Source organism: Oncorhynchus kisutch, linkage group LG24 (assembly GCF_002021735.2).
Source record: "Oncorhynchus kisutch isolate 150728-3 linkage group LG24, Okis_V2, whole genome shotgun sequence".
Taxonomy (NCBI): Eukaryota; Metazoa; Chordata; class Actinopteri; order Salmoniformes; family Salmonidae; genus Oncorhynchus; species Oncorhynchus kisutch.
The window spans coordinates 3,895,994-4,040,172 of NC_034197.2; the positions used below are offsets into that span (position 1 = coordinate 3,895,994).

General features: G+C 43.0%; 3 protein-coding genes across 10 annotated transcripts in view; all 3 read right to left on the reverse strand.

The window, feature by feature from the left end:
• Positions 1-15,929: 15,929 nt before the first annotated feature.
• Positions 15,930-94,185, reverse strand: LOC109869834 (MORN repeat-containing protein 1). 2 transcript variants are annotated; one of them, XM_020460106.2, is made up of 15 exons: positions 93,798-94,184; positions 93,592-93,663; positions 93,071-93,169; positions 91,442-91,552; positions 90,861-90,951; positions 90,456-90,543; positions 85,595-85,691; positions 77,090-77,200; positions 76,765-76,891; positions 75,824-76,035; positions 67,946-68,017; positions 50,641-50,783; positions 50,295-50,371; positions 20,988-21,058; positions 15,930-16,990 (listed from the first exon to the last, which is right to left on the reverse strand). In XM_020460106.2, exons 1-15 carry the CDS (start codon positions 93,868-93,870, stop codon positions 16,848-16,850), a joined length of 1,587 nt encoding a protein of 528 aa, XP_020315695.1. In that variant the 5' UTR covers positions 93,871-94,184; the 3' UTR covers positions 15,930-16,847. The 2 variants fall into 2 exon arrangements, with proteins under 2 accessions (XP_020315695.1, XP_031659457.1); XM_031803597.1 differs by lacking the exons at positions 15,930-16,990; positions 20,988-21,058 and adding an exon at positions 45,698-45,803 and having other exon boundaries at positions 93,798-94,185.
• A 12,516-nt stretch (positions 94,186-106,701) lies between these two features.
• Positions 106,702-114,941, reverse strand: LOC109869352 (probable glutamate receptor). The gene is made up of 10 exons (XM_020459436.2): positions 114,261-114,941; positions 113,212-113,292; positions 111,808-111,839; positions 111,087-111,266; positions 110,620-110,846; positions 110,130-110,227; positions 108,820-109,037; positions 108,364-108,583; positions 107,831-108,078; positions 106,702-107,440 (listed from the first exon to the last, which is right to left on the reverse strand). Exons 2-10 carry the CDS (start codon positions 113,273-113,275, stop codon positions 107,342-107,344), a joined length of 1,386 nt encoding a protein of 461 aa, XP_020315025.1. The 5' UTR covers positions 113,276-113,292; positions 114,261-114,941; the 3' UTR covers positions 106,702-107,341.
• Positions 114,942-120,608: 5,667 nt separating this feature from the next.
• plch2a (phospholipase C, eta 2a) overlaps positions 120,609-144,179 on the reverse strand; it is a 194,846-nt gene continuing 171,275 nt past the window's right edge. For 5 of the 7 annotated variants that reach the window (XM_031803783.1, XM_031803784.1, XM_031803786.1 and 2 more), the window contains 7 exons: positions 144,100-144,179; positions 143,749-143,873; positions 143,454-143,538; positions 142,757-142,903; positions 138,538-138,617; positions 134,388-134,772; positions 121,910-123,612 (listed from right to left, as the gene is read on the reverse strand). The exon at positions 144,100-144,179 is cut by the window's right edge and continues 28 nt beyond it. In XM_031803783.1, coding sequence (XP_031659643.1) covers positions 121,910-123,612; positions 134,388-134,772; positions 138,538-138,617; positions 142,757-142,903; positions 143,454-143,538; positions 143,749-143,873; positions 144,100-144,179 — 2,605 coding nt within the window. Of the gene's footprint in view, positions 123,613-128,975; positions 129,005-134,387; positions 134,773-138,537; positions 138,618-142,756; positions 142,904-143,453; positions 143,539-143,748; positions 143,874-144,099 lie in introns of all 7 variants that reach the window. The other 2 variants (XM_031803787.1, XM_031803782.1) reach the window with 2 other exon arrangements.

Sequence of the window (144,179 nt, forward strand, 5' to 3'; positions counted from 1 at the left end):
GAAGCAAGAACTAAGGTAGGGAAGCGTCAAAAAAGTGCACAGAGAACACTTATCAGACTTGCTTTCAATGAGAATGCCAGATCTATAACTCACATGTCTATGTGAATTTTGTCAGATTTCGTACAAATTTGCATATTGCACCCTTAAGTCACTGTTAGAATATTAATAAACATAATTATAGACAACCATAGTCATACCATTCCATCACTGCCTGCCTATTTCATGACCTAAACAAGATGAATGATGAACTTTTTCTCCAATCTGTGGCCTACATCTTTGTGCCAACAGTGAATGAAGCGATTGAATGAAGTAAGCGATGCTCTAGTCTTGCGATCCTGCTCCAATACATTAGTCAGTGGAGGATGACAGCACCCTAGTCAAGCTGGTCTGGAGAAGGCAGTCTGGTTGCACTGAGTCACGTCAGTGTTTTCATCCCAAATGGCATCATATTCCCTACATAGTGCACTACTTTTGACATTGTATCAACCGTGCGTACATTTCCCACTAAATTCTGGCGTACGTGGAGATTCTAGGATTTGCGTATGCAAATAATGATTGGGATTTATCTAACATGCTTTCATTGCTAAATCAAAGCAATACTATTTGCGCTAGTAAACAAGCATTATAACCCCACCTGGAAAACGGTCCCTTCCATTCACCTTGTTGGTGACAAAAATGCCTGGTTTGCTGTATGATTTGGAGATGTTGGAAGTGGGACATGACAGTTCCTAAAAGAATGCACAATTTCATTTTATCACTTTTCTGTAGACGTATGGGCAGAATGTTTTAATGTTTTTTTCAGTTTGAAGAAGTTTCAAACAAAAAATGCATATAGCGAGTGCCAAACACTGGCAGTGCATTCTGCAACTGATTGTCTATTCGAGAAAAACCTCAATTTTCCACAAAATAACAATATTTTCTTGCAAAACAGTTGATCAACCACTAGAAGTTATGCTTACGCATTGTCTGAGATTTGCGTGGAGATACTTACCCTTTCCTCTCAAGTTACATTTTTATAAATACGAACCTTTGCGGGAAAACTGGTGCCTGCAAGGTTTAAAGCATTTGTCGTGGGCACGCACCTTTGATAAATGAGGCCTCAGACACCTTAGGGTCTGAGTCAAAAGTAGTGCACTAAGGCTGCGATTACACAGGTAGCCCAATTCTGATAGTTCTTTCTCTAATTGGTCTTTTGACCAATCAGATGATATCTGGAAAAATCTGATGCGAAAGATCTGATTGGTAAAAAGACCAATTAGTTGGTTAACATTATCAGAATTGTGCTTCCTGTGTAAATGCAGCCTATATAGGGAATATGGTGCCATCACAATCCAGGGGAGAGAGAACTTTGATAGAGACTGCAGGGTGACAAAATAATGCAGGCTTCCCAAGTGACCATGGGGAAAAATACAGTGGAGCAGACATCCATTTAGCAAGCCATACACAGACAGACAGACACGCAGACCAGACAGAGGGTAGAATGGGGGAGGGGAGCATCTATTACAGAAAATATTCAATGTTCACCACCCCTCTCTCCCTCCGTCTACCCTTTCTCCATTTCCCTATTTCTCCCTCTATCTGAGGGCAGCATGATGGTGAGTTATTTTACCGCAGTTTGGCACAGCATGGAGCATTCAGCTCCCCAGATGGTCCTCCTGGTGATTCACTTTGCCGCCTTGTCTGTTGCTGGGCAGCACGGAGGGCTATGATAACATCACACACTTTTCAGGCCAGACTTGAATATATGAGGCACATTTGTGTGTACATTTTAACAAGCATGTTCCAACAACAACAAAAAATCCCCTCATCTGTGGGCTCTCATCCGATACTGGTATGGCCAAATAGCATTATGAAAGGTAATCTCTTAACAAGTTTAATGACGGTCTAGATTTAAAAGCACTACAAACCTCAGTCATACACAGAAAATAATAATTATAGCACAGCTGGGGCTTATAGATTGCTGCAAGCCAGAAAAGCACACAACTCTTACTAGCCTCCACTAATTTATTAGGCCAGGAATATGCAACTCAAATCCTTGGTGACTAGATTGGTATCATACTTCTCTCCCAGCCCTACAGCTAGCACACTTGATTAAACTAATTGCATTCTAAAATGAAGACCATGATTAGTTGATTATTGGAGTCAGGTGTGGGACTGGGGCAAAGGTGTGGCTCCCGAGGACTGGAATTCACCATCCCTGCATTAGTCACTAGTCTGGGCTAGCATGCTACAGTTCTAGACATGCTGCTCTTCCAGCCAAGTGAGCATGCTGTCCTGCTTGCCTAAGCTAACTCTTATCTACTCCACTAACATTGGCTAACACGCCCCACAGCTAAACATGCTGCTAACATAATGTTATCCTAGCAACTACTGTACCTAGCCTACGATAACAATCCTCTATGCTAGCTAGTGTGGGGCTAACAGGCCTCTCAGTTAGCCAGGCTAACGTGCCATTTCCTGAGTCAGTGTGAGTTTGGCAGGCTCTGGCAGGGGCACCTCCTGCCCTTTGCAATGTGGGCCAGTGGGGGTGCGAGAGCAGACCATGGCCCGATTTCACCTCCGTCCGATCCAGCGATAGTACGGCCAGGAGCCAGGAGATGACAGCATCTCATTGCTGCCGTCTCTGGGACCGATAAATCTTCCCAAGGCTCTGGATTTGTGCAGGCATGTTTGAGAATACACCATTGTCTCGAACTCTGCCACAGCTGTTCAACTCATAACACCAAGTTTAAACCATGCAGGCCAAAGTAAGAGTCGAGCCTGCAAAGTTGGGGTGAAGTCAGACGTGCCAACTAAAGCATGTTTGACAATGGAGATTTTGAACACACATATCAGCCATTTCTAAATGACGCAAAGCATACAGAGGTCTCTTAACAGCTATTAGCAATGCAGAACTGAGCCTGTATGATTCCTTTGAATTTGCATGAAGTGTTTCAGGCCTTTGCACCACACTGCATGTTTTTCCGATTAGCACATCCCCCGTTTCCATGGCAAAGCAGTAAACTGTGGCTGCACTGGATTTTCCACCTGGTCATGTTAACCTGATTCCACACTGCACATACTCCACAGAGAATAGTTTCATGAAAACTATAGACTCATTTTTATATATATATATATATATATATATATATATATATATATATATATATATATATATATATATATATATATATATATATATATATATATATATATATACACATACACACATACATAGTATAAATGTAGCATATAGTCATTTCTGAACATACTCTATGTAAACAGTGGTACCCATAGCCTATGCAGCACCACAGAGAAGACATATCTTTGTTGTCAGGTAGAGGGAGGCCTGTTTTGTGTTTCCACTTACCAGCTAGGACCCTAGCTAGATGACTAATGAATACAAATGTTCTAAATTGATCCTACGAGCCAGACAGCTTTTATTGTTCCATACTAAGAACATTTCCTTCTCTCAGAAGCAAAATAAGGACACTGCAGTCGACTGAGTTGGCTTCTCTGTCTCGCGATGGGGTTGCCATGTTGAGATCTGCATACCCGGGCAATGGGCACAGACCGCATTCATTGAAACTGGCTGGTGGTAGTGAGGCTAGCAGGGCTGGGAGTGAGAAAGGCTGTTGAGAGTGAGCCTCTGCCCGCCCCCCTTGCGCTCTGGGCGGCTGTCTAGGACAGATTATGCTGGCAGCCGGCCAACCCAGTGCCAGCCCCTTTCTTCCAGTGTTCCTGATCAACAGAGCACGCTTTGTGCTGAAATGACAAACCACAAAGTCAAGCCAACATCTGCAGGATGAAGGGGGGGCAAGGATAAAGGGCTAGGGGGGGCTGCAGGAAGGGCCAGACATGAGTGAAAAAAAAATTCAGATTCAGCCGGTTGTAGTCGGTGGATGTGATACATACTCAAAATATCTGTTGCATTGCCATACAAAATGTTTGATAGAGAAGGGTGGGAAAAATTGTATTTAAGCAAAGACAATGTACAGTGATTATTATCTTACCTATACAACAATGTGACAAAGGATTAAGTTAAATCCGACAGCTGAGACTTAAGACTTGTTCACACTGCAGGCCTTAATGCTCAAATAAGTTTAGTTTTTAAAATCAGTTTTGGAATACTGCCTGTCCAAATCAGATTGGTAGTCATTTGCTGACATGGCCACGCTAGTTGTCATGCTAATTGTGGGTGTGTGTGCAGTGGCATAGAATGATTGGTGATGGTGCTCATGTTTCCTCTCATTCAGAAGTTGTTGTGTAGCAACTTGCAAGCTAAGGTGAAACTGCCAGTGTGAACAAAGCTTTAATGTACCTTTGGTGCTTGACATCTAGAGCGATTATATAAAATCCGCCTCTAAATGCAGATATAATTTGAGGCAAGTTGCTGATTGTATATAATGGCTGTACATAAGGCTACACTCTAAATGTGACAGAGTGAATGTGGTGTGAAAGCTTAGCCATCCACGACTACACAGAGACCTTTCCAAGAGAATTTAGACTCGAGGAAAACACAGATTTGAAGAATTTGTAATTATGTGTACTACCTAGTACCTTTCCAACAGGGGGCGTTGTCTGTGCTCCTTAAAGTAAGCATGCCTGATCTTTACTGAAACGAGCATCTAACACATAATCTTGAGATCCAAGACAGAGCACAACAACCAAATGTCAAAACCACACAGCAACAAAACAAACCAAGCAGCAGCAAACAACACAGCTAATAATAATAACAACACATTCAATTTAAAGCGCCTTTAAAAAAAACAGTACTGGAAAGAATGAGCAGCAGCTAACAAGCCTATAGCCAAAGGTACTCCCAATGCTCCAAAGTAGTGGCGGTCGGTGCTGTTTAAGATGAGGGAGGATGATTATTTTTTTATGAGCATGGGCTTATTTCTATTGCAGCATATTGGATGGCTGTTATTCATATTCCATTCACCCATCATGAGGTTGCTACAACCTAGCCTATGAGAGAAAGTTTACAAAGTAGGTGCACAGGTCGAAATAATTTTGAGTAATCAAGGTGACAGACACATTCAATACTGCCTTGCACACTCTTGCCTGCATCTAGCTGATCTAGAGTGTAATCATTAGTCCAACAGTAGCAAATTATAGTTTCCATTGGACAAATTCAGGTATGTTTATCCCCCATTTGTTCTGTTTCTTCCGTTTAAGAAACATTTTTCAACAGAATCGCAGGATTGAATTCACCCTGATCACAAGCAAACACTACACTTTCATAGCAGCCACATAAAAACAGCATGATACATTTGCTCGTGGTATATATAATTAATTTTCGCAACTGTCTACGTGGTCTCCTTCTCACCCTTTCCCTTGCTTGTGGACTTCAGTGCAAAAAATACAAAACTGAAACATTTGTAGAACTATTCAGACCCTTCACTCAGTACTTTGTTGAAGCACCTTTGGCAGCGATTACAGCCTCTCTTCCTTGGGTATGATGCTACAAAATTGACACACGTGTATTTGGAGAGTTTCTCCCATTCTTCTCTGCAGATCCTCTCAAGCTCTGTCAGGTTGGATGGGGAGCATTGCTGCTCAGCTATTTTCAGGTCTCTCCAGAGATGTTCAATTCGATTCAAGTCCGGGCTCTGGCTGGGCCACTCAAGAACATTCAGAGACTTATCCCAAATCCAATCCTGCGATGTCTAGGCTGTGTGCTTAGGGTCCTTGTCCTGTTGGAAGGCGAAACGTCGCCCCAGTCTGAGGTCCTGAGCGCTCTGGAGCAGGTTTTCATCAAGGATCTCTCTGTACTTGGCTCTGTTAATCTTTGCCTCGATCCTGACTAATCTCCCAGTCCCTGCCGCTGAAAAACATCCCCACAGCATGATGCTACCACCACAATGCTTCACCGTAGAGATGGAATTCAATCTTGGTTTCATCAGACCTTGGTTTCTCATGATCTGAGAGTCCTTTAGGTGCCTTTTGGCAAACTCCAAGCGGACTATCATGTGCCTTTTACTGATGCGTGGCTTCCATCTGGCCACTCTACCATAAGGCCTGATTGGTGGAGAGCTCCAGAGATGGTTGTCCTTCCGGAAGGTTCTTCCATCTCTACAGAGGAACTCTGGAGCTCTGTCAGTGACGATCGGGTCACCTACCTGACCATTGCTCAGTTTGGCCGTGCGGCCAGCTCTAGGTGTTTCCAAACTTCTTCCATTTAAGATGAGGCCACTGTGTTCTTGGGGACCTTAAATGCTGCAGAAATGTTTTGGTACCCCAGATCTGTGCCTCAACACAATCCTGTCTCGGAGCTCTACGCACAATTCCTTGGACCTCATGGCTTGGTTTTTGCTCTGACAACTGTGGGACGTCATATAGACAGGTGTGTGTCTTTCCAAATCATGTCCAATCAATTGAATTTACCACAGGTTCAATCGAGTTGTAGAAACATCAAGGATACATTTTTTTCTGGCTATTCCGTTAAAACAAATTGAGCCCATGTGCATGCTGTTATCAAAATTTAAATCTTATTTGCTACATTTCAAACTGAGGCGCAGCTGGGAATTAGTTCTCTATGATGGCGAGTGGTGGGGTCGATAAACCAGGAGGATTCTCCATTATCTATTAAATCTCCAGTTTGGGAATATTTTGGCTTCTCAGTAGATTACAACAGCGATGGAAAGAGAGTGTATGTTGCCAGCGCTCAATGACAATAGCCTACGCAGCTGCCAACACCTTAAACATGTTGACACATTTAGGGGCCAGCTGAGTGGCCAAGTGGTCTAAGGCACTGCAGATCAGGGTTTGATTCCAGGCAGCAGGCCCTGACCGGGAGACCCATGAGGCGGTGCACAATTTGCCCAGCGTCGTCCGGGTTAGGGGAAGGTTTGGCAGGCTGGGATGTCCTTGTCTTATCGCGCTCTAGCGACTCCTTGTGGCAGCCGGGAACATGCATGCTGACTTCAGTCGCCAGCTGTATGGAGTTTCCTAAAACACGACTGGCTTCCAGATTAAGCAAGCAGCGTGTGTCAAGAAGCAGTGCGGCTGGGCGGGGTCGTGTTTTGGAGGACGCATGGCTCGAGACCTTCGCCTCTCTCTCTCGCTCTCGTCTGTGCGGAAGTTACAGCGATGGGACAACACTGTGACTACCAATTGGATATGATGAAATTTGGGAGGAAAAAGGGTTGTTTTTAGTTGTTAGTTGTTTTTAATAAATAATAATAATTACACATTTAAACCAAGTATTCCTACCGGATCAAGACCAAATCCTCCACTCTTCATTCAGCCCTTTGCAGATGATTCTGAATTCAAGCAGCCCTTCGCAGCTGATTACAAGAGCGATAGGTATGTTTATAGCTGCGGATATGTGCTCATTATGGGTGGTTGAGAAGAATAGGGGGTTTCAGCACCTTGTGATAGTGCTCGAGCCACGTTATGGACCAAGTTCAGCAAACAGGTAGTACCCGCTCTATGTAAGCAAGCTAAAAGGCGAAGTTGTTTGTAAGAAGTCAATATTTTGTGTGGCCACCATCATTTTCCAGCACTGCCTTAACCCTCTTGGACATGGAGTTCACCAGAGCTTCACAGGTTGGCACTGGAGTCCTCTTCCACTCCTCCATGACGACATCACGGAGCTGGTGGATGTTAGAGACCTTGCAATCCTCCACCTTCCGTTTGAGGATGCCCCACAGATGCTCAATAGGGTTTAGGTCTGGAGACATGCTTGGCCAGTCCATCACCTTTACCCTCAGCTTCTTTAGCAAGGAAGTGGCCGTTTTGGAGGTGTGTTTGGGGTCGTTATCATGTTGGAATACTGCCCTGCTTCCCAGTCTCCGAAGGGAGGGGTTCATGCTCTGCTTCAGTATGTCACAGTACATGTTGGCATTCATGGTTCCCTCAATGAACTGTAGCTCCCCAGTGCCGGCAGCACTCATGCAGCCCCAGACCATGACACTCCCACCACCATGCTTGACTATAGGCAAGACACAGTTGTCTTTGTACTCCTCACCTGGTTGCCGCCACACACGCTTGACACCATCTGAACCAAATAAGTTTATCTTGGTCTCATCAGACCACAAGACATGGTTCCAGTAATCCATGTCCTTAGTCTGCTTGTCTTCAGCAAACTGTTTGCGGGCTTTCTTGTGCATCATCTTTAGAAGAGGCTTCCTTCTGGGACGACAGCCATGCAGACCAATTTGTTGCAGTGTACGGCGTATGGTCTGAGCACTGACAGGCTGACCCCACCCCTTCAACCTCGCAATGCTGGCAGCACTCATACGTCTATTTCCCAAAGACAACCTCTGGACCATGGCGAGGCCTGTTCTGAGTGGAACCTGTTCAGTTAAACCGCTGTATGGTCTTGGCCACCGTGCTGCAGCTCAGGTTCAGGGTCTTGGCAATCTTCTTATAGCCCAGGCTATCATTATGTAGAGCAACAATTCTTTTTTTCAGATCCTCAAAGAGTTCTTTGCCATGAGGTGCCATGTTGAACTTCCAGTGACCAGTCAGTATGAGGGAGTGTGAGAGCGATGACGCCAAATTTAACACACCTGCTCCCCATTCACACCTGAGACCTTGTAACACTAACAAGTCACAAGACACCGGGGAGGGAAATGGCTAATTGGGCCCAATTTGGACATTTTCACTTAGGGGTGTACTCACTTCTGTTGCCAGCGGTTTAGACATTAATGGCTGTGTGTTGAGTTATTTTGAGGGGACAGCAAATGTACAGTTATACAAGCTGTACACTCACTACTTTACATTGTAGCAAAGTGTCATTTCTTCAGTGTTGTCACATGAAAAGATATACTCAAATATTTACAAAAATGTGAGGGGTGTACTCTCTCCGGTTTTATGATGAAACAAATTGTATGTTTATATTTATTCCGCCACTGTGTGACTTGTCTTTTTGTTGTTAGGGCCTTATTGTAGGCCTATGTCACGCTGGTGTATGAACAACATAGGTAGTAATATGGCTTTTTTAATGGCTTCCCTAGTGTTTTTACGCACACCGCTACTTACTTTTGTTACATTTAGGGGAGCTAATGCCTCATTCAGGGAAGCTGAGCCCCCCCCACAAAACACACCCTGAGTATACCCCTCTGGACACTGCAGTAGGATAGCTTGGACCATGGAACCATGAAGAGCATCCACTTCCATTACATTGAACCAGGCATGGTTATCTTTAATGTTAAGTTGTGGATGGATGGAGGACAATATACACTGAGTGTACAAAACATTAGGAACACCTTTTGTCCACCCACTTCTGTCATCAGAACAGCCTCAATTCGTCGGGGCACGGATTCTACAAGGTGTGGAAAGATGCTGGCCCATGTTGACTCCAATGCTTCCCATAGTTGTGTCAAGTCGGCTGGATGTCCTTTGGGTGGTGGACCTTGATAAACACTGGAAACTGATGAGGGTAAAAAAACAGCAGCGTTGCAGTTCTTGACACACTCAAACCGGTGCGCCTTGCACCTACTACCATACCCTGTTCAAAGGCACTTACATTTTTCTTGCCCATTCACAGCTAAATGGCACACATACACAATCCAAGTATCAATTGTCTCAAGGCTTACAAATCCTTCTTTAACCTGTCTCCTCCCCTTCTTCTACACTGATTAAAGTGGATTTTACAAGTGACATCAATAAGGGATCAAAGCTTTCACCTGGATTCACCTCGTCAGGTGTTCCTAATGTTTTGTACACTAAGTGTATATTTGCCTATTCTCACAAAGACATGACAAGAACATAATACCTGATTGGAAAGCTAATAAACTATGATGATCAGCTGGTGTCACAATATGGCTTTTCTAGCCTCTCTTTGGGCTAATCAATAAATGTGCAGTCTGATTGGCTACACATTAAACAGGTGACTAATCCACCGCCAACTATTGTGCAGTTTGATTGGCTACTCAATAATCACATGATTGATCCACTTCTGGATTTGAGGCAATCTGTAACGCCTTGACTGAAATTAAATTGAAACGCTTGTCTCTGATGCAGTGCCAATATAATTATCTAACTATTGTCAGATGTTTAATTGAATTTAGATAACTCAACACCCTTTTTATACAATAATACATGATATCTACGTAGGAGTTGTACATTTCATTTCACAATTATGATTTACCATGTCATGGCTTATCCTCAATTATTTATCCGAATGCATGTATAAATAACTGAATAGATAAGAGGGAAGGATGAATACATTTTATTTAAGTATTGCAATAACTGAGCCAGCATAACTTCTGCTGTTGACACCAGTCATGTGGGAACACTAAAAACCTAATTACTAAACATGTTGTTGTTTTCTAAGCAGTGAGGTGCACATGCTATTTATCCTTGTGTTTCATTATGGTGCATTATTAAACTTTTAAATCTAATTGAGTCCAATTACTTTCATTAGAGCCGAACACTTGAACCGAGGCAGGGGTTCAAATGCAGTCTGTTATAAGCTATTGCTATTCCTTTGGAGAGAAACACAGGGGGGAATTCCAGCACAAGGTTAATGTCAGCCGTGATTTAGGTTCTCAGCTCGACCCGATCCAACGTTAATGAGCTGCACATGACATAGTCCAGGAGTGGAACAACAATATACAGGCGTACCTTGAGAACAGAATTGGGTAACACGTCCATAAATGATGCCTCTCCATGAGAGCATGTTTCCTCAGATTAGCTTGTAAATAGCTGGTACAAGGTTAAATTACTTATACTGAGTGAAATATATTTTTAAGTACTTATGGTGTTATCCCCCTTCCTCTCACGCCAATTATTATCACATACTTAATTTTTCATTGACTGTAGTAGTCTGACATCCTGGTCTTCTCAAACATACTAAAATGAACATTTCTCAGGAATGACACCGTTCAGCACATGTACATGTATAACGAGTGAAATAAACACACACAGCCCTGGAATAACCTCAATCCATCGCAGCGTTGCCGTTGTTGCAATCTTATCTCAGGTATCCAAACGTAAACCTGTCTCCCTCCATTTAGTATGATATATCATGTTTCGTATGGTATGTATTAATTTGTGAATTTCAATTATCCATGTATGTTACAAACTACAATTCATATTTGTTACAAATTGCAATTTGTATAATATGTTATTACGAAATTGTGTAACAGTATAACTTTAGACCGTCCCCTCGCCCATACCCGGGCGCGAACCAGGGACCCTCTGCACAAATCAGCAACAGTCACCCACAAAGCATCGTTACCCATCGCTCCACAAATGCCGCGGCTCTTGCAGAGCAAGGGGAACTACTACTTCAAGGTCTCAGAGCAAGTGACGTCACCAATTGAAACGCTATTTAGCGCGCACCGCTAACTAAGCTAGCCGTTTCACATCCGTTACAATTGCAATACGTATGATATGTTACAAATTCCGAATTTGTTGTGGTGTAATGTAAGCTAGGCTAGGGGTTTGGGTTCGGGGTTAAGGTTAGAGTTAGGGGTTACATTTAGGGTTGGTAGTTAAGGTTAGGGGAAGGGTTAGCTAACATGCTAAGTTGCAAAGTAGCAAAAAAATAGTAAGTAGTTGCAAAGTTGCTAATTAGCTAAAACGCTATGATTCGAACCCGCAACTTTTGGGTTCCAAGACGTTTGCTTTATATGCCCACCTATCCTCCCCAACTAACCTCCATCCTTTTGTTTTTGGGTCATTTAAAAAACAAAAACATTCTGACATAAAGAGCACATATTCAACTTCAGAAAAAAAAAAAAAATCACATCTCAAGAGGTTAAATTAAAAAAAATGACTATAGTAATTGCATATTAACTGTCAAATAAAGTAACAGGGTAGACCGTAACAGGATAGACCGTAACAGGGTTGATGATGGCATCTTAAATCAGCCATAAATTCCCATGTGACAGGGGATATGGAAGCTTGTTGTGTGCAACAAGGTGTGGCAATTGAATGCAAGCTTCAGATTTGTATTTTATTGCTATCCTGTCTATCTTTGGGTAACAGAGGTTGAAGTGTTATGCTTGACCCAGCCAGTTTTTCAGCATAAAACATCAGAAAAGTTACAAAAAGAGTAGAACTATGATTTAACTATGTTCAACATTTCCTTATAACTTTTTTTTTTAAGGAATAGTTTTACCATATTAAAATGAGAGTTTTAATATGGAAAAAAATCCCCATGTGGTCTATATTAAAGGGCACTTCATTTAACAAAACAGGCTTTTATTTGATTTTAATATAACAGGCTTCACGCCTGAGTTCCAAATATTTCTAACGGTCACCCCAGTGTGAGTTTTGTTATGCACGTAATGTCAGAATGTGTTCTTACTGTTCTAAAATGTGATTGTTACGTAACAGGACAGTTAACCCAGGCTGTCCTCAAACCAAGGCACGCTGCCTGCTAATTATTCATAGGCTATGCTTCAACCTGTCGATTTCAAATTATTTTCTAACAAGTTTTATTTTCTAACAACAGTTTGAATTGAGGTGTGTTCCGCCTCCTCATTAATTCACATAGAAGTAGCCCATTCCACTTCAAAAGTTGCCCATTTCACGGACAATTTACGTTTGAGGCATTACTGAGCCAGATAAACTTCTCTCTTCAAGGAGAGCCCAAGCACTTCCCCAGATCAAGTATGCAGACATTTGCGCATCTCCAGTCAGAACATAATTTGCATGAACTTTTCCGCCTGGCACCCGCATTGCCTTCATTGTTGTTTTCCTTACTAATAATAACTTTGGACATGTGTGCGTTCCTATCAAAGTAAGTGCCTTATTACGTTATCATTATAGTTTCTGTATGTCATGTTGTCATTTCCACTGTAGCACACCGTATGTATGTATGTATGTACGCATGCATGTATGTATGTATGCATGTATATATGTACAGTGGGGGAAAAAAGTATTTAGTCAGCCACCAATTGTGCAAGTTCTCCCACTTAAAAAGATGAGAGGCCTGTAATTTTCATCATAGGTACACTTCAACAATGACAGACAAAATGAGGAAAAAAATCCAGAAAATCACATTGTAGGATTTTTAATGAATTTATTTGCAAATTATGGTGGAAAATAAGTATTTGGTCAATAACAAAAGTTGATCTCAATACTTTGTTATATACCCTTTGTTGGCAATGACAGAGGTCAAATGTTTTCTGCAAGTCTTCACAAGGTTTTCACACACTGTTGCTGGTATTTTGGCCCATTCCTCCATGCAGATCTCCTCTAGAGCAGTGATGTTTTGGGGCTGTTGCTGGGCAACACTGACTTTCATCTCCCTCCAAAGATTTTCTATGGGGTTGAGATCTGAGACTGGCTAGGCCACTCCAGGACCTTGAAATGCTTCTTACGAAGCCACTCCTTCGTTGCCCGGGCGGTGTATTTGGGATCATTGTCATGCTGAAAGACCCAGCCACGTGTCATATTCAATGCCCTTGCTGATTGATGGAAGGAGGTTTTCACTCAAAATCTCACGATACATGGCCCCATTCATTCTTTCCTTTACACGGATCAGTCGTCCTGGTACCTTTGCAGAAAAACAGCCCCAAAGCATGATGTTTCCACCTCCATGCTTCACAGTAGGTATGGTGTTCTTTGGATGCAACTCAGCATTCTTTGTCCTCCAAACACGACGAGTTGAGTTTTTACCAAAAAGTTATATTTTGGTTTCATCTGACCATATGACATTCTCCCAATCTTCTTTTGGATCATCCAAATGCTCTCTAGCAAACTTCAGATGGGCCTGGACATGTACTGGCTTAAGCAGGGGGACACGTCTGGCACTGCAGGATTTGAGTCCCTGACGGCGTAGTATGTTACTGATGGTAGGCTTTGTTACTTTGGTCCCAGCTCTCTGCAGGTCATTCACTAGGGCCCCCCCCCGTGTGGTTCTGGGATTTTTGCTCACCGTTCTTGTGATCATTTTGACCCCACGGGGTGAGATCTTGCGTGGAGCCCCAGATCAAGGGAGATTATCAGTGGTCTTGTATGTCTTCCATTTCCTAATAATTACTCCCACAGTTGATTTCTTCAAACCAAGCTGCTTACCTATTGCAGATTCAGTTTTCCAAGCCTGATGCAGGTCTACAATTTTGTTTCTGGTGTCCTTTGACAGCTCTTTGGTATTGGCCATAATGGAGATTGGAGTGTGATTGTTTGAGGTTGTGGACAGATGTCTTTTATACGGAAAACAAGTTCAAACAGGTGCCAGTAATACAGGTAACGAGTGGAGGACAGAAGGGCCTCTTAAAGAAGAAGTTACAGGTCTGTGAGAGCCAGAAATCTTGCTTGTTTGTAGGTGACCAAATACTTATTTTCCACCATAATTTGCAAATCAATTAATAAAAAATCCTACAATGTGATTTTTTTTCCCCCTCATTTTGTCTGTCCTAGAGTTAAGTCTACCCATGATGAAAATTACAGGCCTCTCTCATCTTTTTAAGTGGGAGAACTTGCACAATTGGTGGCTGACAATACTTTTTTGACCCACTGTATGTATGTATCATAATGTATTTACTGTTTTATTAACATGTTTTCAAGTACTGGTGACAAAACATGCATTCCGATTATTGCATAGATTGTAATGGACACATGAAAGTTGTACTGATTATGATGAGCTAATGCCAAGCTAATTGCCAGCTATGTGTGGCACCATGTTTGTTGACATCATACAATGCATTCTGATTGTCATGTAAACGTCTGTCAGTCCAAAGATGTTATAACAAAACGAGGTGAAGGGATGGTTCGCTCATCTTTCGAGTAAACTTCCGGAAGTGAATTATGTAAATAAATGATGGTAAACGACACACCCCCTTCAACATGCATACTGCAAACAAACCCAACTAATCTTGTAACCTCTTATCTTATCTTTGACGCTAAAAAACAAATATGGTGGCACGCATAAACTACCCATCAGATTACTTTCGATTTTTAGAACGTGTTTTACTCAATTATTTTGATCAATGGTGAGGTCATCCGTGATGTGATAAATTGTAAATAGTAATTGCTATTAGTTCATTCATATTATGATTTCTGTCAGCCGAGAGTTAGCTTAATATGACTGCTTTAGTTAGGTCACTCTTACCTCAGTTAGCGCTACGACTAATGTAGCCTACATTTTCCAGTTTGGAAGAGAATTGTGTTATGCGGTCTCTACTTCTGTGAATGTCTGAACATTTGAGGACATTACAATGTTAAGACTGTGTTTGTGCCAAAACAATTCTGTGAAAAAAACAGTCTAACCAGCTCAAACGCTGACTGTTGTATCAATCGTAAGGGGACATTCTAAATAAGTGTTCTAATCACACCGGTTTGAGCGTACGCTGCAGGGATAACAGTAGAATGATCACCTGTGTGTTCGTATGTGTCAAAGGGTTAAAGGTCTACTTTGGTCAAAACCGCAAAAATAAAGCCTTTAAACTGTATAACTAATCAATGCACCATGTTATATCTGGAGTACTTCTCCTGTCTTATCCGGTGTCCTGTGTGATTTTTTATGCTCTCTCTAATTCTCTCTTTCTTTCTCTCTCTCAGAGGACCTGAGCCCTAAGACTATGCCTCAGGACTACCTGGCATGGTGACTCCTTGCTGTCCCCAGTCCACCTGGCTGTGCTGCTGCTCCAGTTTCAACTGTTCTGCCTGCGGCTATGGAACCCTGACCTGTTCACCGGATGTGCTACCTGTCCCAGACCTGCTGTTTTCAACTCTCTAGAGACAGCAGGAGCGGTAGAGATACTCTCAATGATCGGCTATGAAAAGCCAGCTGACATTTACTCCTGAGGTGCTGACTTGTTGCACCCTCGACAACTACTGTGATTATTATTATTTGACCCTGCTGGTCATTTATGAACATTTGGACATGGCAATGGCAATCTTGGCAATGTTCTGTTATAATCTCCACCCGGCACAGCCAGAAGAGGACTGGCCACCCCTCAGCCTGGTTCCTCTCTAGGTTTCTTCCTAGGTTTTGGCCTGTCTAGGGAGTTTTTCCAAGCCACCGTGCTTCTACACCTGCATTGATTGCTGTTTCGGGTTTTAGGCTGGGTTTCTGTACAGCACTTTGAGATATCAGCTGATGTAAGAAGGGCTATATAAATAAATTTGATTTGACCATCATATCAGGTCATTTCATGTTTAAAAACAAACAAAAAATATGAATAAGATATTTGGCAGAAGTGCCCTTTCTTACCAAACTCTACAGCTTCAGTCCAAAAACTAATCCTGTGAAATGACGTCAACACATACTGGGGGAGTTACTGGCTAGCTTAGCTAACGAACTGTCGGTTGTGGCTCACATGACCAGAATCGACACAGACAAACCACCAAAGGCACACCCTATTTCTGTTTGAATATTGAGAAAGGGGTGGAGTTGGTCAGTTTTTCGTGCCCAAAGTCGACCTTTAAAATATCAAAAGGCACTCATTTCCCGGAACGACCCTTTTGGCTTAAGTGACCTTCTGTCATACCAAATGTAACATATCATACTAATTGGCAGGTCAGAGATTTACAGTTACTATGTATGTTATGTCTATTCTTTGAGGCCACGCTGGACGTTGAGTGATTGTCATTCACCAGTCATTTTCATTTCACTCATTTTAATTTGAGGTTAAATGAGGCTGCTTCCAATCATATAGAACCTTATTAGAATAATTTAGGGCATTTCCAGTAAAGTATCAACTCTGCTGCTTTGTATCAATGAGGAACACTCTCCCAACTGTCACTAAAACCATGTCTGGATTCTTCCATACTGAAAACATGACCATGTATAATCAATTTGAAGTAATAAATGCCAAAGTTGATGTGACAGTTGATGCTAGAACAAACATGTTGATGTCCCATTGAAGAGTTTATTGTGAGGTTCTGAGTGCTGAAGGTCGTGTCATGCTTCTCTTCTAAAGTCTTCTATGAAAGCCTCTGACGTGTTGAGAAGGACGTCACTTACTCTTGGTTTTGTCCGTCTGGCTGTTTTTACTTTTGGTCTTGGCAGGAAACAAGCGCAGCAGGGCAAATGCTGGGGGTAAGGTCTGGCCTTGAAATGGTGGGTTGGTTACATCTTTCACCATAATCACATATTCACCTATGGCAGAGAGAAAAAAGAAATTCAAATGTAAATATTAAGTGACATTGTACTCCCAACTCACAAAGGTTGAGGAAATATGGGTCTAGTCGTCAATGGGTTGACAGGTTGGCTGGTGGCTTCAGACTTGGTGCTCCCTGGGGTCAAAGGGACTTTGATTGATACAGAAGGTTGGCGTTGGCTGCTGCAGTGATATGACCTTGTCTGAGACGAGGGGACAGTTACATTTCCATAATGTTTAACGGTATCAACACAATCATTTTGATCTGGATTAAATATCCTTTAGTCCCTGAAGAAAATAATGGAGCTAATGCTAACTATAGCTGGTTGAGTTCATGCTTTATGTTGGATTCCATGAATGAAATCAAACCATGAATGACAGCACATAGGCAATGCAGTACCACAGCGATTGCACAGATAGAAAGGCTGTTCAGAAGCAAATGGTTCGCCACATGTGCAGAAAGATCACTTTCTTTCTTCCTTTGTCCTCTGGTAATAGGGCGGCGCACAATTGGCCCAGCGTCATCCAGGTTTGGCAGGGGTAGGCTGTCATTGTAAATAAGAATTTGTTCTTAACTGACTAGCCTAGTTAAATAAAGGTGAAATAAAAAAAAATAGTCAATCCAATATACTCACCAGAAAGAGCGAGGCGGAGAGAGAGGGGACTATCACAGCTGACAGGGCATATCCCATGACATCACACTGTGTCCTGTAAATCCACTGGGTTAACATGGCACAAAGACATCAGAGCCCTGGCCCTCTAGGCCGATAGGTTCCTCAGCTGTTGTCCTCTGGCCAACCGCTCCAGTCCACAGAGAGCTCAGCAGCAGTGGCAGCCAGGCGATCGTTTTACCGTGGGGCAGGCATTCTTCCTCCGGGCTATCACTTCATCATGGTTGCATCCCAAATAGCACCCTATTCCCTATGTAGTGTATTACTTTTGACCAGGGCACTATATAGCCCCCATAGGGCTCTGGTAAAAAAGAAGTGCACTAGTGAAAAGGGTGCAATTTGGGACATATACCATGCCTCCACACAGCGGCAAAGGTAGTGTTATGGGATAGAGGAATTAGGTCTGTAAGCTTAGGGGGTATAGTATCTATAGCGGGTAGGCTCCCCGAACATAAGCCCCACTTCCTGAGTTATGGGCCCGCCACACATGTCCCCTGACGTATGAAATATCACCGTCACTGGCTGAATGACTTGCTGAAGGAGAGTTTTGTGTGTGTGGGTGCGTGCATGTAAGAGGGTATAAAAGGCAAAATCGAAAACAGTTCGGAGATTATTCTTAACTTAAAGTGCAAGTCAAATTATTTTGCATTGTATATTTCATATAGATAACATAATGCAGAGTGAGATTTCTCACACTTCGTATTGTGTTTGATCCGCCATCTTAGATAGCGGAAATATCATTAAGGAAAAATAAATCTACAAAGAAACTGAAGAGAGAGCATCTTTAGTTCCAAAAGCAAGAGGAACGCAAAATTACAGAGCTGCTGCCTGTTCCCTGCTCCTCGCCACAATGCTCCCAGAGAAGACCAAGGAAAACATCCACAGAGGTCTACAGCACTGGAAATAAAACTCCAGCATGCAGGTTACTTCAGAGGAGAAGGGATATGGGCGGACAGGTGCTCAGTTTCTGCATGGTCGTTACCAATCTAATTTCATATCCCCCCATATATTTATGTCTTTTTATATATGAAACACTGTGAAAGGAGAGGGTAATGGAAATGCTGTAGGAAGCTCCGCTCTGTTATTATCTGTTAAACACTTGCCGTAGCTATGCTTAGCTTACTTTCCTTTAATTTTAGTTTTTTGATTTGCTTTCCACTTTGTTGCCAGGGGTCTGAAAGAAAGTTTCAATTCTTGAAAATGAGCAAAAGGCTTTACCTTGACCATTGGGCAGGTCTGACTTAATCTCACTTGGCAGAAGAGTCATGCCCATAGGGGGCACAAGGGCACGTGCCCCCTCACATTTTTCAGATGTTAAAGGGCAAGTCCACCACTTTTCAAATCATTTTCATTATCTCCAACACAATACCAGTCAAGTCAAAGTCCAAAAGGGCTTCTTAACAGCTTCTACCCCCAAGCCACAAGACTCCTGAACAGCTAATCAAAGGGCTACCCAGACCCCTCTTTTACGCTGCTGCAACTCTGTTTATAACCTATGCATAGTCATTTTAACTCTACCTACATGTACATATTGCCTCAATTACCTCAACTAACATGTGCCCCCGCACATTGACTCTGTACCGGTACCCCCTGTATATTTATGTATTTAACCAGGAAGGGCTCATTGAGATTTGAAATCTCTTTTTCAAGAGCGTCCTGCCAAGATAGGCAGCACCATGTCATTACACAATTACAGACAGACAACATGAAAAACTACAAGTAATCTAGTAAAAACCATAGAATTCACAAGTGTATAACAAAATCATAAAACAGCTAATTAAAAACATTGACAGGTCAGGGAATCAGCCACAAAATATAGCTTGTTATAAAATGTCCTCCCTCTGTCTAGAAACTTGTTTTCTTACTTTTTAATCCTACCCTGTGATGTCACAGAGAAGCATTCTTTAGGACCTTGATTCTTATCTTTTTAACCAGAGATCATAGAAACACACCATTTTCACATATCTAGACACTGGTATGGAGCTGGAAATAATAAATGAGGTTGAAAAGTGGTGGAATTACCCTTTAAATGAATTACTAAACTTCATTTTCAAGCTCACATTTTCTCATAATTATTTATAAAAAGATCTGTCATCTGTACTTTGCGGAGGGGCCACACTGACTGGACCACGCAAAGAGTACCCCCGTTCTCCCTAGTAAGCGGTTCACTCCAAGGTGCACCACAGAGCAAAATATATGCTACGGTAGTGGAGGAGGAGAAAGAGTTTTCAATGACACACACAATGTTTGATTTTCGCTGCCGGTGATGGGCAGGACTCACAGGAGGTATGTTTGTAAATTAATATGATCAAGCTATTGATTCCTTCTTGATGAATAAATAAAACAAAAAGGTTTTGTTGTATCTTTGTAACACTAGCCACCTAGCAATTTTATGAAGTTGGCTTTAGCTAGCCAGCTAGATACTGTTGAAGTCGGAAGTTTACATACACTTAGGTTGGAGTCATTAAAACTTGTTTTTCAACCACTCCACAAATGTCTTGTTAACAAACTATAGTTTTGGCAAGTCGGTTAGGACATCTATTTTGTGCATGACACGAGTCATTTTTCCAACAATTGTTTACAGACAGATTATTTCACTTATATTTCACTGTATCACAATTTCAGTGGGTCAGAAGTTTAAATACACTAAATTGACTGTGCCTTTAAACAGCTTGGAAAACTCTAGCTTTAGAAGCTTCTGATCGGCTAATTGACATCCTTTGAGTCAATTGGAGGTGTACCTGTGGATGTATTTCAAGGCCTACCTTCAAACTCAGTGCCTAACTGACCTAAAACAGGGAATTTGTACTAGGATTAAATGTCAGGAATTGTGAAAAACTGAGTTTAAATGTATTTGGCTAAGGAGTATGTAAACCTCCGACTTCAACTGTAGGTTCCCAATCTCCCAACCTCATAACTAGCTACCAAGCCATTTCAGACTATCAATCATCAAGTTAGAGTAGCTTGTCTAACTATCTTAGCTGGCATGTCTGCTGGCAAGGTTGGTAGACTTTAGAAAATACTCAAATTGCTTTAATTCTTGGGTTGTGACACTATATACCAGTGTAGCAGTTTTACTAAACTCCTAAGGCATAAGCGTTCTTAAAGAATCAATGTGCATCATTCATTAAAATGACAATTGAAAAGGTAAAAAGCTATGCTTAGATGACCTATGCAGGATTATTATTTTACATAGAATTGGGCATAATGATTGTGCTCTAGATTAAAGATGTTTGAAAAACTCTCAGACTTCCGGAGGTCCCCCCCCCATCCTCACGTACTTCGTGCCCCCTTTAAAATAATGGGTGCAAGACGCCTGTGTCACCTGGCCTCACACTCCTGCTGTCAATGGAGCTTTTCTTTGTGTTGCTGGTAAAACAAGACCCCGTGCTTGACCTGCAGAGAGAGAGAAAGAGCTTCATCAATTCATTTAAAGAACATCACGGAATCGGGACCTACAAATCAATCGATTAAACTTGGCACAGAGCCCATTTAATCCACTGTTATCTATTGCCACAAAAAACCCATAGTGTACCTTCACAAATATTTTAGCATGGGAAAGATAGAATCCAACAGTACATATTATGTTTTTTGGCGGAGTACGGAAGAGCCGAAAGAGATCTTACAGAGTAGTAAGGGTCTTGCTATCTCGACTGCATTCATACATACGTGCATATGAACGTTGCATAAGATCAAAAAGATATTGAGAGGGCCATAAGAGAGGATTATAGACCTCACCAGCTTGTAGTCCTAAAACTATGGCGAAAATGGTTTTTGGGTAAACAATGAAAATAAGGTCCGAGATTAACACACGCTTAGGAGATCTTATTTTGTTCTATGAAATAATATCCGTCAGTTAACATGACCTTTATGAAGCCTTTATGTGCTTTTTTAAATTACATAAATGCTTGAAAATTTTACGTTTGCTGATGAAGATGATCTCATAGAACAAAACGTATAAGATTACCACAGACCTTATTTTCTGAGTTCATCCAAAAACCCAGGTGGGCAACTTTCACTGGGGACGGGGGACATGATCCCCCCACATTCTAAAATTGCTTTATCATTGCACAGTGATACAAAAAGCACCTCACAGTAGTTGGTTAAGCTGTTTGGCGTTCTGAAAGGCTGGCTTATAAGACCAGCACGGTGCTGCTGTCTGTAGCTGCTGTCTGTGTGTGTGTTGCGCCTTTTGCTCCAAGTTGTAAAAGCAAACAGAGCAGAAACTGGCTACTCTTTATTTGATTGATGTAGCCGGCAAGGTAACTGCTGTTTGACTTAAAATGTAAAAAAGTATTTATTCCCAGGGCTGAGTATTGTAACTGACATGTACCGATAGCTAATGTTTCATCCCCTCTAAACTGATGTTCTGTCTGAAGGGCATGAACTAGCTAGCTAGCTATTACGGTAGCTACTACAGCCAGTTCAGCTCTGTTAGGCAGCAGTATCTAACAGCTGTTGGGTGTATGGAAAAGTTTTGTAGGTGTTTTATTTATTTTTTAAATGTACCATTAGCTAACTTTAGCTATTATTTTTGTCTCAATCACACGAGACCTGAATCAAACAATGAAACCAGCAGCCAAACAATTAAAGACTGATTTTCTGACGTTTTTTGACAGCCCAATGTGAATTTTTATTAGAGTCAGTATAGCAATGTAAGGTTATTGATCGGTCAGTTTTCCTAGCTATTTCCTATATCTTTTCACATTGACACGGTATAAACTTGCTCTACAGGCTACACTGTCATGGTGCACAGTCAGTACACAACACTATGCTCATCATGTGAACTGGAACACGCTGTCGTAAAGGTCGATCCAGAGCATCCCAAACGTGCTCAATGGGTGACATGTCTGGTGAACATGCAGGCCATGAAAGAACTGGGACATTTTAAGTTTGCAGGAATTGTAGACTTGCGACATGGAGCCATGATTTATCATGCTGAATCATGAGGTGATTGGGGCGGATGAATGGCACGATACTGGGCCTCAGGATCTCGTCACGGTATCTCTGTGTATTCAAATTACCATCGATAACATGCAGTTGTGTTAGTTGTCCGTAGCTTATGTCTACCAATATCATAACCCCACCGCCACCACGGGGCACTCTGTTCACAACGATGACATCAGCAAACTGCTCGCCCACACGATGCCATACGTCTGCCATCTGCCCGGTACAGTTGAACGCAGGATTCATCCATGAAGATCACACTCCTCCAGCATGCCAGTGGTCATCGAAGGCGAGCATTTGCACACTGAAGTTGGTAAAGGCGGAGAACTGCAGTCAAGTCAAGATCCTGGTGAGGATGACGAGCACGCAGATGAGCTTCACTTCAGTTGTGCCAACCCACAGTTTGTCCGGGTGGCTGGTCTCAGATGATCCAACAGGTGAAGAAGCCGTATGTGGAGTACTTGGGCTGGCGTGGTTACACGTGGTCTGCGGTTTTGAGGCCGGTTGGACGTTCTGCAATATTCTCTAAAACAACTTTGGAGGTGACTTATGCTAGAGAAATGAACATTCAATTCTCCGGCAACAGCGCTGATGTGACAAAACTGCACAACTAGTCTAAAGAAGGCCAGTTTTATTGCTTCTTTAATCAGAACAACATTTTTCAACTGTGCTAACATAATTGCAAAAGGGTTTTCTAATGATCAATTAGCCCTTTTAAAATTATAAACTTGGATTAGCTAACACAACGTGCCATTGGAACACAGGAGTGATGGTTGCTGATAATGGGCCTCTGTACGCCTATGTAGATATTACATAAAAAAATCTGCCGTTTCCAGCTACAATAGTCATTTACAACATTAACAATGTCTACACTGTATTTCTGATCAATTTGATGTTATTTTAAAATGGACAAAAAAATGGTGCTTTTCTTTCAAAAACAAGGACATTTCTAAGTGACCCCACATTTTTGAACAATAGTGTATGAAAAGCATAGAATTAGCTTCCAAACCAGATTCCATTATTTTCTCGAGCTATGCTTATAATTGAGGGATGATTGGTCCCTTGGTCATGCCGGAACCTACCAAAAAGAGCAAAGGTGGGTATCATGCCCAGCAATATGATTGGAATCATTTAGTCACCTCAAAAAAGAATTTCATTAACTGATCCCTTGCCATTTTCACAGCTTGTCAGGCAAGACCTCAGAATAAACGTGTGTCATGTGACATAAGTACCATTACGACACCTCCTCCATTGTTGCCAGAGTCTCCCTCGACTCCTATGAAAAGGATATGCCATCATGAGGTCTCCGATAGTGCTCCGAGTTACTGGCCAGATAACACAGATGGCTTCATCAACTACGACAGGTAATGTATGTTATGTGAAATCTGAAGAGTTCTATACACGGCTTGACAAAATAGGAGGCTAATTCCCCAGCCAAGCAGATACAATTAGTAGACTCATTTTGGTTGTGAAGTGCATTAGCAAAAAGCTTTGTCCTTTCTTCATGGAGGCTTGCAAGATGCTGTGAAGTCCAGACTGACAGGCTTGATACTGATGTCTCTGATTAGAAAGAGACCTGGAACTCTGCATAAAACATTTTCTAGACACAGCTTTTACTTGTATCGTCTTCTGCACTAGGATCAGGGAACTCCTGTTGTATACAGGACCACCACACAGGAAGATATGACCACTCTGACATGTTTGCCAAGGTAGCCCCATCACCACCAGACAAAATGCAGATAGGCACAATATCTGTATCGGCTGGAAATGACAATGAACGATGAAATGTGCACATTGTTACATTAGCAGAACACTGCTTCTATGGTATTACGTAGCTGTTGTTTATTCTATACATGGACCTCACTACATTGGAAAGGTATCAAAATCTAAATTCTAAATTCAGCAATTGCATTCTCCTCATATTACTCTGTAGGCTACTGACCTATTCAGAGCTTCCTCCAGCATCTCACCATACATCTATTAGTTATTGAACTCCAGCTGCCGGGGTTTGTTTGTTGTGATTGAGTGGGGGGAACAGCGCATGCAGGTTTCTGACAGATGGGTGTGTCTTAGTGGTGGCAAGGACACAGCCAAGACACACCCACATCAAACCACACCACCAAGCCAACTGAAGTTTGGCTTCTGTCATGGCCACCACCATTTCTTGAGGAGCAAGCCAAAAAATGAAGCCAAGTTCCCCTTTAAGTGTCCTGAAGTGAGCCGGCACCCATGTTACACATTTAACTTATTTTGCCGATTTCAAGATGTATTTAAGGACATTGAGTTGTAATAAGGTGAGGTTACATTCTTTCCATTCCTTTTGGAAATGAAGACTGTTGAGGTTTTGGGTGAATATGCAATACATGCCTTGGAAATCAGGCTGACTGTAGGACACTTTAATGATATGGAAATGACAGAAATGTTGATTTGGGCTGAACGATCACTATTAACTAGTTAACTCTCTAATAGTGACTTGTGATTTAACATTCTGTTCCTGCCCATACAGCATCTTTGGGCAAGTACATAGCAATCCCAGGGCTGACATCTCCTAAAAAAATGTAAACAAATTAAAAAATATATTTTGGTATTTAATGCCTCTATAATCAATATCAGCTTAATAGAAAAACAGAACAGTAATATTAAATGAAAATAAGCTTTTGAAAAGTACAGACACACTAAAGTAGCCAACATATATACTATATGTAATGAAATAGACAGGAAAAACAAGAACTCTACATACATTAACGCCCACTGTCCACATGGGGTTCATTAATACGGTGGACTTTGAGCTATTTCCTTCCAGCAGTGGAAAAACATGTCAGAAGACAGATCCAAGCTAAGTTATATAACCCACTCAATTCAATAGGAAATAATTAAACACGATTCAAATATTGTACGTAATAGGTTACTCAAGGTCCCTCATTTCAAACAAAGCCTTTTTACTTCGGCTCCAAGATTAAATTTTTGTATTTTCTGTAACCTGAGATTGACTGAAAGGCTATGCAAGCCTATACTTTGGAGAGGAAGTTATGGGGGAAGTCAAGGCATTGCTGAAGGTTGAAGAAAGAGCAACAGAAACAGAACCAAGATATAGAACCCCCCCCAAAGGTCCCAGATTTTTCATACTATATTTCATATTGTCCATAAACAACCAATGTGACATTTTGGAGGGAACTGTCGGTGTGTGAATAATTATTTTCGCTTAGGTTTTAGCCTTGTAAAATAAAAAAATAAAAACTCTGCAAGGATTTAAGGGACTGGGTTCTAATGATGGAATTACATTGGTTAGCAGTAGTCGTGCATGAGAGTGGTCTGGTTTTTCTATGGAGTATAGCGATTATTGTGGGGTTGTTTTGCTTTGGAATCCGAGACTCTGTCGCATTATGAAGCCGTCACAAGGCTGTCTGTTGCCATTCATTTGCTTTTTCCGCAACTCTTGAGGCTCTATGGCATTATGCTGGCGTACCAATGCAAGAGATTTCACTATTGCGGTTGAAAAGCTTTCAAAAGATGAGAACACTGCGGGACTAAAGGAAGGGAGGGTTCAAACCTGTGGTTTCAGACATGGGCCCTTCAAAATACGCAGTGGTGCCATTCTGAGGAAACTAGCCCTAGACCTACTTCTGTGAATCAGAACATGGAGATGGAGCTGGGGGTTTAAGAAGGAGGGGGGGGGGGCATTGTAAATGCCACCTAGGGTTCCTACAGCTGGAGAGTACATTCCAAAGATCTTTACGAAAAAAGACAGAGGGAGAAAAAAAAAATGAAGGTTACAAAGGACCCCCGGGAGATACAGTCCCCCCCCCCCCCCCGGCTGTTCCTTTTCAATGAATACACAAGGTGATGGGTATGTCTTTGAGAGTGTGCTTCTCTGTCTGAATCTGCCCCTCGGGGGGGGGGGGGGGGGGGGGGGGATCCCTTTACTATACGTCTTGTCGAGACGGCAGCAGAAGACGAGAGAGACGGAGAAGCGGGAGAGTGAAAGAGCGAGAACCCATGGAGTGCAGAGGTTTATTGTAAACAGGATATGGAGCTGCCTTTTGAGAGGGGGACGTCACTCAAGGGGCGACCAATGATCCCTGTAAATGATCTTTACTCAATTCACCTGATGCAACAAATCAAAGAAGTAACTTTTCATGGTTCCACCATCTAGGTAGGATGTAACTTTTTACGGTTCCACCATCTAGGTAGGATGTAACTTTTCACCGTTCCACCATCTAGGTAGGATGTAACTTTTCACCGTTCCACCATCTAGGTAGGATGTAACTTTTCACCGTTCCACCATCTAGGTAGGATGTAACTTTTCACCGTTCCACCATCTAGGTAGGATGTAACTTTTCACCGTTCCACCATCTAGGTAGGATGTAACTTTTTACGGTTCCACCATCTAGGGAGGATGTAACTTTTCACCGTTCCACCATCTAGGGAGGATGTAACTTTTCACCGTTCCACCATCTAGGTAGGATGTAACTTTTCACCGTTCCACCATCTAGGTAGGATGTAACTTTTCACCGTTCCACCATCTAGGTAGGATGTAACTTTTCACCGTTCCACCATCTAGGTAGGATGTAACTTTTTACGGTTCCACCATCTAGGTAGGATGTAACTTTTCACCGTTCCACCATCTAGGGAGGATGTAACTTTTCACCGTTCCACCATCTAGGTAGGATGTAACTTTTCACCGTTCCACCATCTAGGTAGGATGTAACTTTTCACCGTTCCACCATCTACGTAGGATGTAACTTTTCACGGTTCCACCATCTAGGTAGGATGTAACTTTTCACGGTTCCACCATCTAGGTAGGATGTAACTTTTCACGGTTCCACCATCTAGGTAGGATGTAACTTTTCACGGTTCCACCATCTAGGGAGGATGTAACTTTTCACGCTTCCACCATCTAGGGAGGATGTAACTTTTCACGGTTCCACCATCTAGGTAGGATGTAACTTTTCACGGTTCCACCATCTAGGTAGGATGTAACTTTTCACGGTTCCACCATCTAGGGAGGATGTAACTTTTCAGTTACACCAGCAGGGTTGACCTTTTCTACAGAGTCCAGATTTATATCTGAGAGTTGGGGGAACCTTTCTTCAACACTTCTCCTGCCTTTGCCTAATGGTTTACTGTGTGTGTTCTACCCTGGGTATGTCTCAGGCACGCATTCACGTACATACACACGCATGCACGTACCAAACATGCAGACTCCATACAAGAGGCTTTTTTTTTTATTCAGAGGGGGTTAGCTAGGTCCCCTTGCAATACTATACAATCCCCCCTCAATATGTTTAGCTATGAGTTTCTTTTCTTCAGCTCCCTCCCTGCATTACGTCACAGAAGAGCTATTCCAGCAGAGCTGGGGGGATTAGAGAGTGAAGACAGTGAAACCCCAGAGTAAACCGAAGCTCCCCCCCAGCACACATACTTTTAGTTATTATCTCCCACCGCCAACGGGAACAGAGCCTAGCTTTTCAGACCTATTCAGTAGGTGTATAAAAAGCCACTTTTTCTTCTCCGGGTATTGTTAATGTACAATGTGTTCTCCTGGCTGGTGCATAGAGAGTGGTGGGAGCTGTCTCGCTTGTGCCATTGTGTGTTTTCTTATGATTCAACCTTTGTGTGCAGCCTTTGGAGGAGGAGGAGGGGAGGATGTGTGTACAGTGCCTTGCGAAAGTATTCGGCTCCCTTGAACTTTGCGACCTTTTTCCACATTTCAGGCTTCAAACAAAGATATAAAACTGTATTTTTTTGTGAAGAATCAACAACAAGTGGGACACAATCATGAAGTGGAACGACATTTATTGGATATTTCAAACTTTTTTAACAAATCAAAAACTGAAAAATTGGGTGTGCAAAATTATTCAGCCCCCCTTAAGTTAATACTTTGTAGCGCCACCTTTTGCTGCGATTACAGCTGTAAGTCGCTTGGGGTATGTCTCTATCAGTTTTGCACATCGAGAGACTGACATTTTTTCCTATTCCTCCTTGCAAAACAGCTCGAGCTCAGTGAGGTTGGATGGAGAGCATTTGTGAACAGCAGTTCAGTTCTTTCCACAGATTCTCGATTGGACACCCTTGAAAAAATAACTGTATAAAATAAAAAATTGAAATAATGAACTGTATTGTACACTCAAAAGCATTGGGAAATTATATTATTTTATATTACTACAATTGCTCAGAGAATTTTTTTTTTTTAACAAGTGATAAAACGTTCAAAATATGGAAGGAGTCAAAATGATTTGCCTCACTGTGCGAGGAAAACAGCACTGAGCCTTTTTCTAAAATGTTTTATGAGTTAGAGAACATTGGGAGGGATCTTAGACCATTCCTCCATACAGAATCCTTCCAGATCCTTGATATCCTTAGTATGCACTTATGGACTGCCCTCTTCAATTAAAACCACACATTTTCAATGGATTTCAAATCCAGAGAGACTGAGATGGGCATAGAACAATTTTGATGTTGTGGCTAATTAATCATTTTTGTGGATTTTGATATGTGCTTGTCATTATTGTCTTGTTTTAGCCTCCTGGCAAAGGCAACCAGGTTTTTGGGTAAAATGTCCTGCTACTGGGTAAAGTTCGTGATGCCGTTGACCTTAAAGTGGAACTGCCTCCTAGAATCAACTTCTTGGTTACAAATGGCCTATGTGCCATCAATATGAATCAGAAACATTAATTCTAGTGTCAAGATTTACTAGTAAGTGTAAATAGGATAATTTTGGTCATAATGTCAGTCGTGTCCAAAACAAAATGTGGAAGTGAGTGTGTCACGACGGGTATGGATGGCTTACATGCCCACTTTTGCCAATTACACTACTGTTCAAAAGTTTGGGGTCACTTAGAAATGTCCTTGTTTTTGAAAGAAAAGCTATTTTTTTGTCCATTCAAATAACATCAAATTGATCAGAAATACAGTGTAGACATTGTTAATGTTTTAAATGACTATTGTAGCTGGATACGGCAGATTTTTTATGGTATATCTACATAGGCGTACAGAGGGCCATTATCAGCAACCATCACTCCTGTGTTCCAATGGCACGTTGTGTTAGCTAATCCAAGTTTATAATTTTAAAAGGCCAATTGATCATTAGACCTTCCTGCAGTCAGCATGCCAATTGCACACACAGTCAACACTTGAGACATCTGTGACATTGTATTGTGTGACAAAACTGCACATTTTAGTGGCCTTTTATTTTCCCCAGCACAAGGGGCACCTGTGTAATGATCATGATGTTTAATCAGCTTCATTGATATGCCACACCTGTCAGGTGGATACATTATCTCGGCAAAGGAGAAATGCTCACTAACAGGCATGTAAATAAGCTTTTTGTGCAATATGGAACATTTTGAGGATCTTTTATTTCAGCTCATGAAATATGGGAACAAAACTTCACATGTTACGTTTATAGTAAAGACATACTCTCCAAATGTTTTATTACAGTATGTATGTATCATTCATTTTTGCTCATCTTTATCAAGGATGTCAACCATTTCAGACCCCACTGTACATACAGCACAAACATTTACAGTTATAACAAAATGACCCTTGAAAGTGACACCCTTTGCTGATATACTCCATAATTTCTGACACTTAAAAAATACTAATCCAATACATTGCAACATCTCTTAAAAAATTTAAAACTTCTTCAACACCCTTGCTTTAGTTCCAAGAAAACAAGTGAAATCTCAGCTGCCAACAACTCTGAACGGTAATACATGCAGCTGTATTCTATGGAATGGAATTTACAAGGGGAGTAATTATTATGAGACAGTGCTGCAGACCGCAGTGAGAGAGGGAATGTAGTATTTGATGGAGCAGCCGCCCAGCTCTCATTGTGTAGTTCATTAAAACAGTGCAGCAGCTGTACAGTAAAACATGAATACTCCCAGTAGTGGCAGCATGGAGGCCGGGCGGTTAGCCCCCCCCGTGGTTACACATTATTTATTTCATGTTGATCATGTCGCCAGTGCCCGGGGCTCCATTACCTGAGTTCCAGACTACACTCTGATTGTTATTGTTTGCTTTAGTTCTCTTGTTAAAGTCATAATCTTTTCAATTATATTTTTGGGAAAATGGTTGGTGATGTCACCATATCGTTAAGGGTGACATTTCCCTGTCGCAATGGCACACACGCTGTGAGCATGAACGTTTTCAATATACAGAATGAGCAAAATCTATCCAATGTAACCTAGAGGGGTTGGGTTTAATGCGGAAGACACATTTCGGTTGCTGCATGCTGCAACTTTTCCTCTCTGCAAGGATCCATGAGGATCTTGCTCTTTCCCAACAATGCAGTAGTACTAGAAAACATTTATAAAACAAGTCAAGTGGAACAAAAACACAAGAAATAGGAATAAGAACAACACAGGAAAGTAAGTGAGCTATATGCAGGGTCAGTGCCAATACCATATTTGCAGGGATACTGGAGTGGTAGGGTAAGGTAACTGGGTATGCATGTGTATAGAGTGAGTATGAGTGAGTGAGTGAGTGAGTAGAATGTGCATAGAGTGAGTGTGTGAGTGTGCATAGGGACAGTGCAAAAATAAAATAGAAGGGTCAATGCAGATAGTCCATGTAGCCAATTTACACAAACATGTTATTCAATCATTTCATCCAAACTGCTCTTCGTAGCCAGGCACTAAAGTAAAACTTGGTTCTATTTTTGATGCTTGACGCCCTGCAAGTCCTGCCTCTCCCATCTCCTCATTGGTTTATAGGAGCATATGTGACTCGCCACCTGGATTCGGTCTTATGTAGCAAAATGTTTAATTGTGTTCTTTACATTGCAGAAAAGTAGAGACTCAGAGCTACAAAATTGTATATCATATACTGCATTTTTGAGGAACAATGGGAAAGTAATTCTGCATTGAAAGTTGATAAACTTGTAAACTCACTTGAGAAAATGGCCTTTGAATGTTTTGTTATCTACTGAAGAGCTATTCCTTGTCTACACCCATTCAAGCTCTCTTAAGCTTTAGTCTCACCCATCTTGTTTCTCTCTTGGAGTGTTCAGAACACACACTTGACGCTCTGGCCAATGATTTGTTTAGATGAACTGTGGTCCACACTGTGGTCCACACTATTCAGCATGTTATGGCTTGTGGATAGAAACTGTTCAGCAGCCTGTTGGTGTCAGACTTGATGCGCCGGTACCGCTTGCTGTGCGGAAGCAAATTGAAGATAGCTTGGGTTTACTGGAGACTAACAATTTTCCGGGCCTTCCTTTCACGTCGCCTGAAATATATCCTGAATAGAAGGGAGCTTTGCCTCAGTGATGTACTAGGCTGTCCACACCCCCCACAATCAGCTCCTTGGTCTTACTGACATTGAGGGAGAGTATGTTGTCCTGGCACCACACTGCCAGGTCACTGACGACCTCCCCTCCTCCCTCCCAATTGAGATTGCATCGTCTATGGATCTGTTGGTGCGGTATGCAAATTTGAGTAGGTCTAGATTGTCTGGGATAATGGAGTGCCATAACCAGCTTTCAAAGCATTTCATGATTACAAATGTGAGTGCTAGATGGCGAAGCCCAAGATAGCACTGACAGAGATGGTCACCTTGCTTCAAATTCTTAGGAAACTATTTTTATGTATTATTTCTTACATTGTTACCCCAGGACATCTTAAGTCTTATTACATACAGCCGGGAAGAACTATTGGATATAAGAGCAACGTCAACTTACCGACCTTCCCGAAGCGGATCCTCTGTTCGGACCACCACCCAGGACAGTGGATCTAATTCCAGCAGTCGACACAAAACAACAGCGCCACAGAGGGGGCAGATGAAGCGGCCACCTGGTCAGGCACATCGCCCACCGCTCCCGAGTATACTACTAGCCAATGTCCAGTCTCTTGACAACAAGGTAGACAAAATTCGAGCAAGGGTTGCCTTCCAGAGAGACATCAGAGATTGTAACATTCTCTGTTTCACGGAATCATGGCTCTCTTGGGATATGTTGTCAGAATCGGTTCAGCCACCAGGCTTCTCCATGCAACGCGCCGACAGAGATAAACACCTCTCTGGGAAGAGGAAGGGCGGGGGCGTATGCTTCATGATTAACGACTCATGGTGTAATCATAAGAACATACAGGAACTCAAGTCCAAAGCCCTCCCCCACCCTCCCTTCGGCAAATCCAACCACAACTTCATCTTGCTCCTACTGTCTTTATAGGCAGAAACTCAAACAGGATGTATCAGTGACGAGAACCATTCAACGCTGGTCCGACCAATCGGAAGCCAAGCTTCAAGATTGTTTTGATCACACGGACTGGGAAATGTTCCGGGAAGCATCAAGAGAACAACATCGACCTATATGCTGACTCGGTGAGTGTGTTAATAAGGAAGTGCATTGGAGATGATGTACCCACTGTGACTATTAAAACTTACCATAACCAGAAACCGTGGATGGATGGCGGGGTCTACAGGAAATCAGGGACCACAAAAAGAAAATCAGCTATGTCCCGGACACTGCACACTTCCAGACAAACTAAACACCTTCTTTGCCCACTTTGATGATAATAAAGTGCCACCCTTGCGTCCCGCACAAGGGTGCGTGCTCAGGCCCCTCCAGTACTCCCTGTTCCCCCACGAATGCGTGGCCAAGCACGCCTCCAACTCAATCATCAAGTTTGCAGACAACACAACAGTAGTAGACTTGATTACCAACAACGACAAGACAGCCTACAGGGAGGAGGTGAGGGAACTCAGAGTATGGTGTCAGGAAAACAACCTCTCACTCAACATCAACAAAACAAAGAAGATGATCGTGGACTTCAGGAAACAGCAGAGGGAGCACCCCCCTATCCACATCGAAGGGACAGCAATGGAGAAGGTAGAACGTTTTAAGTTCCTCATCGTACACCACAGACAAACTGAAATGGTCCACCCACACAGACAGTGCGGTGAAGAAGGTGCAACAGCGCCTCTTCAACCTTAGGAGGCTGAAGAAATGTGTCTTATCATCCAAAACCCTGACAAACTTTTACAGATGCACAATCGAGACCATCCTGTCGAGCTGGATCACAGCCTGGTACTGCAACTGCACCGCCCTCAACCGCAAGGCTCTCCAGAGGGTGGTCCGGTCTGCACAACGCATCACCGGGGCAAACTACCTACCCTCCATGATACTGAAGGGATTAAACCAAGACCGTATACCTTTTAAAGGGTTAATAAATTGTGTTATTATAAACTGTTATGTCCCCTCTCAGGAGACATCTGTGTGTGTGTTAACACCTGTTTTGAGTGTTGTGCCCTTCAGACACCATCAGAAGCTCAGACTCCTGTCTGGGCCCCACCGTGGTTATCTGAGGTTCTGAGAATACGACTGGTTTTCTGAGAACACAAGGCTGCCGCAGGCCTGATGAAAACAGCCACCTGTCAGAGTATGCTTAGACTCATTCACCTTGTTATGACCCTATACTTGTGATGAAAGGTCAAGTTTCGGTCAAACCCACTTCTGAGCTTTTAACTGCTGACAAGATGGTTGCTGCTGTCAGGGGGTGGTTAGATTTATTAAAATGTTGTTGCCAGGGAAAGTCAGGCAAGGGGAACTGGGGAGGCTATAAGTTACTGTACTCTGTACCAACTTCTGCCTACAATTGTATTACTAAAGGATACTTTTAATACTTAAACAAAGTGTCTGTTTCCTTTCCATTACTAATATATGTTCGATAATTATATAGTCCTGATCATCTGTGAAGAATGGAAGGCCAAAAAGATCATCAAGGACATCAACTACCCAAGCCACAGCCTGTTCACACCACTACCATCCATAAGGCGAGGTCAGTACAGGTGCATCAAAGCTGGGATCGAGAGACTGAAAAACAGCTTCTATCCATCAGACTGCTAAACAGCAATCACTAACTCAGAGAGGCTGCTGCCTACATTGAAACCCAATCACTGGCCACTTGAATAAATGGATCACTAGTCACTTTATACAATGCCACTTTAATAATGTTTACATATCTTACATCACATGTACACATACTGTATTTTATAACATCTACTGCACCTTGCCTCTCGGCCATTGCTCATCCATATACTTACATGTACATATTCTCATTCACCCCTTTAGATTTGTGTGTATTTGGTAGTTGTTGGGGAATGGTTACATTACTTGTTAGATATTACTGCACTGTCGGAACTAGAAGAACAAGCATTTCGCTACACTCGCATTAACATCTGCTAACCATGTGTATGCAACAAATAACATTGATTCGACTTACAGGGTGGTAGTAAGTGGCAGTTAGCCTTAGAGTTCTTGGGAACAGGAACGATGGGGGTAATCTTGAGATGTGGGAATTACAGTTGAAAATGACTTACTAACTTCTCCAAAACTGTGCTCTGATGTCGCTGATGGCTATTACTGGCCTACCAAACTTGCTAACAGCCAGTTGCTAATGGTCTGGTACTCAACACTATTATCCCTCTAATCACTCTAACATCAATTCAAATGCAATCGAAAATCGAATTAAACACTTCATGAGAGCCCTGGCATTCAGAGTTTGATCAGAATAGGTTCACCTGATGCACAGCGAGAGCCAGCTCCTCATAGCTGGTTGATGCATGAAATGAAATAAGAGTTCATATAAGCCCAAGTTGCACAACATTTCTTTAGGCTATACTATACAATTCTGTGAGTAAATAGATTTGATGGCCTCTATTAAAAAGAGGAGGAGACCATCAGCTTTCTATAGGCTAGGCCTTAGATATTTATTGATAAACTTTCCTAATATTATGCACATTGCTTCGCTTTACAACTGGAGTATCCTACCTGCCTGGCATGAAGAGTAACCGGAAAAGTGTCTTCCATTCGCTATTCAAGTGCATACTACGCAAGACGTGCATGATAATGGCCCATTCTAAATCAAAACAAATTTCACACAAAAGTTTGGACACACTCATTCAAGGGATTTAAAAAATGTTTTACAACTATTTTCAACATTGTAGAATAATCCGGCGCCGACAGAGATGGCCGCCTCGCTTCGCGTTCCTAGGAAACTATGCAGTTTTTTGTTTTTTACGTGTTATTTCTTACATTAGTACCCCAGGTCATCTTAGGTTTCATTACATACAGTCGAGAAGAACTACTGAATATAAGATCAGCGTCAACTCACCATCAGTACGACCAAGAATATGTTTTTTGCGACGCGGATCCTGTGTTCTGCCTTACAAACAGGACAACGGAGTGGATCCCATGCAGCGACCCAAAAAACGACTCCGAAAAAGAGGGAAACGAGGCGGTCTTCTGGTCAGACTCCGGAGACGAGCACACCGTGCACCACTCCCTAGCATTCTTCTTGCCAATGTCCAGTCTCTTGACAACAAGGTTGATGAAATCCGAGCAAGGGTAGCATTCCAGAGGGACATCAGAGACTGTAACGTTCTTTGCTTCACGGAAACATGGCTCACTGGAGAGACGCTATCCGAGGCGGTGCAGCCAACGGGTTTCTCCACGCATCGCGCCGACAGAAACAAACATCTTTCTGGTAAGAAGAGGGGCGGGGGTGTATGCCTTATGGCTAACGTGACATGGTGTGATGAAAGAAACATACAGGAACTCAAATCCTTCTGTTCACCTGATTTAGAATTCCTCACAATCAAATGTAGACCGCATTATCTACCAAGAGAATTCTCTTCGATTATAATCACAGCCGTATATATCCCCCCCAAGCAGACACATCGATGGCTCTGAACGAACTTTATTTAACTCTCTGCAAACTGAAAACGATTTATCCGGAGGCTGCATTCATTGTAGCTGGGGATTTTAACAAGGCTAATCTGAAAACAAGACTCCCTAAATTTTATCAGCATATCGATTGCGCAACCAACTGGTGGAAAGACCTTGGATCATTGTTACTATAACTTCCGCGACGCATATAAGGCCCTGCCCCGCCCCCCTTTCGGAAAAGCTGACCACGACTCCATTTTGTTGATCCCTGCCTACAGACAGAAACTAAAACAAGAGGCTCCCACGCTGAGGTCTGTCCAACGCTGGTCCGACCAAGCTGACTCCACACTCCAAGACTGCTTCCATCACGTGGACTGGGACATGTTTCGTATTGCGTCAGATAACAATATTGACGAATACGCTGATTCGGTGTGCGAGTTCATTAGAACGTGCGTTGAAGATGTCGTTCCCATAGCAACGATTAAAACATTCCCTAACCAGAAACCGTGGATTGATGTCAGCATTCGTGTGAAACTGAAGGCGCGAACCACTGCTTTTAATCAGGGCAAGGTGTCTGGTAACATGACCGAATACAAACAGTGCAGCTATTCCCTCCGCAAGGCTATCAAACAAGCTAAGCGTCAGTACAGAGACAAAAGTAGAATCTCAATTCAACGGCTCAGACACAAGAGGCATGTGGCAGGGTCTATAGTCAATCACGGACTACAGGAAGAAATCCAGCCCAGTCACGGACCAGGATGTCTTGCTCCCAGGCAGACTAAATAACTTTTTTGCCCGCTTTGAGGACAATACAGTGCCACTGACACGGCCTGCAACGAAAACATGCAGTCTCTCCTTCACTGCAGCCGAGGTGAGTAAGACATTTAAACGTGTTAACCCGTTATAACTACTACCAGTTAGCATGTCGGAAATGTCAGATTCCTATTTCCAACTAGCTGCTGAATGCGACATATTGACAGGGCTAGGGTAGGTTCTCTGTCCAAAGAGAATGGAGGGTGTTGGTATTGAATGTAACCAGAATTAAAAGTCCACTCTTGTTATTTTGAAGTACTTTGCCCAGACGGCATCCCCAGCCGCGCCCTCAGAGCATGCGCAGACCAGCTGGCCGGTGTGTTTACGGACATATTCAATCAATCCCTATAACAGTCTGCTGTTCCCACATGCTTCAAGAGGGCCATCATTGTTCCTGTTCCCAAGAAAGCTAAGGTAACTGAGCTAAACGACTACCACTCACATAGCACTCACATCCGTCATCATGAAGTGCTTTGAGAGACTAGTCAAGGACCATATCACCTCCACCCTACCTGACACCCTAGACCCACTCCAATTTGCTTACTGCCCAAATAGGTCCACAGACGATGCAATCTCAACCACACTGCACACTGCCCTAACCCATCTGGACAAGAGGAATACCTATGTGAGAATGCTGTTCATCGACTACAGCTCGGCATTCAACACCATAGTACCCAAGCTCGTCATCAAGCTCGAGACTCTGGGTCTCGACCCCGCCCTGTGCAACTGGGTACTGGACTTCCTGACGGGCCGCCCCCAGGTGGTGAGGGTAGGCAACAACATCTCCTCCCCGCTGATCCTCAACACTGGGGCCCCACAAGGGTGCGTTCTGAGCCCTCTCCTGTACTCCCTGTTCACCCACGACTGCGTGGCCACGCACGCCTCCAACTCAATCATCAAGTTTGCGGACAACTCAACAGTGGTAGGCTTGATTACCAACAACGACGAGACGGCCTACAGGGAGGAGGTGAGGGCCCTCGGAGTGTGGTGTCAGGAAAATAACCTCACACTCAACGTCAACAAAACTAAGGAGATGATTGTGGACTTCAGGAAACAGCAGAGGTAACACCCCCCTATCCACATCGATGGAACAGTAGTGGAGAGGGTAGCAAGTTTTAAGTTCCTCGGCATACACATCACAGACAAACTGAATTGGTCCACTCACACAGACAGCATCGTGAAGAAGGCGCAGCAGCGCCTCTTCAACCTCAGGAGGCTGAAGAAATTTGGCTTGTCACCAAAAGCACTCACAAACTTCTACAGATGCACAATCGAGAGCATCCTGGCGGGCTGTATCACCGCCTGGTACGGCAACTGCTCCGCCCTCAACCGTAAGGCTCTCCAGAGGGTAGTGAGGTCTGCACAACGCATCACCGGGGGCAAACTACCTGCCCTCCAGGACACCTACACCACCCAATGTTACAGGAAGGCCATAAAGATCATCAAGGACATCAACCACCCGAGCCACTGCCTGTTCACCCCGCTATCATCCAGAAGGCGAGGTCAGTACAGGTGCATCAAAGCTGGGATCGAGAGACTGAAAAACAGCTTCTATCTCAAGGCCATCAGACTGTTAAACAGCCACCACTAACATTGAGTGGCTGCTGCCAACACACTGACAATGACACTGACTCAACTCCAGCCACTTTAATAATGGGAATTGATGAGAAATGATGTAAATATATCACTAGCCACTTTAAACAATGCTACCTTATATAATGTTACTTACCCTACATTATTCATCTCATATGCATACGTATATACTGTACTCTATATCATCGACTGCATCCTTATGCAATACATGTATCACTAGCCACTTTAACTATGCCACTTTGTTTACATACTCATCTCATATGTATATACTGCACTCAATACCATCTACTGTATCTTGCCTATGCTGCTCTGTACCATCACTCATTCATTTATCCTTATGTACATATTCTTTATGTACATATTCCCCTAGTTTTGGAATTGTTAGCTAGATTACTTGTTGGTTATTACTGCATTGTCGGAACTAGAAGCACAAGCATTTCGCTACACTTGCATTAACATCTGCTAACCATGTGTATGTGACAAATAACATTTGATTTGATTTATTTTTTGATAATAGTGAATTGATGAGAAAGAAGTTTGCATCCTGTAGCTCCAACTCCAAAAAGTTCTGGGACACTGTGAAGTCCATGGAGAACAAGAGCACCTCCTCCCAGCTGCCCACTGCACTGAGGCTAGGTAACACGGTCACCACTGATAAATCCATGATTATCGAAAACTTCAATAAGCATTTCTCAACGGCTGGCCATGCCTTCCGCCTGGCTACTTCAACCTCGGCCAACAGCTCCGCCCCCCCCGCAGCTCCTCGCCCAAGCCTCTCCAGGTTCTCCTTTACCCAAATCCAGATAGCAGATGTTCTGAAAGAGCTGCAAAACCTGGACCCGTACAAATCAGCTGGGCTTGACAATCTGGACCCTCTATTTCTGAAACTATCTGCCACCATTGTCGCAACCCCTATTACCAGCCTGTTCAACCTCTCTTTCATCTCGTCTGAGATCCCCAAGGATTGGAAAGCTGCCGCAGTCATCCCCCTCTTCAAAGGGGGAGACACCCTGGACCCAAACTGTTACAGACCTATATCCATCCTGCCCTGCCTATCTAAGGTCTTCGAAAGCCAAGTCAACAAACAGGTCACTGACCATCTCGAATCCCACCGTACCTTCTCCGCTGTGCAATCTGGTTTCCGAGCCGGTCATGGGTGCACCTCAGCCACACTCAAGGTACTAAACGATATCATAACCGCCATCGATAAAAGACAGTACTGTGCAGCCGTCTTCATCGACCTTGCCAAGGCTTTCGACTCTGTCAATCACCATATTCTTATCGGCAGACTCAGTAGCCTCGGTTTTTCGGATGACTGCCTTGCCTGGTTCACCAATTACTTTGCAGACAGAGTTCAGTGTGTCAAATCGGAGGGCATGCTGTCCGGTCCTCTGGCAGTCTCTATGGGGGTGCCACAGGGTTCAATTCTCGGGCCGACTCTTTTCTCTGTGTATATCAATGATGTTGCTCTTGCTGCGGGCGATTCCCTGATCCACCTCTACGCAGACGACACCATTCTATATACTTTCGGCCCGTCTTTGGACACTGTGCTATCTAACCTCCAAACAAGCTTCAATGCCATACAACACTCCTTCCGTGGCCTCCAACTGCTCTTAAACGCTAGTAAAACCAAATGCATGCTTTTCAACCGGTCGCTGCCTGCACCTGCATGCCCGACTAGCATCACCACCCTGGATGGTTCCGACCTAGAATATGTGGACGTCTATAAGTACCTTCACTCACGCCGCCAAGCTTACCCTCCTTCACTCACGCCGCCAAGCTTACCCTAGTAAAACTGACTATCCTACCGATCCTCGACTTCGGCGATGTCATCTACAAAATGGCTTCCAACACTCTACTCAGCAAACTGGATGCAGTCTATCACAGTGCCATCCGTTTTGTCACTAAAGCACCTTATACCACCCACCACTGCGACTTGTATGCTCTAGTCGGCTGGCCCTCGCTACATATTCGTCGCCAGACCCACTGGCTCCAGGTCATCTACAAGTCTATGCTAGGTAAAGCTCCGCCTTATCTCAGCTCACTGGTCACGATGGCAACACCCATCCGTAGCACGCGCTCCAGCAGGTGTATCTCACTGATCATCCCTAAAGCCAACACCTCATTTGGCCGCCTTTCGTTCCAGTACTCTGCTGCCTGTGACTGGAACGAATTGCAAAAATCGCTGAAGTTGGAGACTTTTATCTCCCTCACCAACTTCAAACATCTGCTATCTGAGCAGCTAACCGATCGCTGCAGCTGTACATAGTCTATTGGTAAATAGCCCACCCTTTTCACCTACCTCATCCCCATACTGTTTTTATTTATTTACTTTTCTGCTCTTCTGCACACCAATATCTCTACCTGTACATGACCATCTGATCATTTATCACTCCAGTGTTAATCTGCAAAATTGTAATTATTTGCCTACCTCCTCATGCCTTTTGCACACATTGTATATAGACCCCCCCTTTGTTTTCTACTGTGTTATTGACTTGTTAATTGTTTACTCCATGTGTAACTCTTTGTTGTATGCTCACACTGCTATGCTTTATCTTGGCCAGGTCGCAGTTGCAAATGAGAACTTGTTCTCAACTAGCCTACCTGGTTAAATAAAGGTGTTCTCAACTAGCCTACCTGGTTAAATAAAGGTGAAATAAAAAATAAAAAAATAAAAAATAAAAACTATGACATAACCCTTTGGAATCATGTAGTAACCAAAGTGTTATACAAATCAAAATATATTTTATATTTAAGATTCTTCAAAGTAGCCACCCTTTGCCTTGATGACAGCTTTGCATACTCTTGGCATTCTCTCAAACAGCTTCACCTGGAATGCTTTTCCAACAGTCTTGAAGGAGTTCCCAAATATGCTGAGCACTTGTTGGCTGCTTTTCCTTCACTCTGCGGTCCAACTCATCCCAAACCATCTCAATTGGGTTGAGGTCGAGGCCAGGTCATCTGATGCAGCACTCCATCACTGTCCTTCTTGGTCAAATAGCCCTTACACAGCCTGGAGGTGTGTTGTGTCATTGTCCTGTTGAAAAGCAAATGATAGTGGGACTAAGCGCAAACCAGATGCGATGGCGTATCGCTGTGGTAGCCATGCTGGTTAAGTGTGCCTCGGAGATCGTCCGTTCACCTACTCAACGTCTCACAAATACATCGCGGTTGGAAGCAAAAATCTCAAATTTGGACAGATGTCCACCGGTCTAATGTCCATTGCTCGTGTTTTAGCCCATGCAAATCTCTTCCTCTTATTGTTTAACAAGGCATACCTGTTAATTGAAATGCATTTCAGGTGACTACTTCATGAAGCTGGTTGAGAGAATGCCAAGCATGTGCAAAGCTGTCATCAAGGCAAAGGGTAGCTACTTTGAAGAATCTCAAATATATGTTGAATTGTTTAACGCTGTTTTTGTTACTACATGATTCCATATGGTTAATTTCAAAGTTTTGATGTCTTCACTATTATTCTACAATGTAGAAAATGGTAAAAATAAAGAAAAACTGTTGAATGAGTAGGTGTGTCCAAACTTTTGACTAGTACTGTATATTATTTAGTATATGTAAAGACAAGATCAAATTAAGAAAAGTCTAACGGGTGAGAATATTAGCACTTGTAAATTATGCCCAGTGTGTGCAGTCTCAGGCAAGAAACAGCATATGCATTTTTTTGCAGTTCTTTTCAAATCATAGTCGCATGCACCACGTAGCCTAGCCCATAGGCCTATATGTTTTGATAAGGTTTGTATCACAATTGAAGGGACTGCAGAGCTCATAGCCTACAGAACCTAGTAGTGAAACATGTTCCTATAAGCCCAGTAATTGCACATTTACATGAGAAAACAGAGTTTTAACGGGACACTATTTAAAAGAGGATCCCAGCTTTCCGGTGCTGCTATATTTATTGCTCAATTCTTAATATTAAGCACATTAATCTGCTTTACAAACGGTGTCCCATCAGCTTTCTATAGGCTAGGCCTGGCACACCCTGATCTGTTGTACCTGTCTTTGTGCTGGTCTCCACCCCCCACCAGGTGTATCCCATCTCCCCTCTTTATCCCCTGTGTATTTAAACCCGGTTTTCTGTTCATCTGTTACCAGTTCGTCTTGTCCCGTCAAGTCCTACCAGCGTGTTCCCATGTTCCCTATGCGCTAGTTTTTCTTAGTCTTCCCAGTTCTGACCTGCCTGTCCTGATCCTGCCTGCCGTCCTGTACCTGCCTGACTCTAATTTGGATTACGACCCTGCCTTGACTTACCTTTTGCCTGCCCCTTAAACTATAATAAACTCAGACTCGTACTATCTGCCTCATGTGTTTGCATCTGGGTCTTAGCCTGAGCCTTGATAAGGCCTAATATATTTAATTCTTAACTTTCCTAATATTAAGCACATTGCTTCGCTTTAGAACTGGCGTAGCCTACTTGGCTGGCATATATAAAAAAATAAAATGTAAACGTGGGAAGAGCTTCCTCCATTAGCTTTTCGAGTGCAGGCTACGGATGACATGATTTTTTTGTGGATGAAAATAATTCCACATATATATTATTATGGTAAAGACCAGATTAAATTGAGAATAGTCTGCTGGTTGAGAATATTATCAAATGCTTGTCAAATTGTGAATGAGATGCAACTTTTTCAAATCATCATACATTTTTATTACTTTTTAAAAATCTATTTATTTAACTAGGCAAGTCAGTTAAGAACAAATTCTAATTTACAATGACGGCCTAGGAACAACGGGTTAACTGCCTTGTTCAGGGGCAGAACAACAGATTTTTAGCTCGGGATTCGAGCTAGCAACCTTTCGGTTACTGGCTCAACGCTCTAAACACTAGGCTACCTACCACCCCAAAAGAGTTGCATCATGCAGCCTTAGAATGTATTAGAACTCAAAACATATTGCCTAAGGTTTGTATCACAACTAAAGTTGCATAAATAACTATACTACGCATATAGGAGGACCTGTTTCAAATGAGCACTTTGTTAACTTCTTGGTGACAGGTGGCAGTATTTTCACGTCCGGATGAAATGCATGCCCAAATTAAACTGCCTGCTACTCACCCCCAGAAGATAAGATATGCATATTATTATTAGATTTTGATAGAAAACACTCTGAAGTTTCTAAAACTGTTTGAATCATGTCTGAGTATAATACACATTTTCATTGGGAATCCAGATTTCTAAGGGACCTTCATGCAGTTCCTACCGACTGCCACCAGTCTTTAGAAATTGGTTGAGGTTTTTCCTTTGTGTAATGAAGAAGTAGCCCTGTTCAAACCGAGGGTCACTTCAAGTGTACTGTTAGATAGAGGTGCGTGACCAGAAAGGTAGCGTCAGTTTGTTTTCTTCCTGTATTGAACACAGATCATCCAGTCTTCAATTTTATCGATTATTTACTTTAAAAAATACCTAAAGTTGTATTACAAAAGTAGTTTGAAATGTTTTGGCAAAATTTACAGGTAACTTTGAGATATTTTGTAGCAAGTTGGAACCGGTGTTTTTCTGGATCAAACACACCAAATAAATTAACATTTTGGATAAATATCGACGGAATTAATCGAACAAAAGGACCATTTGTGATGTTTATGGGACATATTGGAGTGCCAACAAAAGAAGCTCGTCAAAGGTAAGGCATGATTTATATTTTTATTTCTGCGTTTTGCATCGCGCCTGCAGGGTTGAAATATGTTTTCTCTCTTTGTTTATGGGGGTGCTACTCTCAGATAATAGCATCGTTTGCTTTCGCCGAAAAGCCTTTTTGAAATCTGACATGTTGGCTGGATTCACATAACGAGTAGCTTTAATTTGGTATCTTACATGTGTGATTTCATGAAAGTTAGATTTTTATAGTAATTTATTTGAATTTGGCGCCCTGCATTTTCACTGGCTTTTGGCCAGGTGGGACGCTAGCGTCTCACATATCCCAGAGGTTAAACGCTCGAACACAGAATAGTTGCATTGTGCACACTCCCTTGCACTGCTTCTTGACACACTGCTCGTTTAACCCGGAAGCCAGCCGCACCAATGTGTCAGAGGAAACACCGTACAACTGGCGACCGTGTCAGCATGCATGCGCCAGGCCCGCCACAGGAGTCACTAGAGCGCGATAGGACAAGGACATCCCCTAACCCGGACGATGCTGGGCCAAAGGGTGCGTCGCCTCATGGGTCTTCGGGCCACGGCTGGCTGAGACACAGCCCGGGATCAAACCTGGATCTGTAGTGACACCACAAGCCCTGCAGTGCATAAGACCGCTGCGCCACTCGGGAGGCCCTTACATTTTGGCTTTTGATTGGGACAGCAGCAAACCTTCACTGTGGGGACAATGTTGGCTATGCATTTCCTAATGAAGCCAATGAAGGAAGTGCTTAGCTCAATGCTATCGGCGGAGTCCCAGAACATATTCCAATTACCGCTGTGTCTTTGCGAGAGGAAAACGTCAGTTTGTCAGAAATGGATCATTCTATGTTTCTTCAAATAAAAGAATATCATGCGTATTTGTTCCTTAGATAATGTATGTCATATTTTGAGAAACACATTAGGAACCAAAATCAATCAGAACTTAACTTGCACACAAACAACAACAAATCTATGAGCATTAAAGCATTGGTTCAGTACTTTTTTCCCAAACTGCTGAGAAGTCTTTCAATTTGGCTGCATGATTTATGCTGAATAGAGTAAAAAACCTTGAACATCATTCTCTCTGGGTCTGTTGGTTAATGGAACAAACAGATTCATACACGTCTGGACCTACTGTAGAGAAACTCAATGTTTCCCTTGTGGAGGGAGTTAAGAATGGTGCATAGAAATGCCAGGTGTCCACAGAAAACGTGGCTAATATGACAGGATTCTAAGCTCTGCCCTTCAATACATTGTAGGAAAGTATGCCGTAAAAAAAGGCCATTGGGGTTGTTTGAGTTAGTTGAATAATTGAGAACATTTATTTGGCATAGAGACATGTTTAGCTCTTTCAGTGATTCCACTCTCTCATTCCAAAGTTCTATAGCTTCATCCCCTATAATAGTGACCTGGCACCGGTGTCAATCCAAAAAGTTGGTCGGTATGAAGTCACTCCTTTTGTAACAGTGTTCTTTCAGTGCTGTCCTTTCTTCTGGGGAGAGAGGGACAAGGTTGTCCAAATTAATTGGATCAATGATTAAGAGGGAGCCATCTCACTTGACTAGGCTTAGACAATAGGCGCAAAAATACTCTACATAGGAGCCAGTGGTAAATTTACACTTGAATTACATAAGGAAGAATAGGCAGGATAAAGCAGTGAATGCCTATCTGTGTGGGGTCTACATGGAGGTCCTTCGCCTTTGCTCACACATTGTTGTTGACATGAGGGACTTGAACCTCTTGGGATATTCATTTGGGGAAGAGATGAATGTAGGACAATCTCAGTAAATGTGTTTTTCCCCTCATACAAATACTTAACAGGCTGTCTTTCCCAGTACTTCTACCGCTCAACCTGGTCAAGTCTTGTTACAAATGGCATAAAAAAGGCATTTGTTTGAAATGCATGGGTTTCTGTTGTTTAAAACATGGTATTTAAATTCAGTGATTTGTCCTGAATGAACATGGTCTGACATCAAGCCTACAGATGTACTATCAGAAAAACATCTAGCACTAAATGGGAACGCAATCTCTGCCAACCAAATGTAACTGTATGCTTGAGATCTAAGGTTGTCGATATTTGCAGTAATGTCAAAGGATAAAGTGCATGGAAGTTTTGTGTTTCTCAATGAAGAATGTTGTCTTCAAAGTTTGCAACCTGGAAACTCGTACTACCATAGCCACTAAATAACTACCAGCTTCTGCGTCCTCTTGCTGTTGAGAGAATGCACTTTCAGTCAACCTACCTAGAAAAACAAAGGTATACAAAAGAGGGCTCTCACTGCCGGGTTTCTAAATGAGTACATTAATGGACTTCATAACAACATGATGAATGAAGAAATTTCACACCGCATTCCTTTGGGGGAAAGCATAAATGATTTTTCCTCTCTCAAAAGCACCACTCGTAATTGTATTTGAGTTGACTAGCTTAGACACAAAGATAATTGAGCAAAATGGGGTAAAAAATGTAAAAGAAAATATCTGGTTTCAAATCACGTTCATAAATCGGTGGGAATGTGTATTTCCTAGTCACTATTTGATCGAGCTAGCTAATTGGGTGCATTCCACTAGGGAAGAATATATGATTAGACCAAAACAAACCAGTAAGGGGCATCTTTCGCAATTCTTCTAAAATATCAATAAAATCATTCTAAATTCTCAACCCCGGTGGGAAATGTCAAACCAAGCATCTGTTGGTATGGCAACAGCACCGCCCTCGACCGCATGGCACTAGAGGGTTGTGCGGACAGCCCAGTACATCACTGGGGCAGAGCACCCTGCAATCCAGGACCTCTATATCAGGTGGTGTGAAAAGAAGGCCCAGAAAATCGTCAGACCCCAACCACCCAAGCCAAAGACTATTTTCTCTGCTGCCGGTACCGGTGAAGTCCGACACCAACAGGCTCTTGAACGTCTTCTACCGCCTATCAATACAACTAATAAATAGCTACACAGACTGAGTTTACGTTTAATCTCTGCACACTCACAGGGCCCTATACACTCGCACACACTGTCACACCAACACACAAACACTCACTCCATCATTTGCTCACTCACACATAATATGCACATACATTTATACAGACTCTACACACCCACTCACATGAAAACTGTTGCTACTCTGTTTATCTTATAGCCTGTCCCCTTACATATCTACCTCTAACCCTCCAGTATGCCTGCACATGTAAATATGGAATTGGATCTGGCTTTTAAAATATTTTCTGTATACAGTATGCATACCTAATTACTTTGTGTATTCAATATTCTTATTTCTTGTGTGTTTTTCTTTCTTTCTAGTAACACATTGTTATGGATTACTCCATTGTTGGGTTTTGACTTTGCAGGAAAGGCATTTCACTGTAATTGCGCATGTGACATTAAAACTTAAAAAGGCACCCCTATTTCAACGCAATTCATGCCCTAGAGCGGAAATGCTCGTTTATGTTCCACCTCCGATAATGGTGATTTCCACTTGGAGTCCAGAAACATAAACAAACAGGGAACTGACAGCTGTCAGTGAAGTTTTCTAGCTTCCTAACCCTAGCTAACGTTATCGGTTGTTGATGTTTTTTTTTTTTTACTACACCGTATTTAAAAGATTAGCCAGCTGGCTAGGCTATGCTGGTTCTGGAGCTGGATTTGTCATGAGCATTTAGTGAAGACTTCACCACAAATGGAAACCAGTATCTTTGTCGTCATCTATTGTTACCTTTGGTATCTTGAATAACAGACATACGTTTTTCTACATTGCAATAGACACGGTGCAACCTTTGGTAGGTAGGCTGCTGGCAGGCTTCGGTACAGCAAAGCCAAGTCAGTTCTTGCTCATGGTTCTCAAAGGGAAGTGAAATGATAAGACTACAATGACTTTGCACGTTGCAAATAACATGTAACAACACCATGAGTGCATTGGACATGAAACATCAACACAAATGTTCTTCTGCGTGTGCCTGTTCATTATAAGATAGACACTGTGGTTTCTAGCTGCACCAATCAAAGTAGTAAAGTGTGTAATGAAGCGGGACTTTAGTGGTCAAAGCCAGTCATCTTGGAGCGACGGGGGGAGCAGGGTTGCAAAATGCAAAAATATAACGCAATTATATCGTTTGTAAAATGGTCAGATATACATACATATGTTTTTAATACAGAATAGCTCAAACATAAGTGAAAATGGACAAAAATGGAGAGGTGCAAAAACATAAATTTGCACCCCATATTTGTATCTGTTCCATAGCTCAGGAGACCAAGTAGACACAAGACTGTTCGGCTAAACTCAGTAGCGAAGAAGAATAACTTTGCAGCTGTTTCTGATTAATAAACAATGCCATGCTGGTGGGTGGTAACATTCAAATAAACCCCAGCCCTGAAAAGAAACTGAAAAGTATTAGCCCTTCGGATTTCCCACTTCACGCCCAAATATATCATCATTTGACTAAAACCATGACTTATTAACTTCAATCGTTGTGCAACATCATAGGTAAGCTCTAGGCATTGTGTTTCAGCTGAAAACAATAGAATTTTGCTCTTCCAAAAAAACTATTAAAAAAAAACATGTTTTTATTGTCAAGTCAAAAAGGAGCTGGTGCCCCAATGGCTTGCACAGCTCTCAAAGTATGTGCAGATGGTGGAACACAGGAAGGAGGGACAACAAAGAGAAGTGGGCGGGATGAAGGGATGGGGAGTTGGAGAAATGAAAATGTATTGTGTATTAGTGTCAAATCTGCGGGAGAGAGCACACAAAGGCCTCCTCAACCTCCATTGGCAGGCTAATTGAGTTAATGATGCACGTTCCCTATCCAGTAGCCCCAGCCATCTGTCCCTACAGTACATAATTCCATTAAGTAGCTGCAGGTGAGTGTGCTGCAATTACCTTAAATCCACCATTTTGAAATGCTAGCGCTACAGAGTGGGTGAAAAAACAAGCTGGTCATGGTGTACAACTAATTGTTCCATTACACTAAATGCTGAGTGCACAAAGGATAATCAGACGGCTCTGTTGGTTCTTTGCCGCCAAATAACATGCTACATAAATACTGTTTGTCTGTTTCGGGTGCTGATGTGTCTAAACCGTCAAACAATGTCAAAACACCTGCATGCATAGAGATGTGGGTCATTCCATGAAATTAGTCCCTTTGATATTAGATATTAGTAGAGAATTCAATAAATCGTATTTTTTATATGAATATGCATTTTGACATGTCCATCCATCAATCCACTTAATTCACACATTTCTCCAAGTTTCACCATCATTGTAAAGCCCTAGTTTTTCTGTTGTTTTGACAGTCATTTCTGAAGATTATTATTTATTTACATCTGTCCCTCATTTTAAGGTCAACCCTGTTCCGTGAACTGAACTCTCGTTTTAATATGGTAAAACTATTCCTTTCAAAATATTTTTTTCAAAAGAAACATTTAACATATAGTCAAACCATAGAGAAAAAGCAGGTGAGCCATTACTATTCGTTTTAGCAATTTTCTGGTGTTTTGTGGTAGAAAACTAAGCAGGTTGAGCATAACACATCAACCCTGTTACCCATAGACAGAAAGGCTAGAAATAGTTTACTAATTACATTTTTTGGGGTGAAGCTTGCATTCCCCCTGTCACAAGGCATATTTAAGAAGAAATCATCGACCCCGTCACGGTCAACCCTGTTACTTTTTTTGCCATTTAATATGCAATTACTGTAGTCATTTTGTTATTTAACCTCTTGAGATTGGAAAACGTGTTTTTTAAGTTAAGAATGTGGTCATTATGACAATGTTAAAATATCACAAAATCAAAACTGTTTGGGACCAAGTCGCACTTCTCAAAAGGCCCCGAATTGGTGGCCAGCCCAGTTGCCTTCACTGAAAAGCTTCCATGTGGCGAGATATTGGGAAAACTCTGTCACTGTCAGTGCAAATTGCACAGTCGGTGTTTTCTCCAGATGATATTTTATTGTCCCAATGCAAATTCATTGTGTGTGTGTGTGTGTGTGGTACATACCTGCGCTCTGAGTTCTTGTCCTGGGAGAGGACCGGTCTATCAGTTGGTGCTCTGTTGGACGGCTTCTTGATGTTTCTCTGTGAACAGAAATATCATAGAAATGAATCATCTTGATCATTAACACTTCACATAAGTATAGAGACAACTACACTTGGTCACATAAAGAACTGCAATAACAGTGCAAGCTGTGGTTAATGATTATCTACCCCCCAAAATGAACACCTCAGATTATTCCAAAATAATTATGCAATGGTTCATTTACAACTAATTCCTAATATGTGGCTGTCTGACTTTGATTGAAAGTTAGACAATACTTTGTGAGAAAGGTCATAGTAAAACCATTCACCTTCAACTCATCCATCAGCTGATAAGGGATGAAGTCATGAGGGGGAGGGGCCAACAGTAGATTTTTGAACTTAGCTTGGCCTTCTTCCACCCTCTGATTGGCTGGAGGAGGAGTGGAGTCCTCCTCTTGTCCAGCAAAGAGTCCTGTGATTTGGGGATGTATATATTGTTTTGTACAAAAGCAGACAGAAACCGTAAGACACAAATAGCATAAACCAATTGAATACGCTATGTGACATCATTTTTATAATCCTTCTGTTCTTTTTCTAGTATATTATAATTCATTGTAGCTGAACAGTTCAAGTGAAACGCTACAGCACAAGTCTGCCTTATACTTTGTCTCAGTCAGGCTGTTATTTATTTTCCTTTCGCTTTTTGGTATTGCGTCTCCCTGGAAACCACAGGCACGGTGACTCCGTATGGCATCATTTAAGGAAGCGTTAAGTGGATGAGAGCCCTTTTCTGGCAGTGCTCAGGCAGCGCTTTCTCTGGTCGAGAGGCTCATTTACTTAATGCACCCGACGCTGAAATAGCGATGACTTCAGCTAGCTAGCTCACTGAGAGTGGTGGAGTGGAACCATTGGTACTGTACAATAAGGCAAAAAGCACAAAGGGAGGGAAATAGCTCATTAGTGCAATTTGCTGTTGTTTTTAAGAAAAGAAAATAACTCAAGAGGATACCATTTCACAGAGAAAAATAGGATTTACCTTGATGGGGTTGATGCTAAAATAGGGACTGCATCTCCAGATATAGAAGACCACAAGTATCTTCAGCAAATAACATCAAGTGAGCCAACATTAATGTTGTTACATGATGCTAGCCCACATGTACGACAACTGATGATATCCTAATATGGATGCAAAACACATCCCATGAGTTTACTACTGATTGGATTTATATAGCGCTTTTCTACCAACCGAGATACTCAAAGCACTTTACATAGTAGGGGGAAAATGCACCTCATCCACCACCTGGATGATGCACAGCGACCGTTTTCTTGTGCCAGAACACTCACCAAACATTAGCTACAGAGGTGAGGAGTGATCTACACCAATTAAGGAATGAGGGGGATGATTAGGTGGCCATGATGGAATGGGGCCAGGTTGGGAATTTAGTCATGACACCAGAGTTAAATCATCCCTACTCTTACGATAAGTGCCATGGGATTTTTAATGACCACAGAGTAAGGACAGATGTTTAATGTCCAATCCGAAAGACAGCACCCTACACAGCGCAATATCCACTTCACTGCCCTGGGATCTCCAGAGGAGACCAGAGGAAAGAGTGCCCCCTACTGTCCCTCCAACACCACTTCCAGCAGCATCTGGTCTCCCATCCAGGGACTGACCTGGACCGGCACTGCGCAGCCAGCGGCTAATTAGCATACTCTCCTGCACCCCAGGAGAGTGAACACTGAGGGAAGAGGCAGACCGAGAAAGGGAGCATGAGTGAGGGGAGAGAGACGAGAGGATAATGGAAGGGAGAGAGAAAGGGGCTGAGGAGGAGAGAGGGGTAGAGAGGACACTGAGGGAAGAGGGGCGGGAGTGTGGGGAAAGGGAGGGAGAGAGGATAATGGAAGGGAGAGAGAAAGGGGGTAAATACAGGGTTGTTGCCAAGAATCGGGGATGAAAGAGTAGGTACGGAGAGAACAATTGAGTTATGGAGAGAAGGTGAGAAAGGAGTAAGTAAACTAGAGGAAAATGAGAGATAAAAGCTAGAAAAGGTAGGAGAGAAGGAGTAATTAAGAGTTTACAGAAGCAGCATAATGGAGTACATTAGTGCCTGTAAAAAAACATACTGTTCAGACATAACACTTAAGCATTAGCTGTGATTATATCCCATTTCATGGGCTAGTCATCACATAAGAGGTGGGCATTCTCTTCAGAGAAAATTGATTGGCTTTATCGACCTAGCAAGCTGGATTTAATCATTTGAAATGAGGTTTACAGTTAAATATTACTCACGTCTATGTCAGCCACTCTGAATATAACCAGCCCAAGTAGACAGATTTAGCTGCAATTTTTTAAATATATACTAAATTCTCACCCACCACCAATTTGCAGCTGTCATGCTCATTGCTCTTTGATGTCTGAAATACAACAAATCCTCACCACCCTCAATTCAAGCGTTCCGTCAACAAATACTGGGGAAGATGCCTTGAAGAGTGTTTGCTTTAAAGTATGGGAAGTTGCCCTTCTAGTGAGAAAGTGAACCATTTGACTTGTCACTAAAAATATTTTGTATTTTACAAAGGTTATATACTGATATACTGTAAGATAAAATCATATCCAGATTCCAACACTGCTCTTCCTTTATCCAAAGTATTGAAAAATACCATAATTTCACTTTATGAGGGACTCTTTTTCCAACCACGGAACAATATTCATGACCAAAAAGTTGTTCGTTTTGATAATAGAAAATTGCATATGCCTACGCTTACTTTTTACTGTTCCAGTAAAAAGTATCAGTCTACGTCCCAAAAGGTATTTTATATGACTTCAATAGAGTAATGTAACCACTGAATATTCATGACCAAAGTCTACGTCCCATAAGTTATTTCATATGACTTCAATAGAGTAATGTAATCACTGAATATTCATGACCAAAGTCTACGTCCCATAAGTTATTTCATATGACTTCAATAGAGTAATGTAATCACTGAATATTCATGACCAAAGTCTACGTCCCATAAGTTATTTTATATGACTTCAATAGAGTAATGTAACCACTGAATATTTGTGACCGAAAAGTTGTTCATTCTGATAACAGAAAATTGCACAAGCCTCCGCATGGCCTACTTTTTCCAGGAACAGCAACAAATAAAATACCTACTTGGAGAATAGCTACATGGGTGAAAATGTCTCACTTTGTACTGTGAGTTCTTTAATATGACTTCAATAGAGTTACAGGGGGGGTTGAAAGGGCTTAATAAAATGACCTTCCACATCAAGTCAAGTCAGAACAAAACAGGCATATAAGGACAGACAGGCTTACTTCAGGTGAACTGCCATGTCATCTTGATAAGTAGATTTTCTACTGAACTGTCACTACTTGCTGTTACTGAAGTTGAATAAGTCATGAAAGTTAAATGTAAAGGGGTGATTAAAAGCATAATACATTGGAGGTAAACCATCATCTGTAATGGATGAGTGTGTGAGATCATTTTGTTGTCAATAGACATTCCAATTATCATATAGTAAATTATCAACTTAGAAATTCGAGATTCACTCAGAGCACGGGGCCTCTATTGCTCTAATTATGCTGTGCGGTCTTGTCATCCCTTATGTCACCAAACTGCTGTCTCTAACCTCTTCTTTTTCTTCAGTCAACAGTCAGTCAATAGCTCCAAAACCAGTGCAATCCATTCTCCAACATCCATCCTTGTACCAGTGCAACAAGGACACACCCACAGGCTATTGCAACTCAACTCTCTTTTCAAAACATTGTTTTTAGTGTGGTTGTGTACTCTGGCTGCTGTCAGATTGTTTGGGTGTGAGAGCCCAGCAGGTCCTGTAACGGTTCAGTTCAAATGTAAGCGATAGGGTCGTGACCTCAACATCAAGGTGTCACTTTTAATAACACTGAAACCCAAGATGAAAGCCAGGTGAAGGACTATCGCACCGAGCTGTTTTGCCAGAGAAGAGCCTTCAAGACAGTCAGTCACCAAAAACCTGCCTGTGATAATAAAACACCTATTCAGCTAGACTGACAACTCATGTTGGAAAAGGATCCATTAAAAGGTATCTGTTCTCAAAATGTTCATGCAATACCTTCCCCTTTAAAAGGTTAGACAAAGACTGATTGGTCAAAATACAGAGGTATACACCGCTGGGGTTTTACTTTTAAATTCAGACAAACCCATAAACCCTAAAAATCCAACAGTTTGGTCTGCATGCACGACTCAATCAAGATCTGCCGGGCACCTCCCATTGCACTAGCAACAAGGACACACCCATATTTAATTAAATTAGCAGCGCTCTAACGGCAAGGTCTCCTCATCCACGGCCAGAGGAACAGCAGTAAAAGTGGGAGGAGGGGGAGGAGTGACGTTGTGGCTGCAAAGGCAGTGTAGCACTTATTTCCCAATGCCAGAAATGCATATAATAGTACATTAGAGCACCCCAAATTTAATTCCTGAGAACTTCCACAGCTATCAGTAATGGAAGGAAGGCTTCAGCAAGAAGTTGCTTCTCAAAGTAGATGCTGTCCCTACCATTAACGTGGCTTCTAAAACATCTCAAACAGCCAGTAGTACTAGCAGAGACTGAGCATTGTCACTGGCATGGAAGTAAACCGGGTAAATGTAAGCAGCATTTCAGAGAAGCCCAGCAGCCAGGCTTTCTTTGGAGGTGTGGATTGTGGATTTTGGTCAATCTGGAAAGTTAATTTCTGGAGCTCACCGTGAATTGTGTTTTGGGAGCTGCTGGCTGTCTGTACTCGGGCTCTGTGTGTGTGTGTGTGTGTGTGGATGGTTTGTCAGATGGATCCACGCGGGTGGATGGAGACCTCCAGCATAATTTTATTCTGCTATATCTGCTATGGGTTAGGGCATCTCAAATATATTGCCTACAGTCCAACAGATTTTAGGAATGGAATATGGAAACCAGAGTTTTTAATGTGTTTGTGGTGGCTGCAAGTTGTGATAATTCGGTCGTTCTGTGGCTCTGGGGGAGTTTTCTATACGGCCTAATGAGTGCGGGCTAAAATGAAATGTAATCCTTCGGGCCATGGATCTGATCGTGGATCGGATAGCATTTCGGAGAAGCCCCAGAGCCATGCTTTCTTTGTAGGGGTGGATTGTATATTTTAGGATCAATGTGGTCAGTTGCTTCTTGTTGAAGCAGATTACATTAGCTTGTTATAGCTAGCTATCCTCTTCCACCATTTCTGAACGAATGTGGCTATCCTTCTAGCTATCAAAATAAGTGAGCTAGATTTTGTTTGTGTACTGCCATATGTCGATAACATAGCTATGTTTGTCACTGGTATGGGCTAGTAAATATCCTAAACCTATCCAGTTAGACAGTGATAGACAAGCTAAAACCGTGGAGAGAAGCAGGATAGAATTCACTTTCTGTTTCATCTGCTGCTGGCTTGTTAATGTTCACTCATAACTTTTTACACATGTAAATTGATGAAATTCTATAAATATTGTAATTGTGTCAATATGTTGTGAATATTGTAGAAAAATCCTCACAGCCACTGGGTCAGCACCAGCTTGCCATGTACAATAGGCTACAGGCAATATGTTCCTCAACGTGCGAATCATAGAAATGACCATCTTGCATTCGGGACTTTCCGGCAGCCTTCGTGGATTTTATATGCAGAGAGCATAAATTGTACAATTGTAAACTTACAAAATAATTGTTCAAGTTAGAACCCACACAAATGAGTTAATATACAGCACCAACTACATATCTGATAAGGTCCGTTATCTACTACCTGGACTTGAAGTGGGGGAAAACACGGCACATTCATTTTCAAATCAAGCATTCCCTACCGTGCACCAGTTTTGTCCTTAGCCGTAAAGGGATTGACATGGAGCATATGGTCCCTGTGTTTCAAATCCGAGGCCTTGTTTTACCAACTCCCCTCAGGTTTAATGCCTGTATCTGGGTGTGTGTGCTGCGCTACAGCCAATTAACATGCCGGAGTGACAAGCTGCAAATCACAGCACAGAATATGCCTGAGCCTGCCTCTCTAATTGCCGGGAGTTCTCATTAACTTAAATAACAGTGTTGGTGCAGGACAGCTCAGCATGTGTGCATGTTGTCCCTTACACAATGCAACCAGTTTTATCAATAATTGAGGGGAATATGGATTGCTTACACGTGGACGAGAAATGCATTTTTGATGCGTTTTGACAGGGACATGCATAAAACGGGCATTTGGATTTTTACATTTTAGCAGACGCTCTGACTTACAGTAGTGAAAGCATATATGTTCATAATTGTTGGTCCCTCGTGGGAATCGAACCCACAACCCTGGCGTTGCAAGCGCCATGCTCTGCCAACTGAGCCACAACTAAAGAATCATTCTAGAATCTGGAAAGTTATATGCCTAAAAACCTTCAGGCCAACCACTCTGCCCAGCCTGGCAAGAGTCACCTGAAGGGTGTTGAGCATCCTCAGTGTCTCAGCAAGGGCGGATATGGTATTCTTCAATGCTGGCCTGATCTCCAGGCACCATCGCATGAGCCTGAAGTCACAGACTCTGGCCAAACTCGTGTTTCTAAAAGTGAACTGAAAGGCACTGAAGACTGAACCGGAGGGGTGAAGGTTCACCTTCCAACAGGACAACGACCCTAAGCACACAGCCAAGACAACGCAGGAGTGGCTTCGGGACAAGTCTCTGAATGTCCTCGAGTTGCCCAGCCAGAGCCCAGACTTGAACCCGATCTAACATCTCTGGAGAGACCTGAAAATAACTGTGCCGCGATGCTCCCCATCCAACCTGACTGTGCTTGAGAGATTCTGCAGAGAAGAATGGGAGAAACTCCAAAGTGCAAAGCTTGTAGCGTCATACCCAAGGAGACTTGAGGCTGTAATCGCTGCCAAAGGTGCTTCAACAAAGTACTGGGTAAAGGATCGGAATACTTATGTAAATGTAATATCAGGTTTTTATTTTTAATACATTCAAAAATAAAATAAACTGTTTTTGCTTAGTCATTATGGGGTATTGTGTGTAGATTGATGAGGAAAATGTTTTATTTAATCCCGTTTAGAATAAGGCTGTATCTAAAAAGCATATTTAATAAATAATTGATCAAATTAGGTTTGTCCTTACCCAGGTCTCCTTTAAGACTCCATAATGTAGGCCGAGGTACAACACTTAACAAAAATATAAATGCAACATGTAAAGTTGTCACGCCCTGATCAGTTTCACCTGTCTTTGTGCTCGTCTCCACCCCCCTCCAGGTGTTGCCCATCTTCTCCATTATCCCCTGTGTACTCATACCTGTGTTTTCTGTTTGTCTGTTGTCTTGTTTGTCAAGCTTACCAGCGTTTGTCCTGTCTGCTCCTGTCTTTTCCCAGCCTCCTTTACCAAGATAACCCATTAACTGACAGGTGTGGCATATCAAGAAACTGATTAAACAGCTTGATCGTTACATAGGTGCACCTTGTGCTGGGGAAAATAAAAGGCCACTCTAAAATGTGGAGTTCTGTCACACAACGCCACAGATGTGAGAGGCAGCGCCGGAGAAGATGGCTGACGTTTTATGTGCGCCTAACCGATTGCGTTTTCATTTTTTGCAAGTAATTATTTAACTTATTTTGTACATAATGTTGCTGCTATGCATATATGTAAGGAACTCAATGAGCTGTATTCCGCCATAAGCAAACAGAATAACGCTCATCCAAAACGCACTCCTAGTGGCCGGGGACTTTAATGCAGGGAAATCTGTTTTACCAAATGTCTATCAGCATGTTAGACCACCTTTACTCCACACACAGAAGCGTACAAAGCTCTCTCCCTCACACTCATTTAGGCAAATCTGACCATAATTCTATCATCCTGATTCCTGCTTACAAGCAAAAATTTAAGCAGGAAGCAGCAGTGACTCAGTCAACAAGAAAGTGGTCAGATGAAGCAGATGCTATACTATAGGACTGCTTTGCTAGCACGGGCTGGAATATGTTCCGGGATTCTTCCGATGGCATTGAGGAGTACACATCGGTCATTGGCTTCATCAATAAGTGCATCGATGACGTCGCCCCCACAGTGACCGTACGTACATACCCCAGAAGCTATGGATTACAGGCAAAATCCGCACTGAGCTAAAGGGTAGAGCTGCCGCTTCCAAGGAGCGGGACTCTAACCTGGAAGCTTATAAGAAATCCTGCTATGCCCTCCAACAAACCATCAAAACAGGCAAAGCGTCAATACAGGACTAAGAACTGCTCCGACACTCGTCAGATGTGGCAGGGCTTGCAAACCATTAGACTACAAAGGGAAGCCCAGCCGAGAGTTGCCCAGTGACACGAGCCTACCAGACAAGTAAACTACTTCTATGCTCGCTTCGAGGCAAATAACACTGAAACATGCATGAGCGCATCAGCTGTTCTGGACGACTGTGTGATCACGCTCTCCACAGCCGATGTGAGTAAGACCTTTAAACAGGTCAATATTCACAAGGACGCAAGGCCAGAAAGATTACCATGAAGTTTGCTGATGACACAACAGTGGTAGGCCTGATCACCGATAACTACGAGACTGCCTGTAGGGAAGAGTTCAGAGACCTGGCCGTGTGGTGCCAGGACAACAACCTCTCACTCAAAGTGATCAAGACCAAGGAGATGATTGCGGACTACAGGAAAAGGATAACCGAGCACGCCCCCATTCTCGTTGACGGGGCTGTAGTGGTGCAGGAGGAGGGCTTCAAGTTCCTTGACGTTCACATCAACAACAAACTAGAATGGTCCAAACACACCAAGACAGTAATGAAGAGGGCACGACAAAGCCTATTCCCCCTCAGGAGAGATTTGGTATGGGTCCTCAGATCCTCAAAAGGTTTTACAGTGGCACCATTGGCAACTACTCTGCAAGGCACTACATAGGGTAGTGAGTATGGCCCAGTACATCACTGGGGCCAAGTTTCCTGACATCCAGGACATCAATACCAGGCGGTGTCAGAGGAAGGCCCTAAAAATTGCCAAAGACTCCAGCCACCCTAGTCAGACCGTTCTCTCTGCTACCGTACGGCAAGCGGTACCAGAGCGCCAAGTCTAGGTCCAAGAGGCGTCTTAACAGCTTCTACCCCCAAGCCATAAGACCCCCCCCCCCCCTCTTTAACGCAGCTGCTACTCTGTTATTATCTATGTATAGTCACTTTAATAACTCTACATACATGTACAAATTACCTCAATTACCTCGGCTAACCGGTGCCCCCGCACATTGACTCTGTACCGGTACCCCCTGTATATAGCCTCACTATTGTTATTTTACTGCTGCTGTGTAATTATTTGTTACTTTTATTTGTATTTTTTAAACTGCATTGTTGGTTAGGGGCTTGTAAGAAAGCATTTCACTGTAAGGTCTACTACACCTGTTGTATTCGGCACATGTGACTAATACAATTTGATGTCTCAAGTTGAGGGAGTGTGCATTTGGCATCCTGACTGCAGGAATGTCCACCAGAGCTGTTGCCAGATAATTACATGTTTATTTCTCTACCATAAGCCACCTCCAACGTTGTTTTAGAGAATTTGGCAGTACGTCCAAACGGCCTCACAACACATGTAACCACGCCAGCCCAGTAACCACGCCAGCCCAGGACCTCACCTGTGGGATCGTCTGAGATCAGTTACAAAACTGTGGGTTTGCACAACTGAAGAATTTCTGCACAAACTGTCAGAAACAGTCTCAGGGAAGCTAATTTGAGTGCTTGTTGTCCTCACCCGTGTCTTGACCTGACTGGCGTCGTAACCGACCTCAGTGGGCAAATGCTTCAATGGCCCCCGAAACGCTGAGGAAGTGAGCTCTTCACGGATTAATCCAGGTTTCAACAGTACTGGGCAGATGGCATCAGGTGGGCAAGCAGTTTGCTGAAGTCAACATTGTGAACAGAGTGCCCCATGGTAGTGGTGAGGTTATGGGATGGGCAGTCAAAAGCTACAGACAACAAACACAATTGCACTTTATTGATAGCGATTTGAATGCACAGAGATACCATGATGAGATCCCGGGGCCCATTGTCGTGCCATTCATCCACCACCATCACCTCATGTTTCAGCATGATAATTCACAGTCCCATGTCGCAAGGATCTGTACACAATTCCTGGAAGCTGAAAATGTCTCAGTTCTTCCATGGCCTGCATACTCAGACATGTCACTTCATTGAGCATGTTTTGGATGCTCTGGATGGACGAGTACAACAGCGTGTTCCAGTTCCCGCCAATATCCAGCAACTTCGCAGAGCCATTGCAGAGGAGTGGGACAACATTCCACAGGCCACAATCATCAACCTGATCAAGTCTATCCGAAGGAGCAGGTGCGAGAGGCTGCCATAATAGTCTTCAGCGTCCAGGGAATGGTGAGTTAACTGTCTTGTTCAGGGGCAGAACGACAGATTTTTACCTTGTCAGCTCGGAGATTCAATCTAGCAACCTTTCGGTTACTGGCCCAACGCTCTAAACATTAGGCTACCTGCCACCCAGTCATGTGAAATGTATCGATTATGGCCAACAACAAAACAATCTTTCAAATTGACTGATTTCCTTTGAACTGTAACTCAGTAAAATCTTTGAACAAAAATATAAATGCAACATGCAACAATTTCAGTGTACAAAGCAAACATTGGTGTCAAAGTTCTACCGCTTGCTCTGTAATACAGTATGAGTAGTATTTTAATTTCAATAATATTAAAAAAAATTAAATGAATATTGAAAACAAACTATTTTGCCTTTTGCTAATTGTTCTATATTGTTGAACATATTCTATGGGTATATCAACATTTCAGAGTGGAATCTCTGCTAGTTTTAAAGTTATGGCCCATTTTATACAGAGAAATTGGAATAGAAGGCAATGTAACCAATCACAGCCCTTCTTTTACTCGTATCATTGCACATCCTGCAAATTACCAGCATAGGGTGTCCATTTTGAATCCATTTTCACATTCACTCTGTTGTAAACGCTTACAAATTGGATCATAATGTCAATCATAAAATGTGTTTTTTCAATATTCATGTTAATGTTACTGAAATCAAAATAGTGCTCATATTACAGAGCATGTGGTAAAGCTTCATTTGACACCAATTGCTGCTTTGTAGCACCTACAGATGAAATATATGGAGTCTTAAAGGAGACATCTATCAATGAAGGTATAAAAAGGATGAAGAATTTGGGGGGACATTTAAATGCATGTCTGTTTTCTGTTCCAGTCGACCGGGCACCCTTTAAGATATACATCATTTTCAAGGTATGATCCCTAAGCGAACGCCATGGTTAAATCATCAGAGAGGGTGAAAGAGAGAGGAATAGATGGATGGATGGATGGAGGAGGTAGAGGCTCACCTCTACAAGCACTCCACCTCTGGAGGCCAACTGAAATTAACTTGATTTATCAGGTCTGAATCACGTCTGCACCCCACTCTCATAAATTCAAGGCCAAAGCTTCCAGATAGTTTTGATGATCAATAAAACATAATTGGATTTTTCACACATATTTGACCAGAAGTATTATAAAACCAGATGGAAAACTGTAAATTCTGTGTTTTAATGCCCGTCAATGGCACCTTCGGTAAATAAATCTCTCTGAAATGGCTATGGGCCTTTTATGTGTGATGTACTGTACTGATAAAATGTTATAATCGTTTCAAATTGACACCTCCAATGTCTCTGGGTCTTTTCTATGGTGAGAGAATCATTCTCTCCTTGATACAGAAATAAAAAAGCAAATGAAATACAGAACACCCCTTACAAAAGGATCTCCATTTATGACATTAACCATTTACACTCCACATTAAATCCCATTCAGATTTCAATAAAAGTGTTATGCGGTGTTGTACGCCATTAATCAAAAATGTATCCCAATCTTTAACAAGAGAAAACACTCCTGAGCATCGTAAAAGAAGTGGAGAGAGAGAACACTCCATTAAATCAATTATGTCTGCTGCCAGAGTCTAGGCGAGGGATAATTACTTAGGGAGGGCGATCAGAGACTAACCTAATGATGATGCCCTTTCTTATACTCCTAGACTTGATGAAGCTGCAGCTCCTATGGGAGTGGCCTGATGGTGAAAACACAGCAACCATATACAGAGATGGAGAGGAAGAGAGGGGCGGTAAGAGAGAGAGGGGGAGAGAGAAAGAGAGTGGTAGAGATAGAGGGGAGAGAGAGTGAGAATGAAAGAGGTATGAGGGAGAGAGAGATGGGGCAGGTGGCAGCGGGGGGAGGATTAGCCGTAGGGGTCAGTTGCTTTCTCACCTAGCTTAACTGCTGCGAAATGAGCCGAGGCCGTCAGGAAATTAACGAGGCGAGACGGAAGCAACCTCGCCGGCGCTCTGACCTTCTCTCTTTTGACACACACACGCGTACACACACCCGTGCGTACAAACAAACACACGTCCTCGCAATTCATCTCGGTCTCTTGCACTGCCTCTCTCTCCCTCCCATTTCTATGTCCTGATACTTTATCCAAGTTAGTACAATTTAAGCTCTGTTTTAGTAGTCATGAATGTACTCAGTTGTGCTGCTTCTGTAAACTCTTAGTTACTCCCTCTTTCTCCTACTTCTCTGCCCTTCATCTCTCCTTTTCATCTCATTTACTTACTCCTTTCTCTCCTTCTCAGTTACTCCATTACTTACTTCATCCTCTCTCCCTCCCTCTTTCTCTCTCGCAGCATGGAGAGCAGTGAATTATCATCCCCTGTGTATTTCCACTTAACTGAGAGGGCTTCCTTTGAACTTTGCGGGCGAAGCCCTGCGCAGTCCACTGTTGTTCAGTGCAAATGAATGGGAGATGCGCTTGGGGAGCAAGAGAGAGAGAGAGATAAAGTAAAAGAGCTGCTCGTGCTGTCCGAAGAGAGCCTCGATGCATTTTCACTATCAGTGGCACTTTGAACAGAGATAAGCGCAAGGTCTCGACTCGAAGAAAAGATCAGGCTCGATCAAATAGCATTGATCCTCAGACCTTGGACAACAGAGAACAAACAACTGTAAATCGGTCAAAAAACAAGGGCCACAAAAGAGCCCCTGAAGAGGAAAATAAAATACACTAATATTGTGTACTTTCACTTAATTCCAAGAGAACATCTTAATGCTGTCAATAACGACTTAACTAGAGGACTAAGCGACCATAGGGAGGAACATTGTTCAGACTAAAAATTAGATTTCAAGGTCATTGGTGGTGAGGTTGAGAAAGGACTCTCCTCAGAATTCTGCTGTCTATCAAAATGTACCCATATAATTGGGAGAGGGCACCAGGCCTCGAATTTCCCAGTGGCAACGACGGCTATGGCCGCCGATGACCCCTTGTGTGGTTGTAATGTCCCCAAAAACAATCCATGCCTTGCGGAAAAAAAGTGGCCACTGTGCCCTTGGGCTGAATATAATAATTATAATTCCCTTCTCCCAACTGCCAATCGCAGTGCTCCAAAGCACCTATCACTCAGGTGGCTCACTCAGATATCTCAATTCTGATAAGCCAATGCCGTCACATGATCGGTTCCTTTCCACAGGCCTAGCAGCTCCGAAGTAGGCTACAAGTGAAGACGGAAAAAAATCGGGGATGCAACGGCACACGTCCTTATCCAATTCCAAGGTGCATAGTGAAGATGTTAGAAGAACTGTCCACATTTACTTTTTGTCAGCCAACAAGATGAGTAACAAACAGCAAAAGCACAAACCTACTGTATGTCAATCTACTTTCCTCCATAGTGCAAAAGTACCTATTCTATTGGTCAGCTTGTCATTCTGTGAGAGAAATAAATAACCGACTCAACTGGGACAGTTGTGGGATGATAGATCCCAAATGAATACAACTGTACATAAAATACAACTTTTAAAAGCAAATGAGGCTGCTGCTACAGATCAGAACGATAAACTATTAGGCTTTCTTCACATTATGAACGCAGCAATGTGCGCACGGCAGTTGTCTATAAGCGCAAATGTTCCAAAATGAAATGATTGAAAAGCACACTGCAAATGCAAGCGTTTCATATGACAAACAAAAATATCCTTTAGAAATGTAGAAAGAGGTAAGATCTAAAGATGGGTTGTTAATATGACTCGGATTGTGTCTTTGGCTGCTGGACAACAAAAGACAGAGAACATGACAGCAATTCTGGGTTCAATAGCATATGAGGAATTGTTTATAAAATAATCCTCTTACCATTCCTATGGTCGGAACACAGAAAAATGACAAACAAAGTACAGTTGTAAAACATTACGTTTATGGTTTCAAGATGTTGACCGTCTCCGCTCAGATTGCAAGATGACTGAGGTTGCAGTGCGTAACAGGCCTAGAGTATGTCAACAGAAGCCTTTAGATGTTAATATTAATAATTATCCTATATTATATTTCTCAAACTTGACAAGCGTTTAGCCTATACAGTATACATGTCATTAAAAGTCTCATTAAAGTTTGGCTACATTTTCAAGCGCCTCCCTCATGTCGGCATCGGTCTGGACACGACAAGCTGTAGCTGCGTAGTAGTGTTTGATTTTCAAATCAATTTAATTGGATATTTCGGTTAATGGCTGGCCTAGCAGATGGCCTTGATGCTGGCCTAGCAGATGGCCTTGATGCTGGCCTAGCAGATGGCCTTGATGCCCTGGAAGATATAGGGTACCATTTGAAGGCAAAATGGCCTTGCACCTAAAATCCAGAAATTATAAGCCGGAAGGCACACTTGCCACGGAAGCCTCTTTTGGTGCTCCCCATGTTAATATAGGCTTTCACCATTTAAAAACGTTTAGTCCCCTATTTCAAAATCAAATCAAATCAAATATTATGTCACATGCGCCAAATACAACAGGTGTTAGACCTTACAGTGAAATGCTTATACAAACCCTTAGACAACAACGCAGTTAAGAAAAACAAGTGTTAAAGTATTTACTAAAATAAACTGATGTCAAAAAAAATTCTAAAAAATATAGAAAAATAACAAATAATTAATGAGCAACAATAAAATAACAGTAGCGAGACTATATACAGGGGGGTACCGGTACAGATTCAATGTGAGGGGGCACAGTTTAGTTGAGGTAAAATATACATTTTGCTAGAGGTAAAGTGACTATGCATAGATTAAAGAAAACAGCAAATAGCAGCAGCGCAAAAATGTGTGTGGGGGAGGGATGCTCTTGATGGTGCAGCAGTAGAACCTTTTGAGGATCTGAGGACCCATGCCAAATCTTTTCAGTCTTCTGAGGGGGAATAGGTGTTGTCGTGCCTTCTTCACGACTGTCTTAGTGTGTTTGGACCATGATAGTTTGTTGGTGATGTGGACACCAAGGAACTTGAAGATCTCAACCTGCTCCACTACAGCCTTGTCGATGAGAATGGGGGCGTGCTCAGCCCTCCTTTTTCTGTAGTCCACGATCATCTCCTTTGTCTTAATTACGTGGAGGGAGAGGCTGTTATCCTGGCACCACACTGCCAGGTCTCTGACCTCCTCCCTACAGGCGGTCTCATTGTTGTTGGTGATCAGGCCTACCACTGTTGTGTCGTCGGAAAACTTAATGATGGTGTTGGAGTCGTGCCTGGCCGTGCAGTCATGAGTGAACAGGGATTACAGGAGGGGACTGAGCACTCACACCTGAGGGGCCCCCGTGTTGAGGATCAGCGTGGCGGATGTGTTGCTACCTACCCTCACCACCTGGCGGGGGACGTCAGGATGTCCAGGATCCAGTTACAGAGGGAGGTGCTTAGTCCCAGGGTCCTTAGCTTAGCAATGAGCTTTGACTTCACTATGATGTTGAACGCTGAACTGTAGTCAATGAACAGCATTCTCACATAGATGTTCATTTTGTCCAGGTGGGAAAGGGCAGTGTGGAGTGCAATAGAGATTGCGTCATCTGTAGATCTGTTGGGCGGTATGCAAATTAGGGTGGGTCTAGGATTCCTGGGATAAACTGTGTTGATGTGAGCCATGACCAGCCTTTCAAAGCACTTCATGGCTACAGACGTGAGTGCCTTGGGTCGGTAGTCATTTAGGCAGTTTACCTTGGGGTTCTTGGGCACAGGGACTATAGTGGTCTGCTTGAAAAATGTTGGTGTTACAGGGACAGGTTGAAAATATCAGTGAAGACACGTCCTGGTAATCCGTCTGGCCCTGCAGCCTTGTGAATGTTGACCTGTTTAAAGGTCTTACACACATCGGCTACGGAGAGCGGGATCACACAATCCTTCCGGAACAGCTAGTGTTCTCATGCATGCTTCAGTGTTGCTTGCCTCGAAGTGAGCATAGAAGTCATTTAGCTCATCTTGAAGGCTTGTGTCACCACGCAGATCGTGGACGTGCTTCCCTTTGTAGTCCATAATAGTTTGCAAGCAATGCCACATCCGACATGCGTCGAATGCACTTATTGACGAAACCAAATCAAATGTTATTGATCACATACACATGGTTAGCAGATGTTAATGCGAGTTTAGCAAAATGTTTGTGCTTCTAGCCAGTGACTGATGTTGTGTACTCCTCAATACCATCGGAAGAATCCCGTAACATATTCCAGTCTGTGGTCCACAGCTTTTCATGAGATACTCTACCTCAGGCGAGCAAAACCTTGAGACTTCCTTAATATTAGATTTTGTGCACCAGCTGTTATTTACAAATAGACACAGACCGCCAGCCCTTGTCTTACCGGAGGCAGCTGTTCTATCTTCCTGATGCACGACAAACCCAAGCAGCTGTATGTTATCCATGTCGTCATTTAGCCACGACTCGGTGAAACACAAGATATTAGTTTTTAAATGTCCCGTTGGTAGGTTAGTTTTGATCGGAGCTCATCCATTTTATTATTCAATGAATGCACTTTGGCCGTGACACCTTCGGTTGTCCCGCTTCGCATGCAGTTCTCGGCTCTCATCTGAGATGGAGTATGTGAAATCTGACACCTCATAGAGAGCGACAAGTTACATTTTCGGGCCTATCCAGACAAAGGATCAAACTCCCCTTGCCGTGAACCTCGCAGCTCCGCTAACAATATGTGTTATTAACCCGGAGACTCTAGCGATTGCAGCAAATGCAGTATCAACTGGATTTTTATCAACAAGAAAAAATACAAAATCATTCTGTAGAATTTTAACCACTTTCAACGAGTCAGCAGGCATTTGAATGGCGTCTGTGCTTCGCTCAGAGGACGCTGGGCAGTTATATGAAATGGTGCCAATTTTGTACTCTCACTAAGTATGATCATATTTATTTTACAGTTATAAGAAAGGTGAAATGTTTTAAGTAGTTTATAATTTGATTGTTACTATATTTAGAAAGCATTTCAAATCGGTTCAAGTCCTATTCCCATATAATTTTTCATATTTGTACTGTGTACTTGAGCTTGTGTCCGTAAATGTGACTACATCTCAGCAATTTATTTTCTATGTTTTACCAGAAAAGGTGAGATTTTAATCTTTCAGACAGTATAAGCATTACTACGTATTGTTTATGGCCCTCTCGGTAAATAATTACTTTTGGGTACGTCTATTTAGGTGTAAATCTACATTTAAAAGGTTTTAAGGTAGTGAACTTGATTGACCCTCTTGCCAGCTCTAGCCTATAACTTATATGGCAATCCAGATCTCCAAACCATTTTCATGAATCTTGAAGAAGTTAAAGACGCAGATGTGTTAAGGAGAGGCATAATTACCTGAGAAGTACTCGGTGATGGTGGTCGATTCCCCTTCTCCTGACTGATTCTGCTCCCCACGCACTTCCTTTCCTGAGCAGAGGAAGCACACTCAACTCTATCATGGTCCTGACATACAATATAATACACTACTGGATAGTATATCGATAAGGCTCTGGTATATATAATATAATGCATCATATCCATGTAGTATCTCGTCATTAACTGCCTAATTCAGAAGAACACAGAATCAGAACTCTGCAGGCCATAGAGTGACAGTGTCTCAGTTTGGTCAGGGAAATGGAATGTGTAGGGCCGGCTATAATATTATGGATACTATTAATGGATTTTGAATACACTTCCCTCACAAAACAAAACACCACCAAGCAGGCCAGAGTGTAGGGAAGAACAATGGCAGACTGAAGACAGCGGAACAGAATGCCTCAAGATAAAAACCTAATATTCAATATCTGTAAATCCGACTAAATATTAGCACTTCACTCCACATACTCGTGGGCAATAAGCTGCAATCTGGATAACAACACAAAACACAAAATGTATAAGTGTAGAGACCGTCTTGCTAAAGACGATGAATGATAAGTTGGGCATACTTGAACTAGTCGGTAAAGATATACAGGAGTTAAAGAGATGAGTGACTTACTTGAAATACAGACTAGATCTATGAGAGAAGATATGCTACTAACAGTATTAAAGAGAATGAGGACCCAGAGAGAGTAACAAATCCCAGGCAATACTGTCAACAAAATCAAAATCGAATGTGTAAATCTTTTCGGACAGAGAAACAAGCACCCGATTGTTGCCAAATTTGCATTCTTTAAGGATGAAAATAATGGTTAAAAACCTGGGCAAAAGACTCGCTGGCACGAAGATAGGCAGGAATGATCCGTTCCCGAAGGAAATTGCAGAACGCCGTAAAGTTCTGTCCAAACTCTTCAAAGCGAATAGACTAAAAGGGAAACGTGCAGCTCTCGCAGTAGATAAACTGTACATTGATAACCAGCTGTTCTGAGATACTCCATGGCTATTCTAAATAATACCAAGTTCCCATAGAGGAGTAGAATAATGGAACCCCCAAAACTATTCACGGTAGGAATTGTAATTTTTTAAAAAAAATTTTTTTAATAAGAATAATAAAATACATAAATTGATGAAGAAATAAACTACAAATACAATATACCATTCAAAATAGGGAATGTTGTAAAATAATTTAGAGTATTTATAAACAGATTACAGATAGCATTAGAAGAATATTATTATTTCAATAATGATCCAATCTTCAAATATAAGGCACTGGAACACAAAAGTACTCAAAAGCCCAAAATGAAGTAGGAATCAACATAGTAGAGATAAAAACACACCAAACAGGACATAGACGGTACAATGTGGGTATGTGCGGGTGTATATGTGGGGGAGTGTGGTTGTAATGGAAGATGGGGTGTGTGTTTTTGTGATTGGAAAAGTGTGGTGAGTTAAGTGACTGAATAAGGAAAATGGTTGCAAATGCCAGTGTCTGCGAACAAGAGTTGTGAGAGTTTTACATTCTGTGCAGATATGGGATACACATTTAAAAATAAATTACAGTCTATTTATTTATTGTCCTATCATGATGGAACGGTGAACCCTTTACCCTAGACACCCATCTGAGTGACCCACACACTAAGGAGAAATCCTTATCTGTTTTAGAGGCTTACTGCAAGTAGCCTATACGCAGCCAAGACAGAAAGATAAACGTGGTCAGAGACTCACTAAAGCAGCATCCTCAACAGTCTGAGCCTGCCTGGCAGTGTTGCTCCAACAAAGCCAAAGCCCCCGGGAGGGTAAGCATAATATACAAGGATTTCTCAAAGCTGCTAATAAGAACCTTGACGACCTTGTACCTAGCTGGTGGGAATTCCGCTGGAAACCCCCACCCAGGTAGTGGCAATGCTGGCAACACTAGCTGCAGTAACCCATGGGGAGGGGGTCACACTCAGACAATCAGAGAGGGGGGGAAATGATTGTGGCCCTGGCGGCACAAAATAATCAAAAGGTCTGACTACTCAGAGACACTTTGGAAAATGGTAACAACGGGGGACCAGCATGTGTTTGTGTTTCAGGAGTGTATCTGAGCTCCATCGGCTAGGACTTGACATTGGTTAAGCAAATCTCCCCATTCTTGCTCAATTTTGCATGCCTTCTCAAACGGCTACAATTGTATATGCATTCACAAATCAAGTCTTCTGTTGAGTTGGGCTCGGGGATGGAACAACTGTTAAACATCTGAGCTTGTGGTTGTTTGTGGAGGAAGGGTGTGTATGTATCCCACATCTGTTGCTAAGGGGTAATGACGTCAAGGACAGTATAGGATGAATCACAATAATTGTTTCCCAAAATAATCCGTGCTTGCCAAAAAAATATATTTTTGTAATGCCGGTCCTGGTTATAGATAACAATCCTTCGTATGAAATTCCTACATATTAGTGTTTGTTAATTGAGGAAATAAATTAAGCTATGCAAGATTTTTTTACATATATATTTTTTGCAATAACAGTATACAATACAACGGAGGTGAGTGTTTTGGAAATACTTTTGGCAGTTAATCTGCTTCTGTTCTGTGGGTGGCACTGTGTGCTCTTTTTAAAGGACGGGTCCCAATCTCTCAAAGGCCATAGGATAGAGGTGGACAGGGGTGGTCTGCCAGTCACTGGGATGACAATAGCGGAGAATAATTGAAGGTTGACTCAGTTGCTGTGCAAATATCATGGTACAGATACAGTATATAGACAATCATTATGGTACATTTTAAATGGTAAGTTTACAAACATATATAATGATAAATAGAATTGAAACTTGAATATCATTATGGTAAATGGTGAAATAAGTATAGCCGAGTATAACTGTAAGGGCTTAGCAGATAAGACGATCAGTATTTTCCTGGCTAAAAGAGAAGGAATATAATATCGATTGTTTATTGGAAACTTATTCAACAACTTTAGAGATGTGTGGAAAAGGACTGTGGGGGTGAAATATACTTCTACCATGGGCAAAGAAACTCAAAAAGGTGATGATTTTATTTAACAATAATTTTGATCCAAATGTGCAAATTGCCCAAACCGATCTGCATGTAGATGGTTTCTTTTAAATACACTACCGGTGAAGTTTTAAAACAAACTCATTCAACGTTTTTTCTTCATTTGGATGTATTATTTACTATATTATAGAATAATAGTAAAGACATCAAAATGATGAAATAACACATATGGAATCATGTAGTAACCAAAAAAGTGCTAAACAAATATATTTTATATTTGAGGTTCTTTAAAACAGACACCCTTCTGGCATTCTCTCAACTAGCTTAATGAGGGAGTCACCTGGAATGCATTTCAATTAACAGGTGTGCCTTGTTAAAAGTTCATTTGTGGAATTTCTTTCCTTCTTAATGCATTTGAGTCAATCAGTTGTGTTGTGACAAGGTAGGGGGGTATATAAAAGATAGCCCTATTTGGTAAAAGACCAAGTCCATATTATGGCGAGAACAGCTCAAATAAGCAAAGGGAAATGACAGTCCATCATTACTTTAAGACATGAAGGTCTGTCAATCTGGAACATTTCTAGAACTTTGAAAGTTTCTTCAAGTGCAGTCGCTAAAAACATTGAGCTCTATGATGAAACTGGCTCTCATGAGGACCGCCACAGGAATGGAAGACCCAGAGTTACCTCTGCTGCAGAGGATAAGTTCATTAGAGTGACCAGCCTCAGAACTTGCAGCCCAAATAAATGCTTCACAGAGTTCAAGTAACAGACACATCTCAACATAAACTGTTCAGAGGAGACTGTGTGAATCAGGCCATCGCGGTTGAATTGCTGCAAAGAAACCACTACTAAAGGACACCAATAAGAAGAGGAGACTTGCTTGGGCCAAGAAACACGAGCTATGGACAAAAGGCTGTTGCAAATTTGTCCTTTGCGCTGGACTCCAAATTGGAGAAGTTTTGTTCCAACCTCCGTGTCTTTATGAGATGCAGTGTGGGTGAACAGATGATCTCTGCATTCCTATCGTAAAGCATGGAGGTGGTGTTATGGTGTGGGGGTACTTTGCTGGAGACATTGTCTGTGTTTTACTTAGAATTTGAGGCACACCAGCATGACTACTACAGCATTCAGCAGCGATACGCCATCCCATCTGGTTTGGGCTTAGTGGGACTATAAACAGGAAGACGAGTGATTGAGTGCTGTATCAAATGACCTGGCCTACACAATCCCCCGACCTCAACCCAATTGAGAAGGTTTGGGATGAGTCGGACCACAGAGAGAAGGAAAGGTGGCCAACAAGTGCTCAGCATATGTGGGAACTCCTTCCAGACTGCTGGAAAAGCATTCCAGGTTTTTTATTTCACCTTTATTTAACTAGGCAAGTCAGTTAAGAACAAATTCTTATTTTCAATGACGGCCTAGTAACAGTGGACTGAGCTTGTTGTCATTGCAGGCAATCTCAACGCTGTGCGTTACAGGGAAGACATACTCCTCGCTCATGTGGTACCCTTCCTACAGGCTCATCCTGACATGACCCTCTAGCATGACAATGCCACCAGCCATACTGCTCGTTCTGTGGGTGATTTCCTGCAAGACAGGAATGTCAGTGTTCTGCCATGGCCAGCGAAGAGCCCAGATGTCAATCCCATTGAGCACGTCTGGGACCTGTTGGATCGGAGGGTGAGGGCTAGGGCCTTTCCCCCAGAAATGTCCGGGAACTTGTAGGTGCCTTGGTGGAAGAGTGGGGTAACATCTCACAGCAAGAACTGGCAAATCTGGTGCAGTCCATGAGGAGGAGATGCACAGCAGTACTTAATGCAGCTGGTGGCCACACCAGATACTGACTGTTACTTATTTTGACCCCCCCTTTGTTCAGGGACACATTATTCCATTTCTGTTAGTCACATTTCTGTGGAACTTGTTCAGTTTATGGTCTCAGTTGTTAAATCTTATGTTCATACAAATATTTAAACATGTTAAGTTTGCTGAAAATAAACGCAGTTGACAGTGAGAGGACGTTTCTTTTTTTGCTGAGTGTATTTATAAAAAACCTATATACAGTTGAAGTCGGAAGTTTACATACACCTTAGCCAAATACACTTAAACAAATTTTCGCAAAACCTGACATTTAATCCTAGTAAAAATTCCCTGTCTTACGACAGTTAGGATCACCACTTTATTTTAAAAATGTGAGATGTAATAGTATAGAGAATTATTTATTTGAGCTTTTATTTATTTCATCACATTCCCAGTGGGTCAGACGTTTACATACACTCAATTAGTATTTGGAATCATTGCCTTTAAATTGTTTAACTTGGGTCAAACGTTTTGGGTAGCCTTCCACAAGCTTCCCACAATAGGTTGGGTGAATTCTGACCCATTCCTCCTGACATAGCTGGTGTAACTGAGTCAAGTTTGTAGGCCTCCTTGCTCGCACACGCTTTTTCAGTTCTGCCCACAAATGTTCTATAGGATTTAGGTCAGGGCTTTGTGATGGCCACTCCAATACCTTGACATTGTTGTCCTTAAGCCATTTTGCCACAACTTTGGAAGTATGCTTGGGGTCATTGTCCATTTGCAACCAAGCTTTAACTTCCTGACTGATGTCTTGAGATGTTGCTTCAATATATCCACATAATTTTCCTTCCTTGAACGCCATCTATTTTGTTAAGTGCACCAGTCCCTCCTGCAGCAAAGCACCCCCACAACATGATGCTGCCACCGCCATGCTTCACGGTTGGGATGTTCTTTGGCTTGCAAGCCTCTTCCTTTTTCCTCCAAACATAACGATGGTCATTATGGCCAAACAGTTCTATTTCTGTTTCATCAGACCAGAGGACATTTCTCCAAAAAGTATGTTTTTTGTCCCCATGTGCAGTTGCAAACTGTAGTCTGGCTTTTTTAATGGCGGTTTTGGAGCAGTGGCTTCTTCTTTGCTGAGTGGCCTTTCAGGTTATGTCGATATAGGACTCATTTTACTGTGGATATAGATACTTTTGTACCCGTTTCCTCCAGCATCTTCACAAGGTCTTTTGCTGTTGTTCTGGGATTGATTTGTACTTTAACGCAAAGTACATTCATCTCTAGGAGACAGAACGAGTCTCCTTCCTGAGAGGTATGACGGCTGCGTGGTCCAATGGTGTTAATACTTGCATACTATTGTTTGTATGGATGAACGTGGTACCTTCAGGCATTTGGAAATTGCTCCCAAGGATGAACCAGACTTGGAGGTCTACAATTTGTTTTCCTGAGGTCTTGGCCAATTTCTTTTGATTTTCCCATGATGTCAAGAAAAGAGGCACTGAGTTTGAAGGTAGGCCTTGAAATACATCCACAGGTACACCTCCAATTACACCTCCAATTGAAACAAATTATGTCAATTAGCCTATCAGATGCTTCTAAAGACATGACATCATTTTCTGGATTTTTCCAAGCTGTTTAAAGGCACAGTCAACTTAGTGTATGTAAACGTCTGACCCACTGGAATTGTTATACAGTGAATTATAAGTGAAATAATCTGTCTGTAAATAAATGTTGGAAAGATTTGTGTCATGCACAAAGTAGATGTCCTACCCGACTTGCCAAAACTATAGTTTGTTAACAAGAAATGTGTGGAGTGGTTGAAAAACGAGTTAAGGACTCCAACCTAAGTGTATGTAAACTTCCTACTTTCAACTGCATGTACAGTATATATGGGGGATTTGAAATTATGCAGGCAATTACATTGATAGAAGCCACAATCTATTTGCAATATTAAAGCTGATCCATCCTCCCAAGCACCCAGAACATTGACAAGAGCAATGGAGTGTACCGAACAGCACAACACAAATTAACTTAAAAACCACAACAACATCTGTTTGGAATATCACTGATCCCCTGCCTTCCCCCTAGACCCGCCTACACACACACACACACACACACACACACACACACACACACACACACCCTTCTAACACTGCACTACACAATCATTAACATTCTAGACAGCGGGAGGCCTGGCCTCTCATCTCGATGAAGAGGAGCCTCTTGTGTCTTTAATGGACGCCCGTATGAAATATTTATCACCCCTACATCTTGCCTGCCAAGGTAATTGTCTCAAGAATTCTAACGGTAAGCGAAGGGGACGGCGTGCTAGCTCCCGGACTCAGGGTGATGGGATGGGCTGGTAGCATGGTGAGTGGGGTGGAACAGCAGCTTAAGGTTAAAGTGGCATTTAGCTGAGATTAATGCTGTTGATCAAATAGTGTCTGAATTGGTGTCTGAATTGCAGAGAGCCTTTTTAAAAAGGGGACCACTTATATGTGATAGGTTGTATGTGTCGCGATGGCTTGAACAATTGAATCATTTATTGGTTAAAACAGTGTCAATGACAAATGGTATGGATAGTGGATACGACAAATATGATTATTCGTGTTTGTGCACAAGCTTTTCTATAAGAAAGACAGTCTATCCTGTGTTTGCGATTAATTAAACAAATTAAGACATTTCGTTTTTTGATTCATCAAATACAACATTTTACTGCCAAGACCTCTGTAGCTGATTGAGACGTCTGTGAAGCCAGATAGACTTGAAACGCTCCATAAAATGGGACCTCCCTGAGGAAAATCCTAAGTAAAGTACATTTCAGCAGCCAAATCATTAAAGATATCTTTATATACACACATACTGGTAGACTCTGCTCTCCAGGCATCTCCTATAAAGAAGCCATGTTTTTTTTAAGAGAGAAAGAAAAAGCAAGAGAAATAGTGAGAGAGAAAGAGTGAGAGAGTGAGTGTGTGTGTGTACAAATAACAGAAGGCCCAGTAAACAGTGCGAGAGAGAAATAAAGGGCGGCGTGGCGAATGACTTGCCGTGACTATCCCTTACCATCCAGGTCGCTGGGGGTACCCCCCACGAGTGGCGGCCCGTCTGATCCGCTTCCAGACTCCCACTCGCCCTCGGGAAGCAGTGGCGAGTCAGCCTGCGCTGAGCCTGATTTAGCTGCCACCGCAGCCACGGCTAGGGGGGCTGCAGTGTCTATGAAGATCTGGCTTCCAAAGGCTCTCTCCATCAAAGGGTAGCTGACAACCTGAAAGCCACTGAGTGGGGGGAGAGAAATAGATATAAAATAGGAAGAGGGGGAGAGAGCGAGAAGAAATAAGGAGAAATAGGTAGAGAGAAAGGCATAGAAGGGTTAGTAAAAGAGTGTGACAGAGCGAGTGAATGAAAAATAATGAAAACAGAGAGTGCGAGAGATGACACATCCGTGTAATCCACACAGCTCCCAATCTCTAGACTAGAGAACTAGAGACCATGCAATTCGAAACACAGCACATCCTGCCAACCATGGGACAAAAAAAAAGATTAACAAACATGGGCATTGGCGGAAGCAGTGGAAACATGGAACTACGTTGGAATAAAGTTGCGTCATAGAGATTACACTGGAGCGGATAATGTCATTGACCTGCATAGCTCTTGAACAGGGATAGGCAACATCAAAGCTCGAGGACCACATCGAGACTTGGAAATTGAACAGAGTGACGCAAAAACAAATGTGGACCGATTTGTAAAAATGTATTTGCAGTCTGGAAAAAAAGGCCAGTTATTTCAAAATACATCGTCCATTCAAAAAATAATTATAATCAGGTTTTAGAAGTTCAAGTGCTGTTTCCCCAATTTATTTATTTTTAAATTGACCACCGGCTGTATTTAATCGGCTTGCCGACCGCATCCACCTGTTGCCCATCCCTGCTCTTATGTGCTGATAAAGGCAGCCATCTTGGTCAGGGATACATTTTCTATTTAATTATATGATTGGCATATCCTACAATGGTGTGGGGATGGGTGTTTCCTTGATGTCTTCCATCATCTTCAGCAGGCTCGCTGGAGTTGTTGACGGGGAGAGATCACAGAGTCTGATAGCAGTGGATATTTGTAAGACTCTGCCATTTTCACCTGGAAAAAGAAAAGACAGTTCACACTTCTCAAACAGATGTACACATTGTATTTTTTTAAACTGCATTTTTGTGTAACAGTCAACTTATAATTTTCCTCAATTTACTGAATTGAAATGGAATTGACCCAATCCCCAACCCTGGTAACCGTAAAGTAAACTCTATGATATTCCTATCTGACGTCCATTTTGTGTCTCACCCGTTGCCTTCTCTCCCGCCTCCGTCTGCAGTTGCACTTCCACACAAAATGGAGTCTCTTGGAAGACCTCCAAGACATCTCCTCCCTCTATTACGACTTTCGAAGCGCCACCTGCCGTGGTATACAAATGGGCTTCAATGAATAATCAAGGCCATTCAGTTTTCCATGCACCACATCACCAAAGAGACTTCTTTTCAATACCACTCGACATCCAAAACCACGCTCTCATTAAAACCCCTTGATCAGAGCTACGCTGAGACAGGTCAAAGTGTTAGTGTATAACAAAAGGAAACTAGCTCTCTCTCTCTCCCCTCACTCTCTAGTTTGAGTAAACTATTTTTCTTCTCTCCCTCTGTTGGTTCCTCTTTCCCCTTCTCTCTCTCTCTCTCTCTCTGCCCTCAGTAGGATAAGTAATTAGCATATGTCACTGTTCTGAGTCGTCTCGAAGTGCCTGCCAGGTCCCACCTCATGAATAGATCCAACTACATCCCATCCCCACCCATTAGTTGGCATGCAGATCAAACGACTCCATTAATAAACCTTGTCATGTCATGTCAAGGAAGTCATCACGCCACGTCATGTACACTCATGTACCGCCGCTTCAAATCTACCAAGAACAAAAACAGACGCCAAAAGTCGAAGGCTGTGCCTGTATTCAGAAAGCATCTCGGTGTAGGAGTGCTTATCTAGGAACAGTGTTGCCTTCCCACAGTCGTGATCATAATGAACACGATTACATGAGCCTGATCCTAGATCAGCACTCTGAGAAGTTATTAATATGAGCCCAAGAAGTTGTGTGTGGTGCATTGCCATGCAGGACAGTACACTGGCTTAGCATTCAGTAGTGGGCAGCACTAAGAAATCATAAATCTGCCATCTCCTAGTGCCAAGAAGCACTGTGTGTTCTATCCACGATAGGCATTAGCATTCAACGCAGGGCGCGGTGCATAGTAGTCTTATGATTGGAGATGATCACCCGTGTTGGGCGCCTGGTGAAAACAACGGGCAGAGAAGAGTGGTAGATCAATAACTTTGGAAGCGATGGCTCCTCGTAGACAGCAGGCATTACCGAGAAGAGTAAACAGATGCCACAATCTTCAGAATCCTAATCGGAGCAATTTACACCCTTGTCAGCTCAGCGCTGGTACAAATGAATCAGGCGTAAGTAACCTGCCTCCTCCAACATGTGCATGTACACATACACGCACACAGGAAATCCCCCCCGATGGGAGTGATCAACCCCCACCTTCACTCCACACCTGCCTCACCCTGAGCAGCAGCAGCCTGCCAAGGAGAGGTCTGGTCTGAGCAGTTGGCTGGATATTCCCTCACCCGCTAGTACTTAATGCTGATTGGTTTTGGTTCTGCCCACTATAGTGCTGTCCGGTTAGAACGTGATGTTGAGGCCCATTACTGTAACTTGGTCACCACCACACACACAGCTGCTTCCATTTGAAGATGTTTTATATGCATGGTGTGTGGTGGTGACCAAGTTACAGTAATGGGCCTCAACATTGCGTTCTAACAGAGTAAAACAATCATTAGGATCCATTTCTAAGAGACTACTGAGATAAATATACATCATGCAATAGTAAACGTGGACTCTACATAATTAAGAAGGCAATAACAATATGTGCAAACAGAAAGCATGATGTTCTAACACAGACTGCTATATTATAACATTCACACATCAGCAAATGTAAACTTATTGCCACTGAGGGGGAGAGAACTGAGCCTAGGGTTATTAAGATGTATGGTTCTCTCTCAGGCCTGGCTACAGATTTTATCTGATTGCTTGGCTACTGCACATGTTCTAGAGCACGAGAGCAGGCTGGATAGGGTCAGAAAGCTACAGACACTATACTATGCAACGGTAGCCTGCTAACAGCACCATAAAATAACTATAGAAATCACTGAGGTAGCATGTAATATAGACACTACAAATAAAAAACAGTTAATGGCCACACAACACAGGTAGCAATGCAGTAGGCAAATAACAATATGGAAATACAAAAGGCATGCATGAACAAACAATAGCACTAGCATTAGCTATAAGCAAAGCATGACAAAACAAACTCTCAAACCTAACAACTCGGCCTAATCCTGCAAGGGTCAGACATTGCCCACACCAATATACATATATACACTAGATGACCACATGTATGTGTATGTAACACCTGCTTGTCGAACATCTCATTCCAAAATCATGGCCATTAATATGGAGTTGGTCCCCCTTTTGCTGCTATAATAGCTTGATAATAAATAGTCCCCACTAGCTGGCCTCCGCCCAGTACCCTGCCCTGAACTTTAGTCACTGTTACTAGGTAGCTATCACCCGGCACTCAACCCTGCAGAGCCTGCTGCCCTGCAGTCATTGAACACTGGTCACTTTAACGATGTTTACATACTGTTTAACCCACTGCATACATAATTATACATTTTCATGTCTTTATTGAACACGCCATGTAAACATTCACAGTGCAGGGTGGGAAAAGTATGTGAACCCTTGGATTTAATAACTGGTTGACCCTCCTTTGGCAGCAATAACCTCAACCAAACGTTTTTTTGTAGATGCGGTTCAGACCTGCACAGCGGTCAGGAGGTATTTTGGACCATTCCTCTTTACAAAACTGTTTCAGTTCAGCAATATTCTTGGGATGCCTGGTGTGAACTATTCTCTTGAGATCATGCCACAGCATCTCAATCGGGTTGAAGTCAGGACTCTGACCGGGCCACTTCAGAAGGCATATTTTCTTCTGTTGAAGCCATTCTGTTGTTGATTTACTTCTGTGTTTTGGGTTGTCCTGTTGCATCACCCAACTTCTACTGAGCGGACAATTGGCGGACAGATAGCCTAACATTCTCCTACAAATGGTCTTGATAAATGAATTCCCAAGTTTTCCCGTCGATTAGAGAAAGCTGTCCAGGCCGAGGCAGCAAAGTAGCCCCAAACCATGATTCTCCCTCCACCATACTTTACAGTTGGGATGAGGTTTTGATATTGGTGTGCTGTGCCTTTTTTTCCTCCACACATAGTGTTGTGTGTTCTTTCCAAACAACTCAACTGTAGTTTCATCTGACCACAGAATATTTTGCCAGTAGCGCTGTGGAACATTCAGGTGCACTTTTGCAAACTTCAGACATGCAGTAATGCTTTTTTTGGACAACAGTGGCTTCTTCTGTGGTGTCCTCCAATGAACACCATTCTTGTTTAGTGTTTTACGTATCGCAGACCCGTCAACAGAGATGTTAGCATCTTCCAGAGATTTCTGTAAGTCTTTAGCTGACACTCTAGGATTCTTCTTAACCTCATTGAGCATTCTGCACTGTGCTCTTGCAGTCATCTTCGCAGGATGGCCACTCCTAGGGAGAGTAGCAACAGTGCTGAACTTTCTCCATGTATAGACAATTTGTCTTACCGTGGACTGATGAACATCAAGGCTTATAGATGCAAGTCAACAATTCTTAATATCCGGTCTTCTGAGATCTCCTTTGTTCGAGGTATGGTTCTCACACCAGGCAATGCTTCTTGTGAATAGCAAACTCAAAAATGTGTGTTTTTTAAAGGGCAGGGCAGCTCTAACCAACATATCCAATCTCGTCTCAGTGACTGGACTCCAGACTCCATTTAGCTTTTGGAGAAGCCATTAGCCTAGGAGTTCTCATACTTTTTCCAACCTACACTGTGAATGTTTAAATTAAGTATTCAATATAGACAAGAAAAATACAATCATTTCTGTGTTAGTTTAAGCACACTGTTTGTCTATTGTTGTGACTTAGAGGATGATCAGATCACATTTTATGACCAATTTATGTAGAAATCCAGGTAATTCTTAAAGGGTTCACATACTTTTTCTTGCCACCATGTACATACTGTATTCTAGTCACACCTTTTCTATTCATACGTCCACAATGTCTATCATATACTATTTATATTCCGGCCTCTGACATTGATTGTTCTAATATTTCTATATTTCTTAATTCCTTTCTTTTTATTTGGGGATTTGCGTGAATTGTTTTGTATTGTCAGGTATTACTGCACTGTTGGAGCTATGAACACCCGCGATAACATCTGCAAAATATGTGTACGTAACCTGAAAGGGACAACTAACTCTGGACCTGACAGGGACAATGACTGAGGGGAACTGTTAACTCTGAACCTAACCGGAAGGGACCCTGATGACCCATCTGGGCTAGGATCTGAGGGCCGATTAGTGCTGGCGACAGCAGACGAACAGTTTCACAGCTGGAGACTGAGGACCTAGTGCTAGGGACTAAGGGTAGATGATAGACTGGGCCTACCAGGAAGGCAAGGAACTTAAACCTACAACGGGGACAGGATACACTGGACCTACTTGAGGGGCAAGACATTCAAAACCTGAACACTTTACACCTGCCAGGAAGGCAGGAACTGAAAATCGGGGCTTGAACTATCACAGTGAATGCAGGCGGGGATGGAGAGGCCCCAACGTCCTGGCTGCACTTGAAATCTGTAGTAGATGCAGGCTGTGGCTCCATCCTAGGAGCAGGTGAATAATCCACCGCTGGCTGATGGGGACCTGGGCCGCTCTGGAGAGCAGAAGCGGACAAGGCACTCGGGTGGCTCATGCCCGGGGTGGCAGCTGCTCCCCGATGTTCTGGTAGATATGGAGTATGCTCCAACCGGGAGGGCCTGGAGTGACATCAATCTGGTGAGTAGCTAGGCTACCTTGGGATATAGTGGAAGTCTTAACAGTACCGTGGAGATTATTATTAATTTTTTTACCTTTATTTAACTAGCCAAGTCAGTTAAGAACAAAGTCTTATTTTCAATGACGGCCTAGGAACAGTGGGTTAACTGCCTGTTCAGGGGCAGAATGACAGATTTGTACCTTGTCAGCTCGGGGATTCGAACCTGCAACCTTTAAGTTACTAGTCCAAAGCTAGTGGGGGGGGGCCTAGAGCGGTGGAAGTCAGGAGATTAGTGGCGGTGCTCCCAGGGCGGTGACTCTGACCGGGAGGTCCTAGAGAATACCTGCCTGATCTCTTCCCTCTCATAGTCTCTCTGCATCTCCCAACTGGAGAGGGTGTGATCACTCCACTCAATGTTCACTGAGGAGGCCTGATGCAGGGCTTGTAGGACCATGAAAAACACAGTTGGATGCTAAATCAGGCTCGAAGGACCATGAAAAACACAGTTGGATACTAAATCAGGCTCATAGGACCATGAAAAACACAGTTGGATACTAAATCAGGCTCGAAAGACCATGAAAAGCACAGTTGGATGCTAAATCAGGCTCGAAGGACCATGAAAAACACAGTTGGATGCTAAATCAGGCTCGAAGGACCATGGAAAACACAGTTGGATGCTAAATCTGGCTCGAAGGACCATGAAAAACACAGTTGGATGCTAAATCAGGCTCGAAGGACCATGAAAAATGGCTAGCTGGAGCTCGTCTTAGCGGTTAACTGTGAATGCCCTCATCCGCTAGTACACTTGAACTGATTCACTAAAATCTGCCCACTATAGTGCTGCCCAGTTAGAACGGGATGTTGAGGCCCCTTACTGTAACTTGGTCACCACCACACACACGCGAAAACAGGTAGCAATGCAGTCGGCTAATGATAATATGGCAATACAAAAGGCATACATGAACAAACAAGAGTGCCAGCCTTTTTTTACAATGCTTAAGTCCCAGATCCCTACTTGCCTGCTTCCCAGAGGAGGAATGCCATTTCCTCTCAGCCCCAGGGGATGTGGGCGGAGCCACCAGCTTTGGTCATGCTTGGCCCAGCATTTTTCATTTCCTTCATCATTGTTCTTTGAATTTGGCCTGTTCTGATGTATTTATGTAGCCTACCACACCACTAATGCGCAGAGATGTTGATATGGATTGACCAAGAAATAGGTCACACAGCTTATGTAATTGATAGCAAGACAACAAATGAGTGCATTCCGCAGCTCCAGAAATATATTTAAAAAAGAGTCGATGACCTGTGACAATGACAATGTGATCCACTCCACAGTCTGAGTGGTGTGTAATATGGTGGTTTGTGAAATGCCTGAGGACAGAGTAACCATTAGGAGGACGCTTAATTTATTGAAGTACGAATATGAAGGATGCAGAGCGTCGAGATGTAACAATATAGTTATAGTTGTTGTCGAAAAACCAATCAGGAGACGCACATCATGGACGCTCCTTAGATTTTTCTGGATGGAAAAATGTTGCTGTGCATGCCTGACGATGTCCATGACAACAGCACACATACCAGGATTTTGTTATGGCAAGGCATAGACTGATCATAATTCAAGGCCAAAAAACAGCTAAATCAATGACCTACTCAGTCTACTGTGCAAGGTGCAGTGTATGTTAGACAGGCTCGTGTCTGTCATGTACAGGATATGTTAGCCTAGGTAGGTAACATACTGTTCCTGCTTTGTCGCTGGCTATTCCAAATGGCACCCTATTCCCTATATAGTGCACTACTTTTCACCAGAGCCCGCACTAAAAACAACAGCTGAAAATCTGGTGTTTCCATTTCAAGTGATTTTGTTATTTCAATCTTTTGTGATGTACAGTGAACAAAAATATAAATGCAACATGTAAAGTGTTGGTCTCATATTTCATGAGCTGAAATAAAAGATCCCAGAAAAAGCTTATTACTCTCAAATTTTGGGCACAAATTTATTTACATTACTGTTCGTGAGCTTTTCCTATTTCCCAAGATAATCCATCCACATGACAGGTTTGGTATATCAACAAGTTGATTAAACCTTGTGCTGGGGACAATAAAAGGCCACTAAAATGTGCAGTTTAATCACAACACAATGCCAAGGTGTCTCAAGCTTTGATGGATCGTGAAATTTGCATGCTGACGGCAGGAATGTCCACCACAGCTGTTTCTAGAGATTGTAATGTTCATTTCTCCACCCTAAGCCGCTCCAATGTCGTTTTAGAGAATTTACCATTACATCCAACTGGCCTCACAACCACAGAAGCACATCTAACCCAGCCCAGGACCTCCGCATCCAGCTTCTTCACCTGCAGGTCCATCTGACACCAGCCACCCAGACAGCTGATGTAACTGTGGGTTTGCACAACCGAAGAATTTCTGCACAAACTGCTAGAAACGGTCTCAGGGAAGCTCATCTGCGTGCTCGTCGTCCTCACCAGGGTCTTGACCTGACTGTAGTTCGGTGTCGTAACCGACTTCAATGGGGAAGTGCTCACCTTCGATGGTCACTGGTACGCTGGAGTGTGCTCTTCACAGATGAATCCCAGTTTCAACTGTACCAGGCAGATGGGAGACAGTGTGTATGGAGTCGTGTGGACGAGCAGTTTGCTAATGTTGTGAACAAAGTGCTCCGTGGTGGTGGAGTTATGGTATGGGCAGGCATAAACTACGGACAATGAACACAACTCAATTTAATCAAAGGCAATTTGAATGCACAGCGATACCGTGACGAGGTCCTGAGCCCATTGTTGTGCCATTCATCCCACCACCATTACCTTATGTTTCAGCATGATAATGCACCATGTCACAAGGATCTGTACACAATTCCTGGAAGCTGAAAATGTCCCAGTTCTTCCATGGCCTGCATACTCAGACAGGACACCCATTGAGCATGTTTGGGATGCTCTGGATCGACATGTACGACAGTGTTCAAGGTTACGCCAATATCAGCAACTTTGCACAGCCATTGAAGAGGAGTGGGACAACATTGCACAGGCCACAATCAACAGCCTGATCAACTCTATGTGAAAGAGATGTGTTGCGCTGCATGAGGCAAATGGTGGTCACACCAGATACTGACTGGTTTTCTGATCCACACCCCTCATTTTTTTTAAAGATATCTAACAGATGCATATTGGCCAACAGATGCATATTTGTATTCCCGGTCATAAAATCCATAGATTAGGGCCTAATGAATTTATTTCAATTGACTGATTTCCTTATATGAACTGTAAGTCTTTAAATTGTTGCGTTTATATTTTTGTTCAGTGTATATTAAGCGTAATATTGGGATGCAAACTCAAAATTGAATACACTCTATATCTGACATGGTACAGATGTCTTCTTTTTTTAAGCCCATAACCATGTGTGTGAGGTGTATACTTTTGATTCAAGGTAGATTTGTTTAAGACAACCAAGAAATACTGTGACACTGATTTAACTCACTGAAGTAAAAGGTTAAATTTGCATCCCAAATGGCACCCTATGCCCTTTTCAGTGCACTACTTTTGACAAGGGCCCAGTGTTATTGTCAGAAGTAGTGCACTAAATAGGGAATAGGGTATAATCTGGGATGCAGCCACTGTCTTCTTGGACTGGCCCAGAGCCATTAGTCTAGTCTTGTTAAAAGACCAATAAGCTTACGCACATTTTATCCTTACATATCTATTAGATGGGCCTTTATGGGTAGGGTCTAGGGGTTGATTTGGGACTTGGAAAAACACCTGACACCCAGGCTGTGTGTGTGAATTTGTGTGCATATGTTCGTAGGTATATTGCAGTTCTACTTACCTAGCGGTCTGCCGTTGGTCCACAACCCTTCATAGATAATCCCAGAACAGTGGATCATGGTCCCCTGGCCGTTGAAGAGGTTATTACGCCATTGGCCCTTTTAAGGAGATTGTATTTTAGGTTTGAGGCATTATATTTATACTACTGTACTATTCTTAGTATACAACTTGTTAAGAAACAAGGAAGACGTACATCAGAAGACGCTAAAAGCCATACCTCTGAGATAAGAGGGGAGGAGTGTGTGTGTGTGTGCGTGCGTGTGAGAGAGGGGGGAGAGGGAGTGAGAGAAAGAAAGTAAAAGAGCGAGAGAGAGAGAGAGAGAGGCGGAAAGGGAGACAGAGAAAGTCAAAGTCAAACAAATTCAGGGGGATCAATGCACAGACTTTGCCTGGCAGATCCAAGGGAGCTCCAGACTCAAAGCTCTCGAACACTACTTCAAAGTGGTGACACGTCCATTAGAATTTCTAATTCTGATCGCATCGACAGGCCTAAGGCTATGGCACAGGCAAAAATGTGCAGAGGAAAACTAGGCCACTGCTCAGTGAGAGAGAGAGTGAAACAGAGTCTACCATGGGTATTCTACAGTAAGCACCGTTTCCTTTAATAAACCTAAAGAAAATAATCACGATTTACGTCAATCATAACCTTTGAATGTCTTGAGGCCTTGAGAGGTGGTGTAGATAGTTGTTCAACAGGATACAGTAAAGAAATAAAGCTTGAATTGCTGCTGGACCATGTTCAGTGGGACTTTTGATGACCTACAGTACCAAGGGGAAGAGCTGGAGGTTTGACTGCAACCTTGCAATTTTAACATTTGCGTCTTTTTGGACAACCGTCACATAAATCAATGAATTCATGTTGGTGAACTATGTTGTTCGTTATCTTTCCAAATGAAAAATTCTCTTCACCCCTATGCTTTCAGTTGACATCATATAGGCTAGATCATTTCAAAGCACATAATATTTCCACATTCATAATCATCAATAATCAGACTTTTAATGTCATAGGTGAAATCAACTGGGATTATGGCTTCATCTGCTTAGGCAAGTTGGTTGGAAGTTTAGTGCTGGCTTAGTGCAGCTGTCAAGAAGCTGTGTGGTGAATAGTCAATACTTGTCTTTCCTGGGTCTCTACCCCCCTGGCTCCCCATAGCCACAGCCTGCTGCCAGTTCTAAATCAATGAGTCCTGCAACTCATTACAAAGTTCAAGTTCAGGTCACAGAGAAGAGATATGTTTCCTTTAGATTTTTATAAAAACACTGGATCAAGGGTTAGGTGGGGGTAAATAGCCAAACAACTGGAGTTGTGTTTACTGTGAAAGTAGGTAGTTACTGTATGGTACAGGGCTATTTCCAATGTACACATTTTAAACAAACTATTCAATTGTTTCAATAAAAAGTATATACAGTCCTTTCTGAAAGTATTCAGACCCCTTGACTTTTCACCATTTTGCTATCTTACAGCCTTCTTCTAAAATAGTTTAAATTGTTTTTTTGTCCCCTGATCAATCTACACACAACACCCCATAATGATGAAGCAAAAACAGGTTTTTAGAATTTTTGCACCTTTGGCAGCGATTACAGCCTCAAGTCTTCATGGGTAAGACGCTAGAAGCTTGGCACACCTGTATTTGGGGAGTTTCTCCCATTCTTCTCTGCAGATCCTCTCAAGCTCTGTCAGGTTGGATGGGGAGCTTCGCTGCACAGCTATTTTCAGGTCTCTTCAGAGATGTTTGATCGGATTCAAGTCTGGGCTCTGTCTGGGCCACTCAAGGACATTCAGAGACTTGTCCCGAAGCCACTCCTGCATTGTCTTGGCTGTGTGCTTAGGGTCATAGTCCTGTTTGAAGGTGAACCTTCACCCCAGTCTGAGGTCCTGAGCCCTCTGGAACAGGTTTTCATAAAGGATCTCTGTACTTTGCGCCGTTCATCTTTCCCTCGATCCTGACTCCCAGTCCCTGCCGCTGAAAAACATCCCCACAGCATGATGCTGCCACCATCATGCTTCACCGTAGGGATGGTGCCAGGTTTCCTCCAGATGTAACTCTTGGCAATCTTGGTTTCATCAGACCAGAGAATCTTGTTTCTTATGGTCAGAGTCCTTCAGCAAACTCCAAGCGTGTTGTCATGTGCCTTTTACTGAAGAGTGCCTTCCATCTGGCCACTCTACCATAGAGGCCTGATTAGTGGAGTTCTGTAGAGATGGTTGTCCTCCTGGAAGGTTCTCCCATCTCCACAGTTGGCCTTGCGCTTCAACACTAGTTGTTGTTCTGGAAATTGAGCCACTACGCCATTTACTTTCTGAATTTACGTCATATCGCCAAGTCTACCTTGAAACCCTCATACCTGTTGTCCCATTTGACCTAGAGACTTGAAACTTAGGTGTAGGTGTCTTTCGATTGTCCTCCATCTTGGCCATTTTTGAAAACCTTTGAAAAACATATTGTGATGGGCCATATATCCAAATTTGGTATGTATGCCCATGGTACATATCCTTTTCTAATAAGATTTTATTTGATAAACAATACAAAATATACACATACAAACAACAACATCATACAAACATCAACTACATCACACCCCCATCTCCAGTGCCCGCATCACTTTCCACCACACGGCCCGAAACGGCACCATTTTGTTTCTCTTTCTTTTTAATTTTTATTTATTTTATTCTTGCACACCTTGGGGTCCCGAAGACCGAGTTGGGGAAACGCTGCAGTAGATGCATATTAGCACATAGGCAAAAAATACTTTGCTTCTGATGCAAGACATGAATTTTGGGGGGAATCTCAGTTACCCAGAAGTAAATTCTTGTGAAAGTGTGTCACTGTATACACTGTATACAATGTATACAATAGGCAAAGTCATTAATATGCGTCAGGTGATTGATTGAGGCTTCTTGGGTACGTGACGTCACTCTGAGCCCTTACCAAAACACAAAATATGGCAGACAGTTTCTCTCGCCTCAGATCTGAAACCAGTAGCAACAAACCAACTTAAAGGACAGTTCATGAAAAGATCTAACATTCTTGCGCCCCAATAACATTGTCGCCAAGGAAGGCACACTAACTAGTGTTTGAGTCATCTCAACCATTTTCTGATAAACAGCTCAGCTAACTAGTGAAATGCTCATTTGCAATCCTAGCCAGCTTACACATTAGCTAGACAGCTTCTAGACTCTGGAGTTCATGGGGGCTTCAGGAGTCAGCGGGCTAGATGATTCCACCATGGGCAACAACAACTGGCTACTGGAACTGAACTGATGTACATGGAGCAATGACATTTGTTATGTAAATATTTTGGTATGTAAATCATGTGTAATGTAAATCTTATGTACAGTATTTGTCCTTAGAAGCTGTGTGAATATAAAGTCACAGCAACCTTAGATGGCTGGACCAGACCAGTTGGTGGCATTAGAGATGTCATTGGCAGCAGTGGCACTACAGGATAAAATTGCTCTTGAGAACCCAAGGCATTAACAAGAAATTCTGCCTTATCCCAAGTTTCTCAGCTATAAACACTGCTTACTGGTGTGAACTACATTCCCGATGCTCTGTTTTAACATTTTGAAATGTCAATAATCATAGCTTGCGATATGGTTTTCGAAACATTTTACCTTTATAGATAGATCTTTCCTATCAGCGAGAAATAATTTTTTAAATAAAAAATATACATTTACTGTAGCAGGTTTGCACAGATCAATAAGGCTGTGTGTGCATCCAGTGATCAACTACACTTCTGTTACACTTCCCAGTTACGCTTACACACAGGTGTTCAAGCACGCTAGATAGCTAATTAGCACATTTGGTCGCCTCTGTCTGACTTCCGTAAACAAGCATGGTAACATGGAGATATGGCCGTGTAGGAACACTAACCCTATAAAGTTGTGCTGTAATTTAACTGTGTGTTAACGTTCAGACCAAGCATCGGGACTCTTAACAAAACTCCCCTGGACAGAAGATACCTTAATGAATCCTTAAATTAATAGATGCTGGAGGTACAGGAGTTAGTGTCTATGAATGAGCTAAGGATATTAGAGCAATAACTACTGATCAAGTGGGCTTTGTCTCTTGAATGTTAGATTTAAATTATGCCGATGAACAATGTGAAATATCGATTAGTATATTTGTATAATCACATACTGTTGCCCTATTATGTGGTCTGAACGTAGTGAAATGTGTATTTTATTTGGCAAAATAAAAAAATTGAAGTCCTGCTGTTTGTGTAGTCAGCGTATTACAGCTGTGTGTATTGAAGTGTTTTGGAACGCTGATGTACTTTAAAATGACTAAAACCACATCTAAACTGTGTAGAAATGATACTGGACTTACATTTTCTTGACTATTAGCGAGCTGAACACAATCACTGAAATGAAAGCTAGACAGTCAAGGAGCATCGACATTTTCCAAAAGGATTGCACATTTGCACAGCTAGGAAATATAACACATTTTCAGTGTGGCCCTCGGGACCTCGAAGACACAATGCGGTCCCCGGGGCAAAATTTGTTGTCCTAGGATGTAGTGCAAATTACGGCATGCTTGACATACTATCTGATCCTCAGTAGAAATACATTGGTGACCCGCAGTGGCAATTTGGATGAACAGCAGCTAAATATATGTTCTAATTCTGAGGCGCTCAAAACAGCAATATGTTTATTTGTGGCCAGCTTGAGGACAAATCAAATCTTATTTTGGGGAATAAAAGTTTGAGGACGAGAATAGTACACCCCAGTTAAAACGGTGTCATCTGGACATTATATCACATCGAAGAAAGAAAGAAAAATAAACCATGCATGTATCAATCATTTGATTTGTCTGAACATACATGCATTGTGAAGAAATTAAATCAAATTGGACACCCACCTCGTACACTGATCCATCCCCAAAGCGCATCACTCCGTGGCCTTGTTGTTGGTCCAGAAGCCAACCTCCTTCATATTGATCCCCATTCCTGTCAAATTAAGCAAAGTTCATCTTGAGTTCATCTGAACAACAACCGGACATTGGTTTCCAACAGGATGGCTCATTGGGTTTGGCATACTTCTGTCCATGAACATTTTTAAACTTAATCTGGGTATGTTTTCAGTTTGAAACAACTTTGTCCAGCCAATAGGGTTTGAATGTCCAGTGTGATGAAAAATGCGTAATCTAATGAATAATCTTGACTGGTATGAACATTTAGTACTTGCAATACATTCTTGAGACAGTAAAATCAAACTCAGCACTCTGGTCCTTTGCAACGTAATCAAGAGAGGGACAACGTTGTACCTGTAATGCATTTGTCCTTCACCATGCCGCTTGTTTTGATGAAACGATCCCTCGTATGTTTGTCCATCCTTATCCAACAGAAACCCATTGCCTGGATGATAGGAGTATGCAAAATATAATTGAATGATACAATCTTCACGTTTGACTTCACATATCAAGGTCAGACAGAAGTCCTGGCTACATCTGAAAAGGTACAGTGCTGTTGGTGCCGTCATTCTGTTACCAAACGTTGCATCTGCACTGCTCTTCAAGTAAACGCATTTTTGTCAAATTGTCAGTGGAAATTGTTATGTCGTCCTTGTGCACATAGTTGTATGGTTTGTTTAACTTTGCAATCATTGGTCTTTGTTTGGCATATATTTTAAAGTGAAAAAGTCTCAGCATCACTCTGTTACAATGGCATTTTCCTGCACCACATAAAGGTGACATTGCAGACACACCCAGAGAAGTCCTATAGATATTTTCCTTTACGCTGCAGTAGATGCATATTAGCACATAGGCTAACATGTCAAAATATGCAAAAAATACTTTGCTTCCAGTGCAGGACATGTATTTTGGGATATAGGTCTAGTATTACCCACCATCTCGGAGTCCGTAGGAGAACTCTCCCTTGTATCTCTCTCCATTGCCTTTCTGCATCACACCACAGCCATGAAGCTCCCCTCCACTGAACTGGCCAGAATAGGATACACCTGAGAGATTCATAAATACTTTGTTCATTGAAACTACTTGATATTACACTTTAGGCTACAAGTCTGGTGCTTTATACAGTCTTCTAGCACTGAATTCTTATCAAATTTAGGAAGTGGACTGACCAGAGAGTGTGTGTGTGGTACACACACACACTAATGGATAAAAGTATGTGGACACCTGCTTGTCGAACATCTTATTCCAAAATTATGGGCATTAATATGGAGTTGGTCCCCCCTTTGCTGCTATAACAGCCTCCACTCTTCTGGGAAGGCTTTCCACTAGATGTTGGAACATTTCTGCGGGGACTTGCTTCCATTCAGCCACAAGAGCCTTATGTTGGACATTGATGTTGGATGATTAGGCCTGGCTCACAGTCGTCGTTCCAATTCATCCCAGTGTTTGATGGGGTTGAGGTCAGGGCTCTGTGCAGGCCAGTCAAGTTCTTCCACAACGATCTCGACAAAACATTTCTGGTTGGATCTCTCTTGTCATGCTGAAACAGGGAAGGGCCTTCCCCAAACTGTTGCCACAAAGTTGGAAGAACAGAATGGCCTAGAATGTTATTGTATGCTGTAGCGTTAAGATTTCCCTTCACTGGAACTAAGGGGCCTAGCCCGAACCATGAAAAACAACAACCAGACCATTATTCTTCCTCCACCAAACTTTACAGTTGGTTATATGCATTCGGGCAGATAGAGTTCTCCTTGCATCCGCCAAACCCAGATATGTCAGTTGGACTGCCAGATGGTGAAGCCTGATTCATCACACCAGACAACATGTTTCCACTGAGTCCAATGGCAGCGAGCTTTGCGCATGGTGATCTTAGGCTTGTGTGCGGCTGCAGCTTGGAAATCGGCAGTGAGTGTTGCAACCGAGGACAGACTATTTTTACAGGCTTCAGCACTCTGCGGTCCCGTTCTGTGAGCTTGTGTGGCCTACCACTTTGCGGGTGAGCCGTTGTTGCTCCTAAATGTTTCCATTTCACACTAAAAGCACTTACAGTTGACCAGGGCAGATCTAGCAGGGAAGAAATTTGATGAACTGACTTGTTGGAAAGGCGGCATCCCAATGGCAGTTCCACGTTGAAAGTCACTGAGCTCTTCTACTGCCAATGTTTGTCTATGGAGACTGCATGGCTGTGTGCTCAATTTTATACACCGGTCAGCAACGGGTGTGGCTGAAATTGCCTAATCCACAAATTTGAAAGGATGTCCATACACTTTTGACCATGTAGTATGTATATATATATTTTTTATTTAACCAGGTAGGCTAGTTGAGAACAAGTTCTCATTTGCAACTGTGACCTGGCCAAGATAAAGCATAGCAATTCAGCACATACAACAACACAGAGTTACACATGGAATAAACAAAATATAGTCAATAATACAGTAGAACAAAATAATATATGGCTCTGGGACTGACTAACCTAGGTGAGTGATAGCTTCGATGCAACCAAGAGAGTCCAGCACAATGTCAAAACTCTCTTGGTTCCATCGAAGCTAGGTTAGTGCATGTACCTGTTTTTGCCCAGAACCTTGACCCATTCCCCTCTATTTCCCCATGAGCAAACTCTCCCTCGTAGTAACTTCCATCTTTCATCAAGAGTTTTCCATGCCCTGGATAAAAAAAAAGTAGGAGTTTCATTCAAGTGCATAGCCTAGCTTCAATGCAACCAATAGAGTTTACCTCCAGCACAACGTCAAAACTCTTGTTAGCATCAACGCTAAGCCTGACATGCCGATGCTTTCCCTCCCTTATACAACATTATGTAATTGTGTTTGATTAGCTATGTCAAACGGTGATTAGCTAGATAGCATAGCCTAAACATATAGTTTGTATATCATTATAATATAACAAGCAAACATGGTCGCAAAGTCACACTATGCGACATAAGGTTCAGCTGTGTTTTTCAGTTATTGTTGTTTCTCATATCATCAGCAATCATATTGTCAGCAACATAGCCAAGTGTAACCTTCTGCTATTACCAAAATAACGTAGTTAGTTACTACCAAAGGCATAAGGCATAGGGCATACACACCGTGTTTTTCGCCCTTACTCCACTCTCCCTCATAGCGAAAAAAGCTGTTTGGATACACATACACGCCAAAACCTGCATGGTGATGGGGATAGACAGACAGATTCACGCACCTGCTGATAATACGCTTTTTTATAGCAAATATTTGACGGGTTGTCATTACTTAAATCATATAAGTGTTATTTTGAGCGTATACTGTCTAAACGTACCGTTCCGGGTAAGATTTGTTACTCCTCCGACGTAGTAGCGAGAGTTTCTTATTTGTTTTTTGACAGCAGCCATCTTGCTTGGGAAATGCGTCCTTAGCAACAGTCATCTCTCGCGGGGCAGGGCTCAAGCATAAGGGCACTTTCAACACAACTGGGCTTCGGGGGGAAAAACGAGATCAAATCATGACATAAGTGATCTTCAGGTCGGAAATTTTAAGCTCTAGAAAGATGCAGAATTTCCGACTTTGAAATCCAAGTTTTTTTAACCGTTCTAAAGATGTTTCCCAGTTGGAGATCGTTTCTATGAGTTCCCAGTTGTTTTGAACGCACTGTAGTCGGAAGTCGGTGATTTCAGATTTCCCAGTTGGAGCTCGTTTCTATGAGTTCCCAGTTGTTTTGAACGCACTGTAGTTGGAAGTCGGAGATTTCAGATTTCCCAGTTGTTCTGAACGCAGCAATAGTCCACAGACGCTAAAACGCGATAGTCCGACATCCAATTTTGTGACATAGTTACCAAACGTGCATCTTCAGTACCAAATAACACAAATACATGTAGCCTAGTCAAATCATTAACATCCAATCACATTAACCATTACTCTCTCACGGGAATTCCACTAACAGTCCGTAAGTAGCTGCTGCTCATGTTGGTATCTGCACTGATGGCGCAAAAGCCATGACAGGGAGACATAGTGTAGTGGTAATGCTTGCTCCCAATGCCACTTGCGTACACTGCAGCATCCACCGACAGGCTCTTGCTGCCAAGCGAATGCCTGACAGCTTGAAAGATGTTTTGGACACTACAGTGAAAATTGTTAACTTTGTTAAAGCAAGGCCCCTGAACTCTGGTGTATTTTCTGCACTATGCAATGATATGGGCAGCAACCATGTAATGCTTTTATAACATACAGAAGTGCGCTGGTTATTATGGGGCAAAGTATTTACAATTTTTTTTTAATTGTGAGACAAGCTTAAAGTTTTCTTTACTGGCCTATCTGGGTGATGTTTTTTCTCGCCTGAATGATCTGAATCTAGGATTACAGGGACTCTCTGTGTGGGACACATTTGAGGCTATGATTAAGAAGTTGGAGCTCTTCTCTGTCTGCATTAACAAGGAAAACGCACAGGTCTTTCCATCATTGTATGATTTTTTGTGTGCAAATGAACTCAAGCTTATGGACAATATCAAATGTGATATTGCAATGCACCTGAGTGAGTTGGGTGCGCAATTACGCAGGTACTTTCCCGAAACGGATGACCCAAACAACTGGATTCCTTATCCCTTTCATGCCCTGCCTCCAGTCCACTTACCGATATCTGAACAAGAGAGCCTCATCGAAATTGCAACAAGCGGTTCTGTGATAATTGAATTTAATCAGAAACCACTGTCAGATTTCTGGATTGGGCTGAGCTCAAGAGTATCCTGCCTTGGCAAATCGTGCTGTTAAGACACTGATACCCTTTGCAACCACGTACCTATGTGAGAGTGGATTCTCGGGCCTCACTAGCATAAAAACTAAATACAGGCTCAGACTGTGTGTGGAAAAGGATGTAAGACAGACTCTCTCCAATACAACCCAACATTGCAGAGTTATGTTCATCCTTTCAAGCACACCCTTCTCATTAATCTGTGGTGAGTTAATCACATTTTTTGATGAACAAAAAGTTTTAAATGTAAGATGGCTAAATAAAGAGCAAAGTTATTGATTATTATTATTTGTGCCCTGGTCCTATAAGAGCTCTTTGTCACTTCCCACAAGCCGGGTTGTGACAAAAACTCACACTCATTCTATTGTTTAATAAATGTATAGTGTGGCAGGCTTACAAAGATTGCAAAAAACAGCATTTGAGAGTGTGCTGACCCTGGTGCTAAAGGGGGTACTCAGCTGGAGGTTGAATGTTTGAAAGGGTACAGGACTATAAAAAGTGTGGGAACCACTGTATATGTAGCGTGGTTCGTTTTGCGTCGTGTACTTTTAATTAGGACGCTGCCACAACTAGAGGTCTGCTAGTTTAATTCTTTTTTTATTTGCCCTGCACACGAAGAGACAACACACATTATGTTAACCCTTGGCGCAGTCCTAGCTCTCAGGCACCTTGCTAGCCGAAGGTCAGGCAAAAGAGAACAATAAGTGGGTACGGAAATACAGATAACCTGCGATGGGCCAAACCAAAATATACAAAACTTTTACAATCACATGTATGTCACAATATTGATATGAAAAAGTGTTTGTACACCAAAGAAAATCATTAGCTATGCAGCTGTAATTAACAAAAAAAAATACACTGAATTATTATTATTATCAAATGATTAACATCCCCTCTTGACCTGGCCTATTTGAATTGTGTGCAATTTAGTGCATAATCTAGGGGAACAACATCACACTGCCACACATAGAACACTGCTGTGCATACACACATGTTTTGGACTAAAATAGAAGCTTTAGAAAGGAACAACATCACACTGCCAATGGTTGCGTGTCATGACATCAACTGTGTCATCAACTGACAGATTGCGATAACATTTTGGTCATGTTCCTCTGCCCAGGGGTTGCTGACGCCTGCCAGATCTTACAACATCTGGATAAGATATTTTACATTTCAGATAACCGCAATCGGTCAGTCAATGACACAGTCGGTGATGTGGCACGCAATCATTGGTTGATGCATGCAACGTCTGAGCAGGGGAAAGCAACCGTTATGTGGTTAGCTGATATGTAAAATAGCTATCCAGGCATTGTAATATCTGGCAGGCGTCAACAACGCTTGGGCAGGGGAATGTGCCCAGTCTCTCGAATCCATTGAGATATAAAATAATGCTTGAGCCAGAAGGCTTGAGAGGTGATAGCCTGGTGTCCCATAGGAACGCAGACGTTCCATTGACCAGATTGGCGCACCATCAACAAATCTTGATCCAACAAAACGGGTATCTGTCATGTAATGTAACAGGCCCACAATGTGCTTACTTACATCTGTTTTCACTGCATAGAAGAAGTGACTGCTAAATGCTAACTCCTGTTTGTATAACTGGTTAGCATAGCTAGCATAAAGAAATTGTTGATGGTAGTCAAAGTAGTTTTTAACTGTAATGCGGTTGATTGGTAATGATGACATGATGAACATGTGTTGGGGTTGACATACATGCAAGCATTATACTTAGATTTTTACCTCAACATGGTGTGAAATAAACATAAAACAATAGCCTAAATGTAGGCAAATTTTACTGGGGGGCAATGAGGAGACTGGAACTTTCACCTCGACCCTTTCCCCCACGTGTTTCCATGCCAATTCCATTGTTATGGTCAAGTTAGATTGACCTCTTTAGAACATCAGCAGGGACTTATAGCCCGAATACCCACCTACCCACAATTCCCAAACAATGTGTCTCTATGCCTGACTCAGCACAGGCTTTAGAAATGGGAAGAAGGCCATTGAGAGGTTTTTAGCTCATGTGAAAAGTCACTCCCATTGCCACCCAGTTACAGTGAGTGCACAACAATCAAACCCTGTGGGCTCAGTTATCTACTGCTTTAGCCAGACAACAAGAGGAAGCAAGACATTATCTACTGAATATTGTTGGTTCAGTGAAGTACTTAGCAAGACAAGAGGTCATGAGGAAGAACGTGGAAATCTGTATCAACTTTTAAAAGACAACCCTTACGAAAAAAGACTGCAATCAGAGTTCAATATAACTGCAGTTGTTCTGTAATTACTGCGTCCAAAATACCAGTCGACTGCAGTTACTGCAGTTTTAAAACTACAATCTTTTATCGAACATTGGCTTGCGAATAACTTTTTATTATCTGTGTGATACCGTGACGAGATCATTTTGTGTTGACAACAACTGTAAAGTTTAGTCATGGTGTGGTGCTCAGTACGTGGATGTGCAAATTAGAAGAAAACATAGGTTGTGGTAGGGTTACATTTCATCAGTTACCTTACTAAGAAGAAGTCGGACAGGCATAACATAGCTAAATTAGCTAGCGAACTACATTTGTTTACCTAAACCAAAATCTAGCTAGCTTTCATAATACACTAGACATTCCAAAGCAAATCAATATAATTAGCCATCTGCTATCTAGGGACGTGATTTGCAACTTTGCATGCTAACTTTAGCTACATTAGGTTACGTTAGCTACAGCCTACCAGACCGTATCTAACCATTAGCTAGCGAACTTAACTGCAGATGATAACATAGATGACCTATGTGTTGTATTTACAGAGCCCGATCCCATCAACATCTGCAGCGGCATCAACATCATGCTCAGCACCAGGAACTAGTGTCACCTTTGCTAAATCTTTCCATGACTCAGTGATGAGCAAATAAATATATTGGAGCTAGGCATAAACATGGTCTGTGTTTTGTTGTCTTAGTTGGTATGTTTATAAGTAGGCAAAAAATTATCCTGTAGTTCTTTGTATTATGGAGGCTTAGTTGATTGTTTATGCAAAGCTGGAAGTCTTAGAGAAAAGCATAGTTATGACACTGAACAAAAATATAAATGCAACATGTAAAGTGTTGGTCCCATGTTTCATGAGCTGAAATAAAATATCCCAGAAATGTGTTTAAATCCCTGTTAGTGAGCATTTCTCCTTTGCCAAGATAATCAATCCACATGATAGGTATGGCATATCAATAAGCTAATTAAACAGCATAATTACACAGTTGCACCCTGTGCTGGGGACAATAAAAGGCCACTCTAAAATGTGCAGTTTGTCACACAACACAATGCCATAGATGTCTCAAATGTAGAGGGATCGTGCAATTGACATGCTAACTGCATGAATGTCCACCAGAGCGGTTGCCAGAGAATTGAATGTTAATTTATTTCTCTACCATAAGGCAACCATCCAACCGGCCTCACACCCGCAGACCAGTTGTGACCATGCCAGCCCAGGACCTCCACATCTGGCTTCTTCACCTGCGGGATCATCTGAGGCCACCCGGACAGATAATATAACTGTAGGTTTGCACACCCAAAGAATTTGGCAGACAGCATGTATGGTGTCGTGTGGGCGAGCGGTTTGTCAACGTTGTGAACAAAGTGCCCCATGGTGGCGGTTGGGTTATGGTATGGGCAGGCATAAGCTAAGGATAACACAATTGCATTTTATTGATGATAACTTGAATGCACAGAGATACCGTGACGAGATCCTGGGGCTCATTGTCATGTCATTCATCCGCCGTCATCACCTCATGTTTCAGCATGATAATGTCCTGCCCCATGTCACAAGGATCTGTACACAATTCCTGGAAGCTGAAACAACTGTTTTTGTCTGGGGTTTGAGGGGATGAGTCTGTCCGCAGATGAGTCTGTCCGCAGGAGGGGCCCCTCGCTCAGATATAAAAATGCTTGACGTAGTCATAAACAAGACCTGTTGGAACCGAAAAGAATAAGGGCGCCTATTTCGTCGCTTATACACATCGGTTAATTACAAGTGAAAACTATATCGGTCATGCGTGCATATCATGAATCCTATCCCCTTAATATGCCCTTCTGTCGCCCCGTTGTCAATGTGTCATTAATCCTTAGCTAATATATATGTTATTAACGTGACGCTACTTAGTGTGTTCATAAAGAACACATACTTTTGGCTACTCACCCTTGTTCAGCATTGGGGGAAAATAGGGGAGATATTTAACCTATTGCAATGTCAACAATAGCAACCCAACTACAATAGCAACCCAACTACCCATCTTCACAGCTCGCGGTAACTATTAATTCTGTTAAATCCGATTCAGTGTCTTCCATCTTGCCGTTGGAAATGCCTGAGTCTCTCTCAGATGTGAATGTCCTCGCGCCGATGTGGTTTCCCTCTTTTTCCATGACTCTGCTTGTTGACAACCATCCATGGGAGAGCCTGCTCGAGTCTTTCCGCCGGTGAATCTTGTTGTTAATCCCACCACAGTGTCCAATTTCAAATAGGCTTTACAGCAAAAGCACCACAAACGATTATGTTAGGTCACAACCAAGCCACAGAAAAACACAGCCATTTTTCCAGCCAAAGAGAGTCACAAAAAGCACAAATAGAGATAAAAGGAATCACTAACCTTTGATGATCTTCATCAGATGACACTCATAGGACTTCATGTTACACAATTAGATGTATGTTTTGTTGGATAAAGTTCATATTTACAGTGGGGCAAAAAAGTATTTAGTCAGACCCCAATTGTGCATGTTCTCCCACTTAAAAAGATGAGAGGCCTGTAATTTTCATCATAGGTACACTTGAACTATGACAGACAAAATGAGAGAGAAAAAAATCCAGAAAATCACATTGTAGGATTTTTAATGAATTTATTTGCAAATTATGGTGGAAAATAATTATTTGGTCACCTACAAACAAGCAAGATTTCTGGCTCTCACAGACCTGTAACTTCTTCTTTAAGAGGCTCCTCTGTCCTCCACTCTTTACCTGTATTAATGGCACCTGTTTGAACTTGTTATCAGTATAAAAGACACCTGTCCACAACCTCAAACAAACAGTCTCACTCCAAACTCCACTATGGCCAAGACCAAAGAGCTGTCAAAGGACACCAGAAACAAAATTGTAGACCTGCACAAGGCTGGGAAGAGTGATTCTGCAATAGGTAAGCAGCTTGGTTTGAAGAAATCAACTGTGGGAGCAATTATTAGGAAATGGAAGACATACAAGACCACTGATAATCTCCCTCGATCTGGGGCTCCACGCAAGATCTCACCCTGTGGGGTCAAAATGATCACAAGAAAGGTGAGCAAAAATCCCAGAACCACACGGGGGGACCTAGTGAATGACCTGCAGAGAGCTGGGACCAAAGTAACAACGCCTATCATCAGCAAGGGCATTGAAAATTAAACGTGGCTGGGTCTTTCAGCATGACAATGATCCCAAACACACCGCCCAGGCGACGTAAGAAGCATTTCAAGTTCCTGGAGTGACCTAGCCAGTCTCCAGATCTCAACCCCATAGAAAATCTTTGGAGGGAGTTGAAAGTCAGTGTTGCCCAGCAACAGCCCCAAAACATCACTGCTCTAGAGGAGATCTGCATGGAGGAATGGGCCAAAATACCAGCAACAGTGTGTGAAAACCTTGTGGAGACTTACAGAAAACCTTTGACCTCTGTCATTGCCAACATAGGGTATATAACAAAGTATTGAGAAACTTTTGTTATTGACCAAATACTTATTTTCCACCATAATTTGCAAAATTATAATTTGCAAAATTATAATTTGCTAAATAAATAAATAAAAAATCCTACAATGTGATTTTCTGGATTTTTCCCCCTCATTTTGTCTGTCATAGTTGAAGTGTACCTATGATGAAAATTACAGGCCTCTCATCTTTTTAAGTGGGAGAACTTGCACAATTGGTGGCTGACTAAATACTTTTTTGCCCCATTGTACCTGACCAAGGCCCTTCTCCCCCGATTGCTCAGTTTGGCCCGGGCAGCCAGTTCTAGGAAGAGTCTTGGTGGTTCCAAACTTATTCCATATAAGAATGATGGAGGCCACTGTGTTTTTGGGGACCTTCATGCTGCAGAAATGTTTTGGTACCCTTCCCCAGATCTGTTCCTCGACACAATCCGGTCTCTGAGCTCTACTGACAATTCCTTCGACCTCATGACTTGGTTTTTGCTCTGACATGCACTGTCAACTGTGGGACCGTATATAGACAAGTGTGTGCCTTTCCAAATCATGTCCAATCAATTGAATTTACCACAGATGGACTTCAATCAATTTGTAGAAACATCTCAAGGATGATCAATGGAAACAGGATGCGCCTGAGCTCAATTTCAAGTCTCATAGCAAGGGGTCTGAATACTTATTATGTGAAAAGGTACGTCTGTGTGGATGGACCATTTCAGGTTGTCAGTGATGTGTACGCCGATGAACTTGAAGCTTTTCACCTTCTCCACCGTGACCCCATCGATGTAGATGGGGGCGTTCTCCCTCTGCTGTCTCCTGAAGACCACGATCAGCTCCTTCATTTTGTTGACGTTGAGTAAGAGGTTCATTTTCTGGCACAACTCCGCCAGGGCCCTCATCTCCTCCTCACTCTGTTGAGTGTCAGCGTAGTGGAGGTGTTGTTGCCTACCTTCACCACCTGGGGGCGGCCCGTTAGGTAGTCCAGGACCAAGTTGAACAGGGCAGGGTTCAGACCCAGGGCCCTGAGCTTAATGATGCGCTTGGAGGGTATGATGGTGTTTAAAGCTGAGCTGTAGTCAATGAACAGTATAATTACATAGATATTCTGCCATCCAGATGGGATAGGGCAGTGTGCAGTGCGATGGAAATTGCATCATCCGTGGATCTATTGGGGTGGTATGCATATATCAGTGGATCTTGGGTGTCGGGTAAGGTGTACTTGATATGATCGTTAACTAGCCTCTCAAAGCACATCATGATGACAGAAGTGAGTGCTATGGGGTGATAGTCATTCAGTTCAGTTACCTTCGCTTTCTTGGGTACAGGAACAATGGTGGCCATCTTGAAGCAAGTGGGGACAACAGACTGGGATAGGTAGAGATAAAATATGTCTGTATGTCTGTGGACACAGCTAGCAATGTCATCTGGGCCAGCAGCTTTGCAAGGATTAACGCGCTTAAATGTCTTACGTCGGCCACGGAGAACTAGAGCTCACAGTCCTCTGGAGTAGCGGTGGCACTGTATTTTCCTCAAAGCGGGCAAAGAAGGTGTTTAGCTTGTCCAGGAGCAAGACGGTGTCCGCAACATGGCTGGTTTACTCTTTGTAATCTGTGATTGTCTGTAGGTCCTGCCACATACGTCTCATGTCTGAGCCAAATTGCGACACTTTGTCTCTATTCTGACATTTTGCTTGTTTGATTGCCTTACAGAGGGAATAACTACACTGTTTGTAGTTATTCTCAGAGCCTACCCGGAACATATCCCAGTCCATGTGATCAGGGGGAATGTACACGGCTGTGACAAAAATCGAAGGGAATTCTCTTGGGAGGTATTACGGTCGGCATTTGATTGTAAGGTATTCTAGGTCGGGAGAACACAAGGACTTGAGTTGCTGTACGTTATCACAATCAAGCCATGAGTAGTTAATCATGAAACATACACCCCCACCTTTCTTCTTCCCGGAGAGTTATTTTATTCCTGTCTGTGCGATGTACTGAGAACCCAGCTGGCTGTATGGACGAGGACAGTATATCCGGTGAGAGCCATGATTACGTGAAACAGAGTATGTTACAGTCCCTGATGTTTCTCTGGATGAGATCCTTGTCCTGAGCTTGTCTACTTTATTGTCCAGATACTGATCATTAGCGAGTAATATACTCGGTAGCATTGGATGGTGTGCACGCCTCCTGAGTCGGACTACAAGTCCACTCCGAATACCTCTTCTCTGCCAGCGGTGTCTTGGAGCAGCCTCTGGGATAAGTTAAATTGCTTATCAAAGAACAAAGTATCCATTTTGGGAAAGTTGTATTCATGGTCGTAATGCTGGTGAGTTACCACCACTCTGATATCCAAAAGTTCTTTCTGGCTGTATGTAATAACACAAAAAAAAACGTTCTGGGCTAATAATGTAAGAAATAATACAAAACAATTAAAAATACACGCAAAGTTGCTTAGGAGCTAGAAGCAGAGCTGCCATATTTGTCGGCGTCAATTTGCAGTTCTTAAACTAATCCAATCATTGTTACATTTTTTGCACCCCTTACTGAAATTATTGTTCCAGTTTAATTGGCGTAGGTAGTCTCCTCACACTGTTCCTAACGCTGGCAGTCATTATGAATGCAGGTTGTGGTTGAATAAAAATGACAATTGTTGGATATCCTAACTCTGCCTGGATTCCAATAGATATTAAACACCAGCATAATGTGACTTGCACGTAGGGTTGCAAAATTCTGGTCAATTTCCCAGGTTTTCCAGAAATCCCAGTTGGAAGATTCCAGGAAATTCCAGAAAAGTTTTTTTTTTTATCTGGGGATTTTGGGGAATTTACAGGGATTTTTCAACCCTACTTGCAGGCCTGATGTGGCCTGTAAAACAATGCACTTTAGGCCATTGTATCAGGGTAAAGCTAACCTAAAAATATATATATTTGGCTCCCTGATTTGCATAATGCTGTTGCTGCTTTTTTACCTCAAAACAACGACTATCTGTAGATGAGTTACACAATTATTTTCTAAAGAGGGTGCATAGAATCCTCACTGCAGAAACAATAAAGTCATTTTGGTCCACTCTCATTTTTGCAGTGCGTTTTTATTTTTTTATTTTGCAAGTAAATGTGAATGCGCATTTCTCAATCTGACATGAATGTAGCCTACTTTTTGGGCTCTACATTGGAGATTTGCAATATTTTCATGGTTCTAGGTCGATTTTGGACTAAGTGCTGTTTGGGAGCCAAATGAGCCGGCTCACCGAAAAGACTCGGAATGCCCATCACTAATATGCAATGTATTATCACAAATATCATCATTATATATTATATTATATTATCATCATTATAATGACACAATTTGCCTAGGAACTCAACTTGGTGAAGCCCACAAGGACTGAAAATGAACATGTCTCTGTCACTAAAAATAGTCATGGGTGGTAGGTAGAATTCTACAATTCACTCAAAAAGGCAAGGCACACTGGGAAATTAGTCCCTTTAGAAAGTATTCACACCACATGACTTTCTCCACATTGTGTTGTGTTACAGCCTGAATTTAAAATGGATTCAATTTTAAGGAGTTTGTGTCACTTGCTTACACACAATACCCCATAATGTCAAAGTGGAATTATGTTCATTAGACATTTTTACAAATTAATTAAAAATGAAAAGCTCAAATGTCTTGAGTCAATAAGTATTCAACCCCTTTGTTGTGGCAAGCCTAAATAAGTTGAGTAAAAATGTGCTTAACAAGTAACATAATAAGTGGCATGGATTCTGTTTAACATGATTTTTGAATGTCTAACTCATCTCTTTACCCCACACATACAATTATCTGTAAGGTCCCTCAATCAAGCAGTGAATGTCAAACAGGGATTGAACAACAAAGACCGGGGATGTTTTCCAATGCCTCGCAAAGAAGGGATGGGTACAATTTATAAAAAATTGAATAAACTTTCTATCAAAAAGTCAGTTCAAAGATGCCTGTATCTAACTCAGTTGCCAGAGAGGAAGGACACCACTCAGGGATTTCACCATGAGGCCAATTGTGACTTTAAAACAGTTAGGGTTGAATAGCTGTGATAGGAGAAAAATGAGGATGGGTCAACAACATTACAGTTACTCCACAATACTAACCTAAATGACAGAGTGAAAAGAAGGAAGCTTGTACAGATTAAAAAATATTCCAAAACATGCATCCTGTTTGCAACAAGGCACTAAAGTAATACAGAAAAAAATGTGGCAAAGCAATTCATTTTTGTCCTGAATACAAAGTGTTATGTTTGGGGCAAATCCAACACAAAACATCACAGAGACAGCAGTGTGGTCAAACTGTAGAACCCAGTTCCTGCATTTGAATATAAAAATGGATTTTATCAAACAAAACTACGCTACATTTTATCTCTGGGGCCCTCAGGATGACAAATCAGAGCAAGATTACTGAATGTAAGAACATTATTACCTTCAGAGGTGAACGTATCAAACCACTTGCCGTGATAAAAGTGTTTTGTTGTTGTGCACTATCCTCAAACAATAGAATGGTATTTTTTTGCTATAATAGCTACTGTAAATTGGACACTGCAATTAGATAAACAAGAATGTAAGCTTTATGCCCATATAAGACATGTCTATGTCCCAGATAGTAGGCTGTTTACAACGTCATTCTAGTCACATTATCGAATATTGACCAAGAACTGTCCATAGAGGTTAATTGCATTGTTGGTTAAGGGCTTGTACTTAACATTTCATGGTAAGGTCTACCTGTTTGATTTGAAATTCACCTTTCAATTCACCTTTCAGCAGGACAATAACCTAAAACACAAGGCCAAGTATACACTGGGGAGGCTTACCAAGACGACATTGAATGTTCCTGAGTGTCCTAGTTACAGTTTTGACTTAAATTGGCTTGAGAATCTATGGCAAGACATGACAATATCTGTCTAGTAATGATCAACAACCAACTTGACAGCTTGAAGAAGTCTTTAAAGAATAATGTGCAAATATTTAACAATCCATGTGTGCAAAGCTCTTAGAGACTTACCCAGAAAGACTCACAGCTGTAAATCGCTGCCAAAGGAGATTTAAGTATATACAGTTGAAGTCGAAAGTTTACATACACTTAGGTTGGAGTCATTAAAACTCGTTTTTCAACCACCACAAATTTCTTGTCAACAAACTATAGTTTTGGCAAGTCAGTTAGGACATCTACTTTGTGCATGACAAGTAATTTTTCACAGACAGATTATTTCACTATATCACAATTCCAGTGGGTCAGAAAATTATGTCATTGCTTTAGAAGCTAATTGATATCATTTGAGTCAATTGGAGGTGTACCTGTGGATGTATTTCAAGGCCTACCTTCAAACTCAGTGCCTCTTTGCTTGACATCATGAGAAAATCAAAAGAAATCAGCCAAGACCTCAGAAAACAAATTGTCACAGTGACTCTATGGATTTGAGTAATGACTACAAAATGACTTTAAGTAACTGTACTCAGATATATTAAGTGCAATGGGTTTCCTCACAAGTTTTGACTCATTGGGGTTGACAGTGTATGCATTGCAGCGCCATCTTACTTCCATCTGGCTTCGCGAGACAACAAGCCAAGGGGGATGGAGAACGAGCCCATTTGTGGAATTTGGTCGATTTTATTTGACCCCACAATGCAACAAAACTCTACTGAAATAGCAATATCCATAGAAGAAAAAAATGGACTGATCAGTTATCACAATAACTGTACCTCTAACCCACAGTGCCTGTTCATTCCCCCCACTCCTGGAAAGCAACCATTTTACAAATCCATCAAAAATCTATTTTATTTATTTAATTCTATGCATCCATCCAAAACACTTTTGAGAGAGCTTAGGTGTGAAACTTAACAAAAGTCTATGCATTTGGGATGTCTAGGGATTTAATTTGGTTAAACATATAGAACGGTTAATGAAACAACTCATAAGGCACCAGATTTGGTAGCACATGAGATATTTTGGCAGTACATATCAACAAAAAAACGATTGAAAATACAGTTGCCAAAAGAATTTATCTGGAGGTTAGTTGAAAAGCCTGTATCAACTTTATATATATAAAGAACAAACTGTTAGTAGTCTATTTCTACAGTGGGAGGCCCATGTCCTCTGAGAGAATGAAATGTTATTGTTGCTTTTTTCTATAGTGGCTTAATAATACATTTTCAGAGTGGAATATATAGTAGAATCTACTCTAATTGGAATCTATTCAAACAAGCCATTGTAAGTACACATGGGGAACTCGGTAGCTGTGTCGTACACTATGAAACAGAAGTTACTGCTGTGATACACTACTAGGATACGGAAGAGATAGTGCTGCTCCCAAGGACAGGACCAGGGTCCCTCACACATGGTTTATATGCGTATCAAACTATATGGTGCTTTTCGGAACCAATCAGTAAAACAGATCCTTTTACGCTTTGCTCTTCTCTGACGTTTCTGTGCCTGCATTCGCCCTGCCCGATCTGAAACGTTGACTCAGCTCTGCCGACAATACTGAGCAGCAGGATTTCTGTGAGGAGAGAAAAGGGAGACAGAAGAGAGGAGAGGAGAGGAGGAAGAAGTGTAAGTAGTAGGGGGAATTATAGGAAGAAAATTATGCTATGCACTGCTACCAAGTACTAATTGAGTGTATGTCAACTTCTAACCCACTGGGAATATGATGAAATAAATAAAAGCTGAAATAAATCATTCTCTATACTATGATTCTGACATTTCACATTCTTAAAATAAAGTGGTGATCCTAACTGACCTAAAACAGGGATTTTTTACTGGGATTAAATGTCAGCAATTGTGAAAAACTGAGTTTAAATGAATTTGTCTAAGGTGTATGTAAACTTCTGACTTCAACTGTATATATTTTTTAAGTCCCATTCAATATCCTCTCCTCATGTTCCCTTACCTTCTGGTCCTTGGCTTGGTCGCGGGCCTTGGAGGCAAGCTCCAGGAGGGCAATGAGGAGGCCCAGGCCACACCCCAGGGCCAGCAGCATGAAGAGGCCCCTCAGGAGGTGGGCCTGGAGGGCCTGTGGGGCTTGGCCCCCCTCTGGCATACAGCTATTGGCCCACCACTTACTCTGCAGGTACGCCAATTCCCCAGACTCACTCAGCTGCAGTATGGCCACCGTTATGTTCTTCATCATAGGGGAGCCTGGCAGGGAATGAGTGGGAGGATACAGAGGGAAGGAGGAGGAGAGAGATGGAGGGACAGCAAGTGAGAAAGGGGAGTTAATGTTTTGTCTTGCGAGAGAAGGGTGTCAGTGTGTATGTGTTTGGGTGCATATCAAGAAATGAACTGAATTTTGAATACTTCAGATATTCATCACCACAGCAGACCACCCATAAAAACACATAGACAATGTTCCCAATGTTGCCTATTGATAGCACAGCCTTCCATCTATGGGGTGTACAGTGGATCCAGCTGCTCGGGGCTCACCTAGGGGTGCTGCAATGCTGTACCCTCTCATGGCAATGAGTTCACTGCTGCGGATCAGGTTGCAGTAGCGAGCCACAGCTATGTCCAGAGACGCTGCCTCGCCAATGAAGGCGTAGTTGCCTTCCTGGGCACGTCGATTGCCCTCTTCCACAGAACGCACACAACTCTTCTTCCTCTCCATGTGCTGGAAGATGCTTCGGTAGGTGGGGTTGTTGGAGTTCTAGAAATGGGGGCGAAAAGGGAATCTTAGAAATGCATCGTTGGTCAGATGATCTTAGGCCATAGTTGTTGGGACATTAGCGATTCTAGTTGTAGGTTTACGTTTTTATCCGAAACTCACTATGGAAGGAAATGTAAAGAAATATGTGCAGGTATAGACAATTTAGCATTTTTGTACATCGATTGACGTTTACTAAGGAATACATTTGTGCGTTTTATTTTTAAAGCGACACGTACTTTGAATAAATTGAACGTGGAGCCGCCTTCCACTGTTCCATAGTCAATGACGTCCTGTCTGGCCAGCTCATCGAAGTTCATCACCGAGACGTGTTTGGTGTCCGAGCGTAGCATGGTGTTGAAGTTGCTGAAGTAGCAGGCCAGGAGCACCACCGCAAACACCCACCAGATGGCGCTGATAATGCGGCCAGACAGGCCTTTAGGGTGTGGGCCAGCACCTGAGAACGCAAACCATTTCCATTATATTATGTAAAATTGTATTCTATGATTGAAATTTGAAATGGGACGGATCACTTAAAAACATATTTGAAACTTCTGTTGGGGAGACTGAAAAACGCTTTTCATTTTAGAAACTCAAACTTATTTTTGCTGTCACTCCATCACTTTCTTCTGGACTACAATAGAAAGTGTGCAAACTCCCATATTATCCGTCCTAGTTGTCTCTTCAGACAAGCAATGTAGAACATAAAAACATAATAACAGAAGATATAGATTGCTCATACGTGTAGCCCTTTATACGGGTAGGAAATGGCAGATCTGGACACTGATAAGCGCCTAAATTAGAACACAGTGGCTGGCTGTACAGAAACATGCTTTGCATGCCATCAGAGCTCAGGGTCTCCGCTTCACAGCTCCAAATTTTTTGGGGGGTATGTTTTAGTATTTTCTCGTTAATACCTGCGTTCTGTTTTGTATGATGTAACAATGTAAATTGTTGATCTGTATTTTGAATAAAAAATACAATAAAAATGAAAAAGCTCTGAATTGGTTTTGTCTGACAGCCGTGTTCTGAACTAATAAATTATAGTCATACAAAAATAATACTAATGATTAAAAAAATTCAACAAACAGAAAAGCAAAGGCAAGGTATCCTTTGTTTGGTGTTGGCTTGAGCATGTATCTGAAGTGCTATTGTTTTCATTTATTTACTTGTTTTTTGTTAAATCTCATTTGCTTGTTGTTGGCATCCCACCTTGCGTTTTCATCGTCTGCGTGTATTACACACACGCACATACGCATCAGCCGGCGCACACACACACGTGTCCATCCACACCCGTCCACTTAAAATATGTTAATTTTATCTCCTGTTAGCGCCTATAAATATTTCATAATATAATGCCAGTCTTCATATTATTTATAATTTAGCTAGTCATGTTGCAATAGAACAAGCTTTCAAATTATGCCCACCTGACCCAGATTGTCATTTATTAAGGACGGTTTTGTGTAATTGTGTAAAGGAGGGGATGCATGGCTATGTAAAAAAAAAAAAAAAACACAAATCTGGGCGATTTGGCTCATAACTGCGTTACCTTGCAGTGTCAGGGCTCCGGTGATGTACCAGAAGCTGTGCAGGAGGGTGAAGCTGTGTTCGTCTGTCTCGGGATCCGCCCACTCACAGGGGCTTATCCTGAGTGAGCATTGAAAAGTGAGCATTGAGATGTCTTTCTTTACAGAACTTCATTCTCTGGACAGTGGCCAAACCAGATTCTTAGAAGGATGAATTAGTAGTGTAGTTTCTACTTCCATTGACATGCTCTATTATCAACCACCCCCATCTCCCACGCTAGAGTTGTATACCGGACATACTGTAGCCTATATGTTTCATAGCTTTACGCATTATTTGTATGTTGACATCTTTGTATGCAAAGATTCTAACTTCTACGTATTTTTACTTAGTCTCATTGACTTTAATGGATGACTGACAGACTTAAGTGGAAGTTAGGATTCACCCCGAAATGACTATGGTTTATAGCTAGCGGCTAGATTAGGAATGGGGCCCAGTTGATGATGATATCTCACCTGGCCACCAGATAAATGCAGAGGCCAGTCACCAGGAAGGCCATGAGGACACCCACCCACATCTCCGTGGAGAAGGGGAAGAGGAAGCTGACGAAGTGGCTCTCCTCGGAGCCCAGGTCCTTGCTCAGGATGAAACCAACACCGGTCTGCATGAAGGGAGTGCTCATCTCCACCGACAGCTCCCTGGTTGCTGTGAGTGTCAGAGGGGCGACCACCAGGTCGGCTTCCTGATAAATAGGAGCAGACAAGAGCAGACACACAAACACACACATACATCACACAGTGACACACACACATGAGCAGGAACACACATAGGAGTAGGGACACACAGACACAGGGACCCACACACACACAACTGTGAGTGAGTATATCCATGCACTGCCTACTGAACAGAAGTCTGAATGACTTAACCAATCTCCCAGCTTAGAGTATACCACCACCTGCTACTTTCTGTCCAGGTCACTCACCCCTCGGACCACCTCCCCGATCATCCCGAGCCAGTTTCCGCTCTCGTCCTGTCGCCCGTATTTGCCGTCCTTCACCAGGTGCACTTCGTACTTGAAGCCCAACTTCTTGGCGATCTCCGCAAGCAGGTCAATGCAGTACCCCTCCAGCTCAGACCCTTGGGTCATGGTGAATGGCTCTTGCTGGTGGGAGAGAATCCGACAGGTGGATCAGTGGATAAGTTAAAACATGCATTCCATCATAGAGTTACATTAAAGTGGCACACCAGTCTCCTTTACACCACATGTAACTTCTGATTTACTTAACAAAAGGCATATCTCAGTAGGTAGTCCGTGTATGTCATGAGAGATCAGAATCGTGTGGCCTGTGTAAGCACAGCCATGGAATCACAGCCATGGAATCTATAATCTGATTGTTCAAATGAACAATAATTGGGCAAAATATCAGAATTGGGCAACTTATGTTGTTTTTCCTGTTTACACATTTGGGGGAAATCAGGTATCAGATATTTCATTACATCGGAATTGGGCTGCATGTGTAAAAGAAGCCACAGTGTCATTCGAACAGGTGTGCCCAAATAAATGCATTGGAGTCATTCTGATAAATATGAATTTGAAATATAAAAATTAATGTTTGCTGTACGTCTGATGATATAAATAACAAACCATTTACAATATGATAATATGATTGCGATAAGTATTAGTATGATGTGTAATAGCTTACCAATATAGTGGTGATGGATAACGCTGCAGGCCCTGGAACAAAAACCAAACACGTCAATGTGTACACACTGCTCCTTAGTCTGTCTGTGTAATGAACGTTAATCCCTTCTCCCGGCCTTGCATTGGTTCATTTGCTTTGTCTGGTTGAAAACTAGTGGAAGTTGCTTCTTGAGTGCTTCCAATGTAAGCGTATCATCTTACCATGTTATGCTCTGTCCTCCCTTCCAACTTCAGGAGTTAAGACCCAAGAGCCAGGATAGAGAAGAATGGCTGTATTGTACTGCATCTTTCTAACAAAACACTTTTCTCTCCAATGATAAGGAGTCCATTTTGGGGGTAATGTAGGGGGACATTAATTGGGTACAACAGGACTGTTTTGAACCTCCTGTGGTGAGACTAAAATGGGCTCCTACCCACCCCGCTCTTCCCTAAAGGCATGTTCTGGAACCAACAACCCCTCCATCAAACCCCTCCAGCAGAAGAAGCAAACAGTCCCCACTTCCAAACCCCCTCCCTTATGCATGACACTGAAAGTTTTCCTTGCCGTAGACTGACTGTGACCAATGCCCTTTCAGCATGTCCGTCTCAAGACCTAACAAGCCCTGCCAGGGTTGGAGGCGGGGAAGCGGAGGTGCTGGGGAGCAATCGCTCCACATACAGTGGTGGGCCCAGTTGGGGGTGCTCCCTCGGTATCGTATGGTGTCAGTGGCATACTGACACACATCAACAATAATTTGTAAAAGACCTTTGGCATCGACCTACAAGCCCACTGAGATGTCTGTCATTTCACGGGCTTGCCCCGAGCCATTGTCTGCAAGCTCAATTGATTTATCACACTCTTTTGTTGGCCGTGGCAGGCATCCTCTTGGACGGCTCGTGAGAAATGGTCAGGCCTCAGATCTGATGAGGCCCCGGGCTTTGTTAGGGCTCCAGCCGTCCAGCCTCGGTCAATGGGCAGAGTCAGATGGGGCACCCTCCCGTAGGCTAGGGCATGCTGGGATGCTGGAGGAATTTCACCTCCAGGCTGGTTCTATGAAGGCAGCGCTAGAGAGCCATTGCCTGCCACAGCTTGGTGACTCAGTATGTTTTCTAAATGTATTTTCAACCCTTATTCCCAAAGTTCCTATAGATAACCTAAGGTACTCCAGAGGTGTCTTGACCACATACATTATACCACTAGGGGTCAGTGTAATAAAAGGTTATGGTTAATGAGTACCCTCGACAGTAGCAGGGAGGAAGTAATACTGGGGGATTAAGGTAGAAATTGCCCTCAAACACAGATCCATGATCAGATTACCCAACCCCAAATCCTAACCGTACCATTAGGAGGATTATAAAAAATATTTGAACCTGAACCAGTGGCAGCATTCCTTGGAAACCTTATGATATATATGTATATATTTACCAGCAGTGCAACACACAGATAGCAGTGCCACGGCACACACGACCAATCCAATCAACGCTTTCATGTTGTCACCTTCTGAACCTGAGAATTATAAGAGGTGACAACTCATTTTCAATGACCCAGGTGACCTTACATTTGTATTTATTTTTGATGATTAGATGCTCACAGATTTCAGTTTATATTGACCTCAACATGAGTGTAGTGAAATCCTTGAACTTCAACATTGTAAGCTATGGATCAAATTCAACAAAATTACTACAAACCGATAACTATTGTAGAAATAATAATAATATAAATGCAGAGGTATTTTTCTATAATTTGAGGGCAGTAATTCTGGCTATACTATACCTTATAGTGCTCTTAATAATGTGAAGTGTTTCCTGTTACACTGTAACATGTATTATAGTGACTCATTACTACATGTTTCTAAAACTGTACTCAAGGTTACTCCAGGTCAGGGTTAAGGCTAATGTTAAAGTACAGTGTACTGATAATACACTACCTGTTACTACACAAGTACACAGTAATAAGGGCACTGTAGTGTAAAGTGTTATAGTACTTCCCTGCACAAAAAAAAACAAGAAAAGCATATTAACCTTTCACTTAAAAAGAAAATATATTTATTGGCTCAGGGGATAACAATGAGATTTTATGTATAATTATTTTTTCCAAATGGTGGGTTGAGACTGACGGACCATGCCTACAGTCTGGGTTATAGCTCAACACATGGTTTAGTCTATTCGATTAGTCACAAGGTTCCAATTTTACTTTACTTTTACTTTTTACTTTACTCAACTTTACTTCTTATAAAAACATTGGAAATCCTAAACCAGAATTTCACATTGGAATTCAAATGTGGGGGTTGTAATGCAAAAAAAACTATAATAAACCATGCCTCATGGCATATGCATACGTTCATTAATAGATCACAAATAGAAGAGAAAAAAAATCTAAATGCTATTAGGAACAACATCAATAAGATGCTGCTATCAAAATTCACTGTAAAAGTGAATAGCACTGTCTGAATGACACCAATAAGGTTTCCTTACCTTAGATATTCTGTCTTGGTAAAGAAGCAACTCTGGTGGAGTGGAAGGACGCAAACAAAGTAGTTAATGGAGAGGGAGGGATGGTTGGGTGCAGTGCAAGAGGGTCAGATATCACACCCACACGCAACCCGAAATTATAAAGGGGTTGGACATGGCAGTAGATGTGGAGGACTCGAAAACATGTGGGCTGCGTCCCAATAATCGCTCTAATCTAATCTCCTTTCTCCCGAAGTGTGCACTTGTTCACTTCCCTTGTTGCACAATAGCAGCTATAGAGTGATGCACATCAAGTTGGAAAATGCTTGTTTTTGTCAAGTTAAGTAAGAGAGCCCCAACCTCTCATCCCCCCACCTAAAAAAAGGAGAAGAAAAAACAAGTTCTGTCACGACTTCCGCCGAAGTCGGTCCCTCTCCTAGTTCGGGCGGCGTTCGACGTCACCGGCTTTCTAGCCATCACCAATCCACTTTTCATTTTCCATTTGTTTTGTCTTTGTTTTACACACCTGGTTTCAATTCCCCAATTACATGTTCATTATTTAACCCTCTGTTTTCCCCATGGTTTTTGTGTGTGATTGTTTTATGCATGTTGGGTCCGTTATTTGTGGGCTCGGTATTACGACATGTTATTGGATTTTTTTTGTAAAGTTACTTGTGTTTACTCATCTCTGCTGTCCTGCGCCTGACTCCTCTGCACCAGCTACACCCAGACCCCTAGAAGTTCCTAGTAGCCAATGGAGAAAGGGGAGTTGGGTGCAGTAGCACACCCATACAACACAGGAGATTTGTGATTGTTTGAATGGAAGAGGGCAGTCCTTAAGCGTAGACCAAGGATATCAAGGATCTGGAAGGATTCTATATGGAGGAATGGTCTATGATCCCTCCCAATGTGTTCGCTTTCAGTTAGTCAACTTCCTTACAACATAATATGGGGAGTCGCACTCGCGACTTCGTTCGAAGAATATAAAATCACGCCTGACAAGGCCAATGAAATCCACACCTCGCTGGAATCCCTGCCTTCCTCATGTGATAAGCATGAGGCTCGGCAGAATTCCTTCAATTATTCCGCTCTTTACCTCAGTGTGAACAGGAATGATTCACGCTACTAAAACAAACAAATGGAACATGAGACAGTCTTACGATTTGCTGACTAAAGTTTCCCCTCTGGACGTTGTGTGCTGGAGTTTGTATGATTCTCATAGTTTCCTAATCACAAACAATTAGTTATTTTTCAGATTATTTGGCCTGGCTTTAGTAATGATTAAGATGGCAAAAGATGCGACCTAGATGACGAAGGCTAAGCCGGGTTAGGGTTCGCGCCCATGCCCAAATGTTGTCTTGTATGTCTCGGTGCATGCTCTGCTGTGCCCTCATTCAATTCAGTCCGTGTTCAGGACTAGGGGACGGCTGGCACTGAGCCCATACTAGTCCACACACAGGTTCTCTTGACAATCGTGTAGCATTTTTTTTAGGTGGCTTGGTGTTTCCTACAGTGACTTCCTCTCCCGGGTGGCCGTACCTTGGCTGTATTGGAGTTGTGTGAAGCGGAGATGGATTGGATCTTTGGTCGAATCAAATGTCTTGTCTGCCTGGGCGTGGTGTGTGTAGTGGCTGCCCAAGCTCAACACGGCACCTGTGCACTCTATCGTTGGTTACGGGATGCTACTCGAAGAGAGAGGGCCGACAGGTTCAATAGGTTCCCCCCCGCCGCCTGTGTCTGTCTCAGTCAAGCACTGCTTGACTCTCTTCCCAGACTTGTCGATGAAGGGTCTGGTACCACCTCATTGATACAGTCCTATGTAGACCTTTGAGACCATGCTGGCTAACAAGCGCTGCATAGCGTGCTTGTCAGGTTAGCTAATTCACCGAGGTGAGCTAGCTACTACTAGCCATTCTTGCCTCCCCAAGGTGGAGTTGCTTGGGTAACTCTCTTGTTTCATATACATAGCGTTAAATCGCTTGGTTATTCTAAACGGACCGTGCTGCGGTCAGAGTCGAGCTAGCCTAACTTAGACTAAAGAGCCTCCTGACTAATGTCGGCTAGTATGCATAACGTCCAGCCAATGAAGGTTCCTAGCGTTCCCCCGGCGTTATGGCAACCCCATTCCTATTTTCAATTCCTGAAGTTGGAGGGAGTGGAGAAAGCAGGACTTGCATTCACCTCCGATGAGGAAGCTGCCGCCGTGCACACCCCCGGAGTGAGGGGTCTTAGCACGGGTCTGAGCGACCCGTGCGCCACTCCACAAAAAAAATACTGTGACGACAGTGCCCTCACGTTTTATTATGGCAAACAGGGTACTACATCAACCATTTCCGGAGACCTCTGTGCCTATTAAGGGGCCGGGCTATACAGTCTCACGGAAGAACAACAAGAACAACATGTGTTGGAAGCTTGTGTAACCTGTGTGAAATGGCTAGCTAGTTAGCGGTGGTGCGAGTTAATAGCGTTTCAATCAGAGACGTCACTCGCTTTGAGACCTTGAAGTAGTTGTTTCCCTTGCTCAAGGGCCGTGGCTTTTGTGGAGCGATGTGTAATGATGCTTCGTGGGAAGCGGCAGTTGATGTGTGCAGAGGGTCCCTGGTTCAAGCCCAGGTAGGGGCGAGGAGAGGGACGGAAGCAATAATGTTACACTTGTCCATGTGCTGTCTGGTATCCCACATTCCATGGTGTTAAATCAAATCAAATGTTATTTGTCACATACACATGGTTAGCAGATGTTAATGCGAGTGTAGCGAAATGCTTGTGCTTCTAGTTCCGACAATGCAGTAATAACCAACAAGTAATCTAACTAACAATTCCAAAACTACTGTCTTATACACAGTGTAAGGGGATAAAGAATATGTACATAAGGATATATGAATGAGTGATGGTACAGAGCAGCATAGGCAAGATACAGTTGATGGTATCGAGTACAGTATATACATATGAGATGAGTATGTAAACAAAGTGGCATAGTTAAAGTGGCTAGTGATACATGTATTACATAAGGATGCAGTCGATGATATAGAGTACAGTATATACGTATGCATATGAGATGAATAATGTAGGGTAAGTAACATTATATAAGGTAGCATTGTTTAAAGTGGCTAGTGATATATTTACATCATTTCCCATCAATTCCCATTATTAAAGTGGCTGGAGTTGAGTCAGTGTCAGTGTCAGTGTGTTGGCAGCAGCCACTCAATGTTAGTGGTGGCTGTTTAACAGTCTGATGGACTTGACTGAAAAACAGCTTCTGTCTCTCGGTCCCAGCTTTGATGCACCTGTACTGACCTCGCCTTCTGGATGATAGCGGGGTGAACAGGCAGTGGCTCGGGTGGTTGATGTCCTTGATGATCTTTATGGCCTTCCTGTAACATCGGGTGGTGTAGGTGTCCTGGAGGGCAGGTAGTTTGCCCCCGGTGATGCGTTGTGCAGACCTCACTACCCTCTGGAGAGCCTTACGGTTGAGGGCGGAGCAGTTGCCGTACCAGGCGGTGATACAGCCCGCCAGGATGCTCTCGATTGTGCATCTGTAGAAGTTTGTGAGTGCTTTTGGTGACAAGTACAAGGTGCTTTGTCGCCAGTACCTACGACTGGTTGACTTCTGTGATGGAAGTCATATTGCTGTTGCGGCCCTTCCAGCGCTGTTCTAGCCACTCACCTGGATGCATCTCGCAGCCTAACCCGGTCGTTTCAGATGTGTCAGGCCTTCCGGCCATGGCCCAGGGATGGGGCCCTCTGCTATCGTCAGGGGGCTCCCAGAAGTTGTATCCCGCAAGGAGATCCTCCAGAGGACTGTACGAAGGCAACTCGATTTGGGGGGGGGGGTTATACTGGTGTGGAGCACACTGCATATCAATTACCAGGAGCTCCTAAGGGTGTATCTGGCGCTCAGGCGTTTCCCCCAGTTTTTGTCGGGCTGGCTTGTGCGGGTCAGAACCGACAATATGTCAGTGGTGGCGTGCATTAAAAGACGGGGAGAGAGATTTTTACCCATCGCGAGAAAATGCGTATTGAAAATGAGGCCCCGTTTTGAACCACTGGAGTCTGTGGCTCTGAAGATCCTCCGTTATACAACCTCCTTGCTAGTGGCTTTGGCCTCGACTAAACGTGTTGGGGACATCTATGCGTTATCGTACACCCTTCCTGTTCTCAGTTCGCCCCAGGCGAATGTCATGGCTACGTCCTAGAGGTCTTCAGCGTTTGAGCCATTTCCCTTTTCGCCTCCTCCTTTTGCTTCTGAAGAGCAACAGAGGTTACATGCGCTGTGTCCGTGGAGAGCTTTGCACACGTACATTGAACGGACCTGGGTTAAGCATTTATCTGAACAGCTTTTGTCTGTTTTGCTACTCCAGCTCGTGACAGGGTGCTCTCGAAGCAGCGTAATTTAGTATCCATTGGGGTCAAGTTGGGTTATGATTCTATTTCCCCATAGTATGTTGTTCCGAAGTTGACTGATTGAAAGGGAATATAACGTTATGACTAACACACTAGCAGCTTACAGTGATGCACATCAAGATGGCAAGGCTTGTTTTGTCAGGTTACATAAGAGAGCCCCCAACTAATCATCCCCCTTCCCTCTCAAAAAATAGAAATAAAACATCAAAAGAAGTTCCTGGCAAACCAATGGAACAGATACAGTCCCTGGGAGCCAGGGGGATGAATTTCCACCCTGACGAATCCTTTGGGAATCATCAGGAGGAGAGTTGGAACCAGAGGGAAGATAATGTGGTCACTGAAAACAAGCGTCCTATTCTTGAAGCTAACTCCAAAGGAACTTATTGGCAAAAGAACCGTGCTAGAGAGAGAGAGAGAGAACTGTTTATAGAACAATCCTTTTGAGGAAGTGGCCAGAGATAGTGCACAAGGCAGAAAAAAATATGATATTAATTATACTATGATTATTTAGTTTAATTATTAAACTATGATATCAATAATTAATTGATTTTGTCCTAGAAGTTCATTGAGTCACATGAAGGTTCAACCTGTTTCTTTTTGTATTGGCTGCAGTGTTACTTTAGGTTAATCCCCATGATACCATCGAAGAGGGACTTGACTCCACTATCCAATAATCAGAGAAATACTTATTTGGTACCCAAGCAAAAGACACCCCCCTGTTCAAATCAACTAAAGAGACTAACACATGGCAATTAACTCATCTTTTCAATGTTGTACACTTTGGAGGAATGCCTAGAACTCTGGCAAACATAATGTTAATTCATACGGAGTTCAGTCTTTAAAAACATTATTTACTTAATTCCATAAATCTCCATTTCTTCCAGAGAAGTTGTGAGCTTGGAGTCATGTGGGGCTGGAGTTTGACGGGGAAAGAAAGCCTTCAAGCTCCTGTGACAACATCATTCCCTCAGTTCAGTAGTGGCTCAATAGAGCTCCAGATTTTGGCTGGAGGGCTGAGCCATGGCCAATCGACTGGATAAATAGGGTTTGAAGAGGGGGAGTCGAAATGCTCTCGGAATCCTAATGAAGCTGTCTTTTGTATTGTGTGACAGCAGGGCACAGTCTGCGGTGCTAAAAGGAGCATGTCGCGCTTCAGAACCCTCTCCCAGTACAGAATAAGAGGCCTGGCTATAGCCAACAGCTTCACCAGAGGTGGCCGTCATCTTGGCAACCCCAGACTCAAAAACACTGTTGGCAGACCGTTGTCCGTTGATTGATAGGTCAGTACAGTGAAAATATAAACAAGGCTTTATAACGGTCTTACCGGTTTTAATCACCATTACCCATTTTTGTCACATGAACCAAAAATGATGCAGGCTTTATAGAGCAGTCATAAAGCGTTCATAAGCACTACACAAATGCTTGCCAATATTAGTTATAAGCAATGTCATACATAAAGGGTTATATCAAATACCCCTACATCTGGTGCTTTTCCAAGCACGGCAAAAGTTCCTGGAAGACTTTTGAAGCCACTATATACAGGCCTTATGAAGGCTTAAAGCCTTAAAAGTTGTAGTTCACTAAAAGTGTGACCACAACATTTTATCTTCCAAAATCTTGGGTGGCAAATGTAATGGAAAGAATGTTCTTCTGTTTTCATTTCTTGGCTGGGCATGTATTGTGGCCAGAGACATTGTTCTGCAACATTTCTCCCCATCAGGGAGTCTTGTGAACTACGCCAATGAGGTTGGGAGAGGTGATGGTTGGTCAATACAGCCCAGCCAGGCAGTCCGTAATTAGGGCAGCCGCCGTGCCAAGACCGACTGCTTTTACACGTCAACTTCTGGAAAGATAATTTCATCTGGCTGCCCATTTTGTTCCAAGATAAATCTTTGGTCCAAACATTGAGACAAGAGTCCAACGTCTGAACAAGAGCCCAATGCGACTGAATAAAGAAAAAAGGAAATATGCTTGTGTAATATACAGTAGAGATATTTATTCAGTTCATAATAACATCTGGTTTTTACCTCAAAAATGATGGTTCCTAAAAGGTTGCAGGTAACTGGCATGGCAGTACAAACGGAACAGTACAAACGTGCGTGGAAACAGGGTCCCTCCTATCTGGTCGAGTATCTACAATGAGAGTGACCAATCACATCATTCAACAGCCTGAACACAGAAAGAAAAGTCTAAATATCAGGTCCCATTTAACGTTTTTTTTTATAATAAAAGAAGAGACATATGATACTGTGCTTAAAAGACATGCAGCCACATAAAAAATGGGTAACATGGTAAAAAAAATACTCACTCAAATCACACTTCACTGTACGCACAGAATAAAACAAGTTGGGTTGGAAAGACATGTTTTGGATTGTGTTGTTATTGTCATTTGACTTATTTAGTTGTTTTTAGTAAAGATTCTGCATGGGCCTTTGGCTAAACAACAACCTTCAAAGAAAATCCCTCATCTACATTATCTGCAATATAATACACGAATAGCTGTTTTTAAAATATTGCTTGCACATGGCTGGGCTATTGGTGATATATGAGTTAACAGTTTATTATTCAATCTTAAGGTTTAAAAGTACAGTATATATCATTCAATTTCAAGTAAAAAAAAAAAAGGTTTTCTAATCAGACTCTTGTAGCCCATCATTGTAAATAAGAATTTGTTCTTAACTGATATGCCTAGTTAAATAAAGTTTCAATAAAACATTTTAAAACTCCACTAATGGTTGTCTATTGCTACTTTGGGATCAGCTCAAATCACAATGAATACTCAAAACATGGAAGTCACTAAACAGTCAAGCATATAAAAACTATTGTAGAGGTTTGTTTTTCCAATTACATTTCACTATTCCTAATTTGGTGCAAACAAATGACTGTATTGGTAAAGGATGCTTTCATAACACAGCTCACTGCTGTTTCTATTATTTGTTTGGATGTGTGGTCAATTTGTTGGAAAAATTACTTGCACATCCTTGTGACCAGCTTGGCGTATAGTTGTTCAAAGTTTATAGGTGAGTTACTGAGCAGTGAAAATGAAACATTGACCAGAGTAAAACTGTGCTTGTGACTGTATCTGGAAGTTTCTGGAAGAAGTATCATTATTCAGTGCTTGATTAAACACATTTAAAAATGCATCCTGTCAAGATATACAGAATTCCCTTTCTTTATAAATGACAATTTCCCCTTCCTAGAAAGCTGGATGGAATTCTAAATTAGTTTTGCTTCAGTGTCTCTCACGGTCCGGTCCAAAACAAATCTGATTCTCAGAGCTTGAGCATGAAAAAGACCTCATTGTTGTCAGAGTTTGGGGAGGTCTGGGACTGTGTCTGGGACTGTCTGTTGGGGGGCAGCCCCGGGGGGCTGAGCTGGCTTAACAGGTCCAAACTAGTGCAGGGGCTCTGGGCTACGCAGCACGCCCCCTCCGGGTTACCCCGCTCTTCAATAGGGCTACCGCCTCCGAAAATGCTAATGCTAGCGACGCCAGCAGCTAGGTGGGGCTGGTTGAGACCTTGCAGCCTCTTCCTTTCCTGGGCCTCCTTGGCCCTGTTGGCGATGTAGCGCACCCTGCTCTGACTCCGGGAGGACATTCTCCGAAGTGGGGGTTCCTCCTGAGCTTCCTCCGGGGACTCCTGCTGTGCCTGGGTGGCGAAGTCTCGTGCCGTCAGGGGCTCCACATCCGTCAGCCTCCTCAGCTGCTCTGTCAGGTCGCTTGGCGGCCGGGGCCTCTGGAGACCTCGTCGAGGATCGTTCCTGGAGGGCCTGACAATGAAGCTGCGGCTGATGCTGCGGTACTTGCTGTCAAAGTTGCAAGCGATGTCGTCTGAAGTCAAGTCCCCCAGACTCTTGGACATAGAGGCTGCGGTATCCAGGGGGCTGGCAGCTGCAGCAGCAAGGACTGCTGCTGCAGAGGGCTTCTTGGCTGGGGAGGAGGACTGCTTCAGCCCTTCCATATAGAGGCGGCTCCAGGTGTGCCTCCTCTGGGTAATTCTGCTGGGTGAGTCCACTGGAGGCTCCCTGGGAGCTCCGAGGGGTCTGGGCTGCAGCTCGTCCTCTGGCTCCCCCGGGTGGCCCTGCCGGAGGTTGGGGTTGGACTTGCTCTTGCTGACCCGCAGCGTGTCAAAAGAGGTGATGGCCGAGCGTGGCCTGGTGACCCAGGAGGGTGGGTCCTGGAAGGTGTTGTCAGATGGGGAGGGCCCGCTGTTCAGGCAGGTGAGGCTCTTCCTGGCCAGGTTGGGCAGGGACAGATCAATGACGGTGTCGTTGGACGAGATACTGGAGGACGAGGACACGCTGTCTCGGTGGTTGCCCGGCTCGGGTTCCAGCTTGCTCCACAGCCGGTCATTCAGGGTGGCGTCTGTGCACACCTCCGGCACGGCAGACGCCTGTTGCTGCCCCCCAGCCGCCGCCGACCGCACGTAGCCCTCGCTTTTGGTCCTTCTGACGGGCGTGCGTGACGGGTTGCCGCCGAACATCGTTCTCAGGACCTGGACTTTCTGAGGGCTGGAGACAGAGTGATCGGCGAGAAGAGCGGGAGACTCTGCCCTCGTCTCAGTCTTGCGCTCGGCATCGTCCTTTGTGTGGTCTGTCGGAGTATACAGTGCTTCCGTTCGGCTTGGAGCGTGCTCCATGGGTGACGAGGTGCCGTTGTCGACCCGGGGGTCTCTGCAGGACTGTGAGGGGTTCAGGTCTTTGGGGTCCGGTACGACAGGGGCTGAGGTGGTCCTGTGAAGGACAGGGGGTATTTTGCTGACCCCCCTTCCCTTGACGGGACTGTCCGCTTCACTATTAGAAGCAGGGGATGGAGTGGGGGTGGTTATTGCTGTGGCTGGAGGGAGGGGTGAGTGACGTGTTGATGAGTGGTCTGCTGGAGTAGAAGCGGAGCGAGTGAGATGTCTGTCACCCAGTTCTTCAGCGATTGGCCTGAACAGTGAAAGAGGGGGAGCTGGTCTCTGCCCTGTGGAATGGTCTGGAGAGGGAGAAGAGAAGAATCAGATCAGTAACTACAGGACGATATTTGTCAAAATGGTTACTACCAGTAGCATGCTTACAGTATTGTTATGTGAGCCTTATGATGCATTCAGTATATGGGTGATTCTACAGAAGTGGTGCAGTCCCACCCAAAAAAAAACTATTTAGAAAAAAAAACAGTTAAGTCTCCAAACTTAGGACAGTTACAGTACCAGTCAAAATTTTTGACACACCTACTCATTCCAGGGTTTTTCTTTATTTTTTACATTGTAGAATAATAGTTAAGACATCAACACTATGAAATAACACATATGGAATCATGTGGTAACCAAACAAGTGTTAAACAAATTAAAATATATTTTATATTGGAGATTCTTCAAAGTAGCCACTCTTTGCCTTGATGACAGCTTTGCACACTCTTGGCATTCTCTCAACCAGCTTCATGAGGTAATAACCTGAAATGCATTTCAATTAACAGGTGTGAATTTCTTTACTTCTTAATGCGTTTGAGCCAATCAGTTATGTTGTGACAAGGTAGGGTGGTATGCAGAAGATAGCCCTATTTGGTAAAAGACCAAGTCCATATAATGGCAAGAACAGCTCAAATAAGCAAAGAGAAACAACAGTTCATCATTACTTTAAGACATGAAGATCAGTCAATCTGGAAAATGTCAAGAACTTTGAAAGTTTCTTCAAGTGCAGTCGCAAAAACCATCAAGCGCTATGATGAAACTGGCTCTCATGAGGACCGCCATAGGAAAGGAAGACCCAGAGTTACCTCTTCTGCAGAGGATAAGTTCATCAGACTTACCAGGCTCAGAAATTATAGCCCAAATAAATGCTTCACAGAGTTCAAGTAACAGACGCATCTCAACATCAACTGTTCAGAAGAGACTGTGTGAATCAGGCCTTCATGGTCGAATTGCTGCAAAGAAACCACTACCAAAGGATACGAATAAGAAGAAGAGACTTTCTTAGGCCAAGAAACACGAGAAATGGACATTAGACTGGTGGAAATCTGTCCTTTGGTCTGATGAGTCCAAATTTGATATTTTTGGTTCCAACCGCCACGTATTTGTGAGACAGAATAGGTGAACGGATGCTCTCCGCATGTGTGGTTCCCACCATGAAGCATGGAGGAGGAGGTGTGATGGTGCTTTGCTGGTGACACTGTCAGTGATTTATTTACAATTCAAGGCATACTTAACCAGGATGGATACCACAGCATTCTGCAGCGATACGCCATCTCATCTGGTTTGCACTTAGTGGGACTATCATTTGTTTTTCAACAGGACAATGACCCAGCACACCTCCAGGCTGTGTGATGGAGTGATGGAGTGCTGCATCAGATGACCTGGCCTCCACAATCACCCAACCTCAACCCGATTGAGATGGTTTGGGATGAGTTGGATCGCAGAGTAAAGGAAAAGCAGCCAACAAGTGCTCCGCATAGGTGGGAACTCCTTCAAGACTGTTGAAAAAGCATTCCAGGTGAAGCTGGTTGAGAGAATGCCAAGAGTGTGCAAAGCTGTCATCAAGGCAAAGGGTGGCTACTTTGAAGAATCTAAAATATATTTTGATTTGTTTAACACTTTTTTTGGTTACTACATGATTCCATATGTGTTATTTCATCATTTTGATGTCTTCACTATTATTCTACAATGTCGAAAATAGTAAACATTAAGAAAAGCCCTTGAATAAGTAGGTGTACAAACTTTTGACTGGTACTGTATATACATCATGATATGAGAATTCAATCCAAGGCAATAACAAACATTGTTAAATGTATATAATATAGAGTAATTGTTTATACACATTTATATTAAGAGGTGGCTGTCCCAAACCCTGACTCCTAAACTTCATGATTGAAAATAAAGCAATGAATGATTGTAATATTTTTAAACACTATTATTTTAATACAACATCTTGAGTTATGTTATTACATTGAAAGATATTGATCTAATTGGCAGTTTATTTTTAAACACTCTGACAAGAATGTTTTCACTATCCCACCTTTTGATGTCACTACCGAAATACACACATTAAAAGACTGTAGAATGACTGTGCCTAAAGCCACACCCCTACAAATATCACCAAGTGATAGGAATGCACCCCTCACCAGCATGGCCCCATGGTGAGAAAATGACTGAGAAAAGTTGGTCAATCTAATCTTTCACGAAATATGTAAAGTACAGATGGCTGACATTTATATTTGCTGGGATGTACATCTGTCAAAATGAAAGCTATCCAGCCATATGTTAGCTATGGGGATTCTTTAAAGTCACAAATAAGTTCAAATTGTCCAAACCGAAACAATTGACACCATAGAGATATATAGAGGTCTCATCGTTGTATCCGTGCCATTGTGGCATCTGTGAAAGCACATGCAGTGCCATTGAGGCTATCTCCATTTTAACGTTGCATGCGCCATGCTCTATCAACTGAGTTACAGCCCACCATCATGTGAGCAGTAGATAAGTGCACACTTAAGGACAAAGTGTAGAGTATTGAGATGCATCGCCAGCAGCGAGACTCCCACCCTCCAAGAGCACAAACATTGACCATGTGCTCTACTGTACCCTACTGTACTGTGCCCTACTGTACTGTACCCTACTCTACTGTGCTCTACTGTACTGTACCCTACTGTACTGTACCCTACTCTACTGTACCCTACTCTACTGTACCCTACTCTACTGTACCCTACTGTACTGTACCCTACTCTACTGTGCTCTACTGTACTGTACCCTACTGTACTGTACCCTACTCTACTGTGCTCTACTGTACTGTACCCTACTGTACCCTACTCTACTGTACCCTACTCTACTGTACCCTACTGTACTGTACCCTACTGTACTGTACCCTACTGTACTGTGCTCTACTGTACTGTACCCTACTGTACTGTACCCTACTGTACCCTACTGTACTGTACCCTACTGTACCCTACTCTACTGTACCCTACTGTACCCTACTCTACTGTACCCTACTGTACCCTACTCTACTGTACCCTACTCTACTGTACCCTACTGTACTGTACCCTACTCTACTGTACCCTACTGTACCCTACTCTACTGTACCCTACTCTACTGTACCCTACTCTACTGTACCCTACTCTACTGTGCTCTACTGTACTGTACCCTACTGTACTGTACCCTACTGTACTGTACCCTACTGTACTGTACCCTACTGTACTGTGCCCTACTGTACTGTGCCCTACTCTACTGTACCCTACTCTACTGTACCCTACTCTACTCTACTGTACTGTACCCTACTGTACTGTACCCTACTGTACTGTGCCCTACTCTACTGTACCCTACTGTACTGTGCCCTACTCTACTGTGCCCTACTGTACTGTACCCTACTGTACTGTGCCCTACTCTACTGTACCCTACTCTACTGTACCCTACTCTACTGTGCCATACTGTACTGTACCCTACTGTACTGTACCCTACTGTACTGTGCCCTACTCTACTGTACCCTACTCTACTGTGCCCTACTGTACTGTACCCTACTGTACTGTACCCTACTGTACTGTGCCCTACTGTATGGGCCCTACTCTACTGTACCCTACTCTACTGTGCCCTACTGTACTGTACCCTACTGTACTGTACCCTACTGTACTGTACCCTACTGTACTGTACCCTACTCTACTGTGCCCTACTGTACTGTACCCTACTGTACTGTACCCTACTGTACTCAAGCTTACTCTACTTGAGTTCCTTACAATTGAAGGGGCCCATGGACTCTTGATTTAGTGGTATTGGTCTACTGTACTCTACTGTGCTGGTAAAAGGTTCATCAAAATGATCACTACTATGTTTTGGTAGTGACACATTTAGTGGGGTGGTAAGGAATTCAGGTAAATATTTAAAATATGCAATACAAATATGCAAGTGTGTGAGTAGTATATATGTCTACCTGACATATGCTGGAAGATAAATGTGCTGAAAGTTTGGGAAGAATAGGATACAAGTGTATTTTTTTCTTACCTATAAACAAGATTATAAACTGGGTGGTTTGGCATCTGGATGCTGATTGGCTGAAAGCGACAGAATGTACCACGGGTATGACTCAATCTACCTGTTTACCTTTATATTTATGTTGGTAACCGGTTTCTAAAAGCAACAAGGCACCTTGGACGTTTGTGGTATATTGCCAATATACCACACTAAGGGTAAGAACAGCCGTTAGCCGTGTTATATTGGCCATATACCACAAATCCCTAGGTACCTTACTGCTATTAGAAACTGGTCACCAAAGCAATTACAACAGTAAAAAAAATGGTGGTCATACAGCCAAATCAGCAGACAGGGTTCAAACCACCCAGTTAATCATTGGCCAATATACCACACCTCCTCAAGCCTTATTGCTTAAATATAATGCTTCACATAACTGCCATTCAACATATGCATAAGATTGATGGATAGATGCCTAAATGGTCAATATTCAATGTGATGAATTGCGTGCATACACTGATGACCAGGATCGTTTAGACCTGAAAAACGAACAATATGGCAACGATGGAATGGGAATCACCAGCAGGGTAGTTGTGATTAGGATGATCGTTCATACAGTGAGACTCCATGTGTCCACATCCCATAAGCACCAAACACAGTTAAATACTCCCAAGTCGTTCTCGTGAAATCTATGTACCTATTTCAACCTGTTGATGAAATGTAATTCCATTAAAGGAGTAGTTTACTATTTTACAGCTTGATGTTAGATGGTTCCTCACCCTGAAAGTAGTCTATGTGCCAGGAAAAACTGTAATCCATGGTACAGCCATTACAAACTTAATCTAACTTTAGCCACCGCTAGCTACAAATCAATGGAAATTAAAGGGCATGTGAGCACATGTTTTTTTTTAAATAAACTCCATATTTGGTGTAATGTTACTTAAAGGTGATTTGACCAATAACAAACAACATGCTAACATGCCCCCATCACTTTCATTGATTTTTAGCTAGTGGTGGCTAAAGTTAGCTGAAGTTTGTAATGGCTGAAAACTCAACCATGGATTTCTCCTAGCCCATAGACTACTTTCACAGTATGGAACCATCTAACATCAAATTGTAAAATAGCGAACTAGCCATTTAAAGCTATCTGTGACTAACTACCCTGCCCTGAGTCATATTCATTAGTGCATAACCCCCCCACCCAGCAGTCTGTTTGGTGCTTAGTGAATACGGCCCTGACCTTAAACACGTCACGATGTTAACGGGGCAGTGTGAGTGAGTGAGTAAGTCAGTGAGTGAGTGAGTGAGTGAAGGGAGTGAATGGGGATTATGAAGACAGGCAAGGCACAGTGAGTGAGAAGAAAATAGTGGGTGAGCGAGCGTGCAGACATTCAAGGGTTCTCTTTACCTGGCTTTGGTCATCCCCTCAATTCTGCACTAGGAACAGAGAGAGCGTGCAAGAAGGAAAACATAGATTTAGCACAACTGGAGGAAAAGAGGAAATAAGAGGGAGGACAGTACAGAGGAGAGCGCTTAAGCAAGAGAGCATACAGTGCATTCGGAAAGTATTCAGACCCCTTGACTTTTTCCACATTTTGTGGACAGCATTATTCTAAAATTAATTAAATTGTTTTTTTCCCTCATCAATCTACACACAATATCCCATAATGACCAAGCAAAAACAGGTTTTTAGATTTTTTTAGCCAAAATTTTTTATAGCTGAAATATTGCATTTACAAAAATATTCAGATCCTTTACTCAGTACTTTGTTGAAGCACCTTTGGCAGTGATTACAGCCTCGAGTCTTCTTGGGTATGACGCTACAAGCTTGGCACAGCCGGATTTGGGGAGTTTCTCCGAATCTTCTTTGCAGATCTTCTCAAGCTCTGTGAGGTTGGATGGGAGTGTCGCTGCACAGCTATTTTCAGGTCTCTCCAGAAATGTCAGATCGAGTTCAAGTCCGGGCTCTAGCTGGGCCACTCAGGGATCTTAAGGGAAGTGTCCCGAAGCCACTCCTGCGTTGTCTTGGCTGTGTGCTTAGGATCGTTGTCCTGTTGGAAGGTGAACCTTAGCCCCAGTCTAAGGTCCTGAGCGCTCTGGAGGAGGTTTTCATCAAGGATCAATCTGTACTTTGCTCCTTTCATCTTTCCCTCGATCCTGACTAGTCTCTCCGTCCCTGCCGCTGAAAAACAACCCCACAGCATGATCCTACCACCACCATGCTTCACTGGATGGTGCCAGGTTAAGTGCTGGAGAGATGGCTTTCCTTCTGGAAGGTTCTCCCATCTCCACAGAGGAACTCTGGAGCTCTGTCAGAGTGACCATCGGGCTCTTGGTCACCTCTCTGACCAAGGCCCTTCTCCCCCGATTACTAAGTTTGGTTGGGCGGCCAGTATTTGTTTGTTCCAAACTTCTTCCATTTAGAATGATGGAGGCTACTGTGTTTTTGGGGACCTTCAATGCTGCAGAGATTTTTTGGTGCCCTTCCCCCGATCTGTGCATCGACACAATCCTGTCTTGGAGCTCTAGGGACAATTCCTTCGACCTCATGGCTTGGTTTTTGTTCTGACATGCACTGTCAACTGTGGGACCTTATATAGACAAGTATGTGCCTTTCCAAATCATGTCCAATCAATTGGATTTACCACAGTTAGACTCCAATCAAGTTGTAGAAACATCTCAAGGATGATCAATGGAAACAGGATGCACCTGAGCTCAATTTCAAATCTCATAGCAAAGGGTTTGAATATTTATGTAAATAAGGTACCTGTTATTTATTCATATAAAATTTGCAAAAAAATCTAAAAAAACTGTTTTTGCATTGTCATATGGTATGGTGTGTAGATTGATGAGGAAACACTTATTTAATCCATTTTAGAATAAGGCTGTAACGTAACAAAATGTGGAAAAAGTCAAGGGGTCTGAATACACAGTACAGTTCTACCAAATGCACAGATAAGTTGAATACTACTAATTTCTAAAGACAAACTATCAATTTCACAATATCACGTTTCTTAACTATTTAAAACCATGTCTACACTAGATAGTCCACATATATATTATACTGTGTACATAGAGCACACCATAACACAACAGAGCCATTGGTGGACCCCAGGAAGAGTGGCTGCTGATTTCACAACAGTTAATGGGGATCCTGATAAAATATAAATATATATTGCTCAAGCAGGGTTTAACGGTTGAGGAGAAAAACATGATATATTCTCTGAGGAGTAATAGGATGTTGAGTTAAATGTATGGCCAACATCCTTCATTGCAACATAAATCTGAGACCCAAAGGGATAAACATAAACCCTACCCCGCCTCTCTTTTCCCCCAAAAGGAACAACTCGTGATTTCCTCTGATGTAATGCAGTGAGTGGGAGATGCTAAGCAGGGGAGAGAGGACAGCTGGTGTTTATCATGTTGTGAACCGGGGGTCAAGGGGTGAAGGGCTCCTCAAGGCCAAATCATATAATGGTTTGGCTCTTTCATTGCTGGGGGAAGTTTTCTGTTCAGTGTTACCAAGGAGGTTTGAGTTCAAGAGTGACATGTGGTCTTTCTGCAGTCCAACTAGGTGGTCTACATTCCATAGAATGATGGTGAATTGAGCTCTGTTTTTTGCATTTCTATTTCACACCAGTTACAGGTAGTGTTGCGAAGCTACCGGTCATTTCCTATAGTTGATCATTTGCCATATATTTTTTGTTAGTTATTCGGGACTTTGGTCATTTATACTTAAATAGCAAACAAAAAAAATATTCAGATCTAGTATTATTATTTTTTTAAATATTATATATTTGCATATATTTTTAGACATATTGTCTGTGAGTTTCTAGTAGATAGGCCATAGTTTAAGAGAAAATAGTCTAATTAATGAAAAGCCATCCAATCAACAATGGCATTATTTTCAATGAACTCTTCCAACGATTTACTTTTTTCACAACTGCCACCAGTTTGACGCCAAAACATTGACAACAAATACATATTTACATAATAAATAAAAATGTGTTGATGGTTGATATTTAGGACAATGTTTTACAGCTTTGTCATATTTTAAATTATTATTAAATTATTTAATACACTAAACAAAAATATAAATGCAACAATTTCAAAGATTTTACGGAGTTACAGTCCATATAAGGAAATCAGTCAAATTAAATAAATTCATTAGGACCTAATTTATGGTTTTCACATGACTGGGAATACATCTGTTGGTCACAGTTAACTTAAAAAAGGTAGGGGCGTGGATCAGAAAACCCGGTCAGTATCCATTTGCCTCATGCAACGCAACATATATCCTTTGCATACAGTTGATCAGGCTGTTGATTGTGGTCTGTGAAATGTTGTCCCAGTCTTCTTCAATGGCTGTGTGAAGGTGCTGGATATTGGCGGGAACACACTGTTGTACAGGTTGAACCAGAGCATCCCAAACATGCTCAACGGGTGACATGTCTGGTGAGTATGGAGGCCATGGAAGAACTGGGACATGGTGATGGTGGCGGATGAATGGCACAACAAATGGGCATCCGGATCTCGTCAGGGTCTCTCTGTGCATTCAAATTGCAATATATAAAATGCAATTGTGTTCATTGTCCGTAGCTTATGCTTGTCCATACAATAACCCCACCGCCACCATAGGGCACTCTGTTCGCAATGTTGACATCAGCAAACCGATCACCCACACGACGCCATACACACTGTCTGCAATCTGCCCAGGACAGTCAGGTCAAGATGACGAGCACGCAGATGAACATCCCTGAGACGGTTTCTGACAGTTTGTGCAGAAATTATTCAGTTATGCCAACCCACAGTTTCATCAGCTGTCCAGTGGCTGGTCTCAGACAATCCCGCAGGTGAAAAAGCCGGATGTGAAGGTGCTGGGCTGGCAGGGTTACACGTGGTCTGGTGGACATTCCTGCAGTCAGCATGCTAATTGCACACTCCCTCAACTTGAGAAAGCTGTGTTGTATGACAAAACTAGACATTTTACAGCCTAATGTCTTCATGCTGTTTAATTAGCTTCTTGATATGCCACACCTGTCAGGTGGATGGATTATCTTGGCAAAGGATAAATGCTCACTAACAGGGATGTAAACACATTTTTGCACAACATTTGAGAAAAATAAGCTTTTTGTGCGTATATAACATTTCTGGGATCTTTTATTTCAGCTCATGAAACATGGGACCAACACTTTACATGTTGCGTTTATATTTTCTTTCAGTATATATTCTGAGATAATTACAGACACCTGTGAAGTACCTTAAAAGGGCCACTAGATGTCTTGTGATATAATACATCAAATCCTTCAAAGTGACCAGATTTCTGGTAGATTACTCTTAAACTTCGAAAGTCTCCAGCAATATACCCTCCCTTTACAACCCTAGTTACATGTCCTTCACTTACCAGCTGCTCTTTCATCTGTTGGACACACAGCATGTTTTTGTCAGACAAAGAAATCATTAAAATAACACTTTACTAGTTTTCTACACATTAGTACAATTATGCACTGCCTTCGACTATCAATTTAGTCACAATGGATATTTAGTGGGGATTTTGGTGCTAATGAACTAAAGGAGATTTTGATTGGTCAGGGGACCGGAGGTCTAGACTAAAGGGAGATTTTGATTAGTGAGAGAACATCTAAAGGGAACGTTTTGATTGGTGAAAGAACTGGAGGTCTAGACAAAAGGGAGATTTTGATTGGCGAAGGGACCTGGGTTCTAGACTATAGAACACCCAGGGAACTACAAGCCCCATGATATTGGCTCTCTAAAGGATGGGTCCTCTGGGGGGGACTGCTCACTGCACAGGGCTCACAACTAGGGGATCATCACTGCACAATGGTCATCACTGCACAATGGGCTCACTATGGCCACTATGGCAGCTGTAAGGGACTGCTATAGGTGCCTCTATGGGACCTCTATGGGTACTACAGTGGGCACTGCAATGGCTGCTCCACCTTACCGGCGAAGAACATGGGCGATTTACTGCGCAGCTCGTCCATCTTCTGAGCGAAGAGGAGGTTCATCTCACGCTGCAAGGTGCCCACGGCGCGCCTGCGGCTGTCAAGGACCTCTCTTGGGGGCAGCATAGGGGCCAGCTCAAGGCTGCACAGGCTCTCGCAGCTGCTGCAACGGTCGCTGAGCGACAAGCTGTCGCAGTCGGCGCTGGTGATGGTAGCGCGAGGGGCCTTAGTCGGGCCACAAGCGCTGCCGTAGTTGGGTGGCGGGACGCACTGCCAGCGCAGGCTGTTCCGGCAGTCAGGGGTGAGCATGGGCACCGGGGTGGGGGCAAGGGTGAGGAAGCACCTGCGGGGCACGCTGCAGGAGCGGGCGTTCCTCTCAGAGGGGTCAGGACGAGGCTCAGTGTGTTGGGTGCCCAGAGTTTGTCTGGCTTTGGCCCGGAACCTGGGGAAGGGGATAGGCCGGAAGAAAGCCTGGGGCTGAAGTAGGGGCAGTGCCTCAACTTTGGGCTTGGTCTGGGCTTGGGGCTCAACAGGGTGGGCTGTGGCCAGGATCTGTGGTTTGGGCATTGGCTCAGGTTGAATTTGTCTGGAGAGAGTGGGGCAACAGGCGGCTTTCTCAGGCCTCTCTCCCCATTTCTCCTCATCCTTAAACTTCCTCTCCATCTCAGGGCTTTCTTTTGAGCTAATTACACAGTTGATGCAGTTGGAGGACACCCCCATCCTGCCACTGCTGTTGAGGGCCATGCGGGCAAACACTCCCTGTTTCTCATTCAGGGGGTCGTGGCAGCGCAGCCGATTGACCCGCTTGAGGGGCTCACTCATGGGGTATCGGAGGAAGCGAGGCGAGCCCTTACCTTTGCCCTCATCGGGGTTGAAAGCCCCGTTGGTGCTGTGGTGCCCGTTGGTGCCTTGGCGTGGCGTGGCGGGAGCAGCTGCGTCCGTGGTGTCTCCGTTGCGCTGGTGGAGCTGCGGGGGCTGGGGTGAGGCGCTGAGATCCCTGTCCTCTGACTCCCGGTCCTCGCTGGCCCCTTCCGAGCTGTAGTCTTTGGTGTCGATGGCGATCTCGGGGAAACCCTTCTTGACCTTGGGCTCGCCCTTGGTGGGCTCGCTGGCCGTGCGGCGCAGCAGGTGGGCTCCGAATGGGTGCTTACGGCTGAGCTGTGCAGCAACATGGCTGTCGAGAGAAGCCTGCTTTGGGTTTCTGTGAAACAGCCCTTTTATGCCGCTGGCCACCTTGCCCTGAGAACAAGAGACGAGACAAAAGAAAAAACAAACATCATGAACAGGTTCACAGTTAGCATTCACCAGAACATACAGTACTGAACTTCTGGATCTTTAGACCTAGTCTAATGCAAGTCATTACTTTGGTGTCATTGCATTTGCGTTACTAGATATCGAATGAGGGTAGATGAATAGTTAGACATGCTCCAACATACAATATTGACAGTAACACTGGCTATGTCCTGAAATGGTACCCTATTCCCTATATAGTGCACAATCTTGTTGGAGCCTCATGGGCTCTGGCCAAAACTAAATCACATTATAGGGAATAGGAAGCCATTTCAGATGCAGCCACTGGATTCGTGACCACGCGACAATTAGTTCCCGTCTGTAGAACAAGTTCCACTATGATAACCATATACTGTCGGACAGCGTTGGTTTGCCTTGTCCGAATGTATTGATGACCACACATCATCTATCATTATTTATTTGATAGAATGTCACACTACCACATCATAATGATGTTTTTTTTTCAATTGAAACCCATGCCAACACCTTGTGTTACAGGCATCTGTATTCATATTGAAAAGCAAATGTCTGCTACTATACATGTCTGCTGCCAAAACCACAAGAGTCAGTTTATCCATGCGTATATTTTGCATGTATATTGTTAAACATGCATACCGTGCATACTGGACTTGGACAGTGACACAGGTTTTGTTGTTTTGGCTTTGTACTCCAGCACTTTGAAATTATACAATGACTATGGGGTTAAAGTGCAGACTAGCTTTATTTTGAGGGTATTTTCATCCATATCGGGTGAACCGTTGAGTTATTTCAGCACATTTTGTACGTAGTCCCCCCATATTCTTAGCACACAATGACTACATCAAGCTGGTGACTCTTTATTGATGCATTTGCAGTTTGTTTTGGTTGTGTTTCAGATTACTTTGTACCCAATACAAATGAGTGGTAAATAATGTATTTTGTCATTTTGGAGTCACTTTAATTGTAAATAAGAATGTTTCTAAAGACTTCTACATTAAATGTGAATGCTACCATGATTACGGATAATCATGAATGAATGAATTGTGAGAAAGTTAAATGCATAAATATTATACCATTGGATAATTTCAAATCCAAAGTGCTGGAGTACAGAGCCAAAACAAAAACAACAACATTCCCTGTATATACTGTATTTTCACGAGGGTTATAATTCTGGTAAGCTCCCTGAACAAAACAAAACATATGTTGAGCATCACAAACGATATTAGTAAGCTAGAGAAAGCAGATAGGCCTAATGCTCAACCCAGACAACAGGTGACAGCAAGGAATCAGCTTTCATCTCCAAAGTCCATTAATTTATTATACAAAGACCTATCATTTTGACCCCGCATCGTCAACAACTACATAAACTATGGTAACCACTGTAATGTGACTTTATGCTCACTTCACAAACACACACAGTAGTGTGCGGACGGACACATGCTGTGTCCACATGTACAGTGTGGGGGTGAGAGGTTATGATGAAAGTGACAATGGGAGACAGTGTGATTGATCCATGAACACCCTGACAGGGGGACATGATGGTGATGACACAATTTGACGGCCACTCATCTGCTGTTACACTCCTTGCACTGTGTGTGGATGTGTGTTCGTTGAAAAATACTCGCCTTTCAGCACATGATGTGCAACAACCCAATGTCGTTTCATAAACCATCAAGTAGATCCAAGTGGAATTACATCCAGACTGACTGAGTGCCCAGGCATTACAGTACACATGATGCAGATCGACTAAAGTAAAAATCACAATACCATGAACACCAAGGGCCTGATAGAGTTTGTCTACATGTTATGGACAGAAAGGTGATGGCAGACTGAACACACACCGATGGCAGACATTATCCAGAACACATTTGAAATCAGAGACAGGTTCCTCTCAAGGGTTCTTATCTAGGGAATGTTTCCTTTCCACTTTCCTCCAACCGTTTTTACATTTGTTTAGCAACATCCAGAATCTCTAGACTAGCATTAAGGTAGCAATTCTAGTGGAAATAGATTGCACCTGTTAGCAGTGCATTCAAACGCATGGGGAAAGTGCTCTGCTTTACACACTGGTGATTGGGTACCCTTTCCTTTCGCCATACATGGGAACTCTTTTCCCACCTCTAGGTAATGTGATGACAAGGTCAGGACTAAAACAAGCCGACACAGGGGACAGTGTCCTCAAAAAGCAGGAACTGTATACCCCTGCAGTGCATCAAACTGAGAATGTCCTGAGTAAGGGGAAAATAATGTCCAGAAAAATACATTGTCACTCTCCACTTAGCAGGCCACTAGTCCCCTGTTTTTGTGGCTCGCTCCCCCATTTCTGTCTCTGTCTCTCCCTCCCTCCCCCCAGCGCAGGTTAGTGACATTGGATCTACTTTGGGTTGATGGAGGATGCTGGCATGTTCACAACTCATGGTCAGCATGAGTTGGCCTCTACGGGTGGACGCAATTGGCTTGCGGGGGCAGAATCACTGGGGTGGCAGGGGAGGGGCATGTGGTGCATGCAGTGTGCTGATTGGATCCCACTACACCTGGGTTCTGAGTGGCGCCTTCAGGGCTCCTAACAATTTCCTGCCTCTAAAAGCGGCGTTTGGACAAAGAGGGGTCCACTGAAATCACAAAGAGACAGAGGAGAGAGAGTTCAGAGAGGAGGAGACAAAGGGAGGGAGCGAGAGGGAGGGGGGGGGGAAGAGTACAGCAGATGCACATACAGTCACAGTTGACAGGGAAGATCTAGAAACAGGAAGAGATGAACAACAGTGTGGTAATTTCAAGTATGACGGAAGACAAAATGCAGTATAGAAATAAACAAAGAATGACAGTAGGAGATAGCCAAACTATGGAAAATACTCTTCTCCTGTTGATAGTAAATTGTTTCATTTGATCCAACATGTGTTGACTGACTCCTGATAACTAACTCTGGGTAACTGCAAACTGAAGTACCATATGCTTACAATTTCCAATACCTATTTAATGAATCCCATCCTTTTTAACGGCTTCTGATAATGTTCTGGTTTTAGTACAAGGCCGTTCCAAGCCGTTCAATTGATCAAAAATCAACTCAGAGTGTCTTGACTGAGTAATGAAAAAATATATAATATAAGAAACACAATTGCATATGTCTGCATGGATACAGGAAGAGTATAATCTGTCTTTAAAACAATGAAATAAACACCACTGAGACAATTCTACTATACGTGTCCCCATTTCAACATCCCAATTGTCAGAAGGGTGGCATCTGCAGCAGCTGCCACTCAACTGCAACGCACAGATCACACTGGTAGGCTGTCTGGGCCTCGGTTGGCTGCTGCTAATGACACTTTAATGCCTTAATTCCTTAATTAGCCATCTCTCAGATGAATTCTTATTGATCGAGATGCAACCGGGGCAATTAGCGAGAGTTCCTAATTGAATACATTTTTTTATTATTATATTTATTTCCAGCTTTGGCACTCAATCGTTCATCTGTATAATAATGGAGATTTTGAATTCCAACATATATTTTCCTTTCAATAATCACCATCAATTGATGACTAGGAGGGGAAAGTAAATTCAATTCTATCTAGAATATTGTGTTAAGAAGTATTTTGGAGCTAAATAGTGTTTTGACAGGAATCATACTTAAAAGCCCAAAGTTAAATTATTAAGAGAAGGACAGTTAAATGTTTTCCAATACTAAGGACAAACCCTCATTTCGAAAACAAAAGGCCTAGTACCTCCCTTAGTACCTACCTTACCAGTGATGTCATGTACAGACACATGAACAAAGATGGAAGCCTCCTCCATACCTTCCAAATACACGTGGCGAAAACCTAAAATAAAACAAAGACGTTATGACAATGAGCCCGGCGACAAGGAAACAGCGCAATGTTCCGTCTCTCAGTTAGAACATACACACACACACGCTGCTGTCCCATGTCACACTGAGTATTTAAATACAGTAACAGTTTACTTGACACCCAGTGTCATTACACGGTATGACGCGGCCATAAACATATCATAATATGGTCATAACCTGCCATAATATGGTCATAACACTGTCAGGACCCATATCTATTCCTGTTGTGACATATATTGTGTTATTTTATGACTGTTTATGACAAATAAACAAAAGTGTCAAAACATTCATTCATATTAAGGCCGGGGCCTCCCGAGTGGCGCAGTGGTCTAAGGCACTGCATCGGAGTGCTAGCTGTGCCACTAGAGATTCTGGGTTCGAGTCCAGGCTCTATCGAGGGCGGCCGTGACCGGGAGGCCCATGGGGCGGCGCACAATCGGCCGGTAGGGATGTCCTTGTCCCATCGCGCACTAGTGACTCCTGTGGCGGGCTGGGCACAGTGCACGCCGACACGGTCGCCAGGCGTACGGTGTTTCCTCCGACACATTGGTGCGGCTGGCGTCCGGGTTAAGTGGGCATTGTGTCAAGAAGCAGTGCAGCTTGGCTGGGTCGTATTTCGGAGGACGCAGGGCTCTCGACCTTCGCCACTCCCGAGTCCGTACGGGAGTTGCAGCGATGAGACAGACTGTAACTGGATACCACAAAATTGGGGAGAAAAAGGGATTAAAAAGAAACATTGTGACCACCATAAACATATAAGCCCGATAGGCCTATCAAGTACAGGCACATATACAAAAGTATGTGGACACACAAGCTCACAGAACGGGACCAAATCGTCTGTCCTCGGTTGCAGCACTCACTATCGCGTTCCAAACTGCCTCTGGAAGCAACATCAGCACAAGAACTGTTCGTCGGGAGCTTCATGAAATGGGTTTCCATGGCCGATCAGCCTCACACAAGCTAAGATCACCATGCGTGATGCCAAGCGTCGGCTGGAGTGGTGTAAAGCTCACCGCCATTGGACTCGCGTTCTCTGGAGTGATGAATCACACTTCACCATCTTCACCGACTGCGAGCCAGGCCTAATCACCCAACATCAGTGCCCGACCTCGCTAATGCTCGTGGCTGAATGGAAGCAAGTCCCCGCAGCAATGTTCCAACATCTATTGGAAAGCCTTCCCAGAAGAGTAGAGGCTGTTATAGCAGCAAAGAGTGGTCCAACTCCATATTAATGCCCTTGATTTTGGAATGAGATGTTCGACGAGCAGGTGTCCACATACTTTTGGTCATGTAGTGTATCAGTCATCAGTCAAAAAGAGGGTGTCTTGTCCTGCTCCTGAAATTTGCTCCTGCATTCATCCCGGTCATCAGCAACAGAGCATTGGGGTAGGTACATGTCTGACATCAATGTGTTTGTATTTACAATGATAAATTAATATGGTCAATAAAAATTGAATGTTTTGCCTTTTGTGTGTTTTCACAATCTTATGGAGGTGTCATAACCAACCATAAAATAACGCTCAACGTCTAAATATATGTGTCATAACCATATTAGGTTATGACATTACGACATGGTTATGACCGCGTCAAAACGTGTTATGATGCTGGGTGTCAAGTAAAGTGTTACCTTAAACACTGTATTCCACTCTTCACAATGGCCCGAGTAGCTCCCCTCCTCAAGAAACCAACACTCAGCTCAGTCTGATGGCAAAAACTATAGACCTGTATCACTAATTCATTTTCTTTTCAAAACACTTCAACTCTCTCGTTATCTCGCTCAGAACGATCTTCTTGACCTTAATCAGTCAGGATTCGAGACGGGTCACTCAACCCAGACTGCTCTCCTCTGTGTCACGGAGGATCTTCTGGACACCTAATCACTCAGGATTCAAGACGGGTCACTCAACCCAGACTGCTCTTCTCTGTGTCACGGAGGAACTTCTGGACCCCTAATCGGTCAGGATTCAAGACGGGTCACTCAACCCAGACTGCTCTCCTCTGTGTCAAATCTGAATCTTTCTCTTTTGTTCTCATCCTCCTAGATCTATCCGCTGCCTTCAATGCTGTGAACCATCAGATCCTCCTCTCCACCCTCTCAGGGCTGGGCGTCTCAGGCTCTGCACACTCTTGGACTCATCCTACCTGGCAGACCGCTCCGACCAGGTGACATGGAGAGGATCTGTGTCGACACCACGTACTCTCACTACTGGTGTCTCCCAGGGCTCGGTTCTTGGCCCCATCCTCTTATCTCTATAGACCAAGTCACTCAGCTCTGTCATATCCTCACATGTTCTCTCTTATCACTGGTATGGGGATGGACCTCTATTCTCTATAGACCAAGTCACTGGTCATATCCTCACATGGTCTCCCCTATCACTGCTATGAGGATGGACCTCTCCTCTACTCTCTATAGACCAAGTTACTCAGCTCTGTCATATCCTCACATGGTCTCTCCTATCACTGCTATGAGGATGGACCTCTCCTCTACTCTCTATAGACCAAGTCACTGGTCATATCCTCACATGGTCTCTCCTATCACTGCTATGAGGATGGACCTCTCCTCTACTCTCTATAGACCAAGTCACTCAGCTCTGTCATATCCTCACATGGTCTCTCCTATCACTGCTATGAGGATGGACTTCTCCTCTCTATAGACCAAGTCACTCAGCTCTGTCATATCCTCACATCGTCTCTCCTATCACTGCTATGAGGATGGACCTCTCCTCTCTATAGACCAAGTCACTCAGCTCTGTCATATCCTCACATGGTCTCTCCTATCACTGCTATGAGGATGGACTTCTCCTCTCTATAGACCAAGTCACTCAGCTCTGTCATATCCTCACATGGTCTCTCCTATCACTGCTATGAGGATGGACCTCTCCTCTACTCTCTATAGACCAAGTCACTCAGCTCTGTCATATCCTCACATGGTCTCTCCTATCACTGCTATGAGGATGACATTGAACTACTTTCTCCTTCCCCCCTTTTGACACCAAGGTGGCGACACGCATCTATGCGTGCCTGGCAGATATCTCAGCTTGGATGTCAGCCCACCACATGCTCGACAAGACGGAGATGCTCTTCCTCCCGAGGAAGGCCTGCCTGCTCAAAAACCTCTTCATCACAGTTGACAACTCCATAGTGTAGCCCTACCAGAGTGCAAAGAACCTTGATGTGACCCTGGACAACACCCTGTCGTTCTCTGCAAACATCCAAGCAGGGAGTCGCTCCTGCAGGTTCATGCTCTGCAACAGGAAGCGGTGCAGGTCCTATTCCAGGCACTTATCCCCTGTCTAGACTAATGTAACTCTCTGTTGGCTGGTCTCCCCACCTGTGCCATCAAACCCCTGCAACTTATCCAGAACGCCGCAGCCCACCTGGTTTTCAACCTGCCCAAGTACCCTTCATGTCACCCTGCTCCTCCTCACACTCCACTGGCTTCCAGTCGAAGCTCACATCAAGACCATGGTGCTTATCTAAGGAGCAGCAAGAGGAACTTCCCCTCCCTAACTTCAGGCTATGCTGAATGCGGGAGACACATTTCTGTTTAATGCATTCAATTGTACGACTGACTAGGTATCCCCCTTTCTTTATACTTAGGTATACAGTATATATGGCCGATATACCATCACTAATGGCTGTTCTTATGCACGAGTGCCTGGATACAGCCATTGGCCATGGTATATTGGCCATATACCACAAACCCCCGAGGTACCTTGCTGCTATTATAAACTATTTTGGGTTAGAACAGTAACAAGTAGTGTTTGGTCATACCCGTGGTATACGCTCTGACATACCACAGCTGTCAGGGCTCAATCCACCCAGTTTATAATAACAAACACATAACATACATAGCCTATACTAACACAATAGGCCAGGAAAGTCAGTTAAAGAACAAATTCTTATTTACAATTACGGCCTACACCGGCCAAACCCGGACGACGCTGGGCGCCGCCCTATGGGACTCCCAACCAGGGTGTGCAGAAGGAGGAGGATGTGGGTAGGTACCTGGTATCATGCTGTTAGCACTGAGATGCACTGCGCCACTCGGGAGCCCTGAGCAGCGGTTGGGGGTTTGGTGGAGTGCAGAAAGAGGAGGATGTGGGTAGGTACCTGGTATCATGCTGTTGAAGGCAATGGTGCGCTGGCCAATGAAGTCCTGGCCAATAGGGTCGTGGTCCCACACCAGGAAACGGACCAGCACCAGCTCGGGCATGTGCAGCGTGAACACCAGTGTCTCCTCCCACATGGGGTTAAAGCCTGTAGAGGAGAGGAGAGAGAGGGAGGGAGGGAGGACAGGAGAGAGGGGAAGGGAGAGGGGGGAGGAGAGGGATGAAGCAAGAGAAGGTGTGGGGAAGAAGTAAAGTGTGAGAGAAAATATAGAAATAGACAGAGAGAGCGAGAAAGAGGTAGAGAAAGAGGGAGAGCGGTGAAGACACAGATTGAGATGAGCAGAGAGTGGGAGACATATGGACAGTGAAAAAGAGCAGGAGAGAGGGAGTGAGAGAGACGAGTTAGAGCGCTGGCTCAGCAGTCATGAATAATTCAGGGTTGTGTGTGTGCGTAAATATGTCTGTGTGTGTGTGTGTGTGTGTGTGTGTGTGTGTGTGTGTATGTGTGTGTGTGTGTGGAGACCCAGTGGTGCTGTAAAGTGCACTGCTTCGGTGCCAACCTCATCAATTATCCATGACATACACACACGCCGAGACAAGCGCAACCAAAAAAACAAAACACCTGACTTAACCAAACGTAAAGGACAAGTAGCGGGTGCAATGCACATTCAGCCAACTTTTTATCCAAGCGTACTCACCATTGTCATCCACCACCCTGGTTTGTTCCTTACAGCAGTCCACTGGCAGACCAATGATCTCCACCTCCACAAAGGGGTCGATAATCTGACCCACAGACAGACAGACATACAGAAGTTAAGAGGCTTCACCAAAACAGCCAATAGCAGTATTAGTAATAGGGACATTCTGTGTAATTTTGGTCCAAATGTATGATCTTCCTCAAATTAAATCGATAAAAAGGTCCTTTGGAGGATGGATTTTTGGCATATATTTGAAAACTGTATCTAAAATAATTAGTGAAAAATAAATCATCACCTCTCCTCTGTCCCCCAGCATGGAGTCTTTGGGCTTGGGCAGCTGTTGCCCACTGATGATCTTCAGCACCAGTTGTTTCTTCATCTGCCCTGGCAACGGGTCCTCCATCATAGGGTTAAAGACACCTACAGGAGGGACGGAGGTACAAAAATCCTCTTACTCTTTCCTCTGTTACTCACGAGGCACCAAATGAAAGAAAACAGACTGAAACAGGGAGAGACAACAAAAGTTGTCCAGTAAGAAATGCTTATTTTCGTTTCTGTTGCAAAACTTTTTGCTACGGTGTGCACTTGTGAATACGGCCCTGTAGTTGTTTTGCTATGAAATCAATGGGAGGGTGCTGCTGCCCACCTTCACACATGCAGGCCGGCTTTAGGATGTAACCACAGTTGCCGTTGCTGTTGAACTTGGCTCGGTTCAGCTGGAGCACT

Bases quoted from the DNA above. Each gene is read 5' to 3' on its own strand.
- LOC109869834 (XM_020460106.2), bottom strand. From the start codon at position 93,870: ATGGCTGCTGTCAAAAAACAAATAAGAAACTCTCGCTACTACGTCGGA. The intron at 93,664-93,797 runs GTACGTTTAGAC...ATCACCATGCAG, and splicing joins AACAAATCTTACCCGGAACG to GTTTTGGCGTGTATGTGTAT. The intron at 90,544-90,860 runs GTACAACGTTGT...TTAATTTGACAG, and splicing joins GAAGGACAAATGCATTACAG to GAATGGGGATCAATATGAAG.
- LOC109869352 (XM_020459436.2), bottom strand. From the start codon at position 113,275: ATGAAAGCGTTGATTGGATTGGTCGTGTGTGCCGTGGCACTGCTATCT. The intron at 110,228-110,619 runs GTGAGATATCAT...ATGCTCACTCAG, and splicing joins TGCATTTATCTGGTGGCCAG to GATAAGCCCCTGTGAGTGGG. The intron at 107,441-107,830 runs GTAAGGGAACAT...CTCTCCTCACAG, and splicing joins ACCAAGCCAAGGACCAGAAG to AAATCCTGCTGCTCAGTATT.